The sequence below is a fragment of the Molothrus aeneus genome, chromosome 24 (assembly GCF_037042795.1).
Source record: "Molothrus aeneus isolate 106 chromosome 24, BPBGC_Maene_1.0, whole genome shotgun sequence".
NCBI lineage: Eukaryota > Metazoa > Chordata > Aves > Passeriformes > Icteridae > Molothrus > Molothrus aeneus.
Window position 1 is genome coordinate 685,680 of NC_089669.1, and position 102,541 is coordinate 788,220.

Sequence of the window (102,541 nt, forward strand, 5' to 3'; positions counted from 1 at the left end):
CTTTTACCATGGGTGGGGAAACTGAGGCACAGTGACAGGACGCTGTCCCCCACGCCAGGCTCCGGCCTCTCATTCTGGTTCATAATCCAGCAGCCCACAGTCACCCAGCTGTGGCTCTGCTCCACACTCACATCCTCCCTCCCTCTGCCTGCCTTTCTCGTCCTTCCCAGGCAGGGAAGAGCCAGGACAGAACTCACCACTCACCACCGCTTGCTTCAGGAGTTGCTTGGGGTTTTCCCTACAAAGTAAACACTAAATTCTGAAATCCAGAATGAGCTCCTCCACACCTCCTGGCACAGGAGCAGGAGCTGCTGGATGTGAGGAAGGGGGGGCACAGGCGTCCCAAGGCAGGGAGGGTGGCAGTGGCGGGGACAGGCTGGCACTGTGGCAGTGGGGACCCCCGAGCCCCCCGTGCCAGGCAGGGCCTCTTGGGGGCTCACCCTGGAGAGGCTGCCCTGTCCTCCCTCCAAACCCCCCAGAACAAAGGCAGACGTGGCTGCTGTTGACTCACAGGATAAGATCATTGTTGTGGGACATTTTTATTTCTGTGTGTCACTTAGACATGATTTTTTTTCTAGCAAATTTGTTCTCCTCCCCTCCACCCCCAAAGTGAAAAGGGAATCCGTGCTGAAAGCCGCAGCTGAGATTGCAGAGACCTTCCCTTCCTGATCCTTATCTCAGCAGGATGTAGGAGGATCCCTCGGGAGGAGCTGGAAGCCTTTCGCTGGAGCCATCCAAGAACCGAGCACAGCCTTTAAATGGCAAAACCATCGAGCGCCGGGGGATCCGAGAGCTTTAACCCCGTCTCAGGGTGACATTCCTGGGTCTCTCCCGATCCCAACCTGCCCGGCACGGAGCCGCCTCAGTCAATAAAATAAAAACACCCCTTGGAACCCCAGCCTGCCCCGAACCTCCGAGCGCTGGCCCGGCCCCGCTCCCGCCTCGGGCCGGGTCACACCGAGCTGCTCCTCCCTGCAGGGATGGATGCTCAATCGCTCTGCCAGCTGAGAAACCTCCAGCCCCGCGGTTCCTGAGCCTGGCCTGAGGAGACGGCGGGAGAAGGCCCCGGGGAGAGGATGCAGGGCCCGAGGAAGGGATGCTGCACCCCAGGGCAGGGGGACAGCAGAGGGCACAGGCTCATCCTGCCCGGGGACACGGGGGTCACGGCAGCCTGGCTCTGCCGTGGTTAGCGCAGGAAACGGATGCTGCCTGCTGAGGAAGCACCTGAAGAGCATCAGAGCACCTTGTGCCCGCCCCGGCAGGAACCTGGAGGGAACAGGGGGTGCTGGGTGGAACCCCCCGACCTGGCCCCAGCTGGGCTCGGGGGCAGCGCCCTCGGACACAGTGTCCCCACGGAAAAGCTCCTGCCTTTGGAGGAAAAGGCACGGGCAGAGCCAGAGCTGTCAAACCTGGCTGCAGGAACAGATCTGTGAGCCCCCTGGGCAGGGGCTGCTCCATCCTCCAGCTCCAGCTGCCCGGTCCCGCCAGGCCAGGGTGGAGCCTCTGCTCCAGCACCCGCCCTCTGCCTCTACAACTTGCTTTCCTTTCTCCTTATCCTGCTCTGATTTGATTGGGAATTAATTTTTCCCCAGGTCAAGCCTGTTTTCCCCATGTTGGTAACAGCAGAGTGCCTTCTCCCTGTCCTTACCTTCACCCTTTGATTTTTAAATGCAGCCCCTTCACCACCTCGCAGCTGAGCTGCCTCAGTGTGACAGTGAGGGACAAATTAACTGCACCCCCGAGCTGCCTCAGTGTGACAGTGATGGACAGATTGACTGCAATGATAAGTGGCCGAGCTGCCTCAGTGTGACAGTGATAGAGAGATTAAGCTGCACTGATAAGCATCCCCTTTGCAGCCAGCTGCTCTTGCCATTTTTGCACCTCTAAAAGGGCTTGAAAGAGGAACCTGTAGAACGATTTCTTTCGAAGTTGCTGGTAAGGACTGTGGGAGGACAGTTCTCCCTTCCACACAGCTTCCCGAGGCACTGTGCTGACTGGAGGCTGCTGGAGGGATGCCGCGAGCTTCAGGAGGGGTCTGCAGAGAGGGGAATGGCCCCTGCTGCTGAGATATCAGCAGATATCTGATTTGCCGCCCGAGTGCTGAGGTCATGAGATAGCAGAGAGGTGTGGGTGTCTGTTAGAGAGCCCCGGAACAGGCGAGCCCAGCCCGAGGATCCCGGCGTGGCCATCGATGCTCTCACGTTTGCTGCAGCTGCAGAGCTTGGGATGCCCAACAGCAGCCTGGCCCTGAGCAGCCTGGATGGGATCTACATTGGCACCGAGTGCCTGCTGGCCCTGTTTGCCACGCTGGGCAATGCCCTGGTGATGTGGGCGGTGAGGCTGAACGCAGCTTTCCAGAACACCACGCTCTATTTCATCGCGTCCCTGGCGCTGGCCGACGCTGCCATGGGGCTGCTGGTGATGCCCCTGGCCATCGTGGTGAGCCTGGGCACGGCCATGCCCAGCTACGGCTGCCTCTTCATGTGCTGCCTGATGCTGGTGTTCAGCAACGCCTCCATCCTGTCCCTGCTGGCCATCGCCATCGACAGGTACCTGCGAGTCAAGCTGCCCACCAGGTGAGGCTGCCCCACCCCGGGCCCCTCTGCCCTCCTTTCCAACCTTTAATTGCTTTAATTACCTGAAATGGATGCTTGTGCCTCGGAGCCCACCTGGGATGAGCTTTCCAGAGAGCTGGGGGTGCTCATGGAGCAGTTTTTCATGAGCTGGATGGCCAGCTCAGCTCTGTTACCCCTGAGCAGAGTGCTGTCACAGGATGCATCTGTGTTAAATATTCAGCACTTTTGGTAATTGTGCAGGATGCTGAGTGTGTTATACGGGTTTTTTTTAGGTTCCTGATGCTTTTCTTTTAAATAAAATTCCTTTTAGTATTTGCTGAAAATACAAAAGTAGTAACAAACTTATTAGCAGTTAACTGAAGTCACTCACTGTTTACATTTAAATGAAAAGTACACAAGCTAGAAAAGCAAAGCATAACTTCAAGCATCCAAGAAGTGATTTTTTTATAATGGGAAAGGACCTGTGGAGCTGAATAATTAATTTTAGCCCTACAAATGGCATAAGCCAAATAAAAAAGAGGAAGGTACACCCAAGGAAGCCAAGAAATAAGATAGGATTTCCAACAAGAGCAAAGCAATATCCTGGCAAGAGGAGAACTAGGATCATAATGAAACAAGAAATAAAATAGGTTAAACATTCAGTTTTAAACAGGGGAACTTAAGCACAGTTCCTACTGATGCTGCAAAGTGACTGCTTCAAATGAGGAGGTGGGGCTTGTCTCAAGAGAAAATTTGGGTTCCTGCAGTACCTGAACAGGTGAGTTCATCTTTAACGACCTTAAAACGCTTCCCTTTAACATGACCTGGGATTTCTTCCCCTACAGATACAAAATAATCATCACAGAGAGGAGAGTTTGGTGGGCCCTGGGGCTGTGCTGGTCCCTGTCCCTGCTGGGAGGGCTGGTCCCCATGTTTGGCTGGAACAAGGCAGGCCCCAGGAGCTCCAGCTTCCTCAGGTGCAGGTTCATCTCCGTGATGAGGATGGATTACATGGTGTATTTCTGCTTCTTCCTGTGGACCCTCGTGCCCCTGCTCATCATGTGTGCTCTGTATGCCAACATCTTCTACATCATCCACACCAAGCTCAGCCAAGGTGTCAGAGGGGCTGGGGCTTTCTATGGCCGGGAGTTCAGGACAGCCAAGTCTCTTGCACTTGTTCTCTTCCTGTTTGCAATCTCCTGGCTGCCTCTGTGCACTATAAACTGTGTTTTCTATTTTCACCCTGAGCCTCAGATCCCCCCATATTTGATTTACTTGGCAATCCTCTTATCCCATGCCAATTCTGTCATGAACCCCATTGTCTATGCCTACAAGATAAAGAAGTTCAGAACCTCATACCTTTTAATTTTAAGGACCTACATCCTGTGCAAAAAACCAGAGCCAGCTCTTGCAGAGCAAACAACAGACCCAGAGTCATAAACAGAGGCTGAAGCAGGCAGTGAGCCCCAGAGCATTGATAAAGCACCTGGCTTTGCCAAGAAACTCTTGGGAAACTGCAGCAACCTGTGGGTCTGAGGCTGCTCTGAAGCTCCGTGTGAATATATACCTTTATGTAATATAATTTCTAAACACAGAAGATGGAAACTTTGTCTGGTTGAGGGTTTTGGGTTTTTTTTAACATGAGGATTGGTTGAGTTGATTGAAAAACAGGATATGTTCTTTGCTGTTCATAATCCAGTGGTTCACAAGTTCTCTGACCATTCTTGTCTGTCCATTCAGACTAAACTTGAGTCTGACCAGCCTGTGCTTCAGCCAGTGTTGTCACGTTTTCATGAGTAATAATAAATAGTAGATGGATTTTATATTAATTCTGCCTGCTGAGTCCTCCCATGACCAAAAGAAAACCTGCCCAGTTTCAGTCAATGTCCTGCCTGGGATGGCACAGAAGTTGCAGCAATTGTTACACCACAGCTGACACTGCCCATGTTTAGGGAACATGGGTCAGACTGGAAAGAGTTTGTTAAAGGCCAGGCTGGTTTTTTCTCCATCTTCAAATAATGAAAGTGGTCTAGGAAAAGCAGAAAGGTAATGCACCCGAGGGACCTCGTCCCCAGCTCACCTTCCAGTGAGGGAGGGAGGTGCTCTCCCTATTTTCTCTGTTAAGTAGAGCTTGAAGGAGCTGCCAGGACTGAGGTGAGAGCAGAGCACAGCAGAACAGAGAGCACAGGGCTCTGCTGGCCCTGTGCAAGGCTGTGGCCAAAGCCAGCACACCCAACTGCAGAGCACCGGAGCACCAGGGGATGCTTTGCAGCGGTGCCCAGGGCTCAGCAGCTGCTGGGAGGAGCAGGCACGGCCCAGAGGGGCTGGGGGAGCCGAGCCCTGCTCGGTGTGCAGGGCTGCAGCAGCGCAGGGCACCGGGCAGCCCCAGCCCAGCCTGGTGCTGCCATCAGGTGGCACCTCCAGCCCTGCTCTGACGCTGCCAGCCCCGTCCACGCACAGGGAATGATTTTCACACTGTACTTGGAACACCGTGGGCGGTAACACCTGAATGAACATTCCCAGGGATTTTGGTTGTCCCACTGTGATTGTGCATTTCTTTTACGGGAGCCAACCAGGAAGCAGAGATTTGCATCCAAGCGTTTCATGGTCATCACTTCAATAACAGAAAATAACTAAGCAGAACACTTGGCAATCAAAAAAAAAATACAGAAAATGTTGGAGTAGGTGACAGAAAAGGGAAACACGAAGGCACAGATATGGATAGATGCAGAGAAACATTTTCATTTCGCACTTCTCCCTGATAGTTCTCGCAAACGGAAACTTTACAAGGGCAGGGAGATTTCTACAGATGAGGAAATCCTGTATAGAAACTCCACTTGCCCACAGCTGTTGGCAGCCAGTTTGAACAGGAGACAACTCCCTGTCATAACTACAAAAAGAGCTGTGTTACAGAGGGCATGGGGGCATTCCCAGGGCATTCCCTTGGTGTAACATCCTCGTGGCTTTTGATGTCCAGAAAGTGGGATCATTTTTATTTCATTTGGAACTTCCTCATCACACAGGCAGTGCTGTCCTGCCTCGCTGGAAGACCAGAGTGCTGTAGGTCACTTCATTCTGGGGATGTGAGAGAAGCCACAGACATTAGAGAGTGCTCAACACTGCATGTCAGCAGGGATTTCCCACTTGTGACTTGTTCTCAACACCACACCCCATGAGCACCCTGTCCCTGCATGGGAAATTTGGTAAATGCTGGTTCATCCCACTGGCCAGTCTGGCTCAAGGCTCTGGGTAAAGTCTCCTTTAGGGGCTTCCAAAGAATTCATATCACAGAGCAAAACTGCAGAAATGCTCCCCCTTTAAAAAGATTTCTCCTAAGCTGCCTCATCCGTGGTTCAGCCCCAGAACCCCTGAAGTTGTCAAAAGAACTGCTGAGTAACAGCTGAGTCTCAAAGGTGCCTTTTCTCCCCCCACCCCAAATTAATATTTACCACACTCAAGAATGTGAAATATCTGCATGAAGCATTAGAAATGACAGTTGTGACATTTACCTGGGTGTTCCTAACAGATTCCTCAGCTGCCATCTGGGAGAAAGTTTCCTCTTGTAAATTTTGGTGGGATCTTTTAGAGCCTAGGAAGGAAAGGGAGTCTCAGGTGTTTGCAAGGAAGGCTGCAGAGGGTGACAGACAGGTGATGTGTAACCTCTGGCACACACCTGCACAGCAAAGTGGCACTTTGGGCTGCCCAGTCCCTTCCCACCTGTTGGAAGTGGCCAGGGTGAATTCAGTGCAGCCAGGATTAGAATGAGAAAAGCTCACAACCAACAGGAACCCCCAGAACTCATCAGTGGCAAAGTTAATTCTTTCCTGAAACCTCCACTGGGACGATTCACGAGGAGTTACTGCCAGGGGTGAGCTGGTCACCAACACACAATTATTCAGGGCAGACATTATCTGAGCCACTTTCTAAGTAACTTCTGCAGCCACCACCAGTCTGCTGCTGTGCCCTCGGCTGTGTCACTCACTTTTCCTGAAGAGGAAGATGACTGCAAAAACCAGGACAGTCAGGAGGATGCCAGAGATGAAGGCCAGTGACATGTACAGTATTTCATGGCTGTTGATACACAGGAAATCCGGTCAGAATCCCCAGTTTCAGCAGAGGGATTGAAGCATCAGCAGTGCTCAAATTCACCAAACTTCATGGAGTGTAACATTTATCCCCAGCCCCATGGGACTAACGTGTGTGTCTGCACTGAGCATCTCTAGGAACAGCCATGCAGTGCACAGAGCAGGCAATTCTAACTGAATTTAAACCCCCAAGATGTTACATTTATGATATATAACCCCTCCCTTGAAGAAGGAGGCGGCTGTCTCAGGGAACTGTGGGTTTGAAATCAGGAAATAAAGGTGCAGCATTTACTTATTAATCCAGCATCTGACTTCTGCAGCTCTGAAATCATCTGCAGGGGTGTGGGCAGTGGTGGGGACAGTAGTAGTAGTAGGGCAAGTGGGTTCTGGTGCAACTGCAATAGAAAAAAAAAATCACAAGCTTGTTTTAGAACGTGCAAATTTCTTCAGTAGTACTACAAGCAACTAGAAGCACATGGGGGGCTGTGTGTGTGCAGTCTGTCTGAAAGTGGAACCAGCAGACAGGAAAGTTCTGCTGCTCAGACGATGACTGTGGCAGGCAGCCCATGGCAGCCATGCAGCCCTTCCCCAAGCACCCCCCGGGCTGAGCCCCCCAGAGCAGCCCCCGGGCAGGGCATCACCTCAGTCAGCAACACTGCAGCTAGGGAAATTCCTTAAAAATAAAATACCTGGAGCTTCTTTTGAGGAAAAGCTTCCCATTCTCTCAGAGCATTAACTGACAAGAAGAGAAGCTGAAAGAAAGAGAGTTATATTTATGTACACATACACATAAGAAAACAAACTTGTTATCCTCCTCAAACTCAAAAGACTTGATTTGGTTATTATCTATTTCTTGGAAATCTTGTAGAAGTGGCACAAAGCCACTCAACCCTGGCAGTTCCTCAGCACCAGCCCCTGCCCATTGTTCCCGTACACACGAGTTCACTGCTCCCTGACGGGCAGGGCGCCTTCTCCACCCAGAAAGTGGAGGATCTTTAATAACTAAAAAGCACCTACAGGATTATTATTGCAGCAGCTAAAACCCTATGAACATTTTCATAATCAGAAGCAGCTTTGAAAAGTTCCTCCCTTAATTTTTTTAAGTTAAATTGACTTTTCCCACCAGAACAGGAACTGTAACTTTCTCCAATTTGTGTGTGGGATCTTAGAGATAGGGATTCTAAAAGACATTCCACTACAAAATCCCTGCACTGGCATTTCTCACCACGTGCTTTGCAAACTGTGGATCGTGAACAATGTGAAACCATTACGAACACCCCGTCCTCTGCTGCTGCCCCTTTTCCTCCTGCATCCCATTGTTGCCACATTCCAGAGGAGTCAAGCCACGAAAGCTCCCAGTTTCCCACAGCAAACCTCGCAGGGTGCTGTATGTGCAAGAATAAAAGAAACAAGAAATGATACAGCTCCATCTTACCTCCCACCATGGAAGTGCTGCTGGAAAACTCCCCAAGTGTCAGCACACCACTTGAACCACTTGCTTTGTGAGCACAATCTGTCACACCAGCTAAAAGCTCAAATGTCAATCAGACGTGGGCTTACACAATTGTGGAAGTTAAGCAACTTCACTTTTTTATTTAAATTGACAAAAAACAGGAAACCATGAAAGACACCTGCATTCTCTGGAACTGTTAGTCTAAAAAAAGGAAAGCAGCTTCAGCTTAGGTTGGGTTGAAGTCAGGTTCTTGCCTCTAAAGAACACCATTTTGGTGTTTGGAAAACCATTTTTCTTAACCCTACTGAGAAATGGGATTGCAGGCAGCCCCAGTATGCCCACTTGGGTTTATGGACTACATAAATCACAGCACACACAGGAGGGGTTTATTTGTGTGTGTGCTTTGCTGGGATTTTTGAGTTTTAACAAATTCCTTCAGTGAAAAAATTCCCATAAAAAGAAAATGAACAGAATTATGGAAGTCCAGAAAAACTCTTTTGGAACAAACGTGCCCATGTCCCTGTTTTAGACTGAGTGCACACACATGGCCAGCTGAGGGCGTTTTTCAGGAGCCTTTGACACATTTCCCACCCCGTCTCCCTTCCCAGAACCCAGACTCTTACAACACTTCACCGGGCTTTATGGTGAAAGGGGGTTTCCAGCTCCTTTAGAGAACAAGAACATTCACCCAGAGCCCCTCCCAGCCCAGGGCAAGGTGAATGGGAACACAAATCACCCTGATTTTAGAACGTGTGTACAAGGACAGCAGGTATCTGGGGCTGCTCTCACTCAGAATTCTAACACAGGGATCAGATTCAGCAGCAGGGTTTTTCTCTGTATCTTTGGAAGTGTTCCTGACCAACAGGGAATCCAACAGGATCTCACACACTGTGGCTCCAACTCATCCCCCACCACAAGCCAGCTGCAGTGGTTGCTGTAGCCATCCAGTGGCTTCAAACACACAGGCAGGGATGTTGCTAGTGAAACACAGCAGAGGAGGTTTTTTGTCTGTTTAATGATATTTTAGAGTCATACAGTTTCCAAGAGGAGGTATTGGGACATGTCAGTGGGCTCAGACTGCTCGCACAGTTGCATGGGCACTCTTGGACAGCGCCTTCAGGTCCAGGATGCATTTGGCAATGCTTTCCTTCTGCTGCAAGAGACAGGAAACAGCCTTCAGGGGACATTTCAACAAGAAAATAGACATTTAAGTGCATTTTAGACAAACCTTGTTAGACCTATAAGTTACTGATTAAGAGGGATGTAGTTACAGCTCATGAAGTCAGAGATTCACATCCACTAAAGCACAGATTCCTGGAATCCCAGAAGGTCTGAGTTGGAAGGGACCTCAAAGCTCATCCAGTCCCCCCACCCCTGGCCAAGGTCACCCATCACCTCATGAGCCAGGATCCCTGAACAGCAAACCTCTGTGCAGGCTACAGCGTAAAGCGGGTAAAAGCCAGCAAGTACCTGCTGAGGGGTGATGCTCTGGACAACGTTCTTCTCCACCCACTGGATCATGTGGTCCTGCTCCTTCTGCCGCTTCAGGTTCTGCAGGGCCACCTGGTAGTCCAGCCTCTTCTTCACCTCGTTGTACACCGTCAGCAGGCGCTCCCGGTAGTTGGCCTCCAGCAGCATCGCAATGTTGTTCTGCAACACAGCAGCACACGGCAGGCTCGAGGCTGGCAGCAGAGCACGATGTGTGCCAGGGGCCCAGCAGGGCAGGCAGCCCTGGCGCTGCAGAAACGCTCACCCGTTTGGCATCGAAGAGGTAACTGCGGCCCTCTGCCCTCCACTGCTCCTTCTTCTCCTCCTCGATGGCCGTCTGCAGCGTCTGGATGGTGTCGTTCTTCATGGCCAGAGCCGAGGCCATTTTCTCCTGGAGGAAAGAGAGGACTCCACGCTTCAGGGTCAGAGGCAAGGAAAACGAGTGTTCTGCAGTTAATGCTGCACTGAGCTGTGAGAAACGTCTGTGCCAACTGCCCTGGGCCAGGGCTGAGGTCATGCCAACAGAGGAGAACGAGGGCTCACAACCAGTCATGGAATCCCAGACTGGTTCGGGTTGGAAGGAGCTTAAATCCCATCCAATCCCACCCCTGCCATGGCAGGCACATCTTCCACTGTCCCAGGCTGCACCAAGCCCCATCCAACATGGCCTTGGACACTTCCAAAGGCAGGACAGGCACAGCTTCTCTGGGCATGCTCACCCTCACAGGGAACAATTCCTCCCCAGTGCCATCCATCCCTGCCCTCTGGCAGGGGGAAGCCATCTGTACTTTAACAAAACCCTTCCTTACTAACGACTGGACAGTTAAATTGCAGTTTCTTCATTACCTCGTTAAGTTTGTCAGCAAAAGCTGCCACATTAGGCCCAAACTTCTTGATGGCATAAACGATGACTGTCAGGATGCAGGCAGCTGCTGCTGTCTCGTGGTTCACCACATAGATCTCCTTGGAAAGAAGGTAGAGCAGGAGGCCAGTGCCCAACATGTAGGGCCCTACAGGAGAAATGAAGCAGCGCTACTTGTATAAAGCACAACGAGCACCAGTAAACTCAAATACCTAAGAAGGAGATACTTTAAAGGCTCAAAAGGTCAGGAAGAAGTGTTCTATTTTACCAGCACAAAAAGCAGAGCCACAATTCCACCTGGCAAAGGTGCCACAAGGAACCTCACTACAAGTGGGAGCAGCTTGCACCTGACATGGGACCTGCTGCTTCTGCTCATTCAGAAACATGCAAAATTTAAATTTTTTAAGGATCAACAGGCAACTAAATCTTTCTACAAAATCAAGCTCATGGAATTCTTTCAATCATTAGGTGTCTAACTTTGGAGCCAGGAGTCCTACAGTGGCTTGTTCTTCACGACCTGCACATGGAAAATACTCATTTTCAGTAATATTTTACCTTTTCAGCAGCCAGAACTGATGAACAGAACCACATAAGCATAGCTAAAAATGGTAAAATCTATATTAACCTGTCACTCCTGTTTTAGGGTAGAGAAACTGGAAAAACTCCTCAGGGATCAAACCATGACGAACTTCTCCTCCCTTCTCAGGCAGAGGTGGCACAGGAGCCAAACTCTGCTGAGTTGTGTGCAGTGGTCTTGTGGTGTGTAACACCCTGTGAACAACGAGAACATCTCAATTATGATTCTTACATAAAAACCAGACAGAAACAGTTCCCCAAACCACCCTTAGATGAGGCTCAAGCACATTTCCAATGAAATAAGCAATAACTGGTGAGGCCGGGCACAGGGTGCCCCATCCCTGGCAGTGTCCAAGCCAGGCTGGCCCTGCTCTAGGAGAAGGTGTCCCTGTCCATGCAGGCGGTGGAACTGGATGAGCTTTAAGGTCCTTCCCGCCCCAAACCCGGCCGTGATTCGAAGAAGGAGGCATTGACTGGACACACCTCCTCTCACAAGTGGGTGGGACTACATAACCTCCATAAGTTCTTTCCACCGTCCCTGCCCCACACTCCCGCAACATCAATGAGAAAAACGCGAGACAAAACCCCAGAATAACGCTGTTTAAGCCCAAATCCCGGCCGGTGTCCGAGGGGCTCCCCGGTACTCACCCCACGGCGACGGGCGGCGGCAGCGCCCTGAGGGCGGCGGGGGCTGAGGGGACAAGAGGGCAGAGAGCGCGTCAGGGCAGAGCTGGGCCGGCACCCCCCGCCCGCCACCCGCTCCCCCCGAGGGGCGGCACTGCCCGGGCTCACCGGCGCGCAGGACGAGGCGGGACAGCATGGCAGGGCAGGGAGCGGCCGTGAGGAGCGGCGGGGCAGGAGGAGCGGCGGCGCCGAGCTCGTCCCGGTCGGTGACCGCCGCCGCCGGGCGCTGAGATGGCGGCGCGGCTCTCGCGAGAGCGCGGGCAGGGCGGGCGCGGGGCGGGCGTTCTCGCGAGAGGAGGCGGCGGCGGGAGACACGTGGGGGCACGGCCGGCCCCGCCGCCGCCGCCGCCGCCGCCATGGAGGAGCCGCTGCCGCCGCCGCCACCGCCGCCGCTGCTGCCACAGGCGCCCCCGCCGCCCGCCCCGCCCGACAGCGCCGCCTCCGCCGCCCCGCTGGATGGGGAGCCCGCGGCCGAGCCCGCCGCCGAGTGGAACATCCCGCCCAACGCGCCCGCCTGCATGGAGCGGCACCTGGAGCGCGCGCACTACCGCGCAGGTAGCGGGGCGGGGGGCGCGGCGGGCCTGGCACCGGGGAGCGCTCCCGGGCGCTGCCCGCGCCTCTCCCCGCGTCTCTCCCCGCGCTTCCCCTCGTGTCTCTCCCGCAGACGGGGCCCTGCTGCTGGGCGCCTCCGGGCTGAACGGGCGCTGCTGGACCGGCTCGCTGTGGGTGTTCGCCGAGCCCCGGCGCGCCCCCAGCGAGGGCTTCTGCACGGCCGGCGTGCAGACCGAGGCGGGGGTGGCCGACCTGTGCTGGCTGGCTGACAGGGGCATCCTGGTGGCCTCCGACTCCGGTAAGCCATGGGCATGGCCCCATCCTTCCTGGGGGTCCCTTGTCCCCTCTGCTGAGCTGGGGGTCCCCCGGTCCCTCCCCTGGGGTGTGCGGCCCCCTCTTCTGTTCAAAGGTGGGTGTCCCTGCCCATCACTGAGCTGGGTGTCCCCGTCACTGAGCTGGGTGTCCCCGTCACTGAGCTGGGTGTCCCCGTCACTCAAGTGAGGTCCCTGTCGCTCAGGTGAGTGCTCCCCTGCATCCCCCAGGTGCAGTGGAGCTGTGGGAGCTGGAGGAGAATGAGAGCCTCATCGTGAACAAGTTCTGTAAATACGAGCACGATGACATCGTGACCTCGGTGTCGGTGCTGGCCGGCAGCAGCCAGGCTGTCAGCGGGGGCAGGGACTGCTGGTGAGTGTGCCCGGGCTGGCAGCCCTGTGCCCAGCCCTGTGCCCAGCCTGGCAGCTGTGTGCTGGGCTGTGCTGGGCGCTCACTGCTCCTTCTCGTCCACAGTGTGAAAGTCTGGGACATCCCGGAGCAAACGGTGCTGCACTCCTACAGAGGTGAGTGCCAACACACCCCTCTCTCCCTTTTATAATCCCCTTTCCCCCAAGCCCTTGTCTGGCTCCCTCAAGCTCAGGGCTGTCACAAGGACTGTGGCCATGGCTGGATTGGGCAGCTCATGGATCCATGGTTGGATTGGGCAGCTCATCACTTTGGTAGGAGGCAGCTGCTGCTGCTGAGCAGAAGTTATCCCTGTCTGGGCATAACTGTTAAACTGATGTTAAACTCTGGAGGGCCTTGGGAATATGTGGGAAAGTTGGATACAATCTTTGAGGCTCTTTATCCTTTTGTGCTTTTGGTAGCTCACGCCGATGCAGTGACATGTGTGGCTTCCTGTCCTGGTAAGGACACTGTGTTCCTGTCCTGTGCTGAGGTAAAGCTCCCTCTATTCTCTAAATCTACCCCATTTAAACAAGATTTAACTTTAGGTATTTACAGTTTAAAGCACTTAGAAACGACCTCTTGTGTTGCAACCTGCCTCCCTGTGTTATTGCAGTGTTCCAGTCTGATAAATTTATAATCAATTTGTCAAACTGATTCCTACAGGTTTGTATCAAATTTTGGGAGCTCCTGGGGATGACTGAAGGCTGCACTTGGTGACAGCATCATTTTAAACCAGAGGAAAACACAGGGTCATTTTGCCTGTGAGTCAGCAGTGAATCTGAATTTATGCCACAAAGAAATTGTAAAATTCTTCTCATTCCTTTTGGATTTCTAGGACAACAGAACTTTACTCTGGGACACCAGATGCCCCAAACCAGCTACCCGAATTGGTATGTGTCTGTGTGCAGTCACTGCTTCTGCATGAGTGTGTTGGAAGAAATAAATTATTTTATGCCTTTTAACTCCAAATCTAGTGATTGGAGTGCCTGTTAAAACCTAAGGAGGTCTAACGCTGTCACAGAAGTACAATAAACTTAAAACACTTGTCCTACTGCAGTAGCAGTGCTGAAGGAGAGAGATGAGGAATGTCTTTGTGCTGTGCCTCCTTCCCCTCTCACGCCAGTTTGTTCCCTTGCAGTTTGCAGTGCCTGTAATTACCTCCCTACCTCAGTCATGTGGCATCCACAGAAAAGTGACATCTTTGTCTTGGGTAAGAACCTGCACTCTCACCAGGCAAGCCAAGGTGGCTGTTTCCACAGGGCAGTTTGTGCTGTGGGCTCAGTGCCCCTCTGTGCCCGTGTTCACAGGGGTTCTTGGATGAGGGAAGAGACCAGAATGCTGACTCCACGTTCAGAAGGCTTGATTTATTATTTTATGATCTCTATATATATTACATTATAACTATACTAAAAAGAAATGGAAAGGAAAGGTTTCCTTAGAAGCTAACTAGCTAAGAATAGAAAAGAAAAGAATGATAACAAAGGCAGCTCTGTCAGACTCGGTCCTTGACTGCCCATTAATTATAAACATCCAAGAGGGGCCAATCGCAGGTGGACCTGTTGCATTCCACAGCAGCAGATAACCACTGTTTACATTCTGTCTCTGAGGCCTCTTAGCTTCTCAGAAGGAAAAATCCTAAGGAAAGGATTTGTAGTGAAAAGATGTCTGCGACACCCCTCTCTCCAGGTGATGAAAGTGGAACAGTTGCACTGGTGGACACAAAGAATCCTGACTCTGCCCTCAGCGCTGCCGTGCACACCCGAGGCATCACAGGCTTTGCTTTCTCTGCACACAGGTACTGATGATTCTGGCACACAACGTGGCGCTGCCTCCCCTCAACAGCCTTAGTTATTCCTGAGTAAAACCTGTGAGAGTGCCAGTTTTGGTCTTCTCATCCAGGAGATTGTAGCAGAGAATAGAGTAAACCAAGCAATGTCTCACTTCTGATGTGTGAATGTCCACAACAAGAATTCTGCAGCTCCAGAATTACTGACCCGCACACTGTGGAGACTTTTCTAATTACAGTCATCTCTGATTAAAGAAAGATCACTTGTTTTTGGATTCCAATTGAGTATTCCCATTCAGTGTACTGGTACACTGCCAAATGCTGATGAGAACGTTTTTGTAAGATTTTTGTGAGTTCATTTGCTGAACCTGGGTCTGGATCACTAATAATCCTGCTGCTCACAAGTTTATCCCTAAAAGTTCTTGTATTTGCTTGTTCTGACTGTGCTCTTGTCTCTCTCTAGTTCACCCTTACTGGCTTCCATCAGTGAAGACTGTTCAGTTGCTGTTCTTGACTCAGACCTCTCAGAGGTGTAAGTACTCACAGAATACTCACTGCTGTTATCTTTTCAAGTTAATTATTAACACACAGGATGGTTTGGGGTGGAAGGGACCTTAAAGATCATTCATCCCACCCTCTGCCACGGGCAGGACACCTTCCACTATCCCAGGGTGCTCCAAGCCCCATCCAGCCTGGCCTTGGGCACTTCCAGGGCTGGGGCAGCCACAGCTGCTCTGGGCCGCCTGGAGGTGAAAATGTTCCTAAATAGAGGAGCATCATCCTAACAAGCCAGCAGTTAGGGATTGCACAAGCCCAGTACTCTCTAATGATGGCTGATGGAGTGTTGGTGTTTTCCAGGTTCAGAGACCATTCTCATCGAGACTTTGTAAAAGGCTTGTCCTGGTCTCCTTCAGATGATGCCTTGCTCACTACAGTTGGATGGGATCATCAGGTTTTACATCACACTGTCCCCCTACCAGCTGGTGAAGCTTCTGGAATCAACTGTGTAAAAGAATAGTTTTATAAACTCATGGTCCAAGTTCCTTGCTGGCATCACTTTGATTCTGCTGAAGTCGCAGGTGTGTGAGCTGGAGTGGGGTCTGGTGTCTGCCTCCAAGCTTGTGGCTAAGAAGGTTCCTGTAGTAATTTTGAATTAGGCATAAGTTAGTTACAAACCAAGCTTTACCCTCTCCTCAGGAGCAGCTTCTCCTGTAATAAAAGACTTTGGTTTTACTCAGAAAAAAATTGACTTCAGGCACAGAGGAGACTTGGAGAGTCAGGGAATTAGGTGTAATGAAAAAGAAATAAAGTCAAAAAGACTTGATCCTTTCCTCAGTTCTCCAGACTACCCATGGAATTCATAGAAGCTTCTGGGGGAGGTTTGCAACATGCTTCTTGTTGGAAAGGTGTGAGAGCCTCACCCTTGAGCCAAGTTCTTTGCTCTGTAAATCAGGTGGAATGAAAATACCTGTTGGGATGCAGGGGCTAGAAGGGTTCCAGTGTTGTCCTTACTGCAGCACGTGGTTGGTGAAGGGGATTCAGCCTCAGTAGCGGTGGGGAGCCTCTGGGGAGCACTGCCTGTGCACTGGTGTAGAATAGCAGTGTTTGCTGTAAAATACCAATGTTTGGTGTCAGGAGGTGAAGTGAGGAGCCCAGCTGGAGCCCTGCAGCTCAACACCCTGGGATGGTGCTGGAACCCTGGCATGCCAGGGGGCTCTGGCAGCAGGAGGGAGCGGGTGCTGTGCTCTTTGACACCAGGGTTCATCTCCTCTGTGCTGAAGGCAGCTCACTCGAGGATAAGAGCTGTGAACAGAAGGTTTATGTGGGGTCAAACTGGACTAAGGACTTCAGTTGTCATTTGCTTGCTCCTGTACCAGACTGTGCTTAGTGATAGCCCGGATCCACGCACTTGTGGCAAGTGACTTCTTGTGCTGGCACTGAGGGGACAGGACACTGCCCTACCCCCAGGCCAGCCTGCACAGAACCCTCTGAGGTGCTTTTGTCAAATGCCACGTACATTTCTAACTCAGCTGTTCACCTGGAGAAAGTCACTGCTCTGCATGCATTGCTGCTGCTCTAGGTATGGCTTGGTCTGGCCTAGTATTTCCTAGACAGAATTAAGCAAGTCCTGACTGATGAAGCAAAAATGCCATTGAAGTGAATGTTACCCCTGGTTCTTTAGCATGATAGCAGCACTTAAATGTACAGTGCTTCCAGTTTTTACCTCTGCATCCACATAGGTTTAGTTGTGCAAAGCCCACAATTGATTTTGAGGCAGACTAAGCTTTCCCAGGCTCTGTACTTCTCTCATACTCTTTGTAAACCTCACTTGCTGCTTTTTAAATTCCCGTGTCATACAGGCGTTCACAGCAACTGCCTGTTCTAGAGCAGTGTATGACAAGAAACGGTAAATGATGATAAAAACTGACACATTTCCTCAGAAATACCCCTTGAACCACAAAGTCCTCTCTTGGGGGGATGCTGTACTGAAGCAGGTCTTGTGCTGGTTCTGGAAATGTCTTGGAAGATGGTTTTCATTTGTAACTGGGGTTAACTTTCACTGGGCCACTTCTGTAGCACTGAAGAGCCAGCTGAGATCATCCACACAGTTCAAGTTGTGATTTCAGTCCCTGATATTAAAACTGTTCTTAAATAAATGTTCACCGTATTCCTGTTCAATGCCAGGGTACTGCAGTTCTTCAGCACTGCTGCAAGGCAGGCTCTGGCTCCTGCTGCTTTCTGGCAGTTGTTCTTGCCAGAACTCTGAACTTGGGGTTCCATCATGCACAGCTAAAATTAAAAGTTCAAATGTCAGACATTAAACCACATTAGGTTCCTCATATTGCCACACCCGAGCAAAACACAACAGTCCGTGGCAAAAGACTCTGGTGGGTGCTGAAGCCTGTCAGGAGAACAGGTCAGTGGTGATATATTAACATTTTACAATTAAAGACCAAACAAGCCTCAATGCTTCAGTGTCTGGCAGGTGTTTGTGGTGCCACAGGATGGCAGCAGCTGCCCTTGGCAAGGGCAGGGCCCCAGCTCTGCTCATTGCCTGAAGGAGTGGAGTGTCTGCTTTTGGGGTGTCTGGCACTCGCACTCGGGGTGTTCCACTCGTAAGCACAGAGGAGCAGCAGTGCAGGAGTCACTGCTGGGGCGCAGCTCGGCTCAGAGTGGTACCAGTGGCTCAGAGTTGCTGTACCAGTGCTGGCAGTGAAGTCAGGGACAGCCGCAGTCCCACGTCAGTCCTGGCTGCCTCTGCAGCTCCCTAAGGAACGGTGGCAATGCTGGGGGTTTGTGCCTTGCTCAGCTGTCCCTACCCCACCAGACACCGTTCAGGTTTGGGGACACTGGGGACAGCCCCTGTGGCTCCAGTAAAGCTTCAAGGCACACACTGCACCCTTCCCTCCCTCACACAGAGCCTGCTTCTGTGGCCAGAGCTGGCTGAAGGAGATGAGAATGCAAATCAGTTTAATTCTGAGAGCAGAGGAGCAGCCACGCTGCAGACAAGCCTTTCATGCTGCTGCCTGCATTGCTCGCACCGCGCTTGCAGTTTTGGGCACAGCGTTCCAGTTGGGACTTGCAGCAGGCAGGAGAGTTTCACCCTCTGAGCAGCTCCAGCCCAAGCACTATTTATAGAGGCTGCTCCTCTGCCAGCCTGCCCAACCTGCTGGGCGTGAGTGACAGAGCTCCTGGGGCTCAGCTGCCCCTTCCTGCCCTGCCTGGGCTTTGGAAACACTGACATGGCCACAGGCTTTGGATCAGGCTCAGAGAAACTGGACCAAGCCCTGGCTAAGCTGAAATTCAAACCTTTCCCAGTCCTCCAGCAGACAGACCATGTAAGCAACACCAAAAAAAGTCAAACCACACATGTAATAAAACATCCAGAAATGTTTAATGCAAGAAGGTTGGTGTTCAATGGCACTCATAAATAAGAGACTTTGTTCAATACTTTACAGCTAAAGCTCTGTTACACTCCCCTAGCAGGAACTTGTGAGGAAGAGGCAGCTGCAGGGGATAATCTCAGTTGTATCACGACTTGAATTACCACACTGCCTCAGAGAGGGTGAAATGAGAATAATTCCACACTCAGGCTTCAGGATTGCTCTCAGCACTGGGCTGAGGCAGGGTGCTCTGCTCCATTAATACCCCTTAGTTTTGTTTCCTCTTTCTCTATTGCTAAATTTCTGTCGTGAAAGAGCTGGGAGGAGCAGGAATGCAAGGACAGTTTGTTTATCCAGAGTTACCTGTCCCAGCAAGGGGGGCTCGTCCCCACCCCTGCAGTCCTCACTGCTGAGAGATCTGACTCTGTCCCCAAGTGCTTTGGCTGCCAACAGCTCTGACAGTGCTCCTTTGTCACAGTGGCCCCAGAATCAATGGTGAGCTGTTCCTGAAATACCAGAATTTGCTGAATGCATTCAAAAGAAGCAGGGATAGAGCAAAGTGAAGAACAGAAGAGTCCCACTGCTGAGAACCTGCATGCTAAGCAGTCCTACAACCAGGAGCAGAGTCCAGCCTGATTCAGTGACAGCTCAGCCCCCTGGGCAGTCCCTGAGTGCTGTTCTTGAATGAAGAGTGGCTGTTTTATAAAGCTGACTTCGATTATCACACTTCTAATACTAAATTAAAGCAATTGTGTCTGCTAGAAATGAGACACTCCATGGTGTCTAAGACCATATTTCACCCACACCTGAACTGTGTGTCTGGGTGAAGTAGTAAATGTGACATTTAAGGCAGGTATCAACATTGGAGTGTCACATTTTTCTCTAAAAAGAAAAAAACAGCTTCAGGAGATTGCAATTTGGAAGAATTCTTGAGGTGGAACACTGCACACATACCCCCCTGCCCTCCCCACTTCTGGGCAAAGTCAAAAGCTGAAATTGCCCACCCAGCCTTAAAATTGTTTCTGAGAACTCGTTTGCAAGTATAGCTTATTATTTTGGAAAAAAAGTATCAGGAAGAAAAACCCATTAAGCTGCAACATTATCAAAGAGACTTCTTTGTTTGCTTTCAGGTTAAACTGGTGAAACTTCATCCAGTACCAAAACGTGACCCTGAAGCCCCTCAAGGAGGAGCACGAATTTACTTCTACAGATGAATAAGAATGCTCAAGATGCTCCTTGCATGGAGAAAATTCCATGTTTTGGGGCAGGTGGTATTCCACATGACACTTGGCACACTTAAATGTCCTTATAGCTACTCCATAGTCACTTTTCTCCATAAATATGTTTTTAAAACCAACACCCAGATATTAAAAGCCTATTATTTCAATATTGGCTGGGGTGAGCAATGGAAATCTTTTAAGTCACTGTGACTTGCTGGCATAAAAATGCCCTTTGAATTAGCTATTAGACTGATTATTGTATTTGCATTTTCATTTTTCACAGCAAAGTGAAGTTCAGAATACTTTAAAGCTGCTGCAATATCTGAAAGGGCTGTTAAATTATTAGGTAAAGCTGGAAATAACATAAAACACAGATTGTCAATGATATGACTCAAATATCAAGATAACTTTTGAGAATTCCACAGTGAAGGAAAATTTATCCCTGATTTTGAGCTGCATTGTAAAGCAAGATCTGCTTGCAGGCCACATCCAGGTGTGTGCCAGGCAGGGTAAGCTGGAGTGGAACCAGTGGCATTTATAGCATTGAAAATAGAAAGTGCTTTCCATAAAAACAGACTCATGTCTCAAAGTGCTTTCAGTTTATCAGTGACAAGAAAAAATTCTCTACAAGTTTTTACAGGTATCTTACAGTGATTTTCAGCAGGTTTACCTAGGAGGAAGAGTCTCTGTTTCTAGTTTCAGGACGTTGGCTATTCACAACTCAGGTCAGCTGTGGTGAGACCCCACGGCTCACTCTGGAAGCTGGAACCCTCTTTAAGGCTTCTCAGAGCTCCCAGCCCTGCCCAGGCACCAGCAGCTGCTCGGAGGCAGCAGAGGGGAGCAGGGGCAGGGCTGCACCTGCAGCACCTGGAGCAGCACTGAGGGAAACAGAGCGAGCCAGCTCCCTTTGGGTGCCCTGCAGACACCCACCTGCACCAACAGGCACACTGAAATGGAGCTCCTCAGTCCCAGATCAGTGGAACGGTTCATAAGGACACTTGTTAATAACTGAGGAAATAAGGACACTTTGGGGGGCACAGGGCTGTGAATGGCAAGAGAGCCCTCGGGGAGAGCACCCGCAGCACAGCACTGGGTGAGTCACTGGCACCCACCTGCCCAAGGAAAAGGATTGCTCTGTGTCCTACATCCCTAAAGTGCTTCACAGCCTTCCAGCCAGGCCTCACAGCCTCCTTCCATGAGGAATAATTGCCAACAGAAACATTTACAGCGACCAAAAGGCACAGCAAAGCAGGGCCCCTTCTCCCAAAGCTGCTCCTGGAGAAGGGGTCAGAGCCCGGCTCAGCAGGACAGGCACTGACTGCCCAGAGCTGGGCTTAAGGCAGAACTGATTTGCTCCAAGCCCTTAAGGACAGCAAGGATCAGGATCAAAGCACCCTAAACTCTCCTCCTATCCCACTGGCCTCACATTCTTATTTCAATCCCTGACATTTAGCTATACACTGCTTTACTTCCATTGTGCACATCTCTCAGTTGGTTTCTCCCTGCTCCCAAACATGCTGGAGTTAAACCAATTAAAAACCAAACTGAAATCAACTTTTCCAGTGGTGATGCTCTCTATAGAGAGCTGAGGATGCTCTGTGGCTTTCCTAGACAGCCTATTAGGCTGCAATTCTGAAAATAACCCAGGAGGGAGAACAGGAAAGAGGGAAACCACGTTTGCTCACGTAACACGGCAGCAGCCTGCCCACCGCAGTAACGACTCTCCATGGCAGTCTTTGAGAAAAGTCCAGTCTCAGGCTCATTCCCCAGCAGCAGTTCCAAGCAAGTGCATTTCCAGGCTGGGCTGGGACCATCCCTGGTGCCCGTAGAGAAGGAAGAGACCAACCCAGGCACCTTCTCGTCCCTTCCCAGCCAGCTGCCGGCAGGACAGCCCTGAGCTCGGCCTACCGGTGGCTCTGGTAGGAGTAGGAGATGGGCTGGCGCGTGCCGGGCCGCACCGTGAAGGTGTTGGAGGGTGCCCCATAGTGTGGGGTGCCGTGGGCAGGCCTGCAGGGAGAACAGAGGGACAGTCACCCAAAGCAAGCCCAGGCAAACCTCGGTGTTGGGTCAGCACCGCAGGGATGCATTTCAGTGCTTCGTGTCTCCCCTCAGTGAGCTGGGATGGCGAGGCACATGGGGGTCACAGCTGGCACCAGGCAGGAGCCATGGACGGTCACTGCCCTCGGAGCAGGAGCCAAGGGGCAGCGAGGTGGATGGGGAGGGACATGGGCACAGGGTCACAGCTGGCACCAGGGAGAAGCCAGAAACGGTCACTACCCTCGGAGCAGGGCAGCAGCAGGGGCAAAGGGGCAGCGACTCCCCTGGAGCCCCAGTGCTGCTCTGGGGCCATTCCAAGGGACACCGAGGGCAGGGAGGGTGGGCTCAGGGGGGCACGTGGGCTCAGGGGGCACGTACCTGCTGGCTGTCAGCACACTGGCGGGCGAGAAGTCCCCGTTCTGCCCCTTGTACTTGGCCTCAGCCCCGGTGCCGCCGTAGGCCGTGGCTTTCCCCGCAGCGTCCGCTGACGGCCGCCTGCCCTGGGCGCTCGAGGGGCCGTTCCTGGGGCCGGGGCTGGGGCCCGGGCGCCGAGAGCCCTCCCTGGGCGTGGAGCTGAACCCGCCGGGGCCGTAGGAGGAGATGGTGGAGGCCAGGGTGCCCGAAGCCCGGGGGGCTGCGGCCGCCCGGGGGTAGGAGCTGTCGGGCTCCGACATGTACAGGCGCTTTTTGATCAGTGGCCGTGGGTTGGGGCCGTGGCTGGGGAAGCTCGAGGAGCTGCTGTGATCCGGGTACTGCGGTGTGAAGTCTCCGTTCCTCCAGCTCTTCTCCAAGGGTGGCAGAGCTGCTGGCTCCTGGTTGTTGCCCCCGTAGCTGCGGCTGTAGCCAGCCCACCTGAAATAGCGCGGCTCTCCCGAGCCCCGGCCGCTGTCAGGGACGCTGGGGCACTTGCGGTTCTCCTCCCGGCTCGGGAGGGGACCCTCGTTGGCCTCGTTGCTGAATTCAGGGGGCGGGGGGATAATGCCAAAGTCCAGCGCTGTGTCCCCGTTCTCCTCCTCGCTGGGCACTCTGGGCTGGGCCGGGCCGGGCTGACCCGAGTCCAGCAGGCCCCGGAGCAGGCTGGAGGCGGCGGCTCGCCGGGGCCCGGGGGGCTGCGCCTCCCGCACGGCCCGGCCCTGCTCTGAGGAGCTGGAGAACGAGGGGGGCTTGCTCCAGCCAGACCCCACTGGGCTGGCCGCAGACGGCCGAGGCACCACGGTGAAGGAGCAGGGCTTGGACTCGTGGCGGAAGAAGCTGGTGGACGAGGTGGTGTCCGAGGAGGCACTGCCGAGTCTCAGGGCCGGCCTTGCCCTGAGTGCGGCCGCCCCGTCCCCAGGCTGGCGGCTCCTCTGGGCGCGCTGCCGGGCCGCCAGCAGCAGGGCCATGGGCGAGCCCCGCTCCACGGGCTCCCCCGTCACCGGGTGGATCAGCACCTCCTCCTGCCCCGCTCCCGAGGTGCCTGGGGGGCTCCTGCCCGAGCTCCGGGGGCAGGGCGGCTCGGCTGAGCCCGGGCCATGGGGTGGCTCAGCGGAGCCCGGGGCACAGGGCGTCTCGGCCGAGCTGGCCCCAGCCCGGTGCACTTTGTACTGGAAAATGGCCGGGCTGGGCTGTGGTGCCGGGCTCTGTGCAGGGGACACAGGGGCTGAGGGTGGGCTGGGAGCTGGGGGCTCCTCTGCTGGTTCCTGGGGTGGCTCTGGGGGACTCACACTGCTGTGGAGGGACCCAGGAGCAGGGCTCACGTCCTCTGTGACCTGGCCAGCAGCAGGAGCAGGATGGTCCTCGTGGTCTGTCTCATCCTTCTCCACAGCAGCCGCCGGGGCGGGGAGCAGGCTGGGGACCAGCTTTGGCACCACTGAGTCCCTCACGTCAGGGGGGCTCTTCCTCACGTCAGGGGGGCTCTTCCTCACCTGTGGGGTGCTGATGCCATTCTCCACAGCCTGCTTCTGGCTGCTGAGCCCTGGGGCAGGTTTCCCCTCTTTCTTCAGGGACAGCACAGCCTCCAGCTCGTTCCTGATTGTCATCACACTGCGGGGCTGTGTGTCAGGGTTGCTCTCCGGGGCAGTGACTGCAGTGCTGGGAGAGCCCCCACTGGTGCTGGGGGGGCTGCTGGGCGCCTCTTTCTTCTCACTCTCCCCTCCCTTGGATAACCCCGTGTCCTTCCTGGCGAGCTGGGGCTCGCTGAGCCCTGGCTCCCGGCTGCCAGCATGGCTAGGACTGCTGTCCAAGGACTGGGGAGCTCCCGGCCTCTCCAGCGGCCTCTCCTCGCGGCGCGGGGAGCGCAGCAGCGCTGAGAGCTCGTCCCGCAGCTTGTTCAGGTTGTTGGCATCCTTCCAGTCATCCTCGCAGCTCGGGTAGTCTGGAGGAGGCAGATCCAGGTCGTTTGCAGTGAGAGGTTCAGATTTTGGAGGGGAGTCTCTCCCAGCTATTTTCAGCTGGGGAATCCTCTCCCCCTCGGAGCCCAGCAGAGGGGACCGGCGGCCAGCGGGATTCACACCTTGGCTGAGCCCTGTGCCCGGCTTGGGGCTCAGTGGAGGGGGCACAGCCGCCTTCCCAAGGCCCTGTCTGAGCCCGGAGCTCCTCTGCTCGGCCTCTCCCGGCCGTGCCTTGCTGGCAGCTCTGATGGTGAAGCAGGGTGGCAGGGGCGGCCGGGCGTGAGGCTGCCTGGGCACGGGCTCCTGCCGGCCCTCCTGCACCGGGATGGACGAGGAGCGCGCCGGGGCCGGCGGCGGCACCTTGAACGACCTGGGGAAGGTCAGGTGGGGCTCGGCCTTGGGCTGCGGGCTCTCCTTGGGGCTGGGGGCTGCAGGCACCCCGGGCTCGGCAGCGCAGAGCGGCCCCTCGGCGTCCCCCTGCCTGGTGTTCAGCACGGTCTCGGATTTCCACTTGGACATGCCGGGGCCGAAGGGGTCCCGGGCGCCCGGTGGGGCGGGCGGGATGAAGTCGGGAGGAGCCGGGGTGCTGGGGGAGGACAGGGCCGAGGCGGGCGGCGGCGGCGCTGCCATGGCAGGAGGCGGGGGCACCGTCTCGGGCGGCAGCGGCGGCGGTGGTGGCAGCATCTCGGGGGGTGGAGGCACCGGCGAGGCCACGGGGGGCGCCACGGGCGCTGGAGGGGGCGGTGGGGGCACCGATGGCGGCGGGGGGATCTCTTCATCCAGGCCGTGCCCATCGAGGGCCTGCGGGCGCAGGTCCCCCACCGAGCTGTACATCCGAATATTGCCATTGAGCTGGGAGCCAGAGCCTGCAGGAGCAGAGAGCGCAGCTGTGAGCCCCTCCCCATCGCTGCTGAGCCAGCCTGGCCTGCGCCAGTGGCCTGCCCAGCCAGCCAGCCCCTTGCCAGCCTTGTCTAAAACTTCCTGAACTTAACAGCCACTCTGCCTCACCCCTGAGGAATTAATTAATTTTCAATGACTTCAAAAAATAATTAATAGCAGACTCTATTTTAGCATGAAAATATATGAGCAGACTGTCTGCTCCAGAGCTGGGTACACACACATTTCCTGCCCTGAGGGCTCCGTGAGCACACTGTGCTGCTCAGGACTCCACCAAGAACATCCCTTACCAAGAGCTGCCTTTTCCACAAAGTCTTCTGGCACCGATGGCGTTGGCACAGCCACCCCGTGGGATTCTTGGGCGTTCTGCAGGGGTTGAGAAAACAGAGCTGTCAGTCTTACAGCCAGGGATCAGAGCAAAGGGCTGATGAGCAGCTGGTAATTTGTCCACACAGCCCTGATGGGATCCAGGGCAGTGTCTGTGATATGGAGGTCCCTGTGGAAGCTGCTGTTGACAGGCTTTGAGGGGATGAGTGAAGTCATCAAGGCTACACAGGTGATGGAGGACTAGGGAGGAATTCAGGCTATTTCACATCCCCCTGGAGGAATTCAGCTATTTCACATCCCCCTCAGGGCTGCCCAGCTGCCAGCAGCAGCACCAGCCCCTCACCATTGATGTACCCGTGCACTGAGCAGCTCCCCTGGGTGTGCTGGGCACTCTGGTGGGTAGCACTGCTGCAGTCACAGACAGACCTCCAGCTTTTTGTGAAACTGCCACCAGCATATCTGAGCACTCTGGGGAAAGCTGCTCTTTGTGTTTTGCTCAGTTACTCCCTTCACGCTCATGCTGAGAGCCCGTAGCTGGTACAGGACCGGCAACTTGGCAGCCTACACACCTGGGAGGGCGCCTGCAGCGAGGGCACTGCTGTAATTGGTAATTGCAGCCACCCAGGTGAGACATTGGGGCAGGTGACTCACCTGGAGCCTGACAGCTCTGCCAGCAGCAAAAGCCCCTCCTGTCCCTGACTCACGGCTGGTTTGGCTCCGAGGGGCTGGGGTGGCTCTGGGACACACCTGGGCACCCGGGCCACACCTGGGCACCCGGGCCACACCTGGGCACCCGTGTGCAGGGCACGGCTGGGGGGTGTCACACTGGGCCTGGGGGCGGGCATCTCGGGGCACAGCAATGTCAGAGAGATACAAAACTCCGAGCGAGCATCCAACGAGGGACGCACTGTCCCATTGGCAGGCCCCACATCCATTCCTGCTCACCCCGGGCAGCTGTTTGCACTGCTAACAGCCCTTGACAAAGGAAATGTTATCCTGCCATCAGCCTGCGCCTCTCCCCAGCCATTTCCTGCACACAAAAGCCTGGATAATGATTGAGCCCCTGCCCTTTGCCTTTCTCTGCCGCTATCACCGTTTTTACATCAGATTGCCGTGGGATTCCAAAGTCTCCTGGATCAAAGGTCAGTTGGATTTGTCCATCCAGCCCATCACAGCTACATTGCCCTGCCCGGGGAGCTCAGGAGCTGCTGGGGCAGAGCTGATAAAACAGCAGCACCTGGGCTCCTGTGGAAGAGCCCTGGAATGCCCCAGCTTTGGCCAAAATAATGGGAAAATGCACACGTTTCACTTGCTACATCGCTCACCCTGCAGATGACCAAGGATCCCCTATAACCACGAGGCACTGAGCCGGTCACAGGTGAGCCAGGAGTGAGGGAATTCCTATCCCTGGGATTGCACAAGGGACCAGACAGCTCCGTGCTGCTGGAGAAGCCAAGGGCTGCAAAGGCACAAGGGCGGGCCCTGAAATTCATCTGAGAGCCAGAGGGAAGACAAAGACCAAGAGAGGCACTTCAAGAGCTGACAGTTAAATTGTCCAGAGCAGTGAGACACCAAAATCGCAAAGAGCAAACCGGCAGTCCCCGTTTGCAATGGGAATCCATTGCTGCAGGTTTGCAGAGCACCCCGAGGGGAGCTGCTCCTTCGCAGGGAAACAAAAACGCCTGAGCCCTGCATCACCTGCTTGGAGGAGTGCAGAGGGACTGCAAAGTCAGGAGAGAGCCCTGCAAAGCTGGGGGACGCAGCCTGCACTCCATAAAGGAGCAGAACTTTTGGATGTGTCATTTCAAACTGGGCAAGCCTGTTCCTCACCAAAACCTTCTGTAGCAGCTGCTAATGCTCAGCATCTCTCCAAAACCACCCATCCCCACGTCATGGGCTGGCCTCTGAGGTGGAAAGCATCCCCAGCACGCTGCCAGCCTGCAGAGATGCTTGGGAAGATTGTTCCCGGTGTTTGCTGGGGTGTGGCCAGCCCAGAAAAGCTCCAGCTGATTCAGGGCAGGCTCTGGGTGCTGTGCCAGGAACCTGCATTTCCAGTTTGTGGTACCTGAATCAGATTGGTGCCTGCTGAGGAGCCCGTGGGGGGAAGCTTTCACTGCAACCACCAGGAATCACTTTTCATCCCTGGAACAGAGTCAGACATCCCAGTGAGGGGAGCCTGCCTGTCCCCGTGCTCCCCAGCTCTCAGGAGCTCACCCATTCAACGACCAAGGTTGGAGCTGCCCCTTACAAAAGCCACCCAAAATACAATTGCCGAGCACCCTGGGGTCTCAGGGAGATCAAGAATTTCTCTGAATATGAGGAGCTGCCCCCAAACTCCTTGTTTCTGAGCCAGGGCAGTGTGGGTTTTGCTGCAGGAGCTCATTCCCTGGGTACCTGCAGTGCTGGGGGAGCAGGGGGGACCCCTCTCCTGCAGTCCCTGCTGATTCCTGTGGGACAGCAGGGCTGGGGCAGGAAGCAGCTCCTGAGCCAGGTGCAGAGGCCCAGGAGCTGCAGGGCAGGGCGTGAGCATCCTCCTGACTCACCGGGAGCTGCTCGCTGGGTGGGTGGGGGGAAAGGGTTAAGGCAGGAGCTGCAGAACAGCCCCGTGCAGGTGTGGACCTGGGGCAGGTATGTGCGAGGCAGCAGCGGAGTCAGTGCCAGATCAAATCACGATCAAACCTCACCAAAAGCGCGCAAACACCCAACACACACTGGGCCTCCAAAACGCTGCCTCTTCCTGCTAATTCCTTCAGTTAGAGCTGGTTCTGGGACGAGCAGCCCAGGTTTGTGAGGGACCCTCAGAAGGGAAAGAGAGCCCCAGGGCCGCTCTGCCTGTGTGGGCAGCACCGGGGCTTGGGTGACAGCCCTGAGGATTGGGAATGTTTTTCATACAGAGATTGAAAAGAATCACCCCTGCACAGCCACAGCATCACCTCACCCTCTGCTCAGCAGGACTGGGTGCAGACCTGCAGGCTCCAGCCACACTCCTGGTGTGGGACAGATCCTGCCAGCACCTGGGAGATGAACTGCAGTGCAAGCCTGATCTATCATCCCCGTGCTCAGCAATTGGTTTTTAATTGAAAACGCAGTCTGACAGTGCTCACACCTCACCCCCAGTGCCTCCTCTGTGCCCCAGAGCAGCCTGAGCTCAGATCACCATCAATCCCTGTAGCCAGCGCCTCATTTCAGAGGGGTTCTGCTTTCATTTCTGCTCCCCTCAGTAGGGGCTGGGGGCAGCAGCTCTGGGTCTGGGCACCAGGGCAGCCCAGCAGTGACTGGGGCACTCACCAGGGGCAGGAAGGTCAGCAGGGGCCGGACCCTCGGGCGTGGTTTGAGCGTGGCTGTGCCCGAGTCCGTCACCGTCCCGAAGCGATTGTCCCCGTAATAGACCTCGATCACATCACCTGCGGGGAGAGCAGAGCGTGAGCGGCAGCACCGAGCTGGGCACTGCTGGGGACAGCACAGACACCCTGAGCTCACACAGAGCTGGGCAGAATTTGCTGCAGCAGCCCCAGGGGTGGGCAGAGCCCGTCGGACCCTGAGGAAAAGCTGGGTGTCCTGGAGGCGAGTGGGAGACAGGAGAGGAAGGTCCCTGTGCGCAGGACAGGCACTCACAGCCCTGTCACACACCTTCCCTGAGCTCTGCAGGACGAACTGGAGCAGCTCAGAGGGAACAGGAGGCAATCCTGGCTGGTCTGAGCAGCTGGAATTGAGGGGAGGCAGCAGCAGAGCCGGCCAGGAGCAGGGACAGCTCCTGCCCTGCCGAGCACTCTGTGGCACAGCACTGCCAGCCCAGCCAGAGGGGTGCCAGGCGCTTCACCACCCTCCAGCCTGCCCACAGAACACTGCCCTGCGTGGGGAGGCAGCAGGGCAGGAAGTCACAGGGCCCTGCTGTGACAAGCAGGAGCAGCCGTCAGGAATTCCTGGTTCCCAGCCTTGTGCTTTCACCTTGAGCCACACCCCTTGGGCTGGTTTATTTCTGACAGTGAATAAAGCTCATAAAATTAATTTAATTATGTTCTTTGTGTCTGATTAGCAGCATGAATTAACAAGCAGAAATAGTGAAGCATGCAAACCCCACCTTGGCTGGAAGGAGATACACAAATAACTCGTAGCCAAGGAGACAGACATTAAAGAAATTCTGAGAGTTTGAGGAAGGAGGGGGAAACAACAAAATGGCTCTGATTGAAGGGAAAGCTGCAGGAGTGCTCCCAAGACTTTGATAGTGAGGAAGGGAGGAGAAGAAGGATGGGCAGAAATCAGGAGGAAGCTCCCAGGGAAACAGCTTTACACAAAGTCTAGGAAAAAGAGGAGAGCAAATGCTCTGTGTGCGTCCCACAGAAGGAAAACACTTGCATGAACACCTGGAATGGAGAGCCTGACCACACCAGGGGCTGGGCATGAGGCAGCACAGCCTCTGCTGAGGGACTGGAGGCAGATGAATTCCACATAACCTTCAAACACACCACAGAGCCCAGGAGCACGCCAGCTTCTCCCACTCAGCACCCCCAGGTTACCCTGGGACACCCCCAGGAGCGTCTGCCCTGCTGCCACTGCCTCTCCAGGCAATCACAGCTTCCCCTCCCTCACACCAAACTTCTCCCACTACGAGTGATTCCTTGCACAAAGGACATTTTGTCCAGCTTTCAAATCACCGGCCAGCTGTGCTTCAGCCAGCCTGGTCCTACCAAGCCTTTACCACCTCCCTGCCTGGGAGGGGCCCAGAAGCTCTCAGGAGGAGCTGCTGCAGTCCCAGGGAGGACAGAGGTGCCAGCAAATTGCCTGGAAATGTTCAAGGCCAGGTTGGATGGGGCTTGGAGCAGCCTGACCTAGGGGAAGGTGTCCCTGCCCTCACAGGGAGTGGAATGAGATGAGTTTTAAGCTCCCTTTCCACCCAAGCACTCTGTGATTCTGTGATGATTAATTCTGTGGGTGACCCTGCATTCAGTGAGTAAGGAGCAGGAATTAAGGCCAAGGCAACAGGAGAGTTTGGACTCAGACAGCCTGAGCAGCAACAGAGTAGTTCTGAGACTTGAAATGATGAGTTTTATATTTAACAGTCACTAGGTAAACCCAGTGAGAAACTGGATTAAAGATCACAAGGACTTTGATCCTAGATTACTAAGCATCGCTCCCCTGAATGCTTTAATTAAAGGAAAATGAAGTGCTTGTAGTTGTGTTTTCTTTGCTAGATAAACAGGACTTGCCTGCTGGGAGCCCATCAGCAGCAAGCCCTGAGCTCTGCCAGCCTCCTTTCCTGGAAGGAGGCATCAGGAAACGCACCCTTGGAAGCTGTGGGAAGCAGCTGGCTCAAAGCACTGGCCTTGCTTCGGCCACTCTCTGACACTCAGCCTGTCCTGGAGACATTTCTGTTCGCTCAGCCATGGGAAATTAAATAAACAATTTGCCACGCATGTAATGGAACTTCTTCCTCCCCGGGGCTTGCATCACCTGCAGGAGGTGCAGCAGGTTTGAGCCGGGGTACCCACAGCTCCCAGCAGGAGGAGGAGGAGGAGGAGGCTGCAGTCACTATATTCAGGAATCTCTGAGTCAGGGACATGCAAACCTACACCCTTTGCACATTGCCTAACTTGTGTTTACTTTGTGTGAGAAACCAAGGTGGGGATCGGCAGGAGCAGGGGACTCCTCCAGGCACAGAGCCCTGCAGGAAATGGCCCAGAAACAGGGCCAGGACTTGCTGTGCGTGGGCCTGGGGACAGCACAGCTGGCCCCTGGGCTGCTGTCCCCCTTTGGGCTGCTGTCCCTGCTGTCCTCACTTTGGGCTGCTGTCCCTGCTGTCCTCACTTTGGGCTGCTGTCCTCACTTTGGGGCTGCTGTCCCTGCTGTCCCCCTTCCTGGGCTGCTGTCCCCCATCCTGGGCTGTCCCCCTTTGGGCTGCTGTCCCTGCTGTCCTCACTTTGGGGCTGCTGTCCCTGCTGTCCTCACTTTGGGCTGCTGTCCCTGCTGTCCCCCTTTGGGGCTGCTGTCTGTCCCGCTTTGGGCTGCTGTCCCCCGTCCTGGGCTGCTGTTCCCCCAGCCGCGGTGTCCCACTGCCACTGCACCCTCACCGAGCCCCATTCCGGGCAGAAACTCCATGAGGATGCTAAGCAAGGAGCGATTCACCAGCTGCTCCCCGGGCTCAGGTTTCAGGATTCCCGGCCCTTCCTCTGCAGTCCGACCCACACCTGAGCAGAAAGCTTTAGTACTGCCACTGCAGAACCGCAGCCGCGGAAATCAGGCTCCTAATAAGCAGACACAGCAACTTCTTTTCTTTTTTCTAATCCAAACCACATCAGAGAGAAGCTTGAATCCTCCTCAGATTTACGACAGTTAGAAATCAGCAATTTTCCTCCTAGGTTGCAGAGTTGCATGAAACTCCCTGTCACATTTTCATTTTATCTTGGTTTCAGCAGCTTGGCCTTTGGGGTGTAACCACCTCGCAGCTGCTTTGACAGACAATACTTCACCCTGCACAGCTCAGCAGGCAGCACTTCCATTTTTTTAATCTTGGAAGAGTTTGTCGGGCTCTTACAGCCACCAAACTTCATCCACAAACTGCTATCTTCTATCTCCCCGGCTCCATTACTATTAATTTGGCTCCCTCCTACATGAGCCTCCAGGGCACCGTATTGCACTTAAAACCACAAAGAAACACAAATAAATCCCGAGGAATATGCAACCCTCAGCTCCGTCCTCGCTTGCAGCCCTGCGAGAAACAGGTTTATGAGTAAATAACTCCGACCTGGCAAGGCGCAGATCAAACATGGCGTGGGAAAGCGCGACGGGAAGCAATAAAGTGGATTTGCAGTCCCTCATCGGCCTCTTTGAGCCGGGTTTAACCCGCCGGGAGCGGCAGCCGCCCAGCCGAGGTGCGGACCCCCAGCTCCCGCTCGGGCACAGCGGCGGGACCGGCGCTGCCGCATCCGGAGCCGCCGAGCGCTCCCGGAGCCGCCCCGCGGGCAGCAGCGGAGCCCCCGAGCCCACCGCACCCCTCAGCCCCGGGACCGCCCGGCCGAGCCCCACGGCCGCCGGGGGACACTGACCGGTGCCACCCGCGCTGTCCGAGGTCACCTCCTGCGTGAAGATCCAGGGCGGGTTGGTGGCGAACAGGGACGCGGCGCTGGGGCTGGAGTGGCGCTTGCCGAAGAGACGGCTGAAGGTGCCCTGCACCGAGTGCGGCTGGTGCTTCTTCATGCTGGCCTGGCCGAGCCGCGCCGCGCCGTGCCGGGCATCCCGCGGCACCGGGGGACGGGGCCGAGAGCTCCGGAGGGGCGGGGACGGCCCCACCCACCCCGGGCCCGCCCTCCGCCAGGTGTCCCCGCTCCGCCAGGTGCCAGGTGCCCCCGCTCCCCGCCAGGTGCCCCCGCTTCGAGAGCGCCGGGAGCCGGGGCTCCGACAGCATCGGGGCTCCGAGGGCACCGCTGGCACCGGGAGCCGGGGTTCGCAGGGCACCGGGAGCCGGGGTTCGCAGGGCACCGGGAGCCGGGGCTCCGGGAGCCGCTGCGGCCGGCGGGGACCGTCCCGGTGCGGGTGCTGGCCCTGCAGGACGCCCCGAGGTGCCTGAGCCCCGCGTCCGGGCGCTCCGGAGAGCCCGGTGCGCTGCCCAGGCGCCCTGTGGGTGAGGAGCCGTGCCCTAATCTCGATTCCAAACCTCCCTCCCTCGGCCCGAAGCCCCGAGGGCTCTGCCCTTCCTCTCCCTCCCGTGTTTCTCCGTCCCTGCCGACCCCCGGCTTCCTTGGCAAGGCCAGAAACGCCCGGTGAGCGCGGGATGCTCCAAGCCTCGGGGTGCTTTGGATGCAAAACATTGAAGGCAATGGGATTGACCCCAAACCGTTTCTAGTTTTGGGTACAAAAGCAAATTTCTAGCAATTTTTTGTGCCCTGCAAGTAAAAATTGAGAGTTAATGAGCAACATTGGCTACTAATAAATGCAGGGGATTCTGGAGAACTTTAAGCCCAAAATAGTTGTCAAAACATTAACTGTGAAACACAGCTTCCAACTTCAGGTTAACATCTTACACCTCTTTCTATCTCTACCAAGTTTTGAGAGTCAAAACAATATAGATGTCTTTTTTTCAGTGATAAATATCACTTACTTGATCACTTTAAAATGATGTTTTTCTTGTGAAAAGCATCTCCTTTTTTACTTTAAAGAACAAAATAAAGCAACACATTAAATCCCCTGTGATGAATGAAAAATGAGCACTGCTACAATAATTCCAAAAGAGAAGTCTAATCGTGGCACAGCTACGAGGCAGCATTTAAATAAAGTGAATTATGAACGGGAAACGGAGAATTAAAATGTTAAATTCAATTCCGTGGCCGCGGTAGAGGAGCTCGGACACTTCAAGGGATTTTCGGGGGATTTCAGGCTGCGGCTCCGCGGCGCTGCCCGAGCGCCTCTGCCCGGCTGGGGCCGCTCCCGCAGGGCCGGCTCTGAGCCTGCCCAGCCCTGCAATTAGCGCCGTGTCCTGACAGTTATCTTGAGAGCTGTTTGCGAGACGGGAACGCCGCTGCAGACACACAGACACACAGAGAGACAGAGAGACAGAGAGACAGACAGACAGACAGAGAGACACACAGACACACAGACAGACAGAGAGACAGAGAGCCTCCCCGGCACTCGGCAAGGCTGTAGCGGGCTGGGGGAGAAGGGATTGTCCTGCCTGCGGGGGTGGGATGGGGTGGGATGGGGTGGGGTGGGATGGGGTGGGATGGGATGGATGGGATGGGGTGGGATGGGATAGGATGGGATGGGGTGGGGTGGGATGGGATGGGGTGGGATGGGATGGGATGGATGGGGTGGGGTGGGGTGGGATGGGATGGGGTGGGGTGGGATGGGGTGGGATGGGGTGGGGTGGGGTGGGATGGGGTGGGATGGGATGGGGTGGGGTGGGATGGGGTGGGGTGGGGTGGGGTGGGGTGGGGTGGGGTGGGATGGGGTGGGATGGGGTGGGATGGGATGGGGTGGGATGGGATGGATGGGGTGGGATGGGATGGGGTGGGATGGGGTGGGGTGGGGTGGGGTGGGGTGGGGTGGGGTGGGATGGGATGGGATGGGATGGGATGGATGGGGTGGGGTGGGGTGGGGTGGGGTGGGATGGGGTGGGATGGGATGGGGTGGGATGGGATGGGATGGGATGGGATGGGGTGGGATGGGATGGGATGGAAACTGGGAAACAGCAGCCACTGCATTCCCAGAGGAGCAGCTTTCTGCTGCCCTGCATTGCCAGAGGGAGCCCAGGCCCATCTCCAGCAGCCCTGGAGCTGCAGAGGAAAACTCCCCCCTTGTGCAGGATCCCTGCTCCAGCAGAACCACAGCTGGCACCGTGTGGAGATTCCCAGCTGGAGTCTTCATTCAGAGCCTCTCTGGTGCCAGTGCTATTGGAAACACGCTGGCTGTAAATCTGGTGGTGTTCTGCTCTCAGGAGCTGGTAATGGCACCGAGCACCTTTGGCTGCAGAACTGGGTACAATCTCCAGAGGGTACATGCAGCTGTGCAGCCAGGTTCCTTGGACAGTGAATCAGGAATGTTTGCTTGTGGTTTTGGCCAGTCAGAAAGCAGATTGCTAACAGCTGAAGCTGATAAAACCATAGAAGGAAACAAAGATGATGCCGCTACTGAAGAAACCCATCCTGTCAGCTGGAAACCAGAAATTATCAAGAGAAAGCGATTTTAGTGCAGCAACACATTACTTCTGTAATTCTGTTTTGGCTTTCCTGAGAGCATTCAGTCACATTTTGTTCTGCCTAGAACAGCACAGCAAGAAGCCAGCTAAGTCTTTGCTATTTCAACATATAATAAATTTTATTTCTCTTTAGGAGAAAAAAAAAAAAAAAGAAAAAGGAACAGAGCTGCAGCGGCCAAGCCAATAAAATCCTGTGGAATGAGAGAGCCTGGGCTTGTGCACAAAGGTGTCCCACAAAATCTCATTACAGCAAGGAGACTTCAAAGGGGTGGGAGCAGCAGGGGTGACTCAGCCCCTGCCACTGCTGGGGTGCTCCTGGGCCCCGGGGCTGGGGGTGCCACACCCCCACATCCCCATACCCCCATACATCACATCCCCACATCCCCATACCCCACATCCCCACACCCCACATCCCCACATCCCCACACCCCCATACATCACATCCCCACACCCCTATGCCCCACATCCCCACACCCCCACATCCCCACATCCCAGCCCTGCCACCCCAGCTCTGCTCCTGCCCCACATCCCAGCCCTGCTTCCCCCAGCTCTGCTCCTGCCTCGCCCTGGGTGGCAGGCAGAAAACATCACCCTCAGTGCATGCAGGGATCCTGGAGTGAATTTATTATCCCACAGAACACAAGCTGCTGAACAGCCCTGCCAGGGCTGCTGTGCACGTTCCCATCTGTGTGTTCCAGATGAAAGACGTTTGGTTTTCACCTTCCACCTCCCAGCCCTCCCCTCGGAGGGCAGGAGCAGCTCAGCAGCAGCACGAGCAGCAGGCTGGGCACGGTGGCTTCTGTGAAGTGCCAGCTCCAGAGGCACAGCAAAGGTGCCAGGCTGGGTGCCTGGGCTGTGGTTTTGAGGAAGGACAGCTGTCACTCCTGTCACTGCTGCGTGATCGAGGCCACACAGCAAAGGGACTGGTGGGCTGGGCACAGAGCTCAGGAAAGCACTTGGAAGATCTCCAGCAGATTTTATGGCATAGGAAGAGCCGTGTGAGCACTGCTGTGATGTAACACAGCGCGGTGTGAGGCTGCCTTTGATCCCAACACGGTAAACACCCCAGGACAATCTGCTTTCACAGCAGGGGCAGGAGCTGCACCCTCAGATGTGGATGGTTCCTGCTCGTGGGTGTCAGAGGGGTTTGTGCAGCTTGGGCTGGACCTGGAGGAGGAAGGGGTGTGAGGAGAAACCCTCAGGTGTGTCCTCAGAGCAGCAAACAGCTCCTGGGGCCAGGGGAACAGTGGGCAGGGGGCCCTGCTGCAGCTGGGGTGGCAGTGCCAGCAGAGTCCTGCAGAGCCCCAGCTGCACCAGCAGCTCCAGGCCTATAAATCCTTAAATCCTGTCCCCATGTGCTCCTGTGCACCCCCTGTGACACCCCGGGGTCACAGTGGCCCTGAGGTCACAGTGCCCTGAGAGCCACCCTGCAGTGCTGGCTCCCGCCTCTGCCCACACAGGGCCACCCTCCAGGGCCTCCTTCCTGACAGCACCTCCCAGGTGGGTGTCCCAGCTCACAGCAGGGCAGCAGGGACACTGTCCCACCCTGTCCCCTTCCTGGGGGCTGCAGCTCCTTGCCTGAGGGTGACCAGGTCACAGGGATGTCAGTGGGAGGCTTCATCCCATCCCTGCTGTGCAAATCCTGCTGCTGCCGTCAGGGGCTGTGTCCTTCCGGTGCTGAGAGCTCAGAGCAAACACACCTGCTGCTCCAGATGGCTCTGGATGGTTCCAGGGATAGTTCTGGGCTCTGGGATGGCTCTGGGTGGCTCTGGGTGGCTCTGGATGGCTCTGGGTGGCTCTGGGTGGATCTGGATGATTCCAGGGATAGTTCTGGGCTCTGGGATGGCTCTGGATGGCTCTGGGATGGCTCTGGGTGGCTCTGGATGGCTCTGGGATGGCTCTGGATGGCTCTGGATGGCTCTGGGATGGCTCTGGATGGCTCTGGGATGGCTCTGGGTGGCTCTGGATGGCTCTGGATGGCTCTGGGATGGCTCTGGGCTCTGGGATGGCTCTGGATGTCTCCAGGGTGGGCAGCACTGCCAGCCAGGCTCTGGTAGCTGCTCAGGGAGCTCCTCCCCAGGGAGGTGTTCCCCTGAACCCTTCCTCCTTCCCCGATTGCCAGGCAGCCTTTCCCTGGGACCCGCCGGGGGGATTTGCTGCGATGGCCAGCGCGCAGTTTGGGAGGGATTAGGGATCTCTGCAGTTTGGGAGGGATTAGGGATCTCTCTACGCAGGAATGGGTGCAAGAGGATTAGTGGGACTCTCCATTCAGGCTCAGAGCCATACATAGCACCTGGACCTTGAGCTGGTGCTTCCCTCCTGGACAGGATCACACAGGCAGGTGCACCCACCCGGGCAGGAGCAGCTCCTGAGCTCCCTGCAGAGGAGGAGCAGGAACGGCGGGGCAGCCCCAGGGCAGGAGCAGAGCCAGAGCCAGAGCTCAGCACTGAGTGAGTGACTGCAGGGCCCTGCTCATCCTGGAGGCAGCTGCATGACTTGGCAATGGGGCTGCCAAGGCAGCTGCAGCCTCCCCTCCACGCCCCAAATGCGTGACTGCAGTGCTCCTGCTGGGTGGGTGCACGGGCACAGCCCTGTGTGTGCCTGTCTCCTCCAAAGGGCAAAGGGGCAGGAGCTGCCAGCACTCACCTGTGTGAAAACAGCAGCTCCTGAACAGTCCAAGGCCAGAACGGGGTGCACAAACCTCACTGAGGTGGCTGTGCTGGTATGAAATCTGCTTTTCAGCAGTCAAAATCCCATTACTTTATCCCCTGGGGAAATGGAGTGAGGCTCCCTCGTGGCAGCAGCTGCTGGAATAACCTCTGTGAGCTCAGGTCCAGCCTTCCAGGCATCTGCCCTGGAGAAATGAGTGACAGAAAGAGGCGGTGAACCTGCAGGGATCTGGTGATTCCCCTCAAAGGCTCTAAGGAGATCTCCAAACAATTTGCAGGCATTCCCCTTCTTAATAGATTTAGGAGCCGGGGAACAGAAATAGCACCAAGCACGTCACGGAAAGTAGGAAACCTCTTTACAAGGTTAAAAATAAGCAAACAGCAAAGCATTTATTTAGGACAGGCAGGAGCAGAGTGGCTAATTGCTGAGGGAAGAGCCAGTTTCCATTCGCACAGAGGTGTCGTCAATGAAAACAAGATAACTGAGTCATGCTTAGGTAACAGCAGGGGAAATGTGTCTGCAGCCCAGCAGAGCCCTGCAGCAGCTGTGGGTCACCCCTGTGTGTCCTGGGGCTCACACCCACCCCTCCTCTGCACAGGGCTCTTGCAAAGGCTCAGGGCCCTTTCCCTGCTCCTTGTGCCCTGTGTGGGCAGGCATCCATCACATTTCTGGGGGAAAACCCATGTGGAGATTGACTGAGAGCAATGCCCAGAGCAGGAGGGGGCTCAGGGAGCTGTGGGGTCCCTGCAGAGGCACCCAGAGCTGCTGCCCCGAAGGGCAGTGTCACTTCTGCCATCACTGCTACGTCCTGCTGGCTCAGACTGTGTTGAACCCTTTTTGAGGCAGGTTTGCCATGGCTGTGGCTGCTGACATCACCAGGAGCGTGTGCTGCTGGCATTTATCACTGCTCTAACAGAGAGCCAAGAGAGAATCAAGTCCTTTGTGTCTCATCGTTCCTATTCTCTCAGCATTTGTTTAAAGTCACTTCCCTATTTCCAGAGCATCATTTGGGCTTAAAGTTCCCTTTCTCTTTTAGCAGCACCAGCTCAGATTTGTGGATGTGCAAACCCCTCAGCACTCACCCTGCCTGACTGCCCTGCAGAGCTGCCCAGGCTCTCCTGCTGGGGGTGCTGAGCCGGGGGCGATTCACACCATTCTGCTTCTTTTCCTCCGCAGGTGGCTGGAACACCAGAAGCCCCCGGCAAAGCCCACGAGAGCCAAGGGAATGGAGGAGGCCAAGGCAAACCCGGGGGTCCCCCAGCCGCCCCCCGCCGCCCCCCTGGGCTCCCGCTTGGTGCCTGTGGTCGTGCACACCGGGGGCCGTCCCCTCAGCTCCTTCCGCTTCGTGTTCTACCGGCCAGGCTGGCCCAACTCGCTGGCCCCGTTCTGCACGGCACAGAAACCCTTCTGCGGCTTCCGCTTCCAGGAGGGCACCGCGCACGGCCGGGCGCGCCTGGGGGTGCCCAGCACCGACATCCGCAAGTGGAGAGCCTGCCACGGCCCCAAGCCATAGCTGGGACAGCCAGGGGCAAGAGGGGCTGGGACAGCACGGGGGACAGTGGGCCAGGAGGCAATAAAGGCCTGAGACAGCATGGGGGGACAGTGTGCCATGGTGTGACAGCACGGGGGGACAGTGTGCCATGGTGTGAGAGCACAGGGGGACAGTGTGCCATGGGGCAATAAAGGCCTGAGACAGCATGGGGGGACAGTGTGCCATGGTGTGACAGCATGGGGTGACAGTGTGCTATGGTGTGACAGCATGGGGTGACAGTGGCCATGGGGCAATAAAGGCTGGGACAGCACAGGGGGACAGTGTGCCATGGTGTGAGAGCCACAGGGTGACACTGTGCCATGGTGTGACAGCATGGGGGGACAGTGTGCCATGGTGTGAGTGCCATGGCACCGTGTGTCCCTCATTGGTGTGACAGCCATGGGCACCGTGTGTGTCCCATCAGAGTGAGAGCCACAGTGTGACAGTGTCCCATCAGTGTGAGAGCCACGGGCACATGTGTGTCCCATGGGTGTGAGCAGTGTCCCCTCGGTGTGACATCCATGGGCACTGTGTGTATGTCCCATCGGTGTGAGCAGTGTCCCATCAGTGTGGCACCCATGGGTGTGAGCAGTGTCCCATCGCTGTGAGCAGTGTCCCATCGGTGTGAGCAGTGTCCCATCAGTGTGAGCAGTGTCCCATCAGTGTGGCACCTATGGGTGTGAGCAGTGTCCCATGGGTGTGAGCAGTGTCCCATCGCTGTGAGCAGTGTCCCATCGCTGTGAGAGCCACGGGCAGGGCAGCTGGGCTGGGTGGGGAGGCTCTGCCGCTGCTCCCCAGGGAAATATGCAGGTGGATTTTGCTCTGCAGCCCTGCCCATGCTGTCGTGTCCTTTCCTGCTGCGGGGGTGTCCCAGCACAGGCACTGCCAGCCCACCCAGCCCAGCTCACCTGGCTCAGCCCAGCCTGGGCTGGGCTCAGGGCACCCCTGCAGGCTCACCTGGCTCAGCAGGGGCCCGGGGGCCAGTACGGAATTAGCACATCCAATTAGTGTTCCTCAGCTTAATTCCTTTTCCATGAGTGGTTTTTGATTGTGTAATGCCGCTTTTTTTAGCAGAGTTATTCCTAATTTACGGAGGTGCAGAAGCAATACTGGCCTCTGTTACTTGTTAGATAACTGCAGTTACATATTAAATGTGTGTTATGGACCAACTCTGCGGGACACCCTGGACTCACACCTTTCACTTCCAGCCCAGGATCTGGCCCATGGTGCTTTCTGGGATTTTATTCCCGAGTGCTTCTCAGAATGCTGTGTGTCAAAGCGAAAACAATGCTGGATTTGGTTGTGTTTACCTGGAGAATTTTGCAGGGTAATCCATCACAGGTGAAAATTGAAGCTGCATTTAACTGCACTGAGTTTGTAGAGCAGCAGCCAGGACACACTGCTGGGGTGAGTGGAATTGGGGACAATTTTGAGGAAAAACCACTCAATTAGCAGCACCAAGACTGGACACAGGACCCCTGGAGCTGGGGGGAGAGGGCCCTTCCCCTTCCTGCTGTCTGCAATTAAAGCAGACTTAAACCTCTACCATTCAAAGCAATTACGTTTCTATATTTGTCTCCTCAGACCAAATTTACCCTCCTGCCGTGTCTCTTCCCCCTCCCTGAGCTCCAGGCCCTGGAGCCCCTCTGGAATCCCCTGGCAGAGTGAGGTGAAGGGAAAGCAAAGAGCAGAAACAGCACAGGGGATTCAGAGTGGTTTTCTCTCATTTTTCTTACTCTAGTTCTGGTCCAAATGTTGTTGCTCGTGTGACACCAGCCCGCCCCAAACGATAAATGAAGTGGATTAAGAGATTAGCTCATCACAGAGAAAATTCCACCCTCCTAATCTCCTGCTGGGCCTGTAATCTGCAAGACTTCCCCATTTTACCTCTTTTCTATTTTAACCTGAACTCTTAATGCCTGGCAGGAGCCCACCACCCCTCCGAGCCTCATTGGCTGGGGAGGGATTTGCTGGGTACTTAAATGTCCCCTTCCCTCCAAGGAGGGTTTTGTGCTTTTGGGTTTCCCCGGGAAGAGGAGCCTCCTGTGTCCATCCCTGCTGGAACCTGTACAGCACCAGGGGTTTCCTGATGCCCTGACCCTGCACTGCTGGGGACGCCTGGGCTTCAAAGGCAAGAAGCGGAATTTTGAGACTTTTTTTTTCCCTAAATCCCACAAACGCTCCGTTCTTGGCCGCAAAGGGCCCAGCAGTTGGTGTGGAGATGGGGAACATGGACGGGAAAACCGTGGAGGAGCTGAGCACCACCGAGTGCCACCAGTGGTACAAGAAGTTCATGACAGAGTGTCCTTCTGGCCAGCTCACCCTCTACGAGTTCAAACAGTTTTTTGGCTTGAAAAACCTGAGTCCGGCAGCGAACAAATACGTTGAGCAAATGTTTGAGACGTTTGACTTTAATAAGGTAAATATTGTCCTTCCCACTGGGCTGTGCAGGGCTGGGCTGGCTGGGTGGGAGGGAGGGAGGCAGAACCTGCTCTGGGTATGTGCAGCCTGATTCACTGCAGCCTCATCAATTGAAAAATCGGTTCTGGAACGTGAAAAATGCCAGCAGGAACTCCTCACCCTCTGCCTGCTCTGCAAGGACACAGAGGCTTCTCCCAGAACTGATATTTTCCTTCTAAAACAGGGGGGGTTTATCTGGCAGTCTTTGATCCCTTTAAAATGAAGTGCCCTTTAATCCTTAAACATTGGGTGTTGTGACAGTGGCTGTGAGGACAAGGGCTGCATTCAGTGAGTCCCCAGCACGGGCTGGGGCTGCTTGTGTTGTGGGAAACTGGAAACTGTGAATGGATTGCACTGGGGTTGATTTTATTGCATGGGATAAGGAGCTTGGAATCCCTGGGGAGAGGCTTTGGGATTTGGGAATGCAATCCCAGAGCAGGGATTTGGGAATGCAGTCCCAGAGCAGATTTTTGGGAAGCAGGTGGATTCTGTGTCCCCAACAGGAAACTGCATCCTCCTCTGCTTGCAAATGACCCGAAATTGCACCTCCTGTGAGATGAGGAATCTATTTTATGGCAACCCAAAGGGCTTAGTGGCATTAAAGTGGCATTAATCCCATTGACAAAAATGCAAATCAGGCCCTAAATCCTTCAGGTGTTTGGTTTGTGCCTTGGCCTTTCCCTTGCTCACTGCTGTGTTTGAATGCATGCCTGCAAAGGCAATTGATGCACAGGAAATCCTGCTGGGACTTGGCTTAGCAGTTATTTGTCCCTAATCTGGCTCCTGCAGCAGTGGGATAAAGCAGATGATCTCTGCAAGGTCCTGGCAGTGCCTTTGTTCACTGACACAACCCTGGCTTATGCTCTGTAGTGGGAATCATGGAATCCCTGAGATCCCTGAGCCCAGCTGCCACCCATGAGCTGTGTCCCCAGCGCCACATCCACAGGAGCCCTTCCAGGGAAGCGCCACAAACCACAGCAGGGATCCCTTCCAGGGCCATGGGACCGCTCTGGGGTGGGCACTTTAACAACCTCCTGGGAGCTGTGAGTGTCACAGGCAGCGTCTGGGGGCACTTGGGTGCCTGTGAGCTCGGCCAGCAGCTCTGCAGCGGTGCCACCGCCCTGGCTCCAGCTGGGCACCCCAAACCACGGCACGAGCTGGGGTGGGCAAACACCCAGCAGCAGAGGCAAAGATAAAAGTGTTTGTGCTCCAAACGTGGAGCAGGCACAGCAATGGCACAGGGACACGGGAGCACCCTCCCAGCCCCAGGTGTCGGCAGCGTGCTGGGGTCACTCCTGAGTTCGCTCCTCTGGAAATGAGACCCCAGGCAGGAGAAAGGAGCTGCAGGCGTGTGCAGGCAGGATGAGGCTGGGGAATTTATCAGGGCTCATCTGCATAAACCTCTGTAACCTCTGAATCCCTGCTGCTGCTCTGGGCTGGTAATTAATGCCTGGGTGTTAATTCCCTGAGCCCAGGCCAGCTCTGTCCCTGAGCCAGATCCACCCAGCCAGTCCCAGCCCCTAACGGTCCGTGCTGGGCTTGATCATCTGGAGGCCTTTCCCAGCCTTTATGATTTTATAATTCTATCATTCTACAACATTCCTGCCCCGATTCAGGTGGAACCTTGGCTTTCACCCCTGCACTCCACGAGCCCCTGGTCTCAGAGTGGGGGGACCAGCTCCAGGGGGAACATCAGAAGTGTCCAAAAGAATCCTTTATTGCCTGACTCTGCTTTTAACCTGACCTTAGCTTCTAACCTTCTGCTTTTAGGATGGCTACATAGATTTCATGGAGTATGTGGCAGCTCTGAGCCTGGTGCTGAAGGGGAAGGTGGACCAGAAGCTCAGGTGGTATTTCAAGCTCTATGACGTGGATGGCAATGGCTGCATCGACCGCGCTGAGCTGCTGAACATCATCAAAGTGAGTGGGGCCAAAGCTGCTGCTGTCCTGTGCCAGCTGTGCCTCCAGAGCCCCTTGTGCTCCCCTGGCAGCTTCCTTAACCCTGGGCACTGAAACTGGGGCTGAGATAAGCACTTGAATTTAATCTAAGGCTTTTCAGAGGTGAATGGCTGCTGGCTTATCCCAGCATGCCCAGTAAATCTTGTGAAGCACTGATGGCCTTTTTAGGTGATTTTAATCTCCAGCCTTTCAGACAGGATTTACTCCTTTTGAAGCCTAACTGCCTGAAAACAAGTTTTAGCCCTGAAAAAGCATCTTGCCTTTTGTGTCTGGTGATTTGGCCACTTGTTCTGATGGACGCCCACACCTGCAGAGCACTCAGCAGCTCCTGTGCCCCTCTCTCCCCCCAGGCCATTCGATCCATCAACCGCTGCAACGAGAAGATGACGGCAGAGGAGTTCACAGACATGGTGTTCAACAAAATCGACATCAACGGAGACGGTGAGGCCCTTCCTGGGCACTGCCCCTGCTCTGCCCTCCCTCCCCTGCGCTCCAGAGCACCAGGGTGGGAGAGCTGCCAGAGGGTGGCTCCCTGTGCCCCCATCTGCAGTGGGTCTGTGCTGGGCTTCGGGGCACAGAGCAGGCGCTGAGCCCCCATTGCAGGGTGCAGGGAGCTGTGGGGTTTGACAGAGCTTTGTGGATGTGCCCTGCAGGCGAGCTGTCCCTGGAGGAGTTCATGGAGGGCGTGCAGAAGGACGAGATGCTGCTGGACATCCTGACGCGCAGCCTGGACCTGACCCACATCGTGAGGCTGATCCAGAACGACGGCAAGAACCCCCACGAGGGCGGGCAGGACGCCCAGGATGCCCAGTAGCTCCCTGGGCTCTCTTGGCCTCCCCTGGCACTGTCACTGGGTCAGCTGTGACTGCACTCCCTGCTGACAGAACTGTCCCCTCAGCACGGGCACCAGGCACGGCAGGAGAGGGGTGCAGAGCTAAATACCACAATGTCCATCCCACACGGACCTGGGATGGCCTCTGGACGCTGCTGCTCAGCTCAGAGAGGGGACAGCCAGTGCTGCACGAGGCTGGGCAGGCCAAGAACTCACTGAGAACACCCCAGAATCGCCACCGAGGCCAAACCCCCCCAGCGGGGTCCAGCCAGGGCTGCCCAGGACTTGGCCCCGTGAGAGGGGTCCTGGAAAAGCAGATCCAAACCTTCTCCTTCCATTTAAATTTCCAGAGCAAGCAGTCTCCAGTTCTGGTCACTCCTTCCTTCACTCATTATTTGGTCAGCAGTGAGTAGTGAAAATGTGAGTTAAAACATTTGTAGGCTAGAAAAAGGAGAGGGGTGAATGCAGTGGCTTTTCTTTGTTTAAAAGCATTAAAAACATGGAATGGTGCCTTTTTCTAACAACCCCCTGGACTGTAAGGAAATGTTTCTCCCTGAAGCATCTGGAAGGAAGGAAGGAAGGAAGGAAGTGCTTCCAGACAAGCAGGATCAGCAGTGCAGGAACCCGAGAGGGAGCTGTAGGGCTGTTCCTGCCTGTGAGGAGCTGTAGGGCTGTTCCTGCCTGTTGTAGGGCTGTTCCTGCCTGTTGTGGGGCTGTTCCTGCCTGTTGTGGGGCTGTTCCTGCCTGGTTCACCCCTGGCAAAGGGCACCAGGAGGTTCTGACCCCCCTGTCTGCGTGGGTTCAGGAGGGGGGAGCTGCTGCAGAGGGCGAGACCCAGCTCAGAGCAGCACCTGGGGGTTCCTGCCAGGCCCAGAGCTCAGGGTGGATCAGGGCAGTGCCCTGGGGCTCAGCCCTGGCACCCTTTGTGCAGGGCCCGTGCCAGGGCAGGGCTGCCAGCCCCCAACAGCTCAGGCTGTGCCCTGGCTGCTCCTGCAGGGAGCTCCTCACCCCTGGACAGCCCGGGCCTGGTGAGGCAGCACAGGACACCAGGAAGGACTTCTCGCCCAGCTGAGAGTTTTGTTACTTAGCACTGGGTGTTTGCAATTCATAAGCAGCTTCCTGGCCATTTTTCCTGTGTGTCTTTTCCATTGGACAGAGTTTTACCTGGAAGCTTTTGTACTTCCAGTGCTATGGTGAGCTAATAAAGATGTTTTACAATATCATTTCAGGTCGTGCTTCTTCTGTCTTGCGATCAGTCCTCCTGTTTCCAGCAGCACAGATTTAGTGGCTCACACAAGTTCACCAATTGTTGTTCTGGGGCTCACAAACCACAGCACCTGGACAGGAGCCCTTGATGGCCAATCTGTCCACACTGAGCCCTGCAAGAGGGAGCAGCCGCAACCCCTCATTAGAGGTGGGCTGAGCTGTTGCTCACAGTGTCATGGAAGATCCTGGTGCAATACAGCAGTGTGACTCCTTCTTGCAGCAGAACCAGCTCCCCCACGGGTGACCAGCACACAGCTCAGAGCCCTTTGGCCCCGCACAGCACAGGGAGGGAGCTGAGCCCAGCGTGGCTTCCTGAGCACCTCCCTGGGCACAGGCACCTCAGCCCTGCCCGAGCTTCCCTGAGCTCCCCTCTGTGCCAAGGGGCAGCAGGAAGCGCCTTTGACCAGCCAGGTCTCTAGTTAGAAAGACAAAGATGTTCTAAAAGGTGTCACACCCCGTCCCACCTCTGTCCCCACCTCTGTCCCCATCTCTGTCCCATGCCATGCCATCCCATCCCACTATCCCATCATCCCATTCCATTATCCCATCCCCGTTCCCATTATCCCGTTCCACCCCATTATCCCATTATCCTGTTTCCCATTATCCCGTTATCCCGTTCCCATTATCCCGTTATCCCGTTCCCGTTATCCCGTTCCCATTATCCCGTCCCCATTATCCCGTTATCCCGTTCCCATTATCCCGTTCCCATTATCCTGTTCCCGTTCCTATCCCGGTTTTTGCCCCCCCCGCTCCCGCCGTTTCCCGTCCCGCAGCGCCCCCTGCGGGCCGCGCCGGGAGCAGCGGGAACGGGACCGGCCCCGGGACCCCGAACCCGAGAGAAACCCCCAAAACCCGAGAGAAACCCCTAAAACCCGAGAGAAACCCCTAAAACCCGAGAGAAACCCCCCAAACCCGAGAGAAACCCCCAAAACCCGAGAGAAACCCCTAAAACCCGAGAGAAACCCCCCAAAACAGCCCCAGGAACACCCCCTAAAACAGCCCCGGGACCCCGAACCCCAGCGAAGCCCCCAGACCAGCCCCGTGCCACTCGCAGCGTGATGCGACAGGCGAGGAGAGGCCACCGAAGCCACCGAAGCCATTCACGGCCGGACTCTCCCCTTCCCCTTCCCCTTTCCGGCGCTGCTGGGACCCCAGAACAGCCCCGAGGGCTGGGTCTTTTAGGGTGATGCTCTTGAGACACCCTCGAGGCTTCTGAGGTGAGCTTAACTTTGAAGAAAATAAAAAAAAAGGAAGGATAAGGAAGGAAAGGGAAAGGAAGGACAGCAAAGAAAGAAAGGAAAGGAAAGAAAGGAGGGAACAGCAGACAGGAAGGCAGGAAGGGAAGAAAGGAAGGAAAATAAAGGAGGGAAGGGAGGAAGAGAAGGAAAGGGAGGAAAGAAAGGAAAGGAATTTTGCCACGGCCCAGCTGGGCACAGGTGCTGTAAGAAAAGCGCTGGAAGAGGCCGCAGGCAGTGCCTGCAGTGACCGGCACCGGGCTCAGGAGGTCACTCTGGCCTTGCACGGGACATTTTCCAAGGGAACCTGCCCACGGGTGCTCCGGGACTGACCTGGGCACAAACCCCGAGCCCCGGGAGCCGCCCCTGCCCCAGCTCGGTGCCCCCAGAGCAGGGCAGGGATCCTCGCTCCCCTCAGCCGCCCGTCCCTGCTGCTCAGCCTCTGCCCAGGGCTGCAGCTCCCGGGCTGTTTCAGGCTGTGATGCCTCCTCGGCTCCTGCTCCCTCTTCCCTTCACCACAGCCTCAGCTCCGGCTCTCCAGCCCGGTTATTCCACCTTTGCTGCCGCCCTGCTGCAGGGCACGGAGCAGATGGCAGCCCAGAAACGTCAGGTGGCATTTGCCTTTTCCGAGCCCTCCTGCTTCCCCGTTTAGAGCAGAGAGAAATCGGATCAGTGCAATCCAATTGCAGCCGGGCCCTAAGTCTGCCAATGGGATTATGCAGATGCTGCCACCAACAGCCCGGCGAGCGCTGACGGGGCCGCAGAGATCAGGGCTTTAAAATAGCACCTCGCCGTTTCTCCACCAAAGATTACACAACTGATAAGAGGAACGATTTTCCATGGGTTGTGCCAGCTCTGACACCGGCACAGCCCCTGCAGCTCCATCCCAGCCCTGCGCGGGGCTCAGAACAGCTCCTGCCCTGCTCCGGTCCCGCAGGGTCGCACATCTCACTGCAGCACCCAGCTCTCTCTATTTTAAACTCCTGTTCCCGCTTCCGTTGGGAAACGTCGTTTTTTTAATCCCACTCTCACGGTTTTTGCTGTCATCACACGAAGTTAAACACGAGAGGCTCCTTCCCAACCCTGCCCCTGCACCAGCATCGTCATCTCTGCCTTATCTCTGTCTTACCCAGCAGCTCCTCCCCTAAATTCAATATCTCACACGCACAGGCTGCAGTTTCACTCAGGTGCTTACACAGCTCTTCACCTAATTAACAAACAGATACTACAAAACAAAGGCTTTTAATAAATATTTCTTTATTCAAGTCGTGTTTTACAAAACTCCTACCAACATCTGTACAAGGGCTCACAGGGAGGGCTGCTGGGTCCCCAAACAGCCCCTGCAGAGCCTGGCCTGGCCAGGTGAGCAGAATTGCAGAATTTGAAGCATTTCAGTGAAGCAGCAAAATGCAATTCTATGAACTAAACAGCCTCTCTAAATCCAGGCAAGGAGCAGGGGGTGTTACCTGGGTTGAGATGATGAAATGTAAGGAATTCTTAGACATTTGTACCCCGCAATGAAAACATTTTTTCACAAGCTGGCAAATCAATAAATGTGAATGTTTTCATCCAGGCTCTCAAGTCAGAAGTCAGATTTTTCTCTCAGATCTCGAGCTGATAAACTATTGACCAGAGAGAGCTTTGAGCAGCTGCCTCAGAGCAGCAGAAAGCACAAGTCTAATCAGCCCTGATAAGTCAGCACAGCACAAACTGCTCAGTATTTACAGAGAACTCATAGAAAGGCTATTTCAAAGTGGAAATGTGCACAATCTGAACTCCTGCACTGATTGTGTCTAATCCTGAGCACTTCCCCATGGAATTTAAACACTGGGTAAACTGACAAGACCACAAACCAGCACACTAATCAGCTAATGACAGCTACTACAGTCCTAATTAAAGGCCACAAAAAAGGGGTTGTAAATCTTTTCATTGGTATGACCTGGCCCACTGATCCCATAGGAAAATTCAAATGGAACAGACAAGCTCATGTTATTTTCCTGGGGGTTTTCTTCTTTTGAATGAACCAGTAAATCCAATAAAGGTGAACCAAAATATTGATTCAACCCAAGTTCTTTTCCCACACACATCTATGTAGAAACACGGGTTAGAACAGCAGAGCTCAGCCTGCAACTTGTGAAAATTCTAAATCTGCAGTGTGGGGCTAAATTAAGTCCAGTGTAAAACCACTGTACTGCAAATTTTGTGACTTCTTCCACTTTTCAAGGCCAGTTTGGACAGGGCTTGGGGCAATCTGATGTGGCATCTCCGCCCAGGGCAGGGGGTTTGGAAATCGAGGAGTTTTCAGGTTCCTCCCAACCCAAACCACCCATGGTTTCTGATTCTGTGGTCCTGCCAATGGAGCAGCACAAATCCTCCCACTGCAGAGACACTGCCAAGCACAACCCTGCCCTTCCCTCATCTCTGCTCCCACACCAAACTTCTCCCAGTGCAGCGAAAATCCCAGAGCTCCCTGGGCTCTTCCCCTCTCCCAGGGCAGGAGGAGCAGCTCCAGTGAGGATTCCCCAGAGCCAGGGGCTGGAAGGAGCTGGGTCCCCCCTGGGCTGTTCTGTGCTCTGAGTGGGGCTGGGAAATGCCAGAGTTTGGAGCCAGCATCCCTCAGCCCCCCGGGCCTCTGGGCAGGCAGGAAGGAGCTGCTGCTGCTCCTGCCCAGCCCTGAGGTTGTTCCTCAGCTCTGTGTGCTGTCCTGGCCACTGCTCAGACCCAGTTCTCATTTCTGGTGGGGTTTTGTTGGACACGAGCAGCAGTAAAGGCTACAAAACACACACAGAGACCCCCGAGCATCCCACAGCTGCTGTGCTGCCCTGCAGGAGGGAGCCGTGCCAGCACCAGGCTGCTCTGGGACAGCACCAGGCTCCATCCCCACTGCCAGCCCCAAACCCTGCTGCAGGAAAACACCAGAGTTTGTTCCTCGGGGTGTAACCAAAAAGCAGAGCTGGCAAACACGGGACTGTGTACACAGCAAGACTTATTCATGGGCCAGAAACAGTCCCTGGGTACCTGCAGTGCTCTTTGGGTTTTACATCCTTAAACCACTCAGGTTTTCATCGATGCTGAGATGGAATTCAAAAGGAAAGTCGTTACCAGGCTGGAGGGAGGAAGGGTCACACTCGGGACTCGGCATCGCCGTCCCGGCCGTGCCAGAGCCGCATCCTCTCAGAACAAAGCACTCTTCCTCCTCTGCTCCGTGATCCATCCCCCGGGGTTCACGTCCATTTGCAACATCTTCATCACCCACTTGTCCTTCCTGGCCCCGTCAATGAACTCGTCCAGGGACAGCTGCCCTGTGGGCGGGAGCAGGGACAGGCAGATAGGAGGAGGAGGAGGAGGAGGAGGCAGAGGCAGGGTTCCACCCAGGCACAGATAAAACGCAAATCAGGCTCGATCTCGGGGGATCCCCCAGCTCTGCAGCTGAAGGAGAAGCTCAGGGGCTGTGACCCAGCCCGTTCCCCCTGCCCCATCCCAACAGGACACTCTGGATGCTGCAGGGCCTCACCCAGGCCCTTCCAGGACCCAGCCAGGTCCTGCAAGGCCCAGCCTGACTGGAACCAGTGTCTTCAGCCAGCTCCTGGTGCTGGGACTGGGACCTGCCCTGTGCCTGCCAGAGGATGGGACCTGAGTGGCACCAAAGCTGCCCCAGCAGTGACTCCTCCGTGTTTTACATTAAAATAACAACAAAAAGGATTTCACCTGCTCCACCAAGAGACTTTTGGCTCTGTGGAACAGAGCAGAACCAAGCCCAGCTGTCCATTGTGAGAACACAAGAGAGCCCAGTGATCTCTGGCCAGCCCAGCTCGGGTGAGCTCTCAGGAATGCAGCCCGGGCATCACTCACCATCCCCGTTCTCATCCACCAGCTGGAATATCCTGTCCACCACCTCCTCTGGGGTCAGCAGCGGGGTCCTGTCCTCCACGTCCGACCAGCACACCCTCTTCAGCCTGTAGATGGACTGAAAGCAGCTCCCAAGTCAGGGCAATGAAAGCACTGAGCTCTCTGGCACCCCGTGGCTGTGGAGGCCTTTCTCAAAGGTTGAACCTTTCTGGAAAGATCTGCCCCTAACAGCAGCTCCGATCTGGAATGGAGCCCCTGACCTCGTGGCTGCACATTAATGGCCCCATGTGCTCTGTGAGGCTGCTGCCCTCCTGCTCTCCTTACACACACTGGGCAGAGCTCAGGGCTCCCTGGCAGAGAACAAAGTGAGAATTTCCCAGATGGGAAAAATCACAGGCCTTGAGTGGGAGATTTTGCTGGCACACCTGGACTGCCCCGGCGCTGGGGAAGCAGTGCCCAGGCTGCAGATCAGGCCTGGCTCAGCTCATGTTTTGAGGCACAGTTTCTGCCCCTTGGCCAGGGAAAGGCTCAGCCTGTATCTCCCCCCTGCCATGGCACCACCTGTCCATGGTTACCTTTGCTGCTCAGCTTGAAGGGTTTTGTGTCAACCCTTCCCAGAGAGAGGATTAGCAGTGGCCTCACAGTTCTGGGCACTTCTTGGCTGACCTCAAAACTGCAGAGGGAGGTGGCGCAGACAGGCTGCCCTGCTCTCCCAGCTGCTCACCTGCCTGCCCAGAGCCACCCCAGGAGGGGCATTGCACATCCTGGGGCGCTCATGGGGATGAGCAGTGCCCCCCAGCCCCAGGAGCACAGGTACCTGGGGACCTGCTCAGCCCCACTGCACCCTTGGAACCCCATTGCCACAAACCCCATTGCGCACAGCTCAGAGCGTTGCCACAGAGCAGGGATTGCTGAAAGAAGGGATTGGGCAATGCCCACCTACCTCAACGATTTCCAGCAGCTCAGGTTTGTCTATGCAGCCGTTCCCATCCTTGTCATACACTTTGAACGTCCACCTCAGCTTGTGCTCCAGCTTCCCCCTTAAAACCAGGTTCAAGGCAGCCACATATTCCAGGAAATCAATGGTGTTGTCCTGTGCCAACACAGAAGCAGCAGCTGGGTACACTTGGCTGGGCAGAGAGCTGATGGAAAAGCGCTTTACAGCTCCCAGAAAAACTGGCTGGAGCTGCCAGGAGGACAGGGCAGGGACAGGTGCTTGCTTGGCACTCTGGGGAGGGTTTGTGGCAGCTCAGGACCTGCAGCCAGGCTGGGCTCCTCCTCCCCATCCTGCATCCCCCAAAACCAGAGTGTCTGTCCTGTCAGGAAAACTCCTGTAAATTAGGAGTGGGACTTCATCTTTTATGCACAGTTTGCTCTGCTGCCTTTTCCCCACAGCTTTCATAACGGAATTTGGGATCTGAACCTTTCATTTTTTGCAGGAATTTGGTTTTTCACAACTTGGAATTCTGAGACTAGCCTGACCTGCCAACATCTTCCAGGGCCTTTTTAAGCCCTTTCCCATAAAGTGACTTTTGCTGCCACTTCCATGAGATTTTGACCCTATTTTCAAAGGGAGCTTCAGGGAGATGAGTTGATCAGGGATGAAGAGCCTGAGTCCCCTTTTCCTGTATTCATACAAGGAACGAACATCCCCACATCATCAGGAGCTTCAGGAAATAATAATTTACCCATTGGCAAGTGCTGCCCAGCCAGGGCAGCTGAGAACCCAAAGCATGCCAGGCAGCAGGGCAGGGATGCAGGAGCTGTGGCTGAACCACAAATCCCACTTTCCCCAGGTGTCCCATGGCAAATATGGCAAAGGGAACCGAACCCAGAATGTCTGAATTGTTCAGCGTTCCTCTGCTTTTGGAAAGCAAAGATAAAATCTATATTTTATTACAAACCACCTGCTCGTACCTGCTACAGGACACTTCCTCCAACACAGAACAAGCCTGGGTGGGATTTTCCTGCACTGTAATTTCCCCTCTATCTCAACACAGAAACATTTTTGCCATGTGGGAGCCTTGGCTATTTGAGGGCCTCAAAGTGTGACTGCCTAAGTTTCAACTTTTTAATCCACCCTTAGTCCCTTAAGGGGACATTCTGACCTTAATTTAGGTGGAGATTTGAGGAGATAAATCCAGGCCAGCCTGTGCTCCTTCTCCTGCCCTCACTGGAGGATATATTTCTGTATAATTTTCTGTATAATATATATTCTATATATTTCTGTATAATATAGAATATATATTATACAGAAATAGAATATTTCTGTATATTATAGATATAACATCACTGGGGGATGTTATATATATAATATGCAGAAATAAATGAGTGTAGAACCTCTCAGCACTTACCCCATTCTTGTCAAAAGCCCTGAACATGTTCTCCACATACTCTGCTGCTTCCTGGTTGTCCTGGACCCCGAAGAACCTCTTGAACTCGTGCATGAAGAGGGTCCCACTGGGACATTCCACCACAAACTTCTTGTACCATTCCTGCAGCTCTGCAACATCAATCTCTCCTTGCTCCCCTTCAGCATTGGTGAACTGCTGCCCCATTTTCCTCAGGAAAGCAGGATTAAAAACAGAAGGAAAAGAAGAAAAACCCTGCCAAAGTCCTTTGTTCTTTTTCTTCTCTCTGTCCCGTGCCTTCCTCTGATGTTAGTGCTGTGTCTTGCTATGTCACCTTCCCTTTTCTGTGCTTTATTTTCTGTTCCTCCCCCCTGCCCAGCTGCTGGCAGCTCCGTGCACTCCCCAGGAGATCTCAGAGTGGCTCCTGTGCCCTGGAGCACTGAGCACTGGGCACGGATAAAAATAACTAAAGATCATTAGGAGATTCCCACCCATGAGCCCCAGAGACCTTCAGATGTTCTGAGCTGTGCCCTATTTAGAAGCAAACTCCGGGGGCTCAGGGTCTTTCTACACATTGATGCCTCCCTGTCAAAGAATTTGGGAGCAGAGGTTCCCTGTACACACAGCACACAGCCCCACTCTCTGTCCTGCAGAGTTTTCTAGGGAAAAAAGGGATTATAGGGGAAGGAACATTGATCTTTGCAGTGCTGGCTTGTGTTACTGCCTGTGGGGGTTGCTCAGGGCTTCAGTGAGATGGGGCACAGGAAAAACAGCAACTACAGAGAGGGGATCCTGAGAAAACAAACGCTTCCATAGAAAAACCTGCTGGTGGATTAAATTAATTGCATGTCTGCTGTAGGCTGTGAGACAATTAGTGAAGGTATCTAGATACACACATATCCCTCTCATTGCCACATCTCCATCTTAAAGCTTTAAGCTAAAAAGAGCAGGAGTTGTTTATTTCCATATTTTTAGAGCACACTCTCCTTATTCCCTTCCCCTCTTTGTGTCCATGGAAATTCTCCCGCTTGCCCCTTCCCCTGAGGCTCATTTATGGCTCTGATGGCAAAGTGCAGCCCTTCCCTGGGCTGGCTCCTTCTGCTCAGCACCCCCCAGAGCCCTTCCTCCTCCTCACAGCCAGCAGCCTTTTGCACACCAGCCCCACTGTTCTGAACCCACCAGTATCTGTGTCAGTGGAAAGAATGACCTGAGCTATAAATGTGCCCAAGCCAGCCCAATATCTTCATTAAGAGGATTGGAGCAGCATTAATAGGAAACCATAGATTCTCTTATCCTACATGCCAAGGCCCAGATGGATTTAAGCTGCTCATTTTTTGGAACTTTTTTTGGTGTTGTTTAGGTAAGAAGAGCCTCTCTCATGGAAGAATACTGGTTAAGAACCTGGCTGAAAATTGAATTTGATATTGCAGAACAGTGGAGCAATTCATGCTGCACTGTCAGAGTGGGGTTGGTCTGAATCCACTCACACCTGCAAGTGACCCAGCAGAGGTACTGTGTGTATATATATATATATATATATATATATATATTTATATATTTATATATATTTATATATACACGCAGAGCTTTGCAGGAGTATAACACAACCTTACACCTTTACATGTGAGGATACCCAGGCAAGGTCTGGTTTCACTTAAAAGAAGAGCAAAGAGAGGACAGAGACAGGCACAGCAGAAGCCTGGAGGTGGATGGGAAGGGCCAGAGAAGTTGCCAGAAAATTTGAGACTGTTCTATTTCAGTTAAAGCATTTATATCTAATGATATTCTTGTCTGTCCTCGTGCCTAGAAGAATGCAACACAACAATGAACCCAGCCCTTCCTTCTGGAAGTGCTTCAGCCCCTGACTCGGAGCTGCCTCATCCACAGCAGAGCAGCTGTGGGGCTGCCACCAGAAAAATAACAATAAATCCATCCCCCCTTTTTCCTCTTCCCTAGAGCTACTGGAAAGGAGTCTGTGGTAGCCACAGCCATGTTCATTATTGATTTTATAGCATTTTTGGGATTATCTTGGCTGGTGAGGCCAGGAGCTCTCCCTGGGTCACAAAGAGCCCCAGGCCACAGAGGGGCTGCCAGGACAGGGTGGGAAGGATTTGTTCCTTTTTCCTGCAGCACAGCTGGGGAGTTTGGGATGTGCAGGGGTGAGGCCTCCCCACCATTTTGTGCTGCTCTCCTGCACGGAGCTGCCTGCTGGAATGTGAGTGCTGAGAGCACACAGCAAGACTCCACATGCCCAGGACATTGTCTTGACTCATTGCATAATTTTGTTTTGCCTTATGGGAACTTGGTGATCTGTTCCCAGGAGAGAAAATGGTTCCTTTTTGTTTGATGACTGCAATCTTCTCCAGCTGGGAACAAAGGGCTGCAAGAGACCTGGAGCACAAAGCCCAGCTGCTGCTGTTGCAGGTATCATGACATACAATCGTGTTGATAAAATAGTGATATTTATTTGGCACTGAAATAAAGTAAATCCCATAGCTCCTGGTATGAAAATTCCTCTGCACATCCTCTGTGCGCTCTGCAGACTCTGCTGGAGGAGCTGCTGTCTCAGCCAGCAGGATGTCCCTTCACAAGGTACAGTTTATCAGCCAAAAGACCTCTTCATTTGATTAAAAAAATGATCCAGATAGAGGTAAATATAGGCAGAGAGAAGTAAAAATAAAAATAATAATTTCTAGAAAACACCACAGTGCAGAGGCTGGGGCAGTTTGTGTGCCTGAAGGAGCAGGATCAGTGCTCGGTGTGCTGTGTCAGAGTGAACACTTTGGATGATCAGTTACAGACAGGTAACACCAGACTGCACATCCTGCCTCATGAGTTACCCTGCATTGTCACCTCTGCAGCTGCAGAGCCGGGCAGTTTCCCAGCCAAGAGCATGGAAAAAGATGTGCGGCCGCTTTCCCGTCAGCTGCCTACCCCAACGTGCTGCCACACGCCTCAGCACGGGCTGGGAGAAACTCAGGAGGAAAGAAAACCACCAAAGCCTGCAGAGGGCTGGGCAGACTCATCTGCTTGGCATGTGTGTCGGTGCTGGGAGGGCAGCAGAGGCTGTGGCAGAGGCAGCAGGGGCAGCTGCCTGCCCTGAGCAGCCGCAGAGGTGATAATGCAGGCACTCACTGCAGGCAGGACTGGACCCTGCTCCAGGCTGAAGCTCCCAGGCTCAGCAGTCCTCACCCAGCTGCTCTGCCACATTGCTCCATTTTTAAATACCTGCCCCAGGACCCCTCCTGCAGCTTGAGCATCTCGAGTGTCCTCCCAGCGTGCCAGGCAAGGAAGGGCAAACCCTGGCCAGGCACTGCCAGCCCTGCCCTGGTGTCCCCCTGCTCAGCAGCCCCCACAAGCACAGCCAGCCCAGAGCATCCTGCCCTTTTCCCTGTGGGACAGAGGTGTGGACAGCAGGAATGCAGGAACTTTTGTGCTGGCCTGGCTGAGGAGAGATCAAAGATGCTGCAGAGCTTGCCCTGGAGTTCAGCCCAATATCTGCCTGTGTCTCTTCCTGGCTGCTCCCAAAATTGTCCTACCACTGCATGCTTTACACAGCAGGAATAACAGGGGTGTTTTACTCCAGGAGCTGCTGTCCCCTGATTTACACATCAGGACTGGTCAGGTACCACTAAGGGAACCCCTCTCACCCAGCACAGAGAGCTCTGAGTGTCACATCTGGTACTCTGCTTATTGCCAGGAAGATTTTCTTATGTGCTGACAAACTCCGGCATGTTTCCTCTGAGTGGAATTCCACACTGAATGAAGCCTGAAATATTTACCTTGCACTCGCTATCCAGCAAGGCAAACTTGCCCAGAAAAACAGTGAATTGTTTTGTCTCTGTGTGCGAATATCTCCAAGATTGCGTCCAGTTCCAGCCTCTTGGCCCAGGACTGAGCTGTGGCTGTAAGTCAGCCTTCCCAAAGCCAGGGCTCAGTATTTTCCACAGTGTTCAGGGTGAGAAAGGAAATTCCCATTTTTTTTTCTGGTTCATTGAAACTGAAAGGAGAAGCACTGTATGATCCTTGAAACCAAGATTCACCACTGAGTCACGGTTCTCCACCTACGAGGAAAATAAATAAGACGCGAGGCTGGAGGGCAGGAGCCTGCAGAGGGACCAGGGAGAAGCTGCTGAGCCCCTTCCCAGGGGTAGGTGTGACCCAGAGCGGGGATGGCGCCAGGGAAGAGGGAGGTTTTTAGTTTTTATGCTTTTCAGAGAAAAAACTGTGTGCCTGTGGCTTTAATCAGAGCTCAGTTTATGGTTTGGCCTCATCATTGCCTGGATATGGATTTATACAGATGGATGGATGTAGGAGAAGAGCAAACGTACTCAGGTTGTGGTAGGGGAGGTTTAGATTGGATATTTGGGAGAATTTCTTCACGGAATGGATGGACAGGCATTGGAGCAGGCTGCCCGGGGAAGCAGGGAGCCAGTGGCCCTGGAAGTGCTCAGAACCCTGTGGATGTGGTGCCGAGGGACACGCTCTGGGGGTGGACCCAGCAGTGCTGGGTTAATGTTTTAATGTTTGGACTCGATGATCTTCGAGGTCTTTTCCAGCCTTCATCATGCCGTGATTCCACGACTCAGCTGAGTATGCTTTGAACTGCGAAAAAGCCCAGGAACTTAAAGCTTTCTTCCCAAAATATTCCATTTAAAAGGCAAAGATACTCCGCTTAAAAGCAAACTTCCTTTCCTAAGCACTCCATTTACCGGGGGGGGGGGGGGGGGGGGGGGGGGGGAAATAATCCCGTTTGGAAGTTTCCTAAATACTCCGCTTGACAGGAAAAGGGCCACGGCAGAAGGGCGGGGGTGCGGGGAGCTCCACTTGTCCCCGAGCGGGGTTCGGGGGCATCTGCGGGAGCGGCGCGGGCGGTGCGGCTGCGCGGAGCGCACCTGGGCAGGTGAGAGGCGGGGCAGGTGAGGGCCGGGCCGGGCGAGGCGGGGCCAGGCGAGGCGGGGCGGGCCAGGTGAGGGCCGGGCCAGGTGAGGCGGGGCGGGCGCTGGGCGAGCGCGGCCGCCGCTGCCCGAGCGCCGCTGCCCCACGCGCGGGCCCCGCGGGGCGGCCCCGAGCCCCCGCGGGACGGACCCGCCCCAGCCGCACGGACGGACGGACGGACAGACGGACGGGGTGAGCCGTGCGGGGCGCGGGGATCGGGCGGTACCGGCTCCGGAGCCGCCCGGCCCAGGAGCCGCCGGGCGCGGCCCCGTCCCGCGTGGGGCTGCGGGCGGAGCGGGGCCGGTGCGGGGCCGGAGCGGGGCCGGTGCGGGGTTCGGGCACCGCGGGGCTCCGTGCGGGCTCTGCAGGCTGCAGCGCCCGGCCCCGGGGCGAGGGCGGCGGTGCGGGGGCGCCGTGCGGGCCCGGGCGCAGCCGGGAGGGCAGAGCCCGCTGCGAACGCCAGTTCAGCGCTCCTTGCCCCCGGCTCCGCGGGCAGCGCCGGGCTCGCCCCGGGCTACGCCTTCCTATGGCTGTAAAGCGAGGCCTAAAGTTAGGGCAAGGCTGGTGTGTTCCCCCCACCCCCTGTAGCCTTCGGATCGCAGCTGTTACACCCCAAATCCCCACGCTTTGTGTTACAACTCGCGCCCGTTCCAATTTCAGGGGCTGCCCGGCTGTGGCGGGGGCTGAGGTGACCAGATTGGGGTGCGCAAACTGGGAATTCAAAAAGTTGATCGTGTTCGGGTGTGCTGGGGACAGCAGGGGGGCGGGAGGCAGGAGATGTACGGAGCTGTGAAATGCGGGAGCCCCAGGTTCCCGGTGCAGGGAGGTGATTCAGCGTTGGATGGCAATTCAGCCTGTTTCTCTGCGGGAAGGTTTGCCTTTGAAAAAACTAATACAGGTCCATGAAATCCAGGATAATGCAGTCAAGTAAAGGTAACGAGCAAGGAGAGAGGGGTCTGGGGGTTCGCAGGAGTGAACCCCGAGAAGACCCTTCCATCTTCAGAGGTTTTACTGGATGAGGTGGAGCAGGAACACTGAGTATATTTGGATCTGCAGGCGAGGAGCGAAAGCATCCTTGCAGCAAAGCTGAGTTGGGCTTCAGGATGGTTTTCCTGGTGCTCTGTGGGCTGCTGAACTGTCTGGGACCTCACCAGGGCCCCGAGTGTCACCACAGCTGACCAGGGCTGTCCCTGACCTTGGTCACTCCTCTGCAGCCCTCCGGGGAGTGCCTGCAGGCTGTCTGCTCCTTCCTGACTTGGAGTGGCTCTTGTTGGGCCGAATGTCTGCAAGGAGAAATACTAATCATTAGGGTACAGGCAGTAATTACCTCACTGACCAGAGCTGCATTAGCAGCACAGGGATGTGCTAATTATCCCTACCCAGCACCCAGATTGAGTGGGAATAAAGGGAGCTGGAGAGCCCCTGGGTTTGTGCACTGAGGAGCCTCTGCCTTGGCAGAGCTGTGAGTGTGCCCAGCATTCCCCAGGTGTCTGGCATTAGTGGAACCCACTGTGAGTGTGCCCAGCATTCCCCAGGTGTCTGGCATTAGTGGAACCCACTGTGAGTGTGCCCAGCCATTCCTCAGGTGTCTGGCATTAGTGGAACCCACCGTGGATGTGCCCAGCCATCCCCAGGTGTCTGGCATTAGTGGAACCCACCGTGGATGTGCCCAGCCATTCCTCAGGTGTCTGGCATTAGTGGAACCCACCGTGAGTGTGCCCAGCCATCCCCAGGTGTCTGGCATTAGTGGAACCCACTGTGAATGTGCCCAGCCATCCCTCAGGTGTCTGGCATTAGTGGAACCCACTGTGAGTGTGCCCAGCATTCCCCAGGTGTCTGGCATTAGTGGAACCCACCATGGATGTGCCCAGCCATTCCTCAGGTGTCTGGCATTAGTGGAACCCACCGTGGATGTGCCCAGCCATCCCCAGGTGTCTGGCATTAGTGGAACCCACCGTGGATGTGCCCAGCCATTCCTCAGGTGTCTGGCATTAGTGGAACCCACTGTGAGTGTGCCCAGCCATTCCCAGGTGTCTGGCATTAGTGGAACCCACTGTGAGTGTGCCCAGCCATCCCCAGGTGTCTGGCATTAGTGGAACCCACCGTGGATGTGCCCAGCCATCCCCAGGTGTCTGGCATTAGTGGAACCCACCGTGGATGTGCCCAGCCATCCCCAGGTGTCTGGCATTAGTGGAACCCACTGTGAGTGTGCCCAGCCATTCCTCAGGTGTCTGGCATTAGTGGAACCCACTGGATCGAAGTTGAAGGCTGTGAGAGGCTGACTCACCGTCTGAGCCCAGCAATGGGATTCAAGTTGATTTGCTCTCAGTTATTGTGTCAACAAGTCATTGGTGATAAAAGGTCATAAAGCATTGTAGTCCTGAGCGCTGGCAGACGCTGTCTGCGGGCCCAGGGACAATCCCTGCCAGCACCCACCTTGTCACCCGACTCCTCTGTGGGGCAGAGGCACAAATCTCTCATGTTCTGGGGATTTGAATTTACTCTGTGTCTTGCAAACGTGTGTGCACAGCACATGTTATTAGCAGGGACTGCTTCTAACGTTAAGTGAGGTGTAACATTAAAAGAAATGGTGGAAAGCAGCAGCACTTAGGATTGTTCAAAATGTCACTTTTTTTTTTTCCTTTTCAAGAGGAATCAGTATCTGATTTTGGTCTCAATTCCAAGTCCAGGGTTAACCTGGACTTTGTGTCTTTGCAAGCATGCTTCTGAAGGTTTAATTCAGACAGCATTTTCAACATGGAGAACCAACACAGCAGAGTTTCAGGAACACTAATATAATTTTGATGATTGCTTCCTGATCCTTTGCAGCTCCTGGGAAACAGTCTGGTAATGTGCCCACACATTTTCAAACTATTATTTAAAAATGGTTTGCAGTTGAAGCCGAACATTTTCTTTGCAGAAAAGATAAACAGATAAACTGAGTTGTGTTTGGATTAATTTTGTGTGAGCGCTTGCCTCTGAATGGGATCTGCAGGTATTTGAACAAATAAAACCTGTTCCTGGACTAGTTCTTGGATAGGATTTTTTTTTAATCTTCTCCATCTCTGCTACCAGACACATTTTGCAATTCCTCCAGCAATATTCAGGGCTCATGGCAAAGGTTTTACATGTCCTGTAACTGCTTTATTAATGGGAATATTTGTAATTTCTCACCTCTGTTTCGGGATTTACAAAGGAATATGGGAGATGCACCCTTTGAGCACACACGTAGTGCAGAAATCCCCTCCGAAAATCTACAGATACTGAATGTTGCCTCTTCTTTGAGAGGGACACACGTTAATTTTGTTTGTTTGGCTTTGTTCTACACAAGGAAAATATTGTTGGCTGGCTGCAATTGTATGAGCAGCACAGGGCTACTTAACAAAAACATTAAGTAAACAGCAGTCGATTTTTAGCAGCAGTGCAGGCAGACCTGCAGTTCATGTCCTTCTGGATAAACATCCTGGTTATTACAGGTCACTGCTGTTTGCCAGTGATTATGCTGCATTCAGGGCATTCATGGAAAAGTCATAAAATGACTTTCAGAGTCTGTGGCTGTGGTAGAACAGCCCCTGTGCCTCAGCCTGGCCCCTGCACCTCAGTTAAAGCCTCCCAGTTGTGGTGAGCCTTTCTCCTCCTTGCTGAGAGTCTGACAGGACTGCAGGAGCAGAGATCAGATCAGCCCCTTCTCCAAGGTGTACGTGGAGGCTTTGGAAACTCTGCTGCCTGTTCTTGCTGTGGCTTGTTGGTGCCTTTATCTCCTGCTCAGGGTTCACAGCCCAGCTCTGCTCAGAGCTCGCGCTCCATGTGCTCGTGGAGCACAAATAATGCCCTGGAACACTGAATGTGAGCTGCTGTCCCTGTGACAGCTCTGGGCCCCCTCAGGGAGGTGTGTGTGACTCTCCCTGGCAGAGGAGTCACCCAGCTGAACCTGGATTGGTGCTCGCAGGGTGAGTACCATAAAAACAGCAGCACTTACACAGCACAGGGCCCTTTCTCGTTACGTGAATTCCGTTTCTTTGAAGCCAGTGAGGCTCAAATAACCTCCAGCAGTGGCTCTGCTGTCCCCCTCGCAGAGCATGGCCCTCCACCCGCGCAGGGTGCGGCTGAAGCCGTGGCTGGTGGCCCAGGTGGACAGCGGGATGTACCCTGGGCTGATCTGGCTGAACCGCGAGGCCAAGCGCTTCCAGATCCCCTGGAAGCACGCGACCCGGCACAGCCCCCAGCACGAGGAGGAGAACACCATCTTCAAGGTGAGGCGGGGCGAGCTCGGGCATCCCACAGCTCTGGAACGCACACAAAGGGCTGGATTGTTGGCCCGGGAGCTGGACAGGCGGCTCGGGAGCTGTTTGCAGGCACATTTTATTTATCTGACCTCAGAAAAGCCACTTTGTGCACCTGGATGCCAAGCTTGGCACTGCCTGCGATGGTGTTGAGTTCTTTAACCCTTTCCCACCACCAAAGGCAGGCTGCTGTGTGATCCTTGGTCTCTGGAAGATGACTGCTGTTGGCTTCATGTGCTCAGGCTGGGATGTGGTCACTGGCTTGTCCTTGGCAGCAAACCATGAAATGCTGTTACATAAGCCTTAAGAGGTCCACCACAAGCTCATCACAAGCACTCATCGCTGCTGTCTCTAATATTCTTATCCCAAGGGATTCACTGTAACTCCCTGCACTCCTTTGAGGAATTTCTGACCTTTGTCTTGGAGGCATCTTGGACCAATGATCAGATTTTGGGGTGAGAGAGGGAGAGGGCAGCCGGATGTCTGTGGCTGTCCTTCCACTCCATTTTAACCGAGTCCATTCCTCCTGCACAGGCTCCCTGTCAAAAATGACTTCTGGTGTTCAATCTGAGACCCACAAAACCTCAAACCCAGAACTGTGAACGTTCTTTTGGAATTTGGATTTACATTTTTTTTTTCTCCACTTTCTTTTAAGAGAAAAACTATTAAAGTGGGAATTTCCTTTTTTGTTATCACGAGAGCTCTGCCTAAGACTTGTGCAAGAGAAGGATTTTACGGTGGATTTGTTTGGAGGTTTGGTTTCTGATAAATGCTGCTCTGTGGAGAGGGCTGGACTGAGCTGGCTGTACTTTGTCCCCAGGCATGGGCCGTGGAAACGGGAAAGTACCAGGAAGGAGTGGACGAGCCAGACCCTGCAAAGTGGAAAGCCCAGCTCCGATGTGCACTTAACAAGAGCCGGGAGTTTAATTTGATGTACGATGGCACCAAGGAGGTGCCCATGAACCCAATAAAAATTTATGAAGTGTGTGACATCCCTCAGTCCCAGGGATCAATCATTAATCCAGGTGAGGGCCTTGCTGACACGGGCTGGCTCCTGGGCAGGCACTGCTCCAAGGGAGCTCCTTCCCTCTCTGCATTAACTCTGCAGCTGCCCTTGTGCAGCAGGAGCAGCTCCCAGGTGAAGCCTGTATTTAAACTACAAGGACTTTGAACCATCCTTTAGTCCTGAAATTAAAAAAGCTGCACACAGTTGTATGTTTTCCTGCTAAACAGTCTAATATTGGCAATACTGTGTCTTACCTCATCAATACTTAACCTTCACTTTCTAGAATTATATATTAAACTGAAATTAGCATGTTGTATGGATCAGATTTATCCTTTTGTAATGAAATTTGAAAAATACACAAATTAATATCCAACATGAAGATGATCTTTTCCCAGTGTTTCATGCTGATCATCCACCCACAAGAATGTGCTTGTTTGCAGGTTCCACTGGCTCAGCTCCGTGGGATGAAAAGGATAATGATCTTGATGATGAAGAGGAGGAAGAATTGAATCAATCTCAGCATGTCCCAATTCAAGAGACGTTTCCATTTCTTAATATCAATGGTTGGTGGTACAGACTGATGTATTAGTGAAGGTATTTGTTTGTAAGTTGCTCCATGCTTGAAGTAAAATCTTGATTTATTGAGGAGCTGTTGCCTTTTTGTAGATTCTCCGATGGCTCCAGCCAGTGCAGAAAACTGCAGCTCTGAAACTGTGTGGCCAAAGAATGAACCTCTGGATATGGAAATGCCCCCAACGGCGCTGCAGCACGACTTCTTCAGCAGCCCTGAGCTCTGGATCAGCTCCCTGCCAAGTACATGCATGGGCTTGTAACAGTGCTTCTGCTTTTGTGCTTTAAAACCCCACAGAAAATAGTGTTTTGCCTTTTTTCCTGTGGCTGTTTGTGAGTGAGTGAGTGAGGAGAACTTGTGCAGTTTAAATAGAACTGTGTGTGGTTTAAACATCCCTGTGAGGGTGGCGGGGCTTGTGTGGTGTCTCTGTGCTTGCCAGGTGTCTTCTTGCCAGGAAAAGGCAAACTGATGGTTTCTCTCTCAGTGACAGACCTAGAAATCAAGTTTGAATATCGAGGAAAGGAGACTGGGCCCACAACGACCGTGAGCAACCCTCAGGGCTGCAGACTTTTCTACGGGGAGCTGGGCCCTATGCCAGACCAGGAGGAGCTCTTTGGGCCCATCAGTTTGGAGCAAGTCAAGTTCCCAGGGACGGAGCAGATCACCAACGAAAGGCAGAAGATCTTCACGAGCCGGCTGCTGGATGTTATGGACAGGGGACTGATCCTGGAGGTCAGCGGCCACGCCATCTACGCCGTGCGCCTCTGCCAGTGCAAGGTGTACTGGTCTGGGCCCTGTGCCCCCTCCTCCACCACCCCAAACCTCATCGAGAGGCAAAAGAAGGTCAAGCTCTTCTGTCTGGAAACCTTCCTAAGCGGTAGGTGACTTCTGCTTCTGGAGAGCAGCTTTGGACACCAGGCACGGCACTGTTGGAAAGGGTGGTCTGCACTGGGCTCTGCCTGGGTGCACCAGGTGTGGACAGCGGGTCAGGGCCACTGCTCCCGACTTCAGGGCAGCTTGGAGCGGGTGTGTGGCAGGAGAAGGGCACTGTACACTCATTTAATGCTCTGAGAGACATCAGAGGGCCTTGCTTTTAAAGAAAGCACTTCACATGCAAGGGGTGAGGTGTAACTGTGTGAGAGGTGGCAGAGGACTGTGTAGGTAAGACGGGGGTGATGCAATGAGGTGGGATGTCATGGGTGTTTCCAGCCTAAAGAGGACAACCCTGCAGCTCTCTGCTTTTCCTCCTAGAGCTGATTGCCCATCAGAAGGGACAAATTGAGAAACAGCCACCATATGAGATCTACTTCTGCTTTGGAGAAGAGTGGCCCGATGGAAAACCCAGGGAGAGGAAGCTGATCGTGGTGCAGGTAGGGCACTGGGGCTCTGGGGTGACGTGTGCCAGCCTTGTTTGGTTTGGGAACAATTCCCATGGATACTGAGACCTGTTACTTTCTGCTGTGGCTCCTGACACCAGGGAAACTCCAGTGACTGGTGGTTTGGGAGAGCAAATACAAATGTGACAATGCTGAATAGCATTGGTGTGTGAGTGCGTTTTAGGGCATTGTGGAAACCATCTCTGCATCCAGGACAGGGGCTCCTGCAGAGCAGCAGGGATATTCCACATGCCTTCAGGCTAAAAAAGGGACTTTTTCACCAGGTCATCCCCGTTGTGGCACGGATGATCTACGAGATGTTCTCCGGGGACTTCACGCGCTCCTTCGACAGCGGCAGCGTGCGGCTGCAGATCTCCACGCCCGACATCAAGGACAACATCGTGGCACACCTGAAGCAGCTCTACCGCCTGCTGCAGAACCACCAGGAGGGCTGGCCCATGCAGGCCCCGGCCATGCACATGGCACAGCCCCTCCCAGCACAGTGACCCACCCTGGCTTCTGGCCTTGTACATATGCAGGAGTGCTTCTTAACCTGTGCCTTGCCTCAGCCTGAATGAATAACATCTGTAAATCTTGTCATCTTCTACAATTTCAGCAATTTGTGGTGCTTTTGTTTTGGAAGTGGCTCAAAACAGAGGGGATTACAGCAATGCTTCTAACTCCTTCACCCTTTTCAGCTGTTTGCTTAAACGACTCCTCTGTATACATCAGATTTCAATTCTGTAATATTTTTTAATCTGCTATAATACAATGTATATAAACACTTGATCATTGGAAGGGGAGAAAGAAAATAATCTGTGCTCTATTAAATCTGCCTGGACAATATCACCTTGTCTCATTTTTTTCTCTTTAATGGGGCTGTAACAGCAACCTCGAAGGCTGATACTCCTTTTAGTGGGGGGGGGGGGGGGTTATAGGGATGCCTGTCCACAGGCATTGTAAATGCATATATAACAGAATGGGGTTGGAAACAATCTCTGGAGGTTCTCTAGCCTGCTGGGGGCTGATTGTTCAGATCTGTACAACCCTGAGCACTCAGTGATGGTACAGAGCTGTCAGCAGCTCCCGGCATGGTTTGGTGCTGTCCCTGCAGTGCCTGCTTTGTGCACAGGCTGTGGATACTGTACCTGTGCCCTGCTTTGTGCCCGGACTGCGGGCACTGTCCCTGTGCCCTGCTTTGGGCCGCGGCCCAGCTCCCAGCCCTTTTCCCGGTCCTTCCCCCGGCCATGGCACAGCCCCGACCCTTTTCCCGGTCCTTCCCCGGGCCGTGCCACTGTCCCCGCCCGGCTCCCAGCCCTTCTCCCGGTCCTTCCCCCGGCCATGGCGCAGCCCAGGCCTGCCCCTGCCGTTCTCCCGGTCCTTCCCCAGGCCGTGTCGCGGCGGTCCCGCCCCGCAGGAGGCGGCTCCGCCGGGGCCGGGCCGATCTCGGGCCCACCCCGGAACCGCGGCGGGTTCCGCTGATGGCGCCGGGCCCCGGGGCGCTGCCGGTGCCGCTGCTGGTGGCGGCGGCCCGGGAGGCGCAGGGGCCCGGCCGGAGGCGGCGGCTGCCCGCGGCCCGGGCGCTGCAAGCGGCCGGGGAGGTGCTGGCGGTGGCGGCGGGGCTGAAGCCGGCGCTGCTGTGGGACTGCGGCCCCGCGGGCCCGGCCGAGCTGCGGCGCTACCTGGGCCGGCTGCGGGAGGCCGGGCTGGCCGCGGAGCGCCTGCACGTGCTGGCCATGGGCGGCTCGGCGCTGGTGCTGCGCCCGGGGCTGGCCCGGGACCGGCCCGTGCCGCTCGTGGATGTGTCGGCGGCGCGGCGGGGCCCGGCGCTCTGCGGCCCCGGCGAGGCCCAGGCCGTGCGCCGCCACCTCGCCGCCCTCCTGGGCCACCTGCGGGACGCCGAGGCCGCCGGAGCCGAGCCCGTGACCGCCAGCGAGGTCGTCCCCAGCGGCTGGAACCTGTGCACCGTGGCTGGGCTGCTGCTGGGCTACCCCGCCGTGTACACCTTCGCCGAGGGCGCTGAGAACTGCCTGGCGCTGACCCCGCTGAGGGTGTTCACGGCCCGGGCCTCCTGCCCCCGCATCAAGGATGGGCTCAGGGTGCAGATCTGCTCCTTCAGCGTCCCCGAGAGCCTGTGCGCCCAGCTCAGGGACGTGCTGGATGCTTGGTGCCAGCAGCTCAAGGAGGCTTTCGGTGCTCAGAGCGATTTTGTAGATCTCTGCATTTCCAGCGAGGTCGTGTCTCTTCCAGCGGTTGCCTTGTAAAACACGAGCGTACTCAGACTTTTTAGCCTTCCTCACTGCATCAGGGACCAAGGCAGAAGATCCAGTTCCCTGTGCGTGTTGTCCCCTGCGTCTCTCGTGGTCCTTGAGCACTGAAGGCTGAATTGTGACAGTCACTGCAGGCCGGTGGCAAAACCAAGTACATTTTCTTTTTAAAAAAAACCAAGTGTGCTCCCAGATGCTCTGCTGCCTCGGTCCTGCCTGCCTGCACATCACACCCTGCAAAGTCAGTGTGTATTCATTTGCAGTGAGCAGCTGAAGGTTAATAAATGATTTGAACACCACAGTGCTTTGAATTAGTGAAGTTTATTGTAGGCTCCGTGTGTGTTTACTATGTGTATATTACGTGCATATTTCAGGTATATTTACTTCCATGGGAGGTGGTGTCATTGTATCTGAGCCTGCACATGAATGATGGGCAAGTGCTGCTGTAAAACCTGCACGGTGCAGCTGCAAAAGGGACTTCAAACCCCTGTCTCTGGTGAATTCATGTGGTGCTGGCAGTGATGGGGAAGCAGGTGTGGCTGTGGGGATGCTCGGCCACAATGAAGGCTGGAGCAGTGGGATAGAGCAGTGGGTGTGAGGTGGGAGTGTTGCTCAGGACACGTCAGGGGACTGTGCTGAGGAGCCCCCCTGGGCTGGGTTCCTTTGTCAGGTAAAAGTAGAGACAGCCCGGGATCCAGTACCTCCCATTTAGGGGGGCAATAAATACAGGAGGGGACCTCGGGGATATAAACCCCAGGCAGGCTGGATGCTACGGGCACAGGATGCCCTGTCCCTCTCACCCTGTGCGAGCACAGGGGCTTTGTCCCTCAGTGCCTCCGGGCTGGGCAGGGCAGCCTTTGGCAGGAACAGAGCAACCACAGCAGCGAGGGACGGGGTGATGTGCTGTGTTCCTGGGAGCTGGCTGGAGTGAAACCAGCTTGGGATAGAGTAACCCCAGCAGCCGAGGGAAGGGGTGATGTCCCTGTGCTCACAGGAGCTGGCTGGAGTGAAACCAGCTTGGGATACAAACCCAATGTGCACACACAAAACAGCAGAAGGTGAGGTGAGGTGAGGTCAGCTTGCTTTTGGTGAAGCAGAGGTCAGTTCCTGCAGTGCAGTCAGTCATCAAGGAGCTCCTTCACAGCCTGTAAGTCGCCAGGAAGGTGGCGATGGCCACTGCTGCCACTGCCACCAGGAGAGGGATCCAGGGGCCGCGCTGTCTCTGCCAGGAGAAGCTTGTGTTACTGGGAGCGTGCTGGGGGATGCCACTTCCCATGGCCGTCCCAGCAGACGTGCCCTCTGCAGGGCACAGAGGAGGGGACGCGTCCCAGGCTGGTGTGCAGGCACAGAGGAGGGGACGTGTCCCAGGCCGGTGTGCAGGGCACAGAGGAGGGGACGTGTCCCAGGCCGGTGTGCAGGGCACAGAGGAGGGGACGGGTCCCAGGCTGGTGTGCAGGCACAGAGGAGGGGACGTGTCCCAGGCCGGTGCTCAGGGCACAGAGGAGGGGACGTGTCCCAGGCCGGTGCTCAGGGCACAGAGGAGGGGACGTGTCCCAGGCCAGTGCGCAGGGCACAGAGGAGGGGACGTGTCCCAGGCCGGTGTGCAGGGCACAGAGGAGGGGACGTGTCCCAGTGTCCCAGGCCGGTGCACAGGGCACAGAGGAGGGGACGTGTCCCAGTGTCCCAGGCCGGTGCACAGGGCACAGAGGAGGGGACGTGTCCCAGTGTCCCAGGCCGGTGCACAGGGCACAGAGGAGGGGACGGGTCCCAGGCCGGTGCACAGGGCACAGAGGAGGGGACGTGTCCCAGTGTCCCAGGCCGGTGCACAGGGCACAGAGGAGGGGACGTGTCCCAGTGTCCCAGGCCGGTGCACAGGGCACAGAGGAGGGGACGTGTCCCAGGCCGGTGCGCAGCGCTGGGGCCGGGGCAGGAGCTCCCACCTGGGCCTGGCTGCCGTGGGAGCGGTTCAGCTCGTCGCGGCACTGGCGCAGCCGGGTCAGGCACCACTGGTACTCCTGGCTGAGCGCCTCCAGCTCCGAGCGCAGCTCCGAGCACTGCAAGCACAGCGAGGGGCTCCCAGCAGGAGGGGTCCCCTGGGCTCTGTGCGCCCCCAGAGCGGCTGGGCTGCTGCAGTGGCTGCAGCGCTTCACCCGCAGCTGGGCAGGGCTCTGCTGAGCATCCTCGGGTACCTGCAGGGACAGGGCACAGCTCACAGTCACTGCAGTGTGCTGCTGGGTGCCCTGGGTACCTGCAGGGACAGGGCACAGCTCACAGTCACTGCAGAGTGCTGCTGGGTGCCCCGGGTACCTGCAGGAACAGGGCACAGCTCACAGTCACTGCTGGGGCACTGCCAGCTTCCCACACCTGCCTGCTTTGCTGCCAGCAGTCACAGCACAGCTCTTTTCCTATGTGCCTCACAGCTCTGCTACACTAAATTATAATTTTTTTTTTAATAAGTCCTTTTTAATAGATCCTTGCTGGCTTAACACTGCTATAAGAATTGAGGGGCTGTTGGTTGGCAGAAGGCTTGTTTGATGGCAAAGTGTGTGTAAAAGGCTTTGGTTTTTGGGGTTTTTTGCAGCCCAGTTGTACAGGCATTGCTTCTGTTAGCAGAGCCTTCCTGTTCTTTTTATTGTTGTTATTATTGCAAGCATTTTCTTTTCCTCCTTGTGTGCAGGGCCTTCATCAGGGGTTTGGGCAGGAGTGGGATCAGGATAAAACTTAGGGCAGGTAATCCTTACAGGAACCAAGCCTGGGCTACCTGCAGGAGCTTTGGTGTGTGGTGTTTCTGCTGAGTGACTTCCTCACCTCGTTCTCCTTTGCTGTCAGCTGGGATGTCCTTTTCTGCATCTCATCCTTCAGACTTTCTGTTCCCTCCTCCTCCTCCTCGGGCTGCTCTGACAGAACGTTTTGTTTTTCCTTGGCAGGAGTGAGAGGTGGGGTCTGTGTGGTGAAAACCTGGTCTAGAAAAGAGTCAGGCCTCTGATGAGAAACAGCTCCAGGCTCTGGGCTGGCTTTAGCTCTTGTTTACTCAGCACACTCAGGGATAATATTTGTGTGCTATGCACAAAGCAGAAGACACAGAAGCTGAGTTTGTTATCACTGTCTTTGCTGTAGCTACAATTTCATCACCTTAAGAGCAATATTTCTAAGCAGTTGCCAGAAATGGAGGGGAGGGAGAGTTAAAATACCTTTGTTATTGCTTTCTTTTTGTCAAGTACAGCTGTAATTGCAATTATAAACTGGAATGTGTTTTGTTTGGAAAAAACATGGCGGAGCCACTGAAGTAAAATTTGCAGTGAAATCCATTTATTTTTTAAAGTGCTTGCCATCATAAATACGCTTATGTTTTAATGTTAGCTAGTAAAACAATTCATTCTGTGTAGCTTCAAAATAACCTTTTATTCTAGACACTGCAGCCTTTTCCTAGAGTCAGGGCTAGTGTTCCTGTGGCCAGGGAGTGCTACGTGGGGGTTACAAAGTTTGCTGACCTGTCCTTTGCACCGTCACCTCCTGGCTCTTCTGTTGGTTGTTCTGGTTGTGGATCACGTCTGGGAACCCAAAAAGCATCATTATTGTCTACAGCACTAAAGGACGTCTCTAACTTTGTGCATTTCTGTGTTACTTACTCTGCAAATGGCTGATTGTTGCCTCCAGTGTTACTTTCTGCTCTTGTTCTTTTTGCAATTTATCTGAAATAAGGATAGAAGATCAAGGTTGGTGTAAATCTCTGTGTATATTTATGCAAGGATGGTATTTTCTGTTCTCCACATGTGTAGAGCGGGGCAGACGTTGTTGGCTGCCCTGGACTTTCTTCTCTGAAGGAATGTGATTTTTAGCTGTTTGTTGCCCTTTATGTTTTGGCAGCTTTTTCTCTCGTGCCTCGTGTTCAAGTTATTTATGGTTTATTTTAAAGCTGCTCATGCAAGACCCGTTATGAGATTAGAACTGCAACCCGCTTTCTCTTCCCTAATTATGTTTGAAAATAGCCATATGTGAGTTCAAAATGACGTGTGTGAGTTTCCTTGCTGTGTCTGAAGTGCTGCTTTAGGGCACCACCAGCTCCTCTGTCTGCCCTCACCACCCAGCACCGGGGGTGATGCCCTGCCAAGGGTGACAAGTCCTGCTCCAAGCTGAGGACACATCTTAGCTTTTTATTTCTTTTCAGGGCTCCCATCACATCCTTTCCTCTAGCAAAATCCCTCCTCTGAACTCTTTAATCTAGCCAGGACAACTTTTGGAGGGCTGTGGCAGTCAGCAGCGTCGGCGGCACGCTGAGGTGCGCGGTGCGCTGGAATGCGCGTGGCGTGCGCGCTGCTGCGAGCCCTGCGGAACGCTTCGGGAGCGCTTTCCTGGTCCCTGGCGGTTCCCAGAGGGCGCAGCTCCTGCCCCGGTACCTCGGATGTGGCGGATGAGGCCGGCCTGGCGGTCGTTGTCGCTGCGCAGGGCGCTGGCTCTCTGCAGCAGCTCCGTGCGCTCGTCCCGCAGCGCCCGCAGCTCCCGGCTCTGCCGCTCGCTCTGCGCGTCCGCTCGCTGCGCCGGGACAGACACACAGACAGACAGACGGACAGACAGACAGACACACAGCGGGCCGGCTTGGCAGGGCATCGCAGCTCACCTCGTGCTGCCCCCGCACCGCCTCCCGCCGCCCAGGCTGCTCCAGCCCCAGTGTCCAGCCGGGCCCGTAGGATTGTTCCTCTACATCTCTATTACTGATGAGGATCTTACTCTTCCAGTACATTAACTACAATCGACTTCCAATCCTTAGAATCTGGTTTAATCCCAGAGAAGAGTAATAAATATAATCCTATTCATACTGACCCTACGCATCCTCCTAACTTCACTAAACTTTTGACTCGCCCAAATAACCCCCGACTCAGAAAAACTGTCCCCACCCGAATGTGGATTCAACCCCCCTGGGATGCAGGGGCAGCCACGGCTGCTCTGGGCACCCAAAAGCAGCAAAATCCCAGAGCAAGGTGCTCCTGCAGGGAGCCCACGTACCTGGAGCTCGCTCTGTAAAGCCTGGAAGCTGTTCCTGAGCTCGGTGTGTGCTGCGCTCTCCTGGGTCAGTTCGGCCTTGAGTGTGGCATGCTGCTCCTTCCAGAGGGCGAGGTCCTCTCGCATCTCCGCCAGGCTTCTCTGGAGAGCAGAGAGGGACCCAGGGCTGGCTGTGACCCAGGTGTGGCTGTGGCCCAGGTGTGCCTGTGACCCAGGTGTGCCTGTGACCCTGGTGTCTGTGTGACCCAGCTGTGCCTGTGACCCGGGCCCCCGAGGATGCTGCCAGCCTGCCCTGGTGCCACCAGCCGGGCTGTGCTGAGCAGCGCTGGCTCCCCCAGCAGCAGCAGCAGCACACAGAAACCCGTGTGGGGCTGATGCCATCTGATGGACAGAGCCAAGCAGGGCAGTCAGTGCTCTCTCTGGAGCACTGTGCTGCCAGCAGGCTTGAGGAGCCCTGTGGTACTCGGGATAAAGCTCACTTGTCTTTCTGCAAATATGTTATCCTGTGGGTCAAAGCAATTTGCTGCCTCTTGGGGAAAAGCTATTTTCATATAAATGAGTAACTGCAGAAAAAACAGCTCTGGAGACCTCGTGCCCTGGTGTCTGTTGGTGTGAGCAGAGCAGGGAATGGCCCAGAGGGATGGTGGGAGGGAAGGGTTTGCAATTCAAGCTGACAAACCCGAGTACATTTCTCCAGCTGTGAGCTGCCTGTAACCTGATGTGCGGCTTTTGGAGTGAGTACAGGTTGCACTAAAGCTGCTTTGGGCTTTGCTGAGTACCTAAAACTTCATATTTTTTTATCTTTGCTGCTAATGGCAAGCCTGTCATCACCTTTCCCTGACATGTGGGTTTTCTTTGTCACAGCTGGGCTAAATTAAAGCCAGGCCAGGTGTAAGACATACTGCTCACCTGAGAGTTCTGCAGCTGCTGCTCTGTTAGGAGTTTTTCCTCCAGCATCTTCTGAAGAGCCTCTTTTGCCTTCTGCTCATAGGTCTGCTTCTGGTCCTCCATCTCGATCAGGATCTTCTTCACACACTCCTTTGAGTAACTCTTTAGAGAAAGAAAGAGCTTGAGGTGCTTATCTGTCAGATTCCCACCTTGCTGAACCTGGGTGTGAGCAAACCCAGAGTGTGCCAATGCTGCTGCTGATGTGCTGTGAAGCATTGCTTCAGCAAAGAGTTAAAGTCCTTTTTGGATAGGTATCTCATCAAATTGATGAGGCCTGGCCCAGTGGCAAGGCTTGGTTTTTGTTCTCCTGCCTTTCCTCACCCGTGCTTGTCAGTGAATCAGACATTACCTGGCTGCAGGCCTGCAGCTGATTTTCCAGCACCCGTAGTTTACACCTCAGTTTGTCCTCGTTCAGCTGACCCTGGGGAAAAGCAGTTGAAGCGAGATGTGAAATCATGAATGCACAATGTGCCCCCAATGTTTTGTTGGGCTGTGTTCTGATTCATGTTCTCCCTTCATCTGAAATCATATCAACGTCTCTTCAGTGCTGAGAGCTCAAATAAACCTTCCCAGCCTCAGAATAAATGGGATATGGGGGAAGTGAAACTTTTGTGCATTGAAAACCTGTCCTGAGGCAGTTTCTCTGGTTACTGAGTGCAGGTGCTGGCAGTGACATGACAAGTTAGGAGCGAGGGGATTTTGGGCCGTTCTGGCTGGCTTTGGCAGAAATGCAGCTGCTGCCTGTCCCCAGTGTTCTCTGCCTGTGCTCCTGCCTCGAGCTCCAGCTGCTGGAACAGTCCTGTCTGGCTGTTTTCCTTAGAAAATGGGCTGGGTCTGTGTTGCAACATCTGCAGTTGGGCAGGGGGATCGAGGGCACGGTGATGATTCATTTTCCTCACTGTCATCAGCTCCTCTCGGTGTTAGTCAGGCGGCTCAGGCCTTGTGGAAGAAGACTGCATGCAAATTCACATAACATTGCTAGAAAAGAGTTCACGTGGGCTGTTTCCCACCACCAATACTGAGAACACCAATATCCTCTCTGCCCACTGCCGTCTGAAGTCACGACTCTGACAAGAAACTCCTCGGTGTTGCAGGAATAGCTGACAGAGCCAAGCCAAAGCAGACTCCCTGCTGTCTCAGCACTGGTTAAATTTGCACAGAAGCACATTTACAGTCCCAAAGACTCCATCTTCCCAGTTCAGTTGTTGGTGCAAAGAGCTAAAGGCTCTTAGTACGTTGGTGGAATTTTGAAAAGCAATTTTAGATGTGCAATATTCTGCCTGGTTTTCCTCAGCTCTCCTCCTCTGCTGTCTGCACAGGTTCCAGCTGTGCACAGATGTGGCTGTGCCGGCCATCATCCATCCATCATCCATCCATCCATCCATCCATCCATCCATCCATCCATCCATCCATCCATCCCTCCATCCATCCATCATCCATCCATCCATCCATCCATCCATCCATCCATCCATCCATCCATCCATCCATCCATCATCCCTCCATCCATCCCTCCCTTTGCCAGCCCCACCTGTCTCACGGAATCCCTTCCCAGCAGCAGCATCTGCCTGTTGGCTCCAGCACCAAGGGGATTGTCAGGCTGCTGAAAAGCTGATTTTAGGCCAATGAAAAGCTCATTTTTAGGCCGATGAAAAGCTGATTTTAGGCTGATGAAAAGCTGATTTTAGGCTGAGGAAGAGCGGTGTGCAAGAGGCAGCAGCAAAGTCTCCCCTGTCCTGCAGCAGGGGCAGCGAGCAGCAAGGAGCACCCACCTGTTGATATTCTGAGGTTTCGTGGCCACTTCCTGCGCCTGTGGCTGGGTGTTTTTTCCTGCTCACGTTATATTGGAGGAGTGAGCAAAGGCGGAAGTTTCTCACCACAGGATGTGTCTAACACAAGGTTTTGTCCCCCCTTACCCAATCACTCGCTTCTCTGCCCCAACAGAACTTTCAAACCACTTTTTTTTTTTTTTAAATGCCACAACAGCATGAATTGTTTGGTTTAAGGACCCTATAAGAAAGCCTCATATATTACATAAAATGTATCATCTTAATTTTGCATCCTCATAGAAGTTAAAAAGGGCCTTTTGTGCTGTTTGTCCCACCCTCCCTGCGCAGAGGGGCAGGGGAGCCAGGGGAGGTGATGGGGGGTCCTGCAGCTCTCTGGTACCTGCCAGGATTTCTCTGAAGCCTGGAGCAGGGTGGACAGGAGCTCCTGTAAAATCACCATCTTCTGCTTGAGCAGCAGCTCACGGTGCAGGGCCTCCTGTGGGACAGGGACACGGTCAGTGGGGCCAGAGCTGGGGGCACAGCCCAGAGCCCCCAGCCCAGGGCTGGCCCTGCCTGGGGCTCCAGGTCTTTGTTGGCTTTTGTGGCCATGTTAAAATTGGGCTTTTAACACCCCTTCATTTAGCAATATTCATAATTTTAATAAGTATTATTCTTGATGAAATCCAGCTGTCCCAGTGGGTGCTGGGCACTGTTTGGTACCTACCTTCAGGTAGTTGGAGAGCTGCACCATTTCCTGAAAGGGAAAGGGCAGATGTTTAAAAATAGAATTGTTTCAGTTTATAAACCTGGCACGAACTTGCTACAAAAAACTAAATATCTTTCAATAAAAGTGAATTAACAGCCTATATTTGGGTGGAGAAGGAGAGCCTGCTGGGGTCCATTGGGTTAGTTTTTCCAGGGAAGTGGAAATATTTCCCCAGCAGTTTACCTTTCAGGAGTTCCATTACTTGTGCTTTGCTTACCTTATTTAAAACCGCTATTCCCCAGCTGAAATGGAAAACAGAGAGTGTTACTGAGGAGCCGGGGAGGGTCCCCAGCTGTGCAGCCTTTGCGGGGAGCACTTCGGGCACAGCCGGGGAGGGGCAGAGCTGCTCACTCCGTCTGCTGGCTCGAGTCCGTCAGTGCCGAGCTGCGGCTGCCCAGGGTCTGCGTCCCCGTGGAGGCCAAGGGCCGGGCTGGGGCCGATGCCCCTGCGGGGCTGTGGCCGTCCTCCTTCCGCGAGGGCGTCCCTCGCTGTCCCGGCGGGCTCTCCCCAGCCTCGGCCAGCAGGTTTCTCCTGCGGAGGAACTCGGCCTGCCGGGGGCTGGCGGCTGGCGGCGGTGTCCCCCGGCCGGGGGTGACGCTGGCCCTGCAGCAGGTGACATTGACCCTGCCCCGCCGCCGCTCCCGCGCCTCCTGCCGCCGCTCGCTCCTCTCCTCGTAGCTCTCCGCCCTCCTGGGCATGCTGGCCCTGTGAAACCAGCCCAGAACACGGGCGATCAGTGGAAATCTGCCACTTCTAGGGTTTGTGGGTGTGGGGCGTCAGGCAGTGCTTCTGGAGTGCCAGTTACATCCAGGGTACTTCCATGCTGTTTAGTTCGTATAAAATCTGCTCTGTAATTCTTTACACTGTCCTGGTGGTAGCTGTGGGGTGCTCAGAGCTCATTCCTGGTGCTTTCTTTTACTGTAGGGGCCTCCTTTGAAGGCAAGCAGCATTTTTGGGGTGGTCCCTGGGTGGGGAAGATGCCCACAAGCCCCAGCCAGGACACTGCATCAAAAGCTGATAATTTTTCAACTCATTTTGCTCCATTTTTGTGTGTTCTGTTCAGCCTCCACTCATCCATCTCTTCCCACCAGGAAAAGCTCAGTCCTCTCCCACCTGTGCTGCCCCTGGCTTGCCCAGCCCATCCCAGGGCTGTAAAAGCCTCAGCTCACCAAAAATGCACTGAAAAGCAGCATAAAGCTTAATGAAACACAGCCCATTACTCACCCCGGGCTGAGCAAACCCTGGAGGCTTTCTTGACAAGCTAATGCTCTATTTCCTCCTTCTGTTACCCCAAATTACCCTCTGTAATTAAACCTGTCCTCTATCTTTGCTTTCCATGCTGTTACACCTCTTGCTTCAAGGGAAACCAGGAAAACCCCTCTGCTTCTTGCTGGTTCACGTCACAGTTCCCCAGTGCAGGTTGTGTAGGCTGAAACTGGGGTGAAAAAAGAGGGAAAAGGTGCTGCCCTGGAGCCAGGTGCTGTGGGTGCTGCACACTTACCTGGTGCCAGGCTCCTGTGCTGCCCCTCGGGTGCCGTGCCCAGCCGGGTGCCACAGGGCAGGAGCACGCCCCAGCTGCCCTCCTCATGCCCAGCAGCTCATGCTGTGCTCTCCTGCTCTCTCTGTGGAACAGGAAACGCTGCAGCTGCGGCCGAGCCCCGGTTCCTGTCTGTGCCCGCAGCCTGGCTCAGCGGGGTCGGGCTTATCTCAGGAGCCCCGAGGGTCCAGCCCGGCCCCAAGCAGAGCCTGCAGCTCAGTTATCTCCTGGGGCATCTCCCCGTGCTGCTCTGTGACACTCAGGGCGAGCTGGAGCTGCCGGTGGCACTCGGGGACGGAGTTTCCCTGAGCGGCTTTGGGGAAGTACAGTAATGCTATTATTGTAAGGCCTCCTGCAGGTTGGAAAGAGGACAAAAAAGTGTGTTTTGGCAGCTGAGGAGAGGTCAGGAATGGCAGAAATTCATTAAGGTCTTTAGAGAAGTGGAAGCTTGGTTAATGCAAATCGGGAGGAGGTCGGTTTAGCCAGCTGGGCACTGATAAGGGCGCCCTGCCCTGATAAGGGCTGTGCACGTGGAGGAGGAACACCCAGAACAGCAGAGATCTCAAAGAACACTGGATTTATTTTTACAAAGACCGGCATGGAAGGGATGTGTGACAGAAATCTCCAGATTCAGAGACTCTCTCGTGGCTTTGGGTGGTTTGTGCTGCCTGGCCCAAAGCCTGGTCCTGGGCCAGGGCTCAGCTCAGCTGCCTCGGTGGCTCTCCAGAGGGAGCAGTGTCTGCAGGTTGAGCAGGAACCTGCTGCTGGGCAGGGCACTGGCAGCAGATTCTGCTGCAGCCCTTCTCTGAGCCGCTCCCTGGCTGCAAAAGCCCTTGACAAGAGCCCGTTACTAAAAAGGACATTTTTGTGCTGCCTTACAGAGTCCTGCAGTGTCCTGCCCCAGGCTGCCAGGGCATCAGCACAGGGATGCCCCAGGGTGTGGAGAGGGCACCGAGCAGCTGGGTTCAGAGCCAGACCCGTCCTGAGCAGCTGGGTTCAGAGCCAGACCTGTCCTGATTGGCCCCAGGTGTGTCAGGACAGCCCCAGGTGTGCCAGCACAGCCCAGGTGTGTCAGGACAGCCCCAGGTGTCCCAGCATGGCCCAGGTGTCCCAGGTATGCCAGCACAGCCCAGGTGTGTCAGCACAGCCCAGGTGTGTCAGGACAGCCCCAGGTGTGTCAGCACAGCCCCAGGTGTGTCAGGACAGCCCCAGGTGTCCCAGCACAGCCCAGGTATGTCAGGACAGCCCAGGTGTGTCAGGACAGCCCCAGGTGTCCCAGCACAGCCCCAGGTGTCCCAGCACAGCCCAGGTGTCCCAGGTGTGCCAGCACAGCCCCAGGTGTGTCAGGACAGCCCCAGGTGTCCCAGCACAGCCCCAGGTGTGTCAGGACAGCCCAGGTGTGTCAGGACAGCCCCAGGTATCCCAGCACATCCCCAGGTGTCCCAGGTGTCCCAGGTGTCCCAGCACAGCCCCAGGTGTCCCAGCACAGCCCAGGTGTCCCAGCACATCCCCAGGTGTCCCAGGTGTCCCAGCACAGCCCAGGTGTCCCAGGTGTGCCAGCACAGCCCCAGGTGTGTCAGGACAGCCCCAGGTGTCCCAGCACATCCCCAGGTGTCCCAGGTGTCCCAGGTGTCCCAGCACAGCCCCAGGTGTCCCAGCACAGCCCAGGTGTCCCAGCACATCCCCAGGTGTCCCAGGTGTCCCAGCACAGCCCAGGTGTCCCAGGTATGCCAGCACAGCCCCAGGTGTGTCAGGACAGCCCCAGGTGTCCCAGCACAGCCCAGGTGTCCCAGGTGTCCCAGCACTACGTTCTCTGGACGTTCTCCAGGCGGTAGCTGCGGCGCAGCAGCGATTCCAGGAGCTCGGGGGCGAGGCTGTGCAGGAGCAGCGTGCTGCCGATGGCCGGGCCGGGGTAGTGCAGCTCCCGGCGGCGCAGGGCTCCCGCCCGGATGATCTCCAGGGCACACTCCTCCTTGGGGGCCGGGCTGTCCGGGATGACGCGGGACACGGCCCGCACGGCGCTCTCTGGCACGGGACAGGGACGGGTCAGGGGGACGCAGCACCATCGGCGTTGGGGTGTCTGGGGCACCCCAAACCCACGGACCCAAACCCACGGACCCGAACCCACAGACTCTGGGATCAGACCTGCTTAACAAGGCTTAGAACAGTGAAAATAACAATTATAAATGTCCTTCCCGTCCCTTTGCTTTCCAGCTCTTGAGAGGCCACAGGACCCCCCTGAGTTCACGGAGCCTGGCAGAGTCCAAGGCCTCGGCGCACACTTTTTGAAGGGTTGGGGTCCTGTTTCCACAGCTGCAGAGGGAGGGGAGGCTGGCACCAGAGACGGGCTGGGCTCAGCTGGAATGGGCCGGGCTGGAATGGGGTCCTGGCAGGGCTGAGCTTACCTGTGTTGATGTAGCCCAGGATGCAGAGCGTGATGGAAACGTTGACCTTGTCTATGATGAGCTCCTGCCTCAAGGAGCTGAAAAATCCATCTAGGGCGAACTTGGTTGCAGAATAGGAGGCGGTAAAAGGGCCAGCAATTTTACCTGGAGCAGAGACAGGGCTGGGGTTTGGGTGCTGGGCAGGCACCAGGCTGCACAGCTCTCCCTTCCTCTTGCCCTGCCAGTAGCTCCAGTGCTGGGATTTAGGGTGTTGGAATAACCTGTCATGAATGCCTGAGAGATAAAGCACACTCAGGAATGTTCAAAATGTGACGTATGGCACAAAGGGCCTTCCAGAGCAGCTTCTGTATCCCTGCAGAGATGCCCACATATTGCAAATGTGTGTTCAGTGTGCGGCCATGGCTGTGGAATCACCTGCACTGCGGCGTGGGAAGGTGATCAGAGTGTGCCAAGAGCCCGACAGGACAGAGGATAAATTTCCCAGAGGATTTGAATTGTGCAGAGTTAATAATGTGCTGACCCTGAGCGCCAGCCCTGCTTGTGGTCCCTGCTCTGCCTTTTGGAGCGGAGCCTCCGCAGGGATCGTGGCAGGCAGAGGAGGGGCTGTGGGCAGGAGCTCACCTGCTATGGACGAGACCACCACGATGCTGCCCTCGCTCTCCTTCAGCAGGGGCAGGGCAGCCGTGGCCAGGGCCACGTAGCTCACAAAGTTGGTCTCCAGGAGGCTGCGCACGTGCCCCACGTCCCCGCTGAAGTAGGTGAAGCCACTCTGGCCGATGTGGTTCAGGATGAGCATGTCCAGGCCACCTGCGGGCGGAGCAGCTGTGCCACCAGCCACAGAGGCAGCACCTCCTGGGGGCTGGGCTGCACGGGGCTGAGCAGGGAGCACCTACCCCAGGTGTTCTCAGCCTCCCTGAGCACCTCCTCGGGCAGGCTGGGGCTGGCCATGGAGCCGCTGATGTAGCGGGCGGAGGCAGCGCCGAGCTCCAGGCACCGCTCCACAACCTGGAGAGAACGGGCTCCAATGGACTCCCCTGCAGGGAACCACCAGCCCAGGCTGCTCCTGTCCTGGGCCAGGCAGGGCTGGTGCTGGGGGAGCCCTGGGGTGGATCTGGAGGTACCAGGTGTGCCCAGGGTGGCACTGGGGGAGCCCAGGGGAGGATGTGCAGGTACCAGGTGTGCCCAGGGTGGCACTGGGGGAGCCCTGGGGTGGATCTGCAGGGTACCAGGTGTGCCCATAGCACTGGGGGATCCCAGGGGTGAATGTGCAGGTACCAGGTGTGCCCAGGGTGGCACTGGGGGAGCCCTGGGGTGGATCTGCAGGGTACCAGGTGTGCCCATAGCACTGGGGGATCCCAGCGGTGAATGTGCAGGTACCAGGTGTGCCCGTGTGCCCAGGCTGGGGTGAATATCACATCTGGCCCAGCACACCCCCCTCGCCATTTACTTTCTGCAGCTTGGCCTCTGTCCGTGCCGTGAGCAGCAGGTGTGCCTCCATCCGTGCCAGGTGATATGCCATCTGCTCCCCGATGCCGCTGCTGGCTCCCGTCACGATCACCCGCTTCCCCCGCAGCATCTCTGCCGAGGAGGGTCCAGAGCTCAGCCCTGGCACAGCCCTGGCTGCCCCTCTGCTCGTGGGCACCTCCCTGTCCCTGCAGCTCCCCCCTGTCCCTGCAGCTCCTCCCTGTCCCTGCAGCTCCCCCCTGTCCCTGCAGCTCCCCCCTGTCCCTGCAGCTCCTCCCTTTCCCTGTGGCTCCCCCCGTGTCCCTGCCAGCCTCGTCAGACCCCGCTGCAGTCTGACCCCAATCCCAGCGCGGTGGGGAGGCCTGAGCTCTGCACTCCTGCCCAGGGAGCAGAGAGAGCTGGCCAATAAAAGGATTGAATATTTAAAGTGGGAAAACTGCTTGTTTCCCAAATAAGTCACTTACAGGGGTCAGACACTGTGTCCCAGCAGAGCCGGTGTAGCTCCGCGAGCTTTCCCCAGCTCTGACCCCTTGCCTGGGGCGTTCTGACCTCCCCTCCCGGCCCTTCCTGGCTGTGCCAGCCCCGTCCAGGTCCCTGTGCTCGGCACACGCCGCCCCTCTGCTGGTGCTTTTGGAGCCTGCTTCTCCCAGGATTTACCTTCGCTGAAGTTCTCGGGTGCTGAGTAAAAATAAAAGGCCAGTGCTGCTCCCAGCAAAGGGATGAGAATCTTCAGCAGCAGCCCCATCCCTCTGCAGAGGAGAGGCAGGAACGAGACGAGCCCCGCGGGGAGGTGAAGGTGGCTGGAGCTTGCAGACGGGGCTGGGACGTTTTGAGCTGGCTCTTATCTCACACAAGTTTGCTGATGGACCTTTTCTTTGCCCTGCTGGTGATTCAGCAAACATTAACCTAATGAAGCGTGTGGCTTTGGACTTTAGGCTGTCCCTTTGCACCCTTGGCCTGCCAGGAGTGCCCGGTGTGCTCTTGGAGAGAGCTGAAGGGAAGGCACTGAGCAGTGGTCTGGTGGCTGGGACAGCAGTGTCCCCTCAGAGCAGACATCCCTGGGACCAGTGGACCTCCCTCTCTCCACCACTGCACCAGGAGCACCCCTTCCCTTCCTCGCTGGCTGCACGAGGATTTACTGAGCAGCGCTCCTGTACACGCTCACAGCCAGATCTGGGGGGAGCAGGGCTGGCAAAGGTTCCATTTTCCAGCCACTGCTGGTGATTCTGGGTTATCCTCTGGGATATCACCATGGGGGTAACATTGGCAGTTTGCTGGGTGGCTCTTACCCCTAAAATATATCCCTGTGGAGGAATCCACGGGGTGCAAAAGGCAGCAAAAGAGCCAAGTGGATGAATGGGAAACACCTTCAGTTTTCCCAGGGCTGTGATTCTGCTCAGCGTCTGCTGGCGGGTGGCAAATGGGTTTGAGGGTGATTTTCTGGAAGTTTAAAGGGCAGAACCCACTCTGTGTGTGCTGGTTTGTGTGGGTAAGGAGAAATTAGGAAGGAATTGTTCCCTGTGAGGGTGGGCAGGCCCTGGCACAGGGTGCCCAGAGCAGCCGTGGCTGCCCCTGGATCCCTGGCAGTGCCCAGTGGAGCCGTGCCCATGAACAGCTGAGAAAGGCCATAAAGCCCTGCCAGCACACGCAGAGCTGTCCGGTCAATACACTTTATTTAATAATTAGCTCAGTAATTAGCGTTGCGCGGCCGGGCGGGGCCCGCAGGACACGGAGCCGCCAACGCGGGTCCCGCTCAGTCCCGGCGGGCGCCGCCAGCGCATCGCGAACCGAGGAACGGAGGAACGGAGGAACGGGGCTGGCCGGGACCCTGCGGTGACAGGGAACCCTCCCTGTGACAGGGGACCCTCCCGAGGCCGGGACTCTGCGGTGACAGGAAACCCTCCGGTGACAGGGAACCCTCCCTGTGACCAGGGGACCCTCCCGGTGACAGGGAACCCTCCCGGGGCCGGGACCGTCCCGGTGACGGGGACCCTCCGGGGGTCGGGACTCCGCCGGGCCGGGGCCGTCCCGGGGTACGGGACCCTGCCGGGGGTCCCGGGCCGGGGCTCAGTGGGGCGGGCGGGGGGCGGCGGGCAGGCGGTAGCGGCTCCGCACCAGGTAATCGAGCAGCTCGGCGGCGCAGTCCCGCAGCAGCAGCGGCAGCCGCGTGGAGCTGTAGCGGTAGTAGAGCTCCCTCCGGCGCAGCGCTGCGCCCTTGAGGATCTCCAGCGCGCACTCGTCCCGCGGCGCCGGCCGCTCCTGCAGCACCTCCGCGGCCGCGCGCACGGCGCGATCTGCGCGCCCCCGCGTCAGCGCCCGGCACCCCCGGGATGGGGCAGAGAGGGGGCACCGGGGCATGGGGGAGAGCGGGGACCCCCGGGGATGGGGGGGAGTGGGGACCCCCGGGGATGGGGGGGAGTGGGGATCTCTGGAAGATGTGCAGCCAGTGGGGACCCCCGGGGATGCAGAGAGAGTGGGGATCCCGGGGGATGCAGAGAGAGTGGGGATCCCGGGGGATGCAGAGAGAGTGGGGATCTCTGGAAGATGTGCAGCCAGTGGGGTTCCCCGGGGATGGGGGGCCAGTGGGCACCCGAGGGGGTGTTGGGCTGTGCCAGCTGTAAGCAGTGCCCAGATTTACGTGGCACAGGGCAGTAAATGGCTCTTGAGGCTGTTCTTTGGGGGCAGACAGGTGGGATCCCCCCCTGCAGCAGGGGTGACAGGCTGGGGTGGGGCAGAGATGGCAGGAGAAGGAGCCAGGGTGGGGATGCCCAGCCCTGAGCAGGGCTGGCCCAGCTCTGCTCTCACCTGTGTCGATGAAGCCGAGGATGCAGAGCGTGATGGAAACATTTATGCTCTGAATGGCGAACTCCTGCCTCAGGGAGCTGAAAAATCCATCCAGGGCAAACTTAGTCGCAGAGTAGGGGACGGTAAAGGGGAACCCGACTTTACCTGGGCACAGAATGAAGTTCTGTGTTAGCACATGAGGCTGCTCTGCCTGAGCTGCTCTTCTGCGCTCCCTCAGAGACAGGGTTTTACCAGGGAAGTGTCATCCTGGCACCTGAACAGCAGCTTTACAAATATTCTTGCTGGCTTCCAGCTCTTAAGGCCAAAGCTGTGGCTCACATCTCTGCTCAGGGCATGGGCAGCCCACAGGAACCACAAAACCCTCAGAGGGGAGAGATGGAGAAAAGCTGAAACTCTTGTCCCTGGCCTGAGCTGCTCACCAGAGCACTGACCAACACAGCACTGTGGGGTTTAACTGCAGAGCTGGCCAAAAACCAAACGGGGGCGATTGGATTGACCAGAAAACAAATTCTATCAAGAGAACCCCAGACCCATCTGGATTTGGGTGTTGGGGCTGGTTTTGGTGGGGTTTGTGCCTGGTGTCTCTGTGTGCTGCTCCTGGCCCATGTCGCCAGCCTGGTGGCACTGCCCACTCACCTGCCATGGATGAAACCACCACGATGCTGCCCTCGCTCTCCTTCAGCATGGGCAGGGCTGACGTGGTCATGGCCACGTAGCTGAGGAAGTTGATTTCCAGGAGCTTCCGGACGTGCTCAACGTCCCCGTCAAAGAAGCCAAAGTAGGATGCACCAACGTGGTTCAGAATCAGCATGTCAAGGCCTCCTGCAGGCAGAAAAATGGGCATCAGTGCTGGGGGGAGAGGGCTGCAAGCAGCAAAACATCATTTTCTGGGAGCAGAATAAGTGCAATCCAAGGAAATCAGGTTTTTGGGTCAGAGCTGTTATCTCCGGAGCAGGGATACAGCCTGGATGGTGGCTGCCAGTAACTATTTTGTTGTGATATATTGTTTTAGTTCAAAACACAAATGCCATGTCCCAAGGGAGATCATCCCCGAGCTGTCTGGGGGCTGGGGAGGGAGAGGGAGAGGGAGAGGGAGAGGGAGAGGGAGAGGGAGAGGGAGAGGGAGAGGGAGAGGGAGAGGGAGAGGGGAGCTCCCCATGGAGCTGGTGCATTTCTGAGCCGTGACCCTTGGCCGCAGTGGCCAGGGCTGTGGATCCCCTGGACTCTGGCACTGGGCTGATGAAACCCAGGGCTGTGGCACTGCAGCAGGATGCCAGGAGGCCACAGAGCTGAAATCCAGAGCGCAGTTCAGTTTGAGAGGCAGCATGCAGGCAGAGGAGCGGGGCTGCGAAGGGCAGAGTTAGGGGAGGTTTTTCCTGTCTCTCCCTTTTTGCACGTGGCAAACAGCACGGCCTGGATGCTGGCAGTGTGCAGAGCAGGCTCAGACGTACCCAGTGCTGTCTGTGCCTCCCTCACCACGTGCTGGGCGAAGGCCGTGTCCTCCATGGAGCCGCTGACGAAGCGCGCGGAGGCTGCTCCCAGCTCCAGGCAGCGCCGCACCACCTGCACGGCAGCGGGGCTCAGCAGCCTGCCCAGCTGCTCTGGGAGCCCTTCCCTGCTCTGGGAGCCCCATCCCTGCTCTGGGAGCCCATCCCTGCTCTGGGGACCCCTCCTTGCTCTGGGGGCCCCATCCCTGCTCTGGGAGCCCCCTCCCTGCTCTGGAACCCCCTCCCTGCTCTGGGAGTCCCATCCCTGCTCTGGGAGCCCCCTCCCTGCTCTGGGGACCCCTCCCTGCTCTGGGAGCCCCATCCCTGCTCTGGGAGCCCCATCCCTGCTCTGGAACCCCCTCCCTGCTCTGGGAGCCCCATCCCTGCTCTGGGGACCCCTCCCTGCTCTGGGGACCCCATCCCAGCTCTGGGAGCCCCCTCCTTGCTCTGGAACCCCCTCCCTGCTCTGGGGTCCCCTCCCTGCTCTGGAACCCCATCCCTGCCCCAGAGCCCCCTCCCTGCCCTGGAGCCCACAGGCTCTCAGGTGTGGGTGTGGGAGCTCCCTGTGATGTGTTCCCACCTAAAACCAGCGGTTTGGGCTTTTGGGAGTGTGTTTGGAGCCTTGTGAGCTTCAAAGGGAGCCTGGGAAATGATTCCTTGGGTGAGCGCGTTACCCGAGGCAGTCTGGCTCCTCCTGCCTGCAGGCTGGGCTGGAACTGCAGGGGCAGCAGCAGGGGCAGGAACAGCAGCAGGGGCAGGGGCAGGGGCAGGGGCAGGGGCAGGAACAGGAGCAGGGGCAGGAACAGCAGCAGGGGCAGGGGCAGGGGCAGGGGCAGGGGCAGGAACAGCAGCAGGGGCAGGGGCAGGAACAGGAGCAGGGGCAGGAGCAGGGGCAGGGGCAGGGGCAGGAGCAGGGGCAGGGGCAGGAGCAGGAGCAGGGGCCTGCCGTGGAATGAGGGTGTGTGGGGATGTGTGTGCAGCTCAGACACTGCGGCGTGGAGTGTGGGGAGCTGTGTGTGCAGGAGGGACTGCCAGGTGTGTGTGTGTGTGAGTGTGCAAGAGGGACTGCCAGGTGTGTGTGTGTGTGTGTGTGTGCAAGAGGGACTGCCAGGTGTGTGTGTGTGTGTGCAAGAGGGACTGCCAGGTGTGCAGGAGCTCTCAGGGCACAGGGGTCTGCCATTGTGACCCGTGCCTGTCCCCATGCCCGGGTGTGACCTGTGCCTGTCCCCATGCCTGGGTGTGACCAGTGCCTGTCCCCGTGCCCATGTGTGACCTGTGCCTGTCCCCATGCCCGGGTGTGACCCGTGCCTGTCCCCGTGCCCATGTGTGACCTGTGCCTGTCCCCATGCCCGGGTGTGACCCGTGCCTGTCCCCGTGCCCATGTGTGACCCGTGCCTGTCCCCATGCCCAGGTGTGACCCGTGCCTGTCCCCGTGCCCATGTGTGACCCGTGCCTGTTCCCATGCCCAGGTGTGACCCGTGCCTGTCCCCGTGCCCATGTGTGACCCGTGCCTGTCCCCGTGCCCAGGTGTGACCCGTGCCTGTCCCCGTACCCATGTGTGACCCGTGCCTGTCCCCGTGCCCAGGTGTGACCCGTGCCTGTTCCCATGCCCAGGTGTGACCCGTGCCTGTCCCCGTGCCCATGTGTGACCCGTGCCATGGCTGTTCCCATGGCTGTGCTGGGCTCTGGGCGAGCCCTGCCACGAGCCCCAGCCCTGCCCATTTACAGTCTGCAGCCTGGGCTGTGTCCGTGCCGTGAGGAGGACGTGGGCGCCCATCCGTGCCAGGTGATATGCCATCTGCTCCCCGATGCCCGTGCTGGCTCCCGTCACGATCACCCGCTTGCCCCGCAGCATCTCTGCCACACAGACACAGCCCCTGCAGTTAGCCTCAGGCCAATAGAAAACCCTTACAACTGAGAATTAAAAAACCCCTGGGTGCCCTTCAGATCAGCAGGTAACTGGAAGGGAAATGAGTGTAAAGCATCCAGCACCCGCAGGGCTCTCCCATCCCATGGAAAAAGCTGCGGAGCTGCTGCAGCTCCCCGAGGAATGCAGGGACACAGGGACAGCTCTGGACTCTTCCAGCAGCTTTTTCCACAAGCCAGGACGCAGTTTATCACCACCCCAAGTATTCTGTAACAAAAGCAACCCACTGAGTGCGTGCTCCAGCCTTTAGCACGTACAAGCCCCATTTATAAACTCTTTTCCTGCACTCAGGAAAATGGAGCACTCAGTGCCCTCTCCCCCTCACCCCCTGCCTCACCTGCTCCCTCAGGAGGTTTTTCTGCACAGTCCTTGCTCAGTTTGGTTTTAAATCTTTGTTAAAGCCCCTTTCAGTATCCACCACCACACAAAGGCTCGGCCTTGGTCCGAGCTCTGACTGGTTTCTGTGCAAAACACCCAAATGTGGCTTTTTGTCGTTTTTTCCTTAAAGCCAGAGTCACTTTGGATACTTACCCGGTTTGAAAGCGTCCCTCGCAGAATAGAACCAGAAGGCCAAAACCAATCCCAGGAAGGGAATGAGAATCTTTTGCAACCGACCCATCCCACTGCGGAGTCAGGAAATACAGCAGGAGAGAGAAGGAAGGAACAAAAATCCCTCAGCAGAGCTGCCCCTGAGGGAAGCAGCGGTGTCACCCTTTAAAAACCCGTCAGTGCAGGAGCTGCGGCTTCCAAAGCCCTGGGAAAGCACGGGTGGGGAGATGGACGAGCCAAGCAAAGCCTTTGGTTTGCTCCCTGCAGCTCGGCCTGGCCCCAGCGGGGCTGTTTGGGTCCTGCCCGGCTCTTTTCATATTTCCTGTCCTACATTAAAATGCAGAATTTTGCACAACACCCTGGAAGAGGTGTGTCTTTGCTGAGCAGCATCAAGTTTCACTCGGAGAACATCAGAGGGAGCCCAGTGCAGGTGGTTCAGCGCTGCCCCTCATTCCTGCTCGCCCTGGGCACGGATGTGGGCACGGGGACACCCCCAGCTGGTGCTGGGCTCCCAGGGCAGGGCTGCCCCTGGGGCTGGCAGCAGGGACTGGGCAGCTTCTGCACCCCAAACAGCCCCAGGAAAGGCTGAAGGGTTTTCTGATCCCGGCTGCTGCAAGCCTTGGAGGGGCAGAGCCCAGGGCTGTGCCCAGAGCTGTGCCCAGGGCCCAGAGCCCAGAGCTGTGCCCAGAGCTGTGCCCAGAGCCCAGAGCTGTGCCCAGAGCTGTGCCCAGAGCCCAGAGCTGTGCCCAGGCTGTGCCCAAGCTGTGCCCAGGCTGTGCCCAGAGCCCAGAGCTGTGCCCAGGCTGTGCCCAGAGCTGTGCCCAGGCTGTGCCCAGAGCCCAGAGCTGTGCCCAGAGCTGTGCCCAGGGCTGTGTCCAGAGCCCAGAGCTGTGCCCAGGGCTGTGCCCAGGGCTGTGCCCAGAGCCCAGAGCTGTGCCCAGGCTGTGCCCAGGGCTGTGCCCAGAGCCCAGAGCTGTGCCCAGGGCTGTGCCCAAGCTGTGCCCAGGCTGTGCCCAGAGCTGTGCCCAGAGCTGTGCCCAGAGCCCAGAGCTGTGCCCAGAGCTGTGCCCAGAGCCCAGAGCTGTGCCCAGGCTGTGCCCAGGGCTGTGCCCAGAGCCCAGAGCTGTGCCCAGGGCTGTGCCCAAGCTGTGCCCAGGCTGTGCCCAGAGCTGTGCCCAGGGCTGTGCCCAGAGCCCAGAGCTGTGCCCAGGCTGTGCCCAAGCTGTGCCCAGGCTGTGCCCAGGCTGTGCCCAGGCTGTGCCCAGGGCTGTGCTCAGAGCCCAGAGCCCAGGGCTTTGCCCAGGCTGTGCCCAGGGCTGTGCCCAGAGCTGTGCTCAGAGCCCAGAGCCCAGGGCTGTGCCCAGGCTGTGCCCAGGCTGTGCCCGAGCCCTGCTGCTCCTGGCTCACCTCTCTGGGGTGGCCCGGGTGGATTCCCCCCCCAGGTCCCTCCTGTGCCCAGAGCTGGGGCGGTGCTCCCGGGGATGCTCCTGCCCCCTGCCCCCTCCTGTCCCGCCAGACACCGGAGAGGGGAGCGGGAGCTCCGGGAGCCCTGCAGGGAGCTCCTTGCAGGGCATGGCTGGGCTCGGGCAGGTTTGTGCAGGCAGCTCCAAGGCTCAAAAACACTTGGCAGGAATTTGGATTCCGCTTCTTTTTTTTTTTTTTTTCCTTTTTTGAGTGATATTTGGCTTTTTTCAAGTCATCATCAAATCTTGGTCAAATGCAAAAATTCCCTTTTTTTTCCCCCTCTTGCTTTCCTTTATCTCATAGACATTAAAATATTATTTTTCCTCCCCAGTTGTGCCAGTGCCCTTTGCCATGAACAGAGCTCTGATTCCTTTCTTTGCAGGCAGGGCCATCACAATGCTGCCCTCAGTTTCTTTTCCCCCTGCACATCCTGCAGACCCCGTGGCTGCCAGGCTGCACCACTGGAAATGCACTCCCAGTCCCAAGGGAGATGAGAGGCTTGGAGGATGGCTTTGGTTTGCTTTGACATCACATTTCTGCACACTGCTGGCTTAGAGAAAACACTGTGATGTTTAAGTCGTTTCCAAGCCCTAATTTTGTGTTTATTCCCTGTGTGACCAAATTGGGAATTGCTGCCTTGGAATTCCATTGTTGGAACAGGGGCTGCTCGGAGCCTTGGCCGCTGCCCATGTTCCCAGTGCCCTTGGAGCTGGGAGGCTGAGGCTGATATTCTTATCTGCACCCCTAAATTTAGCCTGGCGGCCCCTGGAGTGTCCATGTGCACACTCCAATGGCACTGAAGGCATCCAGCCCCTGCCTTTGCAGTGGCTGAGCTGGGAGGGGAGGGCCTCAGCCCCTGGGATGGGGCTGGGTGACAGCTCCAGGCTGCAATCAGATCTGTGAAAGGTGGCCACAGACAAAGACTCACCAGATTTTGTGCCAGATGCATTTTTTCCTGAGAATTTGATGTACCAGGGAAGTGCCACGTTCACAGGTTGGAATAAACCACATTCAGACAAGTCTCAGAACAACAGAAATCACCCTCCTGGGAGCCCAGCAATGTAACTCAGCCTGGGGCAATGTGTGGCTCTCCCCGAGAGTTTCCTCCTCAGGATCTGGGTTCAACTCAGCCTTAAATGCTCTCCCCAGCTGCTCACTGGTCCCATCTGGTTTCTCTCTGCTCTATCCCAGTGTTTATAATTAAACAATTTTGTAATTGGCACCTCGCAGGGGCTGTGGCCATGGCCCCGTGTGCTCCGGGCTGTGGGGTGGTCTGGGATGCTGTGGGGTGGTCTGGGATGGTCTGGGATGCTGTAGGGTGCTGTGGGGTGGTTTGGGATGGTCTGGGATGGTCTGGGATGCTGTGGGGTGCTGTGGGATGGTTTGGGATGGTCTGGGATGCTGTGGGATGCTGTGGGGTGGTCTGGGATGGTCTGGGATGCTGTGGGGTGCTGTGGGGTGCTGTGGGATGGTCTGGGATGGTCTGGAATGCTGTGGGGTGCTGTGGGATGGTCTGGGATGGTCTGGAATGCTGTGGGGTGCTATAGGATGCTGTGGGGTGCTATAGGATGCTGTGGGATGCTGTGGGGTGAAATCAGGGATTAACACAGAGTCTCAGGCCCCTGCAGTGCCCGGGGCCAGGGCAGCAGCCCGGGCTGGCCCCAGGCTGGCCCAGAGGGGTGAGCAGGGTGCAGTGCCCAGCCCGGGGGCAGGGGCAGGGGCAGGGCAGGGGCAGGGCTGTGCTTTAGCTGTCTAATCCCCTTAGCTGTCTTAGGAGCGGCTATTTTGACTGTTCCCAACCCTCTTTGCTTTAAGCTCATCACCTCGGGGCTGGAGCCCTGGGAAGAGGAGGAGCAGCAGCAAACCCTCGGTTCTGGGGGGCACAGCCTGGCCGGGCTCAGCTGGAGCCCCCCGGGCACCTCAGGAGCTCCCTGTCCTCCCTTCTCCTCCCTTCCCCAGGACCCCTTCCCGCGGGGCAGGGTGAGACAGCCAGGACTGGCCGGGGAGAGGTGATCCTGGGCACTGAGGGTGATGGACACAGCTCTGGGATGGGCTGGGACTGTCCCGTCCCTGTGATCTGTGTGAGCTGACAGGACACAGCTCTGGGATGGGCTGGGACTGTCCCGTCCCTGTGATCTGTGTGAGCTGACAGGACACAGCTCTGGGATGGGCTGGGACTGTCACCTGGCTGTGACTGATCCTGTGATCTGACAGGACACAGCAGCTCTGGGCTGCCCAGGACTGTCCCCTCGATGTGATCCTGTGATCTGACAGGACACAGCTCTGAGCTGCCCAGGACTGTCCCCTCGATGTGATCCTGTGATCTGACAGGACACAGCAGCTCTGGGCTGCCCAGGACTGTCCCCTCGATGTGATCCTGTGATCTGACAGGACACAGCAGCTCCGGGCTGCCCAGGACTGTCCCCTCGATGTGATCCTGTGATCTGACAGGACACAGCTCTGAGCTGCCCAGGACTGTCCCCTCGATGTGATCCTGTGATCTGACAGGACACAGCAGCTCTGGGCTGCCCAGGACTGTCCCCTCGATGTGATCCTGTGATCTGACAGGACACAGCAGCTCCGGGCTGCCCAGGACTGTCCCCTCGATGTGATCCTGTGATCTGACAGGACACAGCAGCTCTGAGCTGCCCAGGACTGTCCCCTCGATGTGATCCTGTGATCTGACAGGACACAGCAGCCCCGGGAGCGCCTCCATCCCCGCCTGCCGCAGCCACAGCCCCCAGCTCCCTGTCCTCGCACCAGGTGTGCCCCAGGGAATTCCAGCCCAGCCCTGCCTGCCCACAGCCCTGCTGGAAATGTAAAACCTCTCCAAAAGCTGGGATGGGCAGGGCAATGGAGCTCCTCAGCTGATGGATCCCTTCAGGCCCGAATTCTCGAGTTTTCCCATGAAACTTCCATCGTATCAGTGAGGGGGAGATTGTTCAGCCTTGCCAGAGAAGGACAAGTTCAGCCTTGCCAAAGGACATTTAGTTACAGACTAAATCCAGTTAGTTACAGGCTAAATGAGGTAATTCTCAAACAATGTTTTTTTTAAAAACCCTATAATTTTAATGAGGAAAAAGTACTTTAAATTTGAAAGCTTGAGCAGATTTTTTGGGCAGGTACTGGGTAGGATTCTTTCTCTGCTCTGTGCTGCTGGGTTTGTTTTGGTAACAGAAATATTTGTCAACAAAATGAATTGTGGGTTGTGTATTGTGAAAATGAAATAGTGAACTTCAGCCGTATTCTGGTATTTTCAGGTCCTGCCCTTATGTAGGAGCTGTGCACAGGGCACTGAGGTCTGGCAGGGCTTTTTCATTTTCCATAATCCAGCATTTGGCTCAAGTGTTTTCCTGTGAGCTGGAGAGCGGCACACTGCTGGTGCATCTCCCAGTTTCCATGAGCTGTGTGTCCTGCGACTCCTCCTGCCCTGCCCTGAGGGTGTCTTTGAGCTGATAAGGAGATTTTCTGCCCTGGTCAGGACTGGCAGGGCCTGTTTGCCTGCCCTCCCCCTGCAGTGTGCCTGGGATCACTCAGCTCTGGCTGGCTGGAGACTTTGACTGACATGACACAGCCCCAAATGCAACAGATTCTTGCTAAGCCCCAGAACATTTTTTAAATAGGTGAAAGTCCTCTAATGATCCTGGCAGTGCTCTGAGTGGAGCCTGAAGCCTGGAACAGTTTCCACACCCTGCAGGCTGTGCCATCTCCGTGTTTTTCCATCTGTGACACCCCGTGGCTCTGGATCCAACATGACCCTGCACACTCGGGTGTGTGTGGCGGCTTTGTGAAAGATCCCAGAAAGGTGGAAGGGTTTTGGTTTTAGGCTTTTTAGCTGTGCAGCAGCTGGAGCCTGCTGGAGGGCTGCCAGGGCAAGAACGGGGCTTTGGTTTATTTTAAAGCAGTTCTGTGCCCACGTGGCCATGGCAGATGTGTGCCATTGAACCCAGGTAACCCCTGGAGCCCAGCCCCAGCTCGGGGCATGTGGCACCCGTGTGACACAAATGCCACCTCCTCCCCAGCTGGCCCCTGGGGAAGGAGCAGAGGGACAGGCAGACAGACAGGCAGACGGACAGACAGACGGACAGGCAGACGGACAGGCAGACGGACAGGCAGACCAGCCCCCAGAGCCGCCTCTCTGGGTTTATCTCCTCCATTCTCCCCCGAGTCCCCCCTGCCCTGCAAAAGGAGCCAGAGGTGGGAGCAAAACCTCTGCAAACCAGCACGAGAAGGCTCTGAAAATAACAGCAGCAAGAGAGAGCACCGGTACCATATAAAATATTTATTGATCTTGCAAAATGGTGTAAAACGCGTCCGTAAGAAAAATAAGAAACCACGCTGTGCATGGTGCACAGGTTTATACCAACAAAAGGTATTTTTCCCCACTGCTGCACAGCAGCAAATAAAGCCCTTCACTTGTGGCGAGTCTCAGACGTGCAGCCTCCTCCGGCCGAGCCTTCCCTCCGTGCTGGAACCCCCCTGGTGGAGTCTCTGTGCCGCGGGCCAGCCTAGGACGCGTGCTGCCGGGTCACCAGGGCCCTCTGCAGCGCTGCCTGTGCCTTGCCCTTGGCCTGCGCCAAATCCTCCCTTTTCTGCAGCTGCTGCTGCTCCCGGGCCGCCGCGGGCTTGTTCTTGTCCTCCTCGTCCTCCAGGCTGGCCTGGGAGCTGAAGGGGCTGCACACGGCCTCCACCAGCCCGATGACCACCCCGAAGAAGGCCAGCACGCTGCCCAGCATGTACAGCTTGACCATCTTCCTGTTGGGCTTCTGGCTCAGCATTTCCTTGGCGAAGGGGATCAGCTCGTGCATGGTTTCCATCTCACTTCGGCAGCAGCGGGGTCTGATGTGGCTTCTGGAAGAGAAGGGAGAGGGACGTGAGTTAAATCCAGCTGCTGTGGGGGCAGAGCTCTCCAGCCCCCCGCAGACCCGCGGCTGGGCTTTAAATGGGGATGGGGGATTTTTGCTGAAGGTTTGCTTCAGGAAAACGCAGCCACCCTGTCCCTGCGGTGCCTCAGGACAGATCCAGAGCCACCCTGCCCAGGACAGATCCACCCTGCCCAGGACAGAGCCAGAGCCACCCTGCCCAGGACAGATCCAGAGCCACGATCCACCCTGCCCAGGACAGGTCCACCCTGCCCAGGACAGAGCCAGGGCCACCCTGCCCAGGACAGAGCCAGGGCCACCCTGCCCAGGACAGAGCCAGATCCACGATCCACCCTGCCCAGGACAGAGCCAGGGCCACCCTGCCCAGGACAGAGCCAGAGCCACCCTGCCCAGGCTGCGGTGGGGGGCACACACTGCTGGTCCCACGCATTTTGTGCAGCATCCTGTCCCATCCCATCCCCTCCCATCCCCTCGCATCCATCCCCTCCCAGCCCTTACCGGTGGTGTTCTGCGGGCTGTGCGGTGCAGTGAGGCTGTGCAGTGCTGAGCGGTGCAGTGAGCGGTGCAGTGAGCGGTGCAGTGAGCGGTGCAGTGAGCGGTGCAGTGAGCGGTGCAGTGAGCGGCGCTGTCGCTGCTGTCGGTGCTGTCGCTGTCGCAGCCGCTCCGCTGCCGCCGCTGCCCGGGGCCGCCGCCGCCGCCTTTTATCGCCGCTGGGGCGGGCGGGGCGGGGGCCGGGCCGGGAGCGGGGCCCGGAGCTGGGGCCAGCCCGGCCCCCCCGCGCCTGGCAGCTCCTGCCCCTAATCCGGCCAGACGGAAAAAAAAAACCAACCCTTTTAGTTTTTTTTTTAAACCCTTTCTTCCCCCGCTTTGTAAATTTTCTTATTCTTTCTTTTCCTCATTCCATTTCTTTCTCCTTCCATTTCTCCTTATGTTTTCCCATCCCTCCTTCCATTTCTCCTTTTTCTCTTAAAAAGCTTATGTTTTTCTTTCCTCAAACAAACCCCCGAGACTGTCTCAGTCTAATTCCCGAACCAGAGATCTGATGCCTGACTTGCTGTGCAGCCCTGTACCTGCTTCTATAATAAATATTTCATACACTCACAGAGGCTTTGCTGATTGCCTGGGAGGCAGGGAGAGGGTCTGCGTCCACAGCTCCCAAAACAGGGCAGGGTTTGGGTCAGGGCTTGGGGCTGTGCATGGCCAGTTCACCAAAATGTCCCTGCCTGGCTGCCAGTGACCAATTCACTGAAATGTCCCTGTCTGGCTGCCAGTGACCAATTCACTGAAATGTCCCTGCCTGGCTGCCAGTGGCCAATTCACCAAAATGTCCCTGTCTGGCTGCCAGTGGCCAATTCACCAAAATGTCCCTGTCTGGCTGCCACACTGCGGGCAAGGGGGTGAGAAAACGCCCCAGGGACGCAGCGGGCCGGTGTCACCCAGCCGAGGTGTGACCGTGCCACCAGACTGAGGTGTGACAGTGTCACCTGGGCTGAGGAGTGACAGTGCCACCAGACTGAGGTGTGACAGTGTCACCTGGGCTGAGGAGTGACATGCTTGTGGAAGGGGAGCCATGAGCAGGTGACTCTGCAGGTGTGACAGCCCCTGACTTCCTGGGAGTGAGAGAACTTGGGGAAGCTCCAAAGAGAGAGAAATTACATCGACTTCAGATCCACTCCTGGCTTTTCCTGCACTTGGTGTCAATCTGTGTCACCCCCTTTGTGTCCCCCTTTGGGTCACTCTCCGTGTCACCTGCAGGACGGTGCTGTTGCCATCCTGGGCTGCAGCCAGGCAGTGTTGCACCAGTAACCCCCGGCATTACTGATGATGCAAGAACGATTGCATCATCATCATCATCATCATCACCCCCATCATCTGCTGCGGCTGCAGCTCCAGCAGAGCAGACACTGCAGGAAGCCCCTGGGTTCCATGCACATCTCAGCTGAGCCCAGAGAGCTGCTAAAGCCACAAGAACTTGTAGGGATCTCCAGCAGGTGATGGACTCTGGGTCAGACTTCTGGGCAGATCTGTGTGGCTGAGGATGGGAATTGCTCTGCTAGGCCGTGTGTAGAAATTAAAATATCAGCTGATGTTGTAGCAGCAGTTTTAGGGAGAGGTTGGTGCGTGAGGAAGGAGGTAAAGCTCATGTCCTTCCTGCCTTCCTCCCCTCCTCCTCCTCAGCGCTGATGCCCCCCACACTGCCTGGTTCCCTGCACAGGAGATTGTGGGCACTGCTGGCCACCCCAAAAAGGAGCACAGGCCTTGCATTCGCGGGGTTTCCCCTGGCTCTGAGCTGTGCCGGGTGTGGGGCAGTGACTCAGCCCTGGCTCCTCACATCCCGCACGTCCCGAGGCTGCCCCAGCCCCCGCAGCGCTCCAAGGAAACGCTCCTGGTGAAAACTTGGGGTTTTTTTTGGGTTTTTTTTTGCAAGTTTTGAGTCTGCTTAGGAAATTGTATTGCAAGACTGGCTGTAAAAGTTGCTAAAGACTCGTCTATCCCTCCTCAGCGTCTGGGGTTTTCTACTTTAAATAAAGGGTCCTTATCTTCTCTGCCAACTTGGCAGCCGAGGTTGCAGCTGATCGCTGACTTCGGGCTGTGTTTTTTCTCTTCTGCAACACTCAAAAAAATGGCTTTTGGAGAAAAGACGGCCGGAGGGGACAGCGGCCAGACAGGGGAAGTTGAAGGTCACGGCTGATCCCGCGGCTCTTTGGGGTCCCTGTGCTGCCCCTCGGGCTCCCGGTCGGGGTCGGGGCTGCCCCGGCCCTGCCCAGCCCCGGCAGCAGCGGCTGAGCCGCTCCGGCCCCTGACACAAAGGGCGCTCTCACTGTGACTTCTCGCCTACAAAACGGATTTTTGGTTGTTTTTGGGTTTTTTTTTTTTTCCAGGCAGGGTTTTTGTTGACTGCTGAACCTGATGTTTGCAAGTCTTTTCCTGAGGGCTGAGAAGGGAATTTTTGTTTGTAAAATACGGATGGAGATGTCCACGGATTCCCAAAGCACTGAGAGCTGACAGAGCTCAGGATAATTTTGAGCATTAACCAATCTGCTGATAATCATCTCTAGCAAACACTTCCCATGGCAGCACTCAGATTGTGTTGATCTAATTTAACAACATTTAATTCGATTTTGGTTTAGATTTCAGTAACAAAGTCTATCCAAGCTCGTTGTGTGGACATTTAAATTGAATTAAGCATGGCTAAACCGATTAATGATTAACACCAAATTAGACTAATTTTAGCCGTTCTAAATCTTATTTAGGAGAGTCTGCATGAGGATGCTGTCAGGTTTAATCGCAACTTTGATTAAACCGGGCTTTGTGGCCGGGGGAGCCGCACGAGTTTAACGTCATCGGGGGGAAGAGCGGGGCCTGAACTTCCCGAGCAGCGTCAGCAGCCGCGGCTTAACCTGAATCGGCTGGGAGGGGAGGCTGGGATGGGGCAGATCGGGGATGAGGCTCGGGAGGGGAGGCTGGGATGGGGCAGATCGGGGATGAGGCTCCAGTGGGGAGGCTGGGATGGGGCAGATCGGGGATGAGGCTCCAGTGGGGAGGCTGGGATGGGGCAGATCGGGGATGAGGCTCGGGAGGGGAGGCTGGGATGGGGCAGATCGGGGATGAGGCTCGGGAGGGGAGGCTGGGATGGGGCAGATCGGGGGATGAGGCTCGGGAGGGGAGGATGGGATGGGGCAGCTCCGGGGATGAGGCTCGGGAGGGGAGGCTGGGATGGGGCAGATGGGGGATGAGGCTCGGGAGGAGAGGCTGGGATGGGGCAGATCGGGGATGAGGCTCGGGAGGGGAGGCTGGGATGGGGCAGATCGGGGATGAGGCTCGGGAGGGGAGGATGGGATGGGGCAGCTCCGGGGATGAGGCTCGGGAGGGGAGGCTGGGATGGGGCAGCTCCGGGGATGAGGCTCCAGTGGGGAGGCTGGGATGGGGCAGATCGGGGATGAGGCTCGGGAGGGGAGGCTGGGATGGGGCAGATCGGGGGATGAGGCTCGGGAGGGGAGGATGGGATGGGGCAGCTCCGGGGATGAGGCTCGGGAGGGGAGGCTGGGATGGGGCAGATCGGGGATGAGGCTCGGGAGGAGAGGCTGGGATGGGGCAGATCGGGGATGAGGCTCCAGTGGGGAGGCTGGGATGGGGCAGCTCCAGGGATGAGGCTCCTGCAGCTCCGGGGATGCTGCTCCGGAGCCCCGGCCGGGAGATCCGCCTGGAATTGCCCTGGAGGAGGGAGCAGGGGATGCTGAGCTGCTGCACCGGGCTGCTGCTGCCTCTGCCAGAGCTGAGCATCCTCCTGGCACCGCTGGATGGGCACGGGTCAATTTGGTACCACGGGGTGCCCTTGGCACCAGGGGTGCCCTCAGAACCAGGGAGTGACTTTGGTACCATGGGATGACCTTGGTACCGTGGGGTGCCCTCAGTAGCAGGGATGCCCTCAGTGCACAGGATGCCCTTGGTACCAGGGGTGCCCTTGGCGATGCTCTCGGGTCGGGAGCGCTGCCCAGGCCGGGCTGGGCACAGAGTGAGCCCCGCTCCCAGCCCCACGGAGCCTTCCAGGGGCTCAGGTTTCACTGGCCTGCGCTGGCACAGTCCCTGCTGGCAGGGGCAGGGGCACAGCTCCGGTGTCACTGCCCTGGGCTGGCACAGTCCCTGCTGGCAGGGGCAGGGGCACAGCTCCGGTGTCACTGCCCTGGGCTGGCACAGTCCCTGCTGGCAGGGGCAGGGGCACAGCTCCGGTGTCACTGCCCTGGGCTGGCACAGTCCCTGCTGGCAGGGACAGGGGCACAGCTCCGGTGTCACTGCCCTGGGCTGGCACAGTCCCTGCTGGCAGGGGCAGGGGCACAGCTCCGGTGTCACTGCCCTGGGCTGGCACAGTCCCTGCTGGCAGGGGCAGGGGCACAGCTCCGGTGTCACTGCCCTGGGCTGGCACAGTCCCTGCTGGCAGGGGCAGGGGCACAGCTCCGGTGTCACTGCCCTGGGCTGGCACACTCCCTGCTGGCAGGAGCAGGGGCAGGGGCAGGGGCTCGGCAGGCGCTGGCCATGCCGCGGGTGCGTGCTGGGGGCTCTGGGAGGAGCAGAGCTGCCCTGAAAGGGGCTGGGAGGGAAGGGGAGCTGCCCCTGCTGCCAGAACAGCCCCATAGCAGGCCCAGGACATTTCCAGGGTGTCTGATCTGCTTGGGCACAGCACGAGGTGGTGTCACCTTGAAACACTCAAGGGAATAAGGACAGAAAAAGGAAAGGAAAGCCTAAAGCCCAGCAAGGTGTGTTAAGGATCTGTCCTATTGCAAATGAATAAAATAATGCAGGTTTGGTTCCATAGCCCAGCTGTGCCAGAGGAGCCTCCCCCAGGCTGTGATGGACACGGGGTGCAGACAGCTCTGGCCATGTGGCCGGGCCATGGTGACCTGGTCACTGTGCTGACCTGCTCTGCTGTGGGGCCTGAGGGGCCATCGCTGCCCTGGGCAGGTCACAGGGACACAGCCATGGGGACCCTGCTGCTGGTGTCCAGCACTGTTGTGTGCCCCTGGTGCCCAGCGCTGCCCTGTCCCTTACCCTGGTGCCCAGCACTGCCCTGTCCCTTACCCTGGTGCCCCTGGTGCCCCTGGTGCCCAGCACTGCCCTGTCCCTTACCCTGGTGCCAGCTCCTTCAGCACCAGAACTGCACAGAGCTGTTGCCTCATCTCCCACATGCCCGTGAGTGGGCAAGGGTCGGGCACTGCTGGACTTTGTCTGTGGTGAGTGTGAGCTCCATGGGCTGTGCCCACCCTTCAGCCCAGCCAGGGAGGGCAGCACAGGTGGGAGCAGCCTCTGTTCTACCTGGGCAGCTCAAAGCTGGCAGGCAGGACCAGCAAACAGCGTGTCCTTCATGGGACATCTGTGCTTTAAGGGGGCTCCTAAATGTCCCTAAATGTCAGTTTAAACTTCTGCCCTGGGTGTTGCAGGGAGAGGCTTTTGGGGGGTTTGCTGGCTGGCACCAGGGGTGCAGAGACCAAAAGCCAAACCCCCCCCAGAGGGCAGCTGGATGCTTTCTTAATGGAATATTTTCCTCTTTGGAAAATGGGGACGTGACAAAAATAATGCTGTTCCCCTGCAAGGATAATTTTATCAAGGTCCCGGTGGGAAGGGGGCACAGTGCCAGCCTGTGCCCTGCCAGCTCTGCACTGTGTCCCTCGTGCCTGGGGGGCTGTGCAGCCCTGCCCCCTGCTCCATGGGGGACAATGGGGACACTGGGGACACTGGGGACACTGGGGACAATGGGGACACTGGGGGAACTGGGGATACTGGGGACACTGGGGACATTGGAGACATTGGGGACATTGGGGACACTGGGGACACTGGGGGAACTGGGGATACTGGGGACACTGGGGACATTGGAGACATTGGGGACATTGGGGACACTGGGGACATTGGGGGCACTGGGGACACTGGGGATACTGGGGACATTGGGGACACTGGGGACACTGGGGACATTGGGGACATTGGGGACATTGGGGACACTGGGGACATTGGGGGCACTGGAGATACTGGGGACATTGGGGCATTGGGGACACTGGGGACAGTGGGGATACTGGGGACACTGGGGGACATTGGGGACACTGGGGACACTGGGGACACTGGGGATACTGGGGACACTGGGGACACTGGGGACATTGGGGACACTGGGGATACTGGCGATACTGGGAATTCTGGGGGTACTGGGGATAATGGGGGCACTGGGGACACTGGGGACACTGGGGATACTGGGGACACTGGGGGCATTGGGGACATTGGGGACACTGGGGACACTGGGGACACTGGGGATGCTGGGGACATTGGGGACATTGGGGACATTGGGGACACTGGGGACACTGGGGACACTGGGGCATTCTGTGCCCACCCATCGTGGGTCAGGCCACAAGGAATCCCATGGGGTGGGGAAAGGAGCAGGGGGGAAAAGGAAAACCCAATTTAAGGGTAAATGCTGAACCTTTGCTCTGCTGCACAGTGGTGTGGAGGGGATTTGGGAGATGTGCTGTGCCCCTGGGCTGGGCTGGGTGAGGAGCAGGTCCCTGTGCTGGCCACAGCTGTGCCCACAGCTGGCACTGCTGCAGCTGCACAGGCAGGCTGGGCTCACAGGCTTGCTGCACTTGGGAGCCAGCTCCCAGAGTTACTGGAATTTAAACCTAAAGTAGGTCAGTGGCGTTTTGGTTCAAAGTGTTATTTGCTTACAGAGCAGGTTTTCAGAACAGGAATTGGAATTTCATCAGGAATTTCTGAAATGCTTTTAAAGGAGATCATGGTAATTAGCAAAGGCAGTGATTTAAATCCTCTCTGCTGGAATAAAGAGGTGGTTTCCTGGTCAGGTTTGAATTAAAATGGGAAATGAAAAGATTAGGTGGAGGAAAACCTCTTTTATTACTGATATCATTAATCTTCCAGCTGAGAGGGTTTTCAGAAAGTCACAACATGAGACATTAACTTCTCACCCCTGACAAAACCCTCCCAAGTTTTCCTCTTCCCAAGCAGCTTCAGTGCTTCCAGCTCCATGTCCTGTGCCTCTTGCAGGCTGTTCCCACAAAAAGGGAAGCAGGCACCTGACAGGGCTCAGGCTGTGCCTGCCCAGGGTTTCATCCCAGCTCTGGGCAGGCAGGGGCTGGAAGGGGCTGGGAGTCCGGGCTCTGCCCTCCCCTGTGCCAGGATCCTGCTCAGCAGAAGCAAATTATCCCTGTGCCTGTTTTTTTCCATTGTAAAGCAGCTCCTCGTGTGCTTTCAGGAATTGTGCTTCAGA

General features: G+C 56.1%; 13 protein-coding genes across 15 annotated transcripts; 5 read left to right on the forward strand and 8 right to left on the reverse strand.

Moving 5' to 3' along the window:
- Positions 1–2,211: 2,211 nt before the first annotated feature.
- On the forward strand, positions 2,212–4,350 carry ADORA3 (adenosine A3 receptor). The gene is made up of 2 exons (XM_066565336.1): positions 2,212–2,576; positions 3,401–4,350. Exons 1-2 carry the CDS (start codon positions 2,227–2,229, stop codon positions 3,993–3,995), a joined length of 945 nt encoding a protein of 314 aa, XP_066421433.1. The 5' UTR covers positions 2,212–2,226; the 3' UTR covers positions 3,996–4,350.
- Positions 4,351–5,250: 900 nt separating this feature from the next.
- Positions 5,251–8,158, reverse strand: C24H1orf162 (chromosome 24 C1orf162 homolog). Of its 2 annotated transcripts, XM_066565410.1 has the most exons (6): positions 8,076–8,158; positions 7,330–7,392; positions 6,933–7,035; positions 6,538–6,626; positions 6,065–6,144; positions 5,251–5,630 (listed from the first exon to the last, which is right to left on the reverse strand). In XM_066565410.1, the coding sequence occupies exons 2-6, from the start codon at positions 7,358–7,360 to the stop codon at positions 5,571–5,573; spliced, it is 363 nt and encodes a 120-aa protein (XP_066421507.1). In that variant the 5' UTR covers positions 7,361–7,392; positions 8,076–8,158; the 3' UTR covers positions 5,251–5,570. The 2 variants fall into 2 exon arrangements, with proteins under 2 accessions (XP_066421507.1, XP_066421508.1); XM_066565411.1 differs by lacking the exon at positions 8,076–8,158 and having other exon boundaries at positions 7,330–7,415.
- A 931-nt stretch (positions 8,159–9,089) lies between these two features.
- Positions 9,090–11,945, reverse strand: ATP5PB (ATP synthase peripheral stalk-membrane subunit b). Its single transcript, XM_066565190.1, has 7 exons — positions 11,812–11,945; positions 11,668–11,710; positions 11,069–11,214; positions 10,428–10,591; positions 9,847–9,972; positions 9,564–9,743; positions 9,090–9,246 (listed from the first exon to the last, which is right to left on the reverse strand). The coding sequence occupies exons 1-7, from the start codon at positions 11,837–11,839 to the stop codon at positions 9,166–9,168; spliced, it is 768 nt and encodes a 255-aa protein (XP_066421287.1). The 5' UTR covers positions 11,840–11,945; the 3' UTR covers positions 9,090–9,165.
- Positions 11,946–12,059: 114 nt separating this feature from the next.
- On the forward strand, positions 12,060–17,440 carry WDR77 (WD repeat domain 77). Its single transcript, XM_066565379.1, has 10 exons — positions 12,060–12,258; positions 12,368–12,553; positions 12,798–12,939; positions 13,042–13,091; positions 13,395–13,465; positions 13,811–13,865; positions 14,114–14,185; positions 14,662–14,770; positions 15,225–15,293; positions 15,620–17,440. Exons 1-10 carry the CDS (start codon positions 12,060–12,062, stop codon positions 15,777–15,779), a joined length of 1,113 nt encoding a protein of 370 aa, XP_066421476.1. The 3' UTR covers positions 15,780–17,440.
- A 4,268-nt stretch (positions 17,441–21,708) lies between these two features.
- Positions 21,709–32,689, reverse strand: C24H6orf132 (chromosome 24 C6orf132 homolog). The gene is made up of 5 exons (XM_066565398.1): positions 32,539–32,689; positions 28,784–28,899; positions 25,459–25,534; positions 22,281–25,137; positions 21,709–21,872 (listed from the first exon to the last, which is right to left on the reverse strand). Exons 1-5 carry the CDS (start codon positions 32,687–32,689, stop codon positions 21,770–21,772), a joined length of 3,303 nt encoding a protein of 1,100 aa, XP_066421495.1. The 3' UTR covers positions 21,709–21,769.
- Positions 32,690–41,605: 8,916 nt separating this feature from the next.
- Positions 41,606–44,617, forward strand: GUCA1A (guanylate cyclase activator 1A). The gene is made up of 4 exons (XM_066565328.1): positions 41,606–41,803; positions 43,615–43,764; positions 44,154–44,244; positions 44,457–44,617. Exons 1-4 carry the CDS (start codon positions 41,606–41,608, stop codon positions 44,615–44,617), a joined length of 600 nt encoding a protein of 199 aa, XP_066421425.1.
- A 5,693-nt stretch (positions 44,618–50,310) lies between these two features.
- GUCA1B (guanylate cyclase activator 1B) lies at positions 50,311–53,543 on the reverse strand. The gene is made up of 4 exons (XM_066565329.1): positions 53,340–53,543; positions 51,929–52,078; positions 50,989–51,103; positions 50,311–50,438 (listed from the first exon to the last, which is right to left on the reverse strand). Exons 1-4 carry the CDS (start codon positions 53,541–53,543, stop codon positions 50,311–50,313), a joined length of 597 nt encoding a protein of 198 aa, XP_066421426.1.
- A 3,841-nt stretch (positions 53,544–57,384) lies between these two features.
- On the forward strand, positions 57,385–66,356 carry IRF6 (interferon regulatory factor 6). Of its 2 annotated transcripts, none has more exons than XM_066565233.1 (8): positions 57,385–57,486; positions 62,351–62,527; positions 63,378–63,582; positions 64,004–64,126; positions 64,230–64,376; positions 64,619–65,011; positions 65,386–65,504; positions 65,795–66,356. In XM_066565233.1, exons 2-8 carry the CDS (start codon positions 62,354–62,356, stop codon positions 66,014–66,016), a joined length of 1,383 nt encoding a protein of 460 aa, XP_066421330.1. In that variant the 5' UTR covers positions 57,385–57,486; positions 62,351–62,353; the 3' UTR covers positions 66,017–66,356. The 2 variants fall into 2 exon arrangements, with proteins under 2 accessions (XP_066421330.1, XP_066421329.1); XM_066565232.1 differs by lacking the exon at positions 57,385–57,486 and adding an exon at positions 58,430–58,466.
- Positions 66,357–66,991: 635 nt separating this feature from the next.
- On the forward strand, positions 66,992–68,076 carry C24H1orf74 (chromosome 24 C1orf74 homolog). The gene has a single exon (XM_066565253.1). It carries the CDS (start codon positions 66,992–66,994, stop codon positions 67,772–67,774), a length of 783 nt encoding a protein of 260 aa, XP_066421350.1. The 3' UTR covers positions 67,775–68,076.
- Positions 68,077–68,087: 11 nt separating this feature from the next.
- On the reverse strand, positions 68,088–77,857 carry TRAF3IP3 (TRAF3 interacting protein 3). Its single transcript, XM_066565044.1, has 15 exons — positions 77,760–77,857; positions 76,906–76,963; positions 76,610–76,823; positions 76,476–76,500; positions 76,217–76,246; positions 75,893–75,988; positions 74,076–74,147; positions 73,688–73,828; positions 72,782–72,919; positions 72,175–72,310; positions 71,407–71,469; positions 71,269–71,328; positions 70,586–70,740; positions 69,718–69,966; positions 68,088–68,993 (listed from the first exon to the last, which is right to left on the reverse strand). Exons 1-15 carry the CDS (start codon positions 77,844–77,846, stop codon positions 68,916–68,918), a joined length of 1,602 nt encoding a protein of 533 aa, XP_066421141.1. The 5' UTR covers positions 77,847–77,857; the 3' UTR covers positions 68,088–68,915.
- Positions 77,858–79,599: 1,742 nt separating this feature from the next.
- On the reverse strand, positions 79,600–82,409 carry HSD11B1 (hydroxysteroid 11-beta dehydrogenase 1). Its single transcript, XM_066565318.1, has 6 exons — positions 82,322–82,409; positions 81,648–81,778; positions 81,094–81,205; positions 80,822–81,007; positions 80,201–80,344; positions 79,600–79,820 (listed from the first exon to the last, which is right to left on the reverse strand). The coding sequence occupies exons 1-6, from the start codon at positions 82,407–82,409 to the stop codon at positions 79,600–79,602; spliced, it is 882 nt and encodes a 293-aa protein (XP_066421415.1).
- Positions 82,410–83,731: 1,322 nt separating this feature from the next.
- LOC136566247 (11-beta-hydroxysteroid dehydrogenase 1-like) lies at positions 83,732–88,749 on the reverse strand. Its single transcript, XM_066565317.1, is given in 9 exon segments — positions 83,732–83,958; positions 84,470–84,613; positions 85,106–85,291; positions 85,921–86,032; positions 87,683–87,813; positions 88,415–88,506; positions 88,606–88,678; positions 88,681–88,711; positions 88,714–88,749. Coding segments are annotated over 9 exon segments (1,032 nt in total).
- A 5,414-nt stretch (positions 88,750–94,163) lies between these two features.
- Positions 94,164–95,442, reverse strand: G0S2 (G0/G1 switch 2). The gene is made up of 3 exons (XM_066565339.1): positions 95,360–95,442; positions 95,278–95,323; positions 94,164–94,747 (listed from the first exon to the last, which is right to left on the reverse strand). Exon 3 carries the CDS (start codon positions 94,711–94,713, stop codon positions 94,405–94,407), a length of 309 nt encoding a protein of 102 aa, XP_066421436.1. The 5' UTR covers positions 94,714–94,747; positions 95,278–95,323; positions 95,360–95,442; the 3' UTR covers positions 94,164–94,404.
- Positions 95,443–102,541: the final 7,099 nt, after the last annotated feature.

Coding starts and splice junctions, on each gene's coding strand:
- ADORA3 (XM_066565336.1), top strand. CDS start 2,227: ATGCCCAACAGCAGCCTGGCCCTGAGCAGCCTGGATGGGATCTACATT. Junction 2,577..3,400: donor CGAGTCAAGCTGCCCACCAG/GTGAGGCTGCCC, acceptor CTTCCCCTACAG/ATACAAAATAATCATCACAG.
- C24H1orf162 (XM_066565410.1), bottom strand. CDS start 7,360: ATGGGAAGCTTTTCCTCAAAAGAAGCTCCAG. Junction 7,036..7,329: donor TTCCTCAAAAGAAGCTCCAG/GTATTTTATTTT, acceptor TTTCTATTGCAG/TTGCACCAGAACCCACTTGC. Junction 6,145..6,537: donor CATCTTCCTCTTCAGGAAAA/GTGAGTGACACA, acceptor TTTCCTTCCTAG/GCTCTAAAAGATCCCACCAA.
- ATP5PB (XM_066565190.1), bottom strand. CDS start 11,839: ATGCTGTCCCGCCTCGTCCTGCGCGCCG. Junction 11,711..11,811: donor CCGCCTCGTCCTGCGCGCCG/GTGAGCCCGGGC, acceptor TTGTCCCCTCAG/CCCCCGCCGCCCTCAGGGCG. Junction 11,215..11,667: donor CCGCCGCCCGTCGCCGTGGG/GTGAGTACCGGG, acceptor CGTTGTTCACAG/GGTGTTACACACCACAAGAC.
- WDR77 (XM_066565379.1), top strand. CDS start 12,060: ATGGAGGAGCCGCTGCCGCCGCCGCCACCGCCGCCGCTGCTGCCACAG. Junction 13,092..13,394: donor GGTGCTGCACTCCTACAGAG/GTGAGTGCCAAC, acceptor TGCTTTTGGTAG/CTCACGCCGATGCAGTGACA. Junction 15,294..15,619: donor GACTCAGACCTCTCAGAGGT/GTAAGTACTCAC, acceptor GGTGTTTTCCAG/GTTCAGAGACCATTCTCATC.
- C24H6orf132 (XM_066565398.1), bottom strand. CDS start 32,689: ATGAAGAAGCACCAGCCGCACTCGGTGCAGGGCACCTTCAGCCGTCTC. Junction 28,900..32,538: donor GGACAGCGCGGGTGGCACCG/GTCAGTGTCCCC, acceptor CTCTCCCCGCAG/GTGATGTGATCGAGGTCTAT. Junction 25,535..28,783: donor TGCTGACCTTCCTGCCCCTG/GTGAGTGCCCCA, acceptor CAACCCCTGCAG/AACGCCCAAGAATCCCACGG.
- GUCA1A (XM_066565328.1), top strand. CDS start 41,606: ATGGGGAACATGGACGGGAAAACCGTGGAGGAGCTGAGCACCACCGAG. Junction 41,804..43,614: donor AGACGTTTGACTTTAATAAG/GTAAATATTGTC, acceptor TTCTGCTTTTAG/GATGGCTACATAGATTTCAT. Junction 43,765..44,153: donor AGCTGCTGAACATCATCAAA/GTGAGTGGGGCC, acceptor CTCTCCCCCCAG/GCCATTCGATCCATCAACCG.
- GUCA1B (XM_066565329.1), bottom strand. CDS start 53,543: ATGGGGCAGCAGTTCACCAATGCTGAAGGGGAGCAAGGAGAGATTGAT. Junction 52,079..53,339: donor GGGCTTTTGACAAGAATGGG/GTAAGTGCTGAG, acceptor GTGTTGGCACAG/GACAACACCATTGATTTCCT. Junction 50,439..50,988: donor GGTGGATGAGAACGGGGATG/GTGAGTGATGCC, acceptor TCCCGCCCACAG/GGCAGCTGTCCCTGGACGAG.
- IRF6 (XM_066565233.1), top strand. CDS start 62,354: ATGGCCCTCCACCCGCGCAGGGTGCGGCTGAAGCCGTGGCTGGTGGCC. Junction 62,528..63,377: donor AGGAGAACACCATCTTCAAG/GTGAGGCGGGGC, acceptor CTTTGTCCCCAG/GCATGGGCCGTGGAAACGGG. Junction 65,505..65,794: donor GGAAGCTGATCGTGGTGCAG/GTAGGGCACTGG, acceptor CTTTTTCACCAG/GTCATCCCCGTTGTGGCACG.
- C24H1orf74 (XM_066565253.1), top strand. CDS start 66,992: ATGGCGCCGGGCCCCGGGGCGCTGCCGGTGCCGCTGCTGGTGGCGGCG.
- TRAF3IP3 (XM_066565044.1), bottom strand. CDS start 77,846: ATGAGGAGGGCAGCTGGGGCGTGCTCCTGCCCTGTGGCACCCGGCTGG. Junction 74,148..75,892: donor CTTCAGAGAAATCCTGGCAG/GTACCAGAGAGC, acceptor GCTTTTCCCCAG/GGTCAGCTGAACGAGGACAA. Junction 68,994..69,717: donor CCCACGGCAGCCAGGCCCAG/GTGGGAGCTCCT, acceptor TGGCAGAGACAG/CGCGGCCCCTGGATCCCTCT.
- HSD11B1 (XM_066565318.1), bottom strand. CDS start 82,409: ATGGGGCTGCTGCTGAAGATTCTCATCCCTTTGCTGGGAGCAGCACTG. Junction 81,779..82,321: donor ACCCGAGAACTTCAGCGAAG/GTAAATCCTGGG, acceptor CCTCCTCGGCAG/AGATGCTGCGGGGGAAGCGG. Junction 81,008..81,093: donor GGAGGCTGAGAACACCTGGG/GTAGGTGCTCCC, acceptor CTCCGCCCGCAG/GTGGCCTGGACATGCTCATC.
- G0S2 (XM_066565339.1), bottom strand. CDS start 94,713: ATGGAAACCATGCACGAGCTGATCCCCTTCGCCAAGGAAATGCTGAGC.